General features: G+C 42.2%; 19 protein-coding genes and 1 non-coding gene across 32 annotated transcripts; 9 read left to right on the top strand and 11 right to left on the bottom strand.

Annotated features, from left to right (window-relative positions):
- Positions 1–4,000: 4,000 nt before the first annotated feature.
- LOC115683159 (uncharacterized) lies at positions 4,001–13,517 on the bottom strand. 2 transcript variants are annotated; one of them, XM_030607598.2, is made up of 18 exons: positions 13,081–13,517; positions 12,584–12,642; positions 12,368–12,499; positions 12,121–12,261; positions 11,077–11,133; positions 10,656–10,750; positions 10,248–10,380; positions 9,427–9,603; positions 8,173–8,363; positions 7,966–8,032; positions 7,426–7,559; positions 7,185–7,251; positions 6,739–6,801; positions 6,433–6,665; positions 6,219–6,348; positions 5,457–5,549; positions 4,788–4,973; positions 4,001–4,610 (listed from the first exon to the last, which is right to left on the bottom strand). In XM_030607598.2, exons 1-18 carry the CDS (start codon positions 13,415–13,417, stop codon positions 4,320–4,322), a joined length of 2,586 nt encoding a protein of 861 aa, XP_030463458.1. In that variant the 5' UTR covers positions 13,418–13,517; the 3' UTR covers positions 4,001–4,319. The 2 variants fall into 2 exon arrangements, with proteins under 2 accessions (XP_030463458.1, XP_056160230.1); XM_056304255.1 differs by having other exon boundaries at positions 12,368–12,503; positions 13,081–13,171.
- A 521-nt stretch (positions 13,518–14,038) lies between these two features.
- Positions 14,039–14,112, bottom strand: TRNAT-AGU (transfer RNA threonine (anticodon AGU)). The gene has a single exon. It is a non-coding gene; the product is annotated as a tRNA-Thr (tRNA).
- Positions 14,113–14,297: 185 nt separating this feature from the next.
- On the bottom strand, positions 14,298–19,137 carry LOC115683163 (ERAD-associated E3 ubiquitin-protein ligase HRD1B-like). The gene is made up of 8 exons (XM_030607604.2): positions 19,004–19,137; positions 18,065–18,610; positions 17,339–17,515; positions 16,557–16,706; positions 16,258–16,466; positions 15,847–16,003; positions 14,901–15,153; positions 14,298–14,770 (listed from the first exon to the last, which is right to left on the bottom strand). Exons 2-8 carry the CDS (start codon positions 18,595–18,597, stop codon positions 14,627–14,629), a joined length of 1,623 nt encoding a protein of 540 aa, XP_030463464.1. The 5' UTR covers positions 18,598–18,610; positions 19,004–19,137; the 3' UTR covers positions 14,298–14,626.
- Positions 19,138–19,857: 720 nt separating this feature from the next.
- On the top strand, positions 19,858–22,860 carry LOC115683183 (probable NADH dehydrogenase [ubiquinone] 1 alpha subcomplex subunit 12). Its single transcript, XM_030607628.2, has 5 exons — positions 19,858–19,989; positions 20,843–20,869; positions 21,399–21,490; positions 22,331–22,440; positions 22,522–22,860. Exons 1-5 carry the CDS (start codon positions 19,901–19,903, stop codon positions 22,684–22,686), a joined length of 483 nt encoding a protein of 160 aa, XP_030463488.1. The 5' UTR covers positions 19,858–19,900; the 3' UTR covers positions 22,687–22,860.
- Positions 22,861–23,453: 593 nt separating this feature from the next.
- Positions 23,454–24,460, top strand: LOC115683184 (uncharacterized). Its single transcript, XM_056304295.1, has 4 exons — positions 23,454–23,666; positions 23,746–23,812; positions 24,024–24,117; positions 24,222–24,460. The coding sequence occupies exons 1-4, from the start codon at positions 23,505–23,507 to the stop codon at positions 24,286–24,288; spliced, it is 390 nt and encodes a 129-aa protein (XP_056160270.1). The 5' UTR covers positions 23,454–23,504; the 3' UTR covers positions 24,289–24,460.
- A 2,075-nt stretch (positions 24,461–26,535) lies between these two features.
- On the bottom strand, positions 26,536–30,978 carry LOC115683167 (uncharacterized). The gene is made up of 9 exons (XM_030607608.2): positions 30,510–30,978; positions 29,836–30,079; positions 29,647–29,755; positions 29,388–29,503; positions 28,893–29,012; positions 28,678–28,767; positions 27,932–28,080; positions 26,950–27,211; positions 26,536–26,837 (listed from the first exon to the last, which is right to left on the bottom strand). Exons 2-9 carry the CDS (start codon positions 30,046–30,048, stop codon positions 26,685–26,687), a joined length of 1,212 nt encoding a protein of 403 aa, XP_030463468.1. The 5' UTR covers positions 30,049–30,079; positions 30,510–30,978; the 3' UTR covers positions 26,536–26,684.
- Positions 30,979–31,529: 551 nt separating this feature from the next.
- LOC115683162 (4-coumarate--CoA ligase 2) lies at positions 31,530–35,596 on the bottom strand. The gene is made up of 6 exons (XM_030607601.2): positions 34,205–35,596; positions 32,722–32,920; positions 32,460–32,605; positions 32,257–32,324; positions 32,074–32,176; positions 31,530–31,844 (listed from the first exon to the last, which is right to left on the bottom strand). Exons 1-6 carry the CDS (start codon positions 35,291–35,293, stop codon positions 31,722–31,724), a joined length of 1,728 nt encoding a protein of 575 aa, XP_030463461.1. The 5' UTR covers positions 35,294–35,596; the 3' UTR covers positions 31,530–31,721.
- A 3,213-nt stretch (positions 35,597–38,809) lies between these two features.
- LOC115683178 (FAS1 domain-containing protein SELMODRAFT_448915) lies at positions 38,810–40,363 on the bottom strand. The gene has a single exon (XM_030607621.2). The coding sequence runs from the start codon at positions 39,684–39,686 to the stop codon at positions 38,931–38,933; it is 756 nt and encodes a 251-aa protein (XP_030463481.1). The 5' UTR covers positions 39,687–40,363; the 3' UTR covers positions 38,810–38,930.
- A 149-nt stretch (positions 40,364–40,512) lies between these two features.
- On the bottom strand, positions 40,513–45,675 carry LOC115683155 (cellulose synthase-like protein D3). 3 transcript variants are annotated; one of them, XM_030607593.2, is made up of 4 exons: positions 45,362–45,675; positions 43,967–44,859; positions 42,715–43,522; positions 40,513–42,592 (listed from the first exon to the last, which is right to left on the bottom strand). In XM_030607593.2, exons 2-4 carry the CDS (start codon positions 44,824–44,826, stop codon positions 40,844–40,846), a joined length of 3,417 nt encoding a protein of 1,138 aa, XP_030463453.1. In that variant the 5' UTR covers positions 44,827–44,859; positions 45,362–45,675; the 3' UTR covers positions 40,513–40,843. The 3 variants fall into 3 exon arrangements, with proteins under 3 accessions (XP_030463453.1, XP_030463452.1, XP_056160168.1); XM_030607592.2 differs by having other exon boundaries at positions 45,286–45,675; XM_056304193.1 differs by lacking the exon at positions 45,362–45,675 and adding an exon at positions 44,976–45,230.
- A 2,483-nt stretch (positions 45,676–48,158) lies between these two features.
- Positions 48,159–53,167, bottom strand: LOC115683164 (probable arabinosyltransferase ARAD1). Of its 2 annotated transcripts, none has more exons than XM_056304274.1 (9): positions 52,535–53,167; positions 52,171–52,344; positions 51,398–51,555; positions 51,160–51,307; positions 50,297–50,412; positions 50,073–50,211; positions 49,712–49,822; positions 49,136–49,239; positions 48,159–48,505 (listed from the first exon to the last, which is right to left on the bottom strand). In XM_056304274.1, the coding sequence occupies exons 1-9, from the start codon at positions 53,021–53,023 to the stop codon at positions 48,487–48,489; spliced, it is 1,458 nt and encodes a 485-aa protein (XP_056160249.1). In that variant the 5' UTR covers positions 53,024–53,167; the 3' UTR covers positions 48,159–48,486. The 2 variants fall into 2 exon arrangements, with proteins under 2 accessions (XP_056160249.1, XP_030463465.1); XM_030607605.2 differs by having other exon boundaries at positions 49,171–49,239; positions 52,535–53,166.
- A 759-nt stretch (positions 53,168–53,926) lies between these two features.
- LOC115683165 (TOM1-like protein 1) lies at positions 53,927–56,229 on the bottom strand. Its single transcript, XM_030607606.2, has 3 exons — positions 55,429–56,229; positions 54,793–55,038; positions 53,927–54,423 (listed from the first exon to the last, which is right to left on the bottom strand). The coding sequence occupies exons 1-3, from the start codon at positions 56,077–56,079 to the stop codon at positions 54,043–54,045; spliced, it is 1,278 nt and encodes a 425-aa protein (XP_030463466.1). The 5' UTR covers positions 56,080–56,229; the 3' UTR covers positions 53,927–54,042.
- A 1,023-nt stretch (positions 56,230–57,252) lies between these two features.
- Positions 57,253–60,197, bottom strand: LOC115683179 (binding partner of ACD11 1). Of its 2 annotated transcripts, XM_030607622.2 has the most exons (5): positions 60,044–60,197; positions 58,996–59,099; positions 58,702–58,777; positions 58,079–58,162; positions 57,253–57,990 (listed from the first exon to the last, which is right to left on the bottom strand). In XM_030607622.2, exons 1-5 carry the CDS (start codon positions 60,047–60,049, stop codon positions 57,520–57,522), a joined length of 741 nt encoding a protein of 246 aa, XP_030463482.1. In that variant the 5' UTR covers positions 60,050–60,197; the 3' UTR covers positions 57,253–57,519. The 2 variants fall into 2 exon arrangements, with proteins under 2 accessions (XP_030463482.1, XP_056160157.1); XM_056304182.1 differs by lacking the exon at positions 58,996–59,099.
- Positions 60,198–60,349: 152 nt separating this feature from the next.
- Positions 60,350–64,610, top strand: LOC115683169 (uncharacterized). 4 transcript variants are annotated; one of them, XM_056304177.1, is made up of 12 exons: positions 60,350–60,695; positions 60,778–60,855; positions 60,924–60,960; positions 61,101–61,181; positions 61,312–61,383; positions 61,467–61,714; positions 61,827–61,898; positions 62,445–62,561; positions 62,648–62,729; positions 63,233–63,279; positions 63,762–63,843; positions 63,945–64,610. In XM_056304177.1, exons 1-12 carry the CDS (start codon positions 60,541–60,543, stop codon positions 64,026–64,028), a joined length of 1,155 nt encoding a protein of 384 aa, XP_056160152.1. In that variant the 5' UTR covers positions 60,350–60,540; the 3' UTR covers positions 64,029–64,610. The 4 variants fall into 4 exon arrangements, 3 of the variants coding, with proteins under 3 accessions (XP_056160152.1, XP_030463471.1, XP_056160153.1); XM_030607611.2 differs by having other exon boundaries at positions 60,935–60,992; XM_056304178.1 differs by having other exon boundaries at positions 60,537–60,695; positions 60,935–60,960.
- Positions 64,611–65,461: 851 nt separating this feature from the next.
- LOC115683181 (histone acetyltransferase MCC1) lies at positions 65,462–69,272 on the top strand. 3 transcript variants are annotated; one of them, XM_056304181.1, is made up of 8 exons: positions 65,462–65,653; positions 66,293–66,646; positions 67,562–67,622; positions 67,708–67,776; positions 67,879–68,023; positions 68,231–68,330; positions 68,418–68,646; positions 68,964–69,272. In XM_056304181.1, the coding sequence occupies exons 3-8, from the start codon at positions 67,576–67,578 to the stop codon at positions 69,088–69,090; spliced, it is 717 nt and encodes a 238-aa protein (XP_056160156.1). In that variant the 5' UTR covers positions 65,462–65,653; positions 66,293–66,646; positions 67,562–67,575; the 3' UTR covers positions 69,091–69,272. The 3 variants fall into 3 exon arrangements, with proteins under 3 accessions (XP_056160156.1, XP_056160155.1, XP_056160154.1); XM_056304180.1 differs by lacking the exon at positions 66,293–66,646; XM_056304179.1 differs by lacking the exons at positions 66,293–66,646; positions 67,562–67,622; positions 67,708–67,776.
- Positions 69,273–69,393: 121 nt separating this feature from the next.
- On the top strand, positions 69,394–71,134 carry LOC115683176 (protein EXORDIUM-like 2). Its single transcript, XM_030607619.2, has 2 exons — positions 69,394–70,497; positions 70,605–71,134. The coding sequence occupies exons 1-2, from the start codon at positions 69,969–69,971 to the stop codon at positions 71,009–71,011; spliced, it is 936 nt and encodes a 311-aa protein (XP_030463479.1). The 5' UTR covers positions 69,394–69,968; the 3' UTR covers positions 71,012–71,134.
- Positions 71,135–77,321: 6,187 nt separating this feature from the next.
- LOC115683173 (transcription factor MYB53-like) lies at positions 77,322–79,501 on the top strand. The gene is made up of 4 exons (XM_030607616.2): positions 77,322–77,410; positions 77,498–77,775; positions 78,023–78,805; positions 79,192–79,501. The coding sequence occupies exons 2-4, from the start codon at positions 77,498–77,500 to the stop codon at positions 79,196–79,198; spliced, it is 1,068 nt and encodes a 355-aa protein (XP_030463476.1). The 5' UTR covers positions 77,322–77,410; the 3' UTR covers positions 79,199–79,501.
- Positions 79,502–82,155: 2,654 nt separating this feature from the next.
- LOC115683158 (protein TORMOZ EMBRYO DEFECTIVE) lies at positions 82,156–90,740 on the top strand. Its single transcript, XM_030607597.2, has 14 exons — positions 82,156–82,566; positions 82,689–82,871; positions 83,707–83,856; positions 84,609–84,823; positions 84,952–85,237; positions 86,133–86,267; positions 86,368–86,486; positions 87,418–87,574; positions 87,728–87,974; positions 88,049–88,125; positions 88,433–88,552; positions 89,380–89,510; positions 89,576–89,750; positions 90,089–90,740. The coding sequence occupies exons 1-14, from the start codon at positions 82,264–82,266 to the stop codon at positions 90,449–90,451; spliced, it is 2,661 nt and encodes an 886-aa protein (XP_030463457.1). The 5' UTR covers positions 82,156–82,263; the 3' UTR covers positions 90,452–90,740.
- Positions 90,741–90,891: 151 nt separating this feature from the next.
- Positions 90,892–95,286, bottom strand: LOC115683175 (uncharacterized). Its single transcript, XM_030607618.2, has 7 exons — positions 95,062–95,286; positions 94,791–94,892; positions 94,556–94,670; positions 94,359–94,474; positions 93,510–93,707; positions 91,666–91,808; positions 90,892–91,290 (listed from the first exon to the last, which is right to left on the bottom strand). Exons 1-7 carry the CDS (start codon positions 95,184–95,186, stop codon positions 91,109–91,111), a joined length of 981 nt encoding a protein of 326 aa, XP_030463478.1. The 5' UTR covers positions 95,187–95,286; the 3' UTR covers positions 90,892–91,108.
- Positions 95,287–95,717: 431 nt separating this feature from the next.
- On the top strand, positions 95,718–104,240 carry LOC115683185 (uncharacterized). Of its 2 annotated transcripts, none has more exons than XM_030607631.2 (6): positions 95,718–95,880; positions 96,629–96,706; positions 96,851–96,926; positions 97,608–97,681; positions 97,761–97,831; positions 103,930–104,240. In XM_030607631.2, exons 1-6 carry the CDS (start codon positions 95,851–95,853, stop codon positions 103,970–103,972), a joined length of 372 nt encoding a protein of 123 aa, XP_030463491.1. In that variant the 5' UTR covers positions 95,718–95,850; the 3' UTR covers positions 103,973–104,240. The 2 variants fall into 2 exon arrangements, with proteins under 2 accessions (XP_030463491.1, XP_030463490.1); XM_030607630.2 differs by lacking the exon at positions 103,930–104,240 and adding an exon at positions 97,987–98,268.
- On the top strand, positions 100,044–102,311 carry LOC115683168 (CYP enzymes assisting alcohol dehydrogenase-like). 2 transcript variants are annotated; one of them, XM_030607610.2, is made up of 6 exons: positions 100,044–100,351; positions 100,442–100,479; positions 100,926–101,328; positions 101,452–101,709; positions 101,823–101,981; positions 102,062–102,311. In XM_030607610.2, the coding sequence occupies exons 1-6, from the start codon at positions 100,178–100,180 to the stop codon at positions 102,170–102,172; spliced, it is 1,143 nt and encodes a 380-aa protein (XP_030463470.1). In that variant the 5' UTR covers positions 100,044–100,177; the 3' UTR covers positions 102,173–102,311. The 2 variants fall into 2 exon arrangements, with proteins under 2 accessions (XP_030463470.1, XP_056160128.1); XM_056304153.1 differs by lacking the exon at positions 100,442–100,479 and having other exon boundaries at positions 100,184–100,351.
- Positions 104,241–116,001: the final 11,761 nt, after the last annotated feature.

Below are 116,001 nucleotides of genomic sequence, written 5' to 3' on the forward strand. Positions count from 1 at the left end.
ATTATTATTTTGACTTTGACCTTTTGCCCATCTCCCCTCGCCGACCGTGCCACGCAGGATGGCTAGCTTTTTCGTCAATAATTTTATAGCTAAAATTGATTGAAAGGACTACATTGATAAATGATCAAAAAGTATTGGACTAAATTGATCGGATCGAAATTAGTTAGTATTGAATTGTCATCCGTACAATCGGTTTATGACTTTTTTAGTAATTATTCGGTCACAATCATACCTCATCACAGTTGTCTCAGGTCAAATTTATACTCGACCATAATAACGATACGACACGTGTGTTGACCGCATGAGAATTTAAATTCATATATATATAGCGTATGTTTAAACAATTTACACAGACACATTTCACACGTGTTAAACATATGAGATCGGATGAGTATCACACTTTTACATATATGGTGTCATGATGAACTATATAATGCGTTAACCCGTATTGCTAGAGGCATCTAAACGAGTCATGAATGTATTTAAAATGACTCGACTTGTACATAAAATGTTTATTCGTGTACCCAAGGGTTGGCTTTTGTATTGGCATGAACACACTTTACAATGTTTCTTATGAACGGGTCGTGTAAAACAATTGCCAACCCTACCCTTGGCGACTCGGGGGGAATGACGAAAGGTTCATAGTTTGTCAAACCTTATGCTCATCACCATTGAGTGATTAGCTTAGTGGCCTCATGCTTGCCTTATATATATATATAATGAAACCATCACAAGTTCAAGTTATACTAGATGCGAATTTCTAGCCGAATTGCACACGTCAATGCTATCACCTTATGTGGAAAGAGGTGCTACTTGCTGGCACCTAGTTGGGTTGTAGTGATGTGCTCATGTTTCTTGAACCATAAAGGCTCAAGCGTCTTTGAGTAATTATGACTCAAATTGTATATTTTGTAAATGTCGCGAGACTCTTGTAATAATACTTAAAGGAATAGTCAACACGTGTCCTTCGTTGGCCTAGGAGCATTGGGTCGTTTCCTGATGGGATTCCCCTAGATTAATAATTTAGAGCGATAAAACTGGGGTTGTATGTAAAAAAATTGAAAATCATTCTCTCTAAGTTAACAATTTCCTAGTAGTCGCGTTTGTTTGCACTCAAGCAAAAGCAAAAGGTACTTTTTTTTTAATTCTCCCTCCAAATTCAAAATATTATTCAAATTTCACTGAATTTGGAAATATAATATGTAAAGGCTCAAGATTCAATACAGGCTCAAAAAATAAAAAGATAAAAGTCTATCTATAAAGGCTAAAGATTCAATACATAAATTATTAGCCACAAAACATTCTGGCTACGGCTCACACTCGAAAAATGATATTTCTCGTCTCATATTCATCATTTTTTGTAACGAATTTAGAGTCAAGTTTTAGCTGGGCGTCATTTCCATTCTTTCCTAATTCCAAACACAATGAAGGCTTGAGAATTCAGATAATACATCGGGCAAAGCATCCCGAACACGCGGACGGAGAATTCACCGCCGTAAATGACCCAAAAATAAGTGGATAGAGTAAAGGGTTAATGTTTTTGCTCGAGATGTAATATTTATAAATTTCACGTGCATTTTTTTTTTATCCCGAAGAGCTTTTGGCCCCGTTTGATTCAGCATTGGGAATGCTCATTTGGCCTTAAATGAGCATTCTCAAAATGCTGAACCAAACGGTTCAGCATTGGAGTTCCAAATGCTCATTTGGTAGCATTTGGAATGCTAAATGCTCAAAGATGGTCCGGACCAGCTTTGAGCATTCAGCATTCCACAAACGCTGACTGTTCCTAAAAAAAAAAAAAAAATTCTTCTTCAGCAAAGTGTGGCCGGCGAGGTCGTGCGACCCCGGCGACGGCCGCCTGGGGTCGCGTGATTGCCCAGGTGCCGTCGCCTGGGTCGCGCAACCCCGGGCGGCAATGGCCTGGGTCGAGCGACCCCAGACGATGGCCGCCTGGGGTCGCTCTTCGCCGGCGAAGGGTTGTTGCCATAGCTCTTCGCCGGAGCCGGCGAAGGGTCCATTTAAAAATAATAAAAAAAAAACCTCTCAAAGCCCATTTGTAAAAAGAAATAACCAAATACAATTGCATTTCCCCAAGTGGCTTTCAAATAATTTTTTACCAAACGTCATTTACATTTTTTCAAGTAATTTTCACCTAAAGGTATTTGCATTCCTCAAATGAATATTATAAAAGCTGAACCAAACGGCCCTTTGATTGATACTCGCCGATGGAGAGGGACCCGTTAAATTCAATTTGAACGTGTGCTTTTTGTTGCTAAAATGGGAGACGAATTAATAATAATAGGGGCGACCCCAGGGTCATCTTCGTCTATTCGCCGAGAAAAGTTTGATTCCCGTTTCGCCACGCCAGTCTACCTGGTACGCCCCCAGTCCCCACTAGGTATGTATGGTCTTTTACTTTCCTTAAATTCTTTATTTCTTTTTTTTTTTTGAAAAACTTAGAGAGAGAGAGAGAGAGAGAGAGAGAGAGGGGGAGGGGGACGCATTTTATCATTCGTGATTTCTTATTTTTATTAAAAAAAAAAAGAAAAATGCGAAAAGAAGGGAAGATGTGAAGCAACTGGTCACTGTCTCCTGAAGTGCGCGGTAGCTGTCTCGATGTGAGCCGATAAGCGCACCCGCTTATCACCCTTCAGTTCTCCGCCTTTTCTGACATAATATCTCTTTATTTATTTTTATTTTTTTTATTTTATATTTTGCATCGTGTGGAGGGCCTTTTCCCGGGCAGCCTCTGACTTGACCCGTTCTTCCACCGTAATTTCTTAAAATTGAAAAGATATTCAAACAGATTCTAACAACAATTGAACAAAGTCGATATCTTTATGTCATGCAAGAATTTCAAGCGTTGAAGAAAAATTGCGACCATTATAATTTTTCCTACAAATCCTATTACATCAAAAAATAGTTAAGGTTTGTTTTTTCTTGACCAGGCACGAGAGTAGCATCGAAACGCTACTCTAACCTTCATCTACTTCCACTTCCGGATTTTTTTTAAATTTTTTTTTATGCGATTGTCCAAAAACAAAAATGTTTTTTTTTTTCGTACGTGGCTCTAATTGACACGACAAAATCTGACTAAATTGATGAGGGAGGATTTTTCCAAAGGAGATGTAAATGAGAAGTGGAATTGGGAGAAACGAGGGAAGATGAAATCAGTAAGCAAACCCAGAGCCAGCCATGTCAACGAAACAAAGTGTAGTTTGGAGGCTTTTTCAATTATAAGCATATGGAGTCTGACCAAAAATAAATAAATTAATATTTTTGAGCATATGGAGGAGATGCCGCATAAAGTTTTAACAGGGAATGGTTCACACCATATTTAGCCAAAACTCAAACTGTGTACGGAAGGATTCTTTCCTGGCGGGCAGGGAAAATTAAGGAAAAAAAAGAAAAGCTCAATGAAAAAGACATATTTGTAATTTGTAATTCGGTGTCAAAGACAAGGGCCAAGATGTTATAATCGCTTCAAATCCCCTCTGTCATCTTTCCTACCTCAAATTCGGGAAGGAACCCGACTTTGGTGGGCCCCAGAGAGAAAAAAAGCCCACATCTTCAATCACTCCTCTTCCCCCCCCAACTTTTCTCCCCAATTTTGCAAGAAAAAAAAATCCTTTTTTTAGCCCTTTTGTTTGCAAATGGAGTGAAAAAAAACACACGAGGTTACCGACACGACAAAGAGAGGGGGGGAAGGAAACATGAGGGAGGTGGGGGTGATGACTTTTTGTTCAGTGCAGAAAACACGTGCCCGGTTTGAGTTTTAACACTTTCTTTCTTTGGCAGGTGGAGAGAAAATTGATTTTACCTAAACAAAATTAGTAAGTTACACCACGCGGGACGAGGAAATAATATAAAATAATAATAAGGCCTACGTTGACTCATTCAACAGCTAATTCCAAACAAACAAGGCATCATCATAATATTAGAATCAGCTATGATTGTTGAAATTCGAAACCGTTAAAATATTGGATTGGAAAGCTGCTAATTTGTTAAAAAATTGGATATCCAATCTGTTTGTGTGTATTACTGATCTGTGATTATCAGATTATGTACACTTTGAATGGCTACGTTTGTAAGGACAGATGAATCTCCCAAAGTCATGCCTGCCTCAGTGACACGATCCTAGCTTGATGGCGCGGACCGTGATGATTGGCATGTTTCAACTGAACTAGAAGCCCTATACAAATCGATTACGACTAGAAGTGCACTAGCCTTATTGACTTCACCCCTATTCATTCTATTCCCTGCTCTATATACACTTGCTGCTACCAGGCAATTCCGAATTTTACCTCGTAATGGCTCGTTTAGAGTTTGACTTCAACCACATCTCCGTCTCTGAGCTCGGTACCGGGCAAGACGAGTTGGCCATTCACCAACACTCTCCCTTCGAGCCCTACTCTCCTTGCTGCATCTGCAGCTGTACTCCCACTCCTTAACCTCATGATCTCACCTTGTGGCCCGCATACGACCACCACCTCATCAAGTGCGACCGAATTGGGACTTTCACATGATTTTCCACCAAGCTTGCTCGAGCAAGCAATCGCCTCAGAGCGTAGCTCCTCTTCCCACTGAAGCATTGTCCTCAGTAGGTGCACCTAGAAATTGTCCCACATTGATTAGGCCTTAATCTTGAAATGCTTGCACACTCATGACCTTCGAAGACCGCACATATGTCCGAGTGAAATCGAATGCCACGACGGAAAATGATTACAGAAACCTTAAAGTAGAAGCCGTAATGTATGATCATAGGTGGGGATACTGGGTACACAAACCTTGTTATTAATACCGCCCTCAATGGAATTCGAGCTAATGGAGGCTAAGCTCGGCCTAGATGTAGTAGAGTCGATCTGTTTTCCTTCGAGAACAGCGGACATGACAGTCCAATATTCAGATTCTTCTTGCTCCGTCAACTCAATAATTTGGATAAAAGTTGGAAGAAGCCGCTGGAATTGGTCTTCCTGCATAGCACAAGAACCATTTTCACATGTCGCCACAGGTCAATATATATTTAATCCAACATTCGCCAAAAATTAAATGCTTCGACTGATGACATGATGCAGATCTCTGATGTCGACTGAAACAAAAGCCTGGTAGAACATACACATGAATTCGGGGATTTGAGTCCTACCCAACCGAAAGTGTTTGCAATGATCACGCGGTACCGTTGACTGGAAATGGAAAAAGGAAATGATACAGACTTGACATGCTCAAGACACGAGGCCATTTTGTATTTGCATGATTTCAGCCAGGAAAGTGGTATTATTATTAACTAAAACGAGTCCAGAGGATGAATAATTGATATTAAAATCCTTAAGAGAAATTGAGAGAGGAAGCAGAAAAAGAACAACACCTAGTCACAAGGTTGGTGTGAAGATTGGCGATTCGATACCAAAGCCATCCATAAACTCCTAAAAAATTAAGGCAGTGTGGCAGTAACATACCTTGTGGTACATTCCATCTCGGCAAAGTGTGTACTTTTCAAGGCAGGTGCACCAATCCCCATGTCCTGGCTGACACCACCACTCATCAGAAACCTAGAAGGCAAAATTTGCAGCACTAAATTCAGACACTTTGCTAGTGACATTGAAATGAAAATTGATCAGAACTCCCTAACAAGGGGCTACCTCCTTATGAAGGCTTTTGAGGTTGGCAATTCGAACAGAAGACTATCAATTGCTTAAGCACGTAAATACTGATTCTGAAACTGGTACTTGCTTTTCTTGAGATCAAGATTCAAAATAGAAAGGTTCAGACTAATCCCGATCAACATAAACTTGTTCTTTATAACCGTGTAAATGAACAGGCAACACAAGTTTTATTAAGATATACACACCATCAACTGATTCTTATCCCTCATGATTGCAAGCGTATAAATTGTCAAACTGTCAATGCATTTTAATGCCGATACACGAGCACTAAAAAACCCAGCAAAGAAGATATGGTCTTCTATTCACACAATCCAATATGCTAGAGAAAGCACCGGAATAACTATTTGTTTGTAAAAGTTTTTACTGATCCTGAAGTCATTGACAAACTTTGAAATTGCTAAAGGCCAAAACTCAGGCACTATGTGTATAAAGTCCCAAGTGTAACTATATCTTAGAAATGTATACTGTTTGTGTAGCTATTCGCAAACTCCAAGAATTGCCAAAGAATGTAAAAAATTCCTGGAGTCAGTAACTGAGAAGTCCAGGCAACTGAACCTTCTTGTATAAATTCGCATACGCTTCCCATCGCTTTGTCTGGAATGAAGATCTTCTGTCAGCAACTGCTTCAGAAGCGGCCAGTCCAAAGCTCACAGCAACAAGTAATTCTTTTCCACCCTTATCCACACTGTGCTTGCAAAAGTAAGAAGAATAAGAGTATATGTGGAATATGCAGATTTGCATTGTATATACTAAGCTGAACAAGGTATACCTAATTATAACAGCAGCAAGCAAGTGACTTCCCTCAACCCTAAGAACTGGATGCCCAGCTTTCAGTGAACCATACTTCTGAAAAAGATCACCTTCCACTGACTCTGAATCCTCCAAATCTTTGGAGAGAGAGGACTCTGACTCACCCATGTTGCTTGCTGATGGTAACCAGTTGCCAGTTTCCTTATAAAGCCAATGTGCAGCAAGTCCATGTTCAGCATATTCATGCATCCTCTGAAAACATTGAGGGTAGTCATGTAGGATAACAGAAACATCAAAGAAAGGAAGCACGTTTAGCATAATTTACCTGTGTTCTTATTTGAACTTCCAAAGGTGAACTATCAGGACCTAGTACAGCAGTATGCAAGGACTGCCATTGAAAGAGTTGCATCATGTAAGACAGAGAAAACAATATACAGACTCCCAGGACAACAGAACCGTGTAAAAGCAGTTAACAGAATGTTCACTGTTGAGACACAGAGATATGCTAGAGAGATAAAGCTCTGATCCAGAACACAAAAAAAAAGAGCCAATGAGGAAGAAGTTAGATTTGCAGTCAAGCCCCAGAAGTTGGCCTCCTCATTGGTGGATAGGTCTACTCTGTTCCTCGGAAGGCACTACAAGAATATGCTCATCTAGAGAAAGAACATAATTTCCAGAACTCAGCAATAACTCTACTTCCAATTCCAAATAGTCAATAAGAGCAGGGTAAAGTAACAATCATCGCATGTTCAAGTCAGGTAGAAGTCTAACCTGATAACCACTAGCCTTTGGATTAACAATGTAGTCATCAAATTCACCATCAATGGGGGTCCAGAGTCTGCAATGGGCACCAAAAAAATGTGAGCCTCTGTCAGCAGCAATGCAGTTTTCCAATAGTGTATACTTATCTAACATGATAAACATCTTAATCATATAAAAGACAGAACCGTTAACTTACTTGTCTTGCTTAGTGTGAAAGAGAAAAGGAGGATGAAAGATTCAATAAATTGACCTGTGCACAATATCAAGAAGACTGTAACAACATTGAACTGCAGGTCCATGCAGACTTCCATTCTTGTCTCCGACAACTACCCGCAATGCACGGGCATCATACACTTTATTAATGCTCACGTCCTTCCTTTTCATCTAGAGAAACAGAAGAGAAAATACATGCATGAGTGTATACTAAAAGAACTGAACAGCACGATAGATAAAACATGTGACTGTTATTTTACATCTCCAACACTTAAAACTTATTTCCTGTACCAGCGAGTATCCCAAAGGCACACCTTAAAGCAGCTTTCTCTTTAAAAAAACTAAAATTATCTGAGTTTTCGATCTCTTGCAGTACAATTTATCTCACAAAAACTTTTTGAGTCAGTTAATGGTGAAGTAATCCCAATAAAAATGCAAACATTCGTTGCGATCCTCAAACTTTGTCTTGTGTGAGTGCTTCTGTATTATTGCCACAAGACCATGATTAAACTTCATTAAGAAAACGAAAAAGTGAGCCCTTTCCACAAAGTGCCATCCACTACAATCTACATTATACCTTGCTGTAAATACTGTACAAACTTTTTAGTCGGCCAGATAACGTTACTTCCATTCCAGGAACATACCTGCAAGTATTGACAAGAAAAGGGGGAAAAAGCAAGAGCAAAAGATCCTTCAAATATGGTCCAGATAGTAAAATATAGCCTCCAATTCCACATAGGAAAGATGGACAATACAAGAAACAATGAGAAGTAAGTAGACATACGAAGTTGAGATAAACAACTCGCGCTCAAGAGCTTCCTCACATACAAGCATAGAAGCCAAAGCAACTCCAGCATCTTTCACAACCTTAGGCTTTGTGACCTTCTCTGAATCTTTTCCAATATCACCGGTAAACTTGCTTCTCTTCCTCCGGTCTAATAAGATATCAAAGGGCACTACAGCTTCCAGAAGATCCTACAAAGAAACAATGGATAGATGAAGCATATTAAGGGAAACACTCTTTCTTTCTGACCTTTCCTACTTCCATTCTTCCAAACTTTCAGCAAAGATAATGACTCCATCAAACTACTCAGTATGATTAACTCTCATTGTTCCTCATGGATAAAAATATAAAGAAAACTCCATGTTCACAAATATGATCATACTATCTAGTGGAGAATTTAGAAGAGCACAAAAGAGTCCATTCCGTAGAATCACTTATTTTTAAAACAGTGAGGGTAAATGTATGGACAGGCCCACTTCTGCTGTCTTTCAGTTAAATTCATCACTGAAGCAAGTCTTTGAGACATATGAAACTTTTCTGAACTTCCTATGGTATAATCGTAAGTTAAACAAGAGCTTCAATCTTCTATCGCAAGTAGTACTAGCACTCTTACACACTGTCAAGCTAAATAACAAGCAATCCACTTCCTCATTTAACAGCTTAAGTTCGCAAATTCATACTAGTTTAGTTGCTCCCACTTCAACACTCTCCCTCATGTGACTAGCTTAACCTAAACTAAGAGAGAAGATCAATTCTATTTGGAGGCTGATGAGGGATTTTGAAACCCTCTTGCCTGGATACTTTGCTGAATCACGAGGAACCCACCATTAACCGACGTCACAGAGCATCATTTTATTGATTTTACTTTAAGAAAGCACATATAGCTTAGAAGATTTCCACCATGCCCATACTAGAATAGTTTCCTACAAATATGTCCCCTTAATGTCATGAAAATGCAATTAAAAACTTATCTCCTTTAATAGGCAATATTAGCTCCGAATGAATAAATTGAAGCAACTTACAGAGAATACATCTTGTTCTAGAGAAATATCAGCGGTATCAGTTTGAAATGGCCGAACCATCATTGACATGTACCACGTATGCAGATGGGAATTTGTTCGACAACTATCGGCAGGTAATTGCAAACACATGTTCAATATAGCATAGAAGACAAGTATCTACACCAGGATTTTCACAGGAGCAACTTTCAGTCAAAAAAGAAAACAATGAAAAGAAGCAATGAGTTTCTTCTACCTTCATGCTTTTCATGTTCTCCTTCATATTGACTGAATCTTCATCATCGGAAGATGAAATGTCCTCATCACAGTGTGGGAAGCTAGTTTTTGCCAAGATTCTTCTTGGATTTCCTGCTTTATTGCTTGGGCTCCACATGGAAGCAAGATCAGCACGCATCTTCCGGAATACTTGTGGCTGCAGGATGTGTACGCAACTGACATATTATGGTAGATTTGAAGGAAAATAACAGGAAACAAGATCGCACCGGCAATATCAAATAGTATCCAGTAGAATGGTTGATGCCGACTCGTTTTATCTTAAATGAACAAATATGGAACTCATCACTAGAATCATTGTGATACCACAATAGAAAGTTGACCAAGTGTCGAGTGTTTCAGCAGCTTATACATTCACAGAAGGGACGAAAACATGGATTGCACATCCTTAAACAAAGAACAAATCTCCCCACCACAACTAATCATGCAACAACTTCCTTCGAGTCTTTAATTTCTCTATGAAATGATCCCATTAATGTGTAAACGTTCTATATTCAGACAACAGCGCCACCTCTGGTGCCTACATAACTTATGTCCAACTTACTTATGTTATCCTGCATTGACTATAGCAAAATAGATGTCCTTCTTTAATCTACGAGTCTAACCTTCATTTTTAGTGGTTATTTATTTAATTCGTCCTAAGATAATATGGGTATTATATCCCTAGAAATAGCCAGTAGGAAAAGGAAAAGTCACCTTCAACTCCACAATCTCATTTGTTGGTCTACTACATATATACAGATCGTAAGTTTTCTTAAAGAACCGAAGCAATTATGAGCAGACCTGGAGAACTGCGAAGCACAGATCTTCCAGCTCAGCTTTCATTGCCCACAGACCCAATCTCGAAGCAAGTGAGCACCAAATTACCAGGGTCTCCTGTGCAACAGCTCGAGCCTTTGGCGATGGAAGAGCATAACTGCAAGGGAAGAATATCATCTAACAGCACAGCCAAGCAGTATGCACCAACATAATAATCATAATTTCGGAAAAAATCTTTTATCATCAGATTTTGAGAGTGCATTCAGTTCTGTGACTTCCTCAGATCTCCACAGAAGGCAGAAATAAAAGTCAAAAGCTATATCTCAAAGGAAAAGGTGATGACGTCTGAACAGATTGTTAACAATACGAGAGCTCAGGAGAAAAGGAAGACGCCTGGCAATTACAAGTTGAAAATGGAGTGCGAGTCAATACATGGTTCTCATGTTGTGAAGACGATCCGCAAGCTTGACGAGCACGACTCGTGGATCATCAACCATCCCTAGGAGCATAATTCGTAGATTATCTGCCTGGAAGAGCAATAGGGACTTCAGAAGGAGCAGAAACCACTACTAAGCATCTTTAATCTATAGTTTCAAAAGAGAAGAAACCTTACAACTCAATTAAATGTGCAGAAGATGCAGAAAAAGGTAATGCAGCCGCTTTAAAGAACAAATCACGCACAACCATGTAAAGTTGCTTGCCATTGATATATGTAAACACTTAGGAAAATAAAGTTGAAAAGCCTGGTAGGAATCCGCATATCATCTTCGACTACTCTTTATAATCCGTCATAAAATGGCGACTCCTAAGCATAATTGGATAACTTTCTAGACCAGATAGCTAAGTTCCATACCTCTTCCTCACCAAAGCTATCCTGATTTACATTTAGTCGGCGGTGTCTCCTTAGAAGCTGCAAGAAAAGCATGATGAAGCAAGCAAAAGGTGAAGAAGGAGAAAATTAATTTTATAGCGTAGAAAAATAAAGGGTGCAGATGCAGACACCTCAAGGCGATCGCCAAAGTTACCGGCACTATGATTGAATATATAGAAGAACATTTTAGTACTTCTTAAACGAGATAATATGTTATGAAGGACCTTGACAAGTAAAGTAAAGCAATTGAGGTAAATCAGACAACTATTCAAGATTCATTTGTGGTGATCACCAAACTTCATAGATCTGCAAATGTCTGGCTTACGTTATCCAAAGTCCATCTTACATTCAGTTTAACTAGATTATTCCATGCATCAGAAGTACATAAACTAATCAATCTGGTTGCGTAGCTGCATCAAGAAATAGTTAAGCTGGACATCTATTTTCAAGTTGACACGTCCTCTTTCATTAGTTGGGATCTACGATGATTTGAAAGAAGGGTAAACAAAGCCAAGAACAATCTAGAGAGGGTGTAAGACTTCATAAACTTGGACAGGTTTGCTCAAGGACCATGAAATAGTAATAATACCGATTCACATATGTATCGGTGAAAAAGTCTACATTAAAGACTTACAGCATGGGAGATTGTACAGTATCCTAAAGGGAAAAGAAACGGCACATAAAACAAAAAGGAGTGAGCCAAAAGAACATACTTGTTCAAGAAGGGGAGTCCAGTTCAACTTTTAGCAATTCTCCTCTATAGTCCATTATTCAATATAAATTCTACTGTATATTCATGCCTAAACTTCCACCTCTGGAGAATAAGAGAAACGACTGGATTATTCTAAAGTTAAAAACAGAAATGCGTTTTGAGAATTTCGTCGAGAAAGTAAGTTTCAAGTTCCCCCTAAGGCAAAACCAAGAACAGAATCTTCATGATACACTAAAACCTAAATCATCAAAAACAAGGCCGCCTTTTCCACCGATTATGAAAAAGATGCGTCAACAATCACCGCAGTTTAGCACCTGATTTATATAACTTAATCGGGAAACACCGGCAACCAACTTAGAGACATCGTCCCCAAACTCTTGCTCAACACTATGCAGACTCTCACTGGCATCATCAACCACATCATGGAGAATCCCAGCCACGACGGTGTCAACAGCCTGCAGAAAGCACGAAAAGCAGATTGAAGAACCAGTGGGAGACAAACTATCGTGGTACAACAAGTATTCCAAATGCCCACTGACATGTGACAGGAGGTTCACATACTCGTTTGCCGTTCGAAGGAACCAGCATAGCTAAGATCCTCCCTGTGTGGATACAATGAGTCAAATACGGATCCCCGGTTTTCCTAAGGACTCCATGATGAGCTCTTTTGGCAAATGCAATAGCCTTTCGCACCTGTCTTGACAGCGGAGTAGTTTTAGCATGTGCAGATGTGAATGCAAGTCACTATTGGTGCGTGGTGATGCAATTAATGGAAACCTTCGCATCGTTGAATACGGGACAGCCTGTTACGTCAACTCCTTCCAGCACAAGGGAACCTGCGCCGAGTCGAAAGGGCTCCCTTTATTACGGTGTCAAGAAGAAACACCATAAGACAATTCCACCATGCTGCTGCGTAAATTGTGTCGAATAAACATATCCTCTACAATGACTGGACACAAGGAGGTGTACTGAAGTGAAAATTGATGCAGTATGAATGCTGGAGCGGATTTCGAACTTGTCCAAAGGTTTTAAGATAGTTCGAGAGACAAATTCCATCAGATTATTGCTTTAAACAACTAATCCTAACTGATTATGTAAGTTTTAAGGAAGCCGAGTGTTGATTCGAGGAAGCACTAGCAGAATTGAGGCGTCAGAAAAAGGAGTTCAGGAGCATTTCTAAGTTGGCGATCGAGAGCAGTAGCGAACTCAAAAGCGTGCTGCCAACAGAAATCGTCAAAGAGAAGCGCCGTCGTAGTAGTCGGGAGGTCATTTACCGGGTTGATCCTCGAGCTTGGGCCAGAGGAAATCGACCTTAGTGGAGAGGCAGGCGCCGGAGGCAATAGCGACGGCGGTGACGGCGACGTGCGTGATGGCGGAGGTGACGGCGCCGTGGACGGAGCCGGAGCCCTTGGCGGCGGCGGCGATGGCGTTGCCGGAGGCGAGGACGGAGCTGAGGGAGGAGGAGACGGAGAGGTTGGGGGAGAGCTGGTCCAGGATGGAGCGGAAGCGGTGGGGGGGAGGGAGGCGGGGGTGGTTGGAGCGCAAGGGGTGGAACTTGGGGATGAACATGGCGGCGGCGGAGGAGGAGGAGGAGGAGTGGCATGAGCTCATGTTATGCCTCCACCGGAGGCGAGGATGGTTGGTGCTCCGATTCGATCATGGAGAGAGGGAGAGAGAGAGAGAGGTTGGAACAGGTGTGTGGTGGGTAACGGAAGGAAGAGAGAGAATCTCCTCTGGTTTTAACCTTGTTTGGGGAGTGTGAGAGAGAGCAGTTGGAGCCACAGGAAGAGCCTGACGGTTACATGAATTTCCTGGGAAAATTACAAATGGTCCCCCCAAACATTTTAGCATGACGCGCAATGTCTCTTTTTGAAATTTTAAATTATTCTACGTGATTTCTGGATTTTTACAAGATATTCAATTCAGTCCTCAGTTATATGAAAATATTTATTATTACCCCTGAGCTTCAACTAATTAAAGGTTTATATTGGACATTTTCGTACAGTTTAGAAACCAAGCTAAATATGAATCACACTGAACAAATTAAAAATTTAGAGATAATATTACGTATTAGGCTAAAATTTATAAACCATATTAAATAAATTAAAAATTTAGGGGTTATATTGCATATTGAGCAAAAATTTAGAGACTATTTGGTATCATCATACCGAATTTCATTTTTTCATTCAGATTATTTTGCGAATAAAATTAAAAAATATAGAGAGAGAGGGTTGCTCTCGTTGAGAGTCGAACTCAAGACCTCCCGCTTACTAAACGGGTGCTCTAACCAACTGAGCTACGAGAGCTTGATTGGTGATCCGTAGACTGCATTTCAATATTACAAAAATAAACTTAACAGTGTTTACCGAAATTCATCATTGCTACTGATGATTATGCTTGCGCGTTTCGAGTCTTTTGTATCCGCATTCGGTATTCCATTCGATTCATCGCTCGATGCTGAAAGAGTGATAGGTACTACTTCAGAGAGGGATGGGAGGAATTGCAATTACCATTTCCACTCAAAATTCAATGATTTGCAAATGCGTGTAATTCTTTTGAGCTGTACGCTTCACAAGATTGATAATTCAACGAGGGACGATTTGAGGAAGCTTTGACTGGCATGAAATCTCAGCTCTGCCACATCCATTAAACCAGTTTCCGGCCAATTCAAAAGGACAATCCTCTCTCTCTCTCTCTCTCTCTCTCTCTCTCTCTCTCAAAGAAAAGGGAGGAAGAAGAAAATGGGAAAGAAACTCTCTACTGGTGTACATTTACAGTTATCAGCAGGCTATATAGTTTATCAACCAACTGTCTTGGCTCTCAGCATGACGAGCCTGTGTCCGAAACAGGGATCGAGGAGCTCACAGCAGCCTTCCCTTTGCTATCTCCCGATGAGGTGGGACCTGAAGACATGTTCTCTTCGATGTGCGTCTCCCGCAGCAATTGAAGTTGCTTTTGCAGCGCCTGCACAATATAATTCAAACGCATATAACAGAAGAACGGTGCAAAGCTTGATGAGATTATTCCTCCTCCATTAAAGGGACGGGGGGAGTCATTAATCACTTTTATTATCCATGTACCATAGAGACCATACCTCAATCTGCTGTTGCAGAAACTTTTTCTGAGCATCCAAATGGGCCTGTGATAAGTTATCATGACCTCCCTGAATCCGGTCACCAGTGGCTGCAGGAGCTGGAACTGGGACATAAACAATGCTAGGGAATTGTGAAACGGACGTACTTCCAGGATCACCATGGACTGTAAATTGCTGTGGACCACTGCAGTCTGCGCTAGACTGACTAGGCAATGGCACATTTTGCTGAGGAAGGTAGGCATACCCCGACGACCTGCAAATCGGAGAAAAGAAATGTGACCAGAGCTCTTGCCAGATCCAACTACACTGCAATTTTAATCAAGTCACTTTATCCTACTCTGAATGTAACTATCAGAAAAGCAGTACCATATTCCACCTAATTCTAACAGATTGACCTGTAATTGCCAAATCTCAATAAAGAACATTATGTTATATAGACATTTCACATGGTCAATATACATAAACCAACTACTTAGCAATTTTCATGTTTACTATCAGATCATCAATCCAATGGGCCATAAGCGATACATATTTGAAACCTCGATTTCTATCCTTAGAGATAACAGCATGATCAAAAAGGTGCTAGACCAAATGCAATTGTGTCAAAATAAATACATAGATCAGATGAGGAGCCATATTCTTATTTAACACATACATATATGAAAGGCCGAGGACACAATTACACTAAACAAGTAATTGGGAAAATTGATAAATTCTAACCAAGGGGGTCCTTGCATTTTATTATACTGGACAAGAATCTGTATCATCTGCATGCGGATTTAAGGCAGAGTGGAATATGCCATATTAGAAGATGTATATAACTTGGACGTTAGCATGTTTAAAAGCGACAGAAGGCCAGCCAAAGCACACATACATAGATAACAACCCACCCTGAAATTAAAAGGCAAAATGCAACAGTGAACTCATTAGCTTAATTCAAGCTTACCATGCCAATGTGTTTGTTGAAGGGTAAACAAGAGACTTCTCATATATTGATGCAGCAGCTGCAGCAGCTTGGACTCTGGCTTGATGCCCACTTAAATTATTACCAGCCAAACCAACAGCACTTGAGCCCTGAGATGCGGTGCTTGTGGTAGCAGCCCCTGCTCAACCAACGACAGACTATATAAGTATTACCATTAGCCTAATTAGTTCAGGAAGGAAAAGACCATTGCAGCAAACTCATATAGTCTGCAAAATCCACATGCCCAGGAGAAAAGAGCATTTCAATCTCTTTAAAGTTTTTAAGCTAACCGGAGAATAGGGGCATCAGTCCTGCTTGCCGACACCACCATAAATCCAGAGCTCATGCATGAAAGCACATTGAAATAAGATTAGAAACAATATTATATATCACCTTGTTGCCGAGAATCTGATGGTTGTCCGTGTTGTCCTCCTGCAGCAGCTGTCCCACTTTCTGGTGGTGCAACTAGGGCCCTACAAGTAGGACATGTATGCTGTCGCTCGAGCCATGAACGGAGGCAATGTACATGGAAAAGGTGTCCGCAATTTAATTTCTTCGCTGTAGTCATCTCTTCTCGACATATAATGCATGTTGCGTCACTTCTGCATCCATCAGAAGAATTTGAGGAATATACCTAAGATAATACAAGATTAAAACTAACAACGATTGGCCAACCTAGATACGATACTCACACATCAAGCTCTTCAGGTGTAGCATCTGGAAATCGATCGTTCATATTTGAAGTAATCTTGCGGTAACGAATGTAATCAGCAACGCGAATTTTGAATTTTCTGAATGTCTCGTAAAGCTCCCGAATCAAGTGCAGAGGTACACCATAATTCCTAAACAATCAAGTCTATTTGAGTAAATAAGCAAGTTTAGAAAATGAAGACTAGCAAAAAGAAGGTAGATATACCGGATAGGATTAGAAATCTGCCAAGAAAAAGATAATATAAGACACTTCAATAGCACAAACACTTTCGACCAAAAAAAAAAAAATAGCACAAACACTTTGAAGAGCAAAATAGCATTTCCCAAACATAATAAAAAAAGACAAAAAGAAAAACAAGCAGAACATAAATCTTCCTCGCTGGAGCTTCACAAGTATGATATCTTCTCAAGCTAGATGCTTAGAAACAGTAGGTTTATTAGCGTAATTGAAACTACATTGTGAAGGACTAAATATCACGGTGCCCAACATCAATGTCAAACACATTACTTAAAACAGCTCTCTTCAGAAAGTAAAACCTCCGAATTACTAATTCGTAATTTTTTATCAAGAGTGCCTGCAAGATCATCCATTAGACATTTTCCTAGGCTGTAACCAGGTAATGCATGAGGGGAAAAGTATAGTAAACAGAAATTAGGCACAAAAGCAATGCCAGCAACTTCAACAACCCTTAGCATGTATATGTTCCAACCATATAAGAATGCAAACTCTTCGCCGTGGGTCTGAAAGTAAAAGATTACTTACATGAAAATCACAAGAAAGAAGCACAGATACATCGACAAGTGTAGCAGGTCGTGTATCAGTTCCAAGTAAAAGGTGTAAACAGCTTTCTTTTCCCACTGGCCCTCCATAAGCATGTCGCTAACGTAGAAAACATACTTAACAAAAGTCGACACAGTTGTTGTGGCCAGTATCATGTACCTACAGAACAAAATAACGCACCAACTAACAATGAGTCCTGAACAGTTTTGCTAAATTACCTTGTATAAACACATGATGGGCAAAGAGAAACAACAGCTGCATATGCACGTATAGAGCCAACAGTACCCTCCAACCAGTTAAGAATTATCCTGACTTAGGGTTGGTGAGCGAACTAAAAGATAAGATTGTCCACAATACAAAGAATCTAAGAATAACAGGCTGCACATACTGTTAGCATTTTCAAATCCACTAGCTAGTGCTTTATCAAGAATATATTACAATTACAAATCACTCTTTGGCAACGCCCTGACACTGCACCAGAGAAAAACTGATAAGATATGATTGTCCAACAAGTCAAAACATAAAATCTTGCCACTGAGTTATCCAACTTCATAACTACTAAAATCGAGAAGAGAGATGAATTCCACGAAACAACACGCAGCAAATCGGAATCGATCTGAAAGCCTCCAATGCAATTGTGAAAAAGCCCTGTCAAGGCCAACAGTGATATCGGGATGTAAAGACATGAGCAGAAGCGGAACTACTTACTCGAATGCAAAGAAAAGGGAGACGGAAGCCTGCCGCGTCTGTATGAGGAACTTCATAGAGCTGTAGAAAGAGAGACTATCCACGAGAAGCAGGAACCCCATAAAAGAAACTATCCTGACGTGAGACAGCATGGTAACAGAAGGGGTTGTCTCAATGTACTCGACCCTCTTCTGAGCCAACCAGTGCAAAGCCTTGATCAACAACAAGGCAGTAACCATGGCCAAGAAGGTAACCGAGAAATCCTGCCTGAAAATAGTGATGGCAAAGAGGATTTCCATGACCTCCCTCCACGATTGCTCGTTAAGCCTCTCTACCTCGGCTTCCCGGAGGGAACCAAGGAACACCCGCTTCGTCAATTGCCACAAGATGCACATAAAGACCAGACCCATGTTGAGAAGCAACACCAAACTGATCTTGGAAGTGGACAGATAAACCATGGCCGGGTAGAACTGGCCTCGACTGCTAAATGCATGGTAAACCACCGCCAACGTCGCGAATATACTAAGCCCAGCGTACGTTTGCAACCTCATCATATTTGCTATCGCCCTGCAAAAAATTGGACCATCGGGCTCAAAACCATAACCAAAATACTAACACGGATCCAAAAAACCAACTCCGGATTTAGCTATCCGATCGAATGCAACCGACAGGAACGAAATCTCGGACTTGCGCTTTCACGGCGATCGGACTCCGGATTTCGGAGAGAGCAGACGCTCGATTTAGCTTTGAATTTACCATCCCGGAATACGTGTGTCTCCAAATCGATCCGAGGAGCCAAAAAAGGAAGGGGCTACGCGAGAAACGAATCTAATTCCTTCGCTAATTTTCCTTGCGATGAAGGAGGGCAAGGGGGGGAAAAACCTACGCAGGTCGGCAGCACAACCATAGGGAGTGGGAATCGGAAATTAACAGCGCCGGCGAGCCGGCCGACGTGCTTACCGGCGTCGAGATTAGAGCAGATACGAGGTTCCAGCGGACGGCGAGCTCGGTCGCTGCCTCTCTCTCTCTCTCTCTCGGACCAGCAGAATCCCAGGGGGAGAAGGATGGAAATAAAACACTATAAATATTTTCGTCAAAATCTTCGAGAGGTGGAGTTTGGGGAGAAGGAGGAGTCGGAATGGAATTCGCGTCATTGCTAGGTTCTTGGCCCAATGATCAGCGGCCACGTGTGATAAACGTTGCGCTCGGCTCCTCCCTACTACCATCTACTGAAGTAAAGTAGGAATCTCCTGAAGTAAAACCTTAATATTATTTCATCAATAAGGACCGTGTCGACGTATGTGCATAAAAATTGAGAGAAAAAAAGAGAGCAATTTAGGCTAATTTTTTTTTTTAAAAAAAATAAATTTTAAAGTGTGATTTAGCAATTATTTATTGTATGCAATCATGATAGTTCATCTTAACCTCCCTCCAGGGCCAGGTGAGGAGATTGCCCTGGAGTTCGTTGCTACCGGAGCCTTTCTGTAACATGGACGAGCTGCAATGGGTTCCTTATTTTTAACGTGTCGTCGGCAGCTACACATTCTAGTCTCTCCTATTGAGATAAATATCTCTGTCCTGCCCGATCCCCAACAATACCCCTCTTTGCTATTTACAACCCCGACGTCGGGAGGTAACCTTTTATTAAGGACATTATTATGTCGGATTATAAATATGGCACAAAAAGATGGAAGCCCACGAGCCCAGTCCACTCAAAGCACAACCTCGATTCGAGCCCATCTTCGGAGATTACGATTGGGTACATGCGTCGTATTGTGCAACCGCCTTCCCCTTCGCCTGCGATTATCGATCGTAAGCGTGACAGACAGAGAAGAGGCAGGAGGAAGGAGGAAGGAGATGGCGTCGATCCTGAGAGGAGCCCTGAAGGGCATCAAAGAGCGAGGCCTCGGCAACTTCCTTCGCGACCTCAAGGATGAAGGCTACCTGTGAGTTCCCCAACTCTCGATTTTCTCGTGGCCGTTCCCTCGATTTCGCGTGTTAGATCTCGTTCTTCTGCGGCCTGTGGTCCCTGTTGCCATTTGATTGCTGCGCCCTAGCTCTGGTTAGCTCCTAATGCAACCTGCCGATGAGGAGGGACATGATCCGCGTTCACTTTCGTTCTGCTCCCTTTGACGCGGTTCCCGAATCGATAGCTTTATCAATGTCGCGATTGGAGTGTGCAAGCGCGTGTTCCAGGAGCTGCGCAGGCTATCTTGTCTGGATAGCTACTGATGAGACCGTGCCGATTGGTCGAAATTTTTTTGGTCAACGACGAGAATGTACCATCGTTAATTACTGGGCGGCGGTGTAGTGCAGTCTGAGAGTCCCCCTATGTTCTTGTTCTGGCAATGGAAGTATCCCTGTCCTTTATTCCCGCTACACATTAGTACTTTGTCTGAATTTGGAATGCCATTGGTCTTGATTTCGCCTGTCGGTTCGTGTTAGCTTCGTTACATTGGAACTCTATTGTTACATGCCAAGGCTATGAGAAAATACGGAAAAATCCACCACAAATGTCATATGATAGTCAATTTTTCCGTGTTTATCTCTGTTGCATATAGCTTTGTGGTGTAGCTCTTTCTTTCTTGTCTGCTGATATGTGATGTGCGATGCGAGCTGCGTGGATACATTGAATTCGAGTTTGTTATTCGAGAAACCTTCTGAATGCTTCATTTCATGTCTCATGGCTTGGATGTAATATCAACTTGTATCTAATAGTTTTATCGTACTTTATCTGTATGAGATTCGTCCTCTTAAATATACTAAGTTCTTTTTCATGTCATGTGGATTACTTTGCAGGAAGTGCCTCGCAGATGGGAACCTTCTGTAAGTCAACTTTCTAGATTTCTCTCTTTAGGGTTTTCTCACTTGTTATGAAATTGGGCGTGCCTTTTTGTGTTTCTAAAGACTCGAAATAATTCATTTTTATTGGATTGATGAAGAGTGCATCCTTCATTCTTTTTTTTTCTTTATGCAGTTAAAGAAGCTTCTCACGGTGCCTTTATAATTCATGTGAATTTTATGTCATTGCCTGTTTTTCAAGAGAATTAAGACACTTGGGTGCATAGTCTCGCTTTTCCAAGACAATTTCCAAAGTTAGATTGCAATGCTTCTCAAAAAGGATGTAGAGATGCACTGTCACACTCTTGGATATAACTTGAAGGTTGATTGCCTTCTATCATAGAGTGTGATAAAGGCATCAACATTCTTGCACATATTGTGTGCATGCATAAGGGAGAGCATCATTTAAAGACATGCCATCGGCCTTTTCTTGCTGTCATTGAACTATTTTTTTTTTCCTTTGAAAGCCGTTGCTGGATCTTAAATGGCCGAACTCTTCTTTATGCTTCTCCAGGCAAACCAAAATCCACAATATAGGAGCCACGCTTGTGGGCGTTGACAAATTCGGGAACAAGTACTATGAGAGGCTTGGAGAGACTCAGCATGGTTGGTTTTTCTTCTCCTTTTTATTTATTTATTGCATTGGATTGGTGTTTGCAGCATCTACATCGAATTTTGGGTATCCATTTTTTGATTCACCTAATTTTAGAATAATTATAGACTGTTAGATGCCTTTTTTTCCCTGTGATAAGTGAACTTCATTTGATGGGAGTGAACATTTACTGATTATTAAAGGAGGAAATATCCTTGTATACTAGAAACAGAAAGCACACAAGACTGGATCGAGCGAGAAAGAAGCTTTCTTGTTGTACAATCTATGTCAGATGGAGATCTAAGACCACGCTTCTGCTATTCCACAAGAATTCTAACTAGAGTCTCCACATGATGCATGATCGAAAACTCCGCAGAAGTCCTTCTGAAAATATACCTCAACAAGCATTCTTGTGTGCACGTATGCTGTAAGAAGTGAAAGACTAATTTAGCAGGAACTAGTCTCCTCCATCCTTCCTGGGTTACTGTAAAGCCTTGCATGGTGGATTTGAAAACTTGCTGGGTTGTATGCTATTTGCAGACTCGTGAATTTGGGCACCCCTCATGATATATGCTTTTAAATGGTATGGAGTACATTCTCTTTGTTTCTGTGTCACTCTATGCTGTTGTGGTTTCACCTGTACTCCTAGATATGGTGACTTGGAAATATAGCATCATGTCCCTTGTTTTTGTCATTAGCGTGTCCTTTTGGACGATAGCAGTAGCACAGCTGTTGTATTCCTCCTAGTTGGTATAGCTGCTACTCTCGGTGTTGAAATGGGTATTTCGTTGCGGTGTTCTGTTGGCATGCCATCACATTATGAACTGGCTTTGACTAGTATAGTTATTCTGTAGGAAGACATAGGTGGGTTGAGTATGCAGAGAAGGGTCGCTACAATGCTTCCCAGGTGCCAGCCGAATGGCACGGATGGCTCCACCATGTAACCGATCACACAGGAGATGAGGCAAGTCTACTCTACAAAAATTATCATAGGCGAGTTGATAAGTTGAGGTGTTTCGCTGACAGAGAGTTTCTGTCCTTGCAGCTTTTAATGCTAAAACCAAAGAGGTATGGGGTGGAACACAAGGAGAATCTCTCGGGAGAGGGAGAAGCGTATATCTATCATTCCAAGGGACATGCGCTGAATCCAGGGCAGAGAGACTGGACCAGATACGGGTCCTGGGAACCTGCCAAGACGGACTCCCAGTAGATATGATGACAATCATCTGGACGTTCAGCTCCTGCATCGGCGAATAAAAGTTGTTGAATTTCTTCAAACAGTGATACTAGTTGCATGTTCGACTGTCAGAATGACGTTTTTGAGCGTTTGTTCCTTGTATTCTGAGATTAAGGAGATGAATTGAGAAGGTTGTTGCATTTCGAATTCGGAGGCCCATTCGAGGTGGCAAACCTAAGCCCGAATGAAATTGTGAGAATGACGAGAGCCGTGTAAAAGATGAGGGTGACAGAATGTGCGATATCGTGGTTCAACAAATGGTGCATCACTCGTACCAAACGGACAAAGGCCAAGGCAAAAAGATTGGAATGTTAGTTTAGAGCGGTGGGATCAGCAGGGGAATAATTCTTTCATGCAGAAATAGCTTTCCAATTCCAACCATTCGTTTACTATGGAAGTTAAATGTCAACCTCATCGTTCTTATCCATGATTCTTCGACTTCGTGGCTCGGACGTGAAGTGAGATGGAAAATTCTTTTGGGAATTTGTTTTGGAAAATGGCATAAGAGTCAATATGAGATTAAATAGTCAAATGATAACTTAAAAGAATAGAGAAAAACCTCAGTCGCTCAGATTTGAGATTATTATATCTATCTATCTTGGGAAAGACAACGAAAAATCTCGTCACGGAGGCTTTAGTGAATGTGAACTTCTCGATTGGGAAGTTCATTGGGTTTCGAGACCCGACTATTTTAAGCCCATTAAAAGCAAAGCCCACGAAGGTAAAGGTTCGTATTTTTTGTTCTTTGCCTTCTTTCTAGGGTTTTTGGAATAGGAGGTTGCAGAGCAGAGATGGCCAAGTTCAACGAGGTGCAGAAGCGGAGGAGGGCGCAGGCTGCGGAGAGGAAGAGGGCGGTGCACGGGGACGCGCTGACCGGGAAGCTCAAGAATAAGCAGCAACCTCTCTCCGTCTCCGGCAAGCGCAAGCGCAAGATCTTCAAGCAATGGCGCAGGGTCTGTGCCTTTATATATTCCACTCTTTGTGCGTGTGATCGAGAGCATTGGATTGAAATTTTCGGTGTTGGTGGTGCAGGAACAAAAGGAGGCGCTGCAGAAGGGGCTCGTCACCATGCAAGACGTGGAGATGGCCGTGGCCGAAGGTACTCTCACCCGGTCAAACCCATCCTGCATCCTTAGTGTACCCTTTTATGAACGCATCATACGTTGAACATATCAATGAATCTTAATGAAGTACGCACGACAACACTGCTTTGGACCAGGATCCAACCTCTAGTAGGAGTAGGAGTATCTTCATTTCACTGTCCTCTCTTTTTTTTTATTTTAATTCCGTTTTTTGTTGTTCGTCTGTAGGCGAAACGGGCACTTCGGAGGAGACCAACAAGACTTCAACAAGGTTTCATATGAAGAAGAGCTTGAAGCTTAAGCAAGTAAAGGGCAGAGGCAAGTGTTGTCTTGTTGTTGTTGTTGTTCTTCTTCTTCAGTATTTGGTCAGTGAGAGTCTCTGCTCAGGGCCCGCATTTGGGTGTGTTTGTTATGTGAAACAGGTAGGGGAAAGAAGAAGCAGAGTAAGGCTAAACCAGCAACTGAAGCTCAGCTTGATTCCATGGTGGAGTAGCCCCCGCCAGGACGATTCAGAAAGAAAACAACAAGGAGAGAACAAACAGAAATGTAGAGTAGATGGGATGCAGATGGAAGTGCACATCTTTATTTTTTATTCAGCCTTGTGCATTAACAAGCAAGCCTTGCTCTATCTAGTTCGTATGAATACATGCCGTTCTCTTTTTTTTTTTGGGGTTTACCATTCACCCTTACACGCCTTTGCAATGCGGCATTTTGTTAGGAGTATTGCCTCTGGTTTCGCTTTGATTTCGTCCCCAGTTTGAGTCGAATGGTAGTGTGGTTCCAGACAATCATTTCGTTCAATTGGACAGTAAAGGGGAAGCATAAGCATGTTCACCAACAGATGGGGATCGATGGTCGGACAGATATGTTCCTATGAATATCGAGCTCATTCGGCATCACTACAGAGCCCTTTCAACACATGAAAGTCGGCACTAGCTAAAAAAAGGTCTCATGTATAAGAATCGGGACAGGGAAAAGGGCTCCAATTTATCAGACTAGTAGGCTTGTGGAACGAGTTTCGAAGACCTCCAATTTACATTCCGGAATTATTTCACCCGTATCCCGAAACTCAAGCCCCATCTTCTAGACGCAGAGGACACGGTTGAATTTGCAATTTTATCATATCCTAGACGCAAAACATGGTTGTGCTGGTTGTGGCACGAACTGAGAATATCCGTCGTTTATTTATTCATTTTGAGAGAGAATGCAGCTGCTTAAAATATATGGCAAGATATGTGGCTCTTACCGAGAGAAATGCTATCACTGTGCAGAGCTCGGGAAGTCTGTATTCTACGGGTGAGCAGTTTCCGGCTCGGTCCGGTTCAACTCAAGAATCGGGAATCGGGAATCGGACCAGGAGGACCGGTTCCCAGTTTCTAGGACCGGAGACCGGACCGGCTAGTCTTGGGACCTTGGACCGGACCGGACCGGACCGGACCGATGGTCCGGTTTCAATTGGACCAATATTAAATATTATTTGTAAACCGAGAACCAACTGTTCCGTTATTTCGTTTGTAGTTCTGATTTGATCTCATAAGGCCGTGGAAAAAATTGAAAAAATATATATAATATATGAAAAAATTGAACAATCGGTTCCGATGGGACCAATATTAAATATTTTTCATATATAAATTAAATATTATATATATGAAAAATTTAGAAAAATATATATTTATTGATCCGGTCCCCACCCTAGAACCAGGAACTGGACCGCCTGGAAACCGGTTCCACTTTTAGAATCCGGGAATCGAACCGATATTCTCGAGAACCGGACCAAACCAGCCGGTCCGGTCCTATCCAGTCCGGTCCGATCCGGTCCCGGTTTGGGCGGTCCACCTTGCTCACCCCTACTGTATTTCGCTACCGGTCCGACTTTCATCTTGTCTAATTCAAGTTTCGCATAAGGTCAATTGTCCCCTCCGAAAGGGAGGATCACCTTCCAACACGGAACCTTGTTACGGCTTCACTCCAGTCATTCGGCATCCCCCTATATAGGCTCAAGCAAGATTTCAGAGAGCTTTGCCTTTTTTGACTCGGTTACTTGAAAACACAAGATTAAAGAATTTAAAGCCAATTTGTTACTTTTGAAAGTTTATGATGCTGCCTTTCACACCTTGATAATGTCATATGGCGAAGAACGATGCTTCAACTAGACATCCACCAGAGATACCATTTCATTCTCTCCTCTATCCTTAGGAATTCTTCTTCTGTTGATTATATGATTAAATGTTAGATTTTGTTTCATAATTTAGTGGATATTCTCCATTTCTTTAGCAGTTATTCGATTGGGTTATTCTTCATCAGAGAATCAGGGTTTCTTAAGACATGAGTACTTTATTGCTCTCGCAAGACAATCGTTCGCCTCTTTGCTGAATTGGGTTAATTGAGAATTGTTCTCTACGTTGATGCGTGTGTTGTGTGAATTTAGTGTGACCTGGGCCTTAATCTCGTTTCCACCGTGTTAGTTTAGGCCAGGTCCTTGGCTTTATGATACGCCACGCCACGCCACCCACGTTGCAATTGCACAATCGGGGAATATAAAGAACAAACCGGCACACAGGGACCCAGAAGTTCTGAACGATAGACACAATTTGAGTGTAAACGGTGCAAAAGCGCGAGTCACCTGGATTCGGTTTGATGCACTTATATTCCTCACAAGGACCTTTCCAAATTAAAGTGCATGAAAGAGTAAGAAGAACTGTGAACCAGCACTGGTGCAGCAAATAGAGCACGACGCAGATTGGTAATACATCTATGTATACTCGAAAACTAGACCATGCAATCCCAATATCATTCCAATTCCCTAAAATCTCTACATTACCCTCAAGCTGCAAAATACCCCACAGAATGCTGCAGTTCTCAATGTCGAAAGCAGATAAACAGTAGATTCTACCTCCTAAAAGTGCCTGAGTTTTGCAGTGTCTTCACATACTCTGCAATGATTGATGAATTCTTCACTAATTCCCATATCTTTGCGGAATTTCTCAACCAATCTCGTTCAGACACAGTCCTTGTAAAAGTCGGGCCGCTCATAGATAGAACCTGAATTAGAAAAGAAACTTAGAAAAGTAAATTCAAATAAGAAATTCATTACCAGCGAGGGGAAAAATAAAAAAGAAACACTGGAATTGTACTCTCATAGGGGGGAACTGACCTGATCCCTAAGCTTCCACAATGCAGAATTGTAACTCTCATACAGAGGTTCTGAAGAGTCATCGCTGTTCTTAGATGGGATCAAAGATAGATTGGGCAATGTTGATCCCCGGACATTACTCTCGGTGCAGGCAGAATCATAATCAATGAGTTTAGCTTCTTCGTCATGCTTCTCTCGCATGAAAGAAGAGGCACTGAAACATTGTGCAAAGGCCTTCCTCAAATACACAACGCTACGAGGATTCATCTCTTGATCATGGAGCCTACCAATAGAGCCAAGTAGGTCGCTCAGCTTCTTGCTTCTCTTTGTATTAGTTAAAAATTCCAATACAGGCTATTCTATGATTTTTATCCATTGGCAATACCAAGACACAGTGACATGCTTCCAAATGATTTAGGGACAAAGTGGCACAATGCATAGAAGAGTGACAGACATAAATGATTACTGGTGGTCACACTATGCTCTTTACGTCACTCCACTTTGAAACCTATTTGTATTCAAAATGACATCAAAGACTTCAGAGTAGATGTTCATCTAGGTATAGAATGACATCGAGTTTTGATTTTTCAGAGGCAAATTACGCATGCAAATGCATGAAAGTTTTGGAATTTGCTCAGCTGCAAAATTTGCAAAATTTGTCTACAGATAAAATTACATTACCCCTGGTGATTGCTATGGAGATTAATCTGAGATGCATTATACATACTTCACATAAGTCAAACTGGGCATAACCCCTGTAACTCAGAATGCCAAAATCTTAATTCCCATATCATGCTACACCTGCTCAAATTTAAGAAAAAAACTTTCTTTCTAATCACACATCAGTATCCCCAATATGCCCGATTCAAAAAAAAAAAATCGTAAAAGAAAAGAATTGAAAGGTTTTGTTTTTCTGTTTTTAGAAACACAACTATATGGTTCTTGTCTCCTTTTCTTAAAATGAAAGTTCGACTTCCACACAATTCAGGTGAAGTTGACTCACTTTGTGTGTACAAAAACTGGAGCAGCCATGTATTCTTCACGTCCTAAAAGTTTATCCTTATATTCCTTCTCAAGCCCCAAATTAGTCGTTTGCGAATGTGTAGGTATCAGAGAAGACGGATCGGGTATGCCATGCTTCAAGAGGTCAACCTGCAAAATGTACACGGATTCTAGTCAACTATTATATATTTTGTACCCATGAGAGAAAAGGGTCAGACGAGCCACTAGAGAAGACTCATTTACCTAAGATAGGAAGGTACTACACTTGAAAATTGACCAAGAAGGCATCTTTTATGCCATAATGCGACATCTTAACAAATATGCTTTAATTCAAATGACATTTCAAGCTTTTACTAAAGTAATCCCCAGAATGTGCCGCTAGGCATCCGGCCTAGTGCCGTGGGGTTGAGGGGGTTTTCAGGGGGGCTCAGGGATCAAATTCCCTGAATCAGCCAAAAAGAAAAAAGGTAATTCCCATAATAATTAATCTTTGATGCTGCAAAAGGTGGTGTTGCAATGACAGAGAAAAAACCACAAAATAGCATAGAGCAAAGATGGAGCCCTGTGTATATACAAGTATATTATGAATATAAACATCCATCTAATAAATATCCATCTGTCAATGCAAAAGGTGAAAAAGCAGCAGACAGGTAATTAAACAAGAGGAATTCATAAGACAGCTATAAATGAGTGAGCAAGGTCAAGGGCATAAAATTTCTGGAATCAACTAAGACAAAAAAAGCATACCGTCAACATTAGACGCCACATGCTGTTATCATGTACTCCCTCAGATACTATCAGCAGGATGTGGCAAATGGACGACAGTAGAACACCAAGCTAGAAGAATTCCTTGCAGCATCCCGAAAAGGATCAATATGTTACTATTTACACAAAGACAATGTAATAAGCTGAAAGATTTATAAGTAATAAGACTATGATTGCATTGCTCAATCTGCAGCTACCTGAATGCTCATGATTTCATGTGCCAATTCTGCTGACACAGATTCATTGCCTAGAACTGGAAAGGTGGAGGAGCCATCTGGTCTTATCATCTCAGCCAATACAGAAGGGCTAAATACCGGCTACAAATGAAGGGGAATACAAAATCCATGTCATGCTTTCGGCGCATAAAGAAAGAAAAAACAGAGGAATGGCCAAGAATTCACCAGTTCAAAGTTTCATCTCAAATAGATAATTTATACAAAATCCATGTCATGCTATTGGCGCATAAAGAAAGAAAAAACAGAGGAATGGCCAAGAATTCACCATTTCAAGTTTCGCCCCAAATAGATAGTCTATAGAAATGGCCAAGAATTCACCAGTTCAAAGTTTCATCTCAAATAGATAACTTATACAATATATCCGAGTTTTAGGTAAAAGGATTCCAGTGAGTTTTCTTCGAAATGCTAACAAGTCCTGTTCGACGGTGAATGGAAAAATTCGATAATGCATAATACCTGGGTATCGAGAAGTATAAGACGATCGGCAGAAACTCTGGGCTCAATGCCATTGGAGCAATGCTTGGCCATAGCTCTAGTATCCTCCGACTGCGTGGCAAAAGGAGGTAACATTCCTGGAAACAAGAACACAGCGGCGAGCAATGGGAATTGCCCAATTAATTGGGGGGGATCACGATTAACAGCACAGTAGCCCCTCTAAGTCGGACGATGATGGTGAGCAGTGTTACTGGAGGAGGCATTGGGAATCGATACAGACCTGGGGAAGTGGGATCGAAGCCGTAGAGCTGATTCAAGATGGTGGACTTACCCACCCCAGCCGGGCCAATCACGCCAATCACCGTGAAGTCGGTGTTCTCCATCAGAAACTACGAAACCCCACTTCCTCCGGTAAGAAAATGCGGGTTCGAGGGAGGGAGAAGGAGAGGGAGAGAGCAAAAGAACGTACGGGGAGGAAGCGGTCGAAGTGGAAATCCCAAGAGTCGGAGAGGAGATTGAGGGATCCGATGGGGGGGAGGCGGGGGCGGAGGAGGGAGGCGGCGTCGTCGTCACTGGGGCCGCCTCGTCCGAACTTAGGGGCGACGGAGGCACCCGACACGAGCCCGGGTTTCGCCAGCAGGATCTTCGGTGCCGGCGACCCCGCCGAACCGGAGCTCGCCATGCTTTTCAGCTGATTTTCTCCTTCATTTTCTCTTTGGTGGTGGAGTGGAGTGGAGCGGAGAGAGGTCGAGGACGAGGACGAGGACGAGGAAATGGAGTCGGGCCCTCCGGGTGAAATGAAAGTATGAACTCGGGTCAATACTCGGTTCAAGTCTTTGACGAGGGTGAGCTAAAGGAATCGCCCGAATCGAAAATTGCCCGGACCGGACTGAACCGATCCATTTTTGGGCAGTTCTCGAAGATCCCGATCCAGTTCCTGGTTCTGGTTTCAGGGTGGAACTGCCAATCCATGTCGGGCCAATAAATTTTTTTTTATTTCTTAAAAATCATTATAGAAATCTTGAGCACACTCGTCCTCTTCCTTATTCGGTTGTTCCAATCTCTCATGCTCACTCTTTCCCTCTCGGCTCTCGCGATTCTTTCACAATCACAAACCCTAATCGCGGAGCGGTAGTCCTAAACCTTGATCGTGGTGGTGCAGGGTGGTGAGGAGTCGGTGGGAGCGACGTGGTGGCACTCGATTTGGTGGCCGATGAGCTTTCGGTGTTTGATCGAGCTTCTCGGTGATGGCTTGGTCCCACCTGTGGGACTCTCGAATTTGCTGGATGTGGCTCGATAGAAGTTCGGTTATGCGTCGTCACATATAAAAAAATCAAGTTGCCGCGGCTGGGCTTGTAGGAGTAGAGTTGGAGGCGTCAGTGCAAGGTTTGAGCAATTACGACGATGTCGTTGGGGAGATCACAGCGCTGCAAGGAACGGAATAGCTCATCATCGTTGTTGGCTTTGGATGGACTTGCAGCACGGATGCTAATTGGCGACGACAAGGGCTGGAAGTTAGTTGTAAATTCACCGGTTCCGTTGGATCATTCGAGAACCGAACTGATCTCCGGACCATGTTGTATTCCCAGGTTTTAGGAATTGGGAACCGGTTCTCCTAGTCCGACTCCCAATTCCAGGATGGAAATCGAATCGCCCGAGAATCGATTACCCTTAATTTTTTGTATTAGTCACCAAAATAAGACGAGAGTAATTGTGAGAGTATCGTAATCATATCATTAATTGCTTTTTTGGAAGAATGGGTTCAATCATTTTATCCTTTTGTGTAATCCATCTCTTAAATTTTGCAAATTTCTAGAGATCTTAGCTTCATTTGCCATTTCCAGCATCTTTTCCCCAGTCGATTCCAACCCGGAGCGCCACATCGTTTTCGATGCACACTGCATTCCCGATATTTCCTTTTTTCGGACTTATGAAATACTCTACTGCCTTTATGGGTCTCCGTTAACTTTCTTTCCGTCCAATCTCTGAACCGTTCATTATGTGCCATGAGTGTAAATTCTTGAGTTCCTGCGCGTTGGAGGCATACAACACTGTCGGTTCGTGAGCCGTATTGTTCCTTTCCAAGGGAACCCGCAAACGGGAACCCAATGACTTTTTCACTGTCCCAAAAGAACAATCTTACTGATAATCAACCAGACTGCATACACGCAGCAGGGGAACATTGACAATATTATTGAATCTTCGAGATGATCACATTGCTCACCGCTTCTTGTTCTCCCTTCCCCACTTCTGTTTTATGCAATTAACAGGAAAAATAATAAAGAAAAGAAGAAGAACATGGACAACCCACCACCCGTAATGCTTACAAAACCCGAAATCGCAACCCGAACAAATTTAAGAAATGGAGGCCGCCGTAGCTAACTTGGCTCTGAGATCTTTCCTCAGTATCTTCCCGGAGGGAGACTTCGGGATTGCGTGCACGAAGTAGACTTTGTGAAGCTTCTTGTAGAAAACCACCTGTTTCAAGGCACCGTGCCACTTTAAAATCTCACCATATGTTTCATCCCAGCAACATCAAGTCATAGTTTTCTAAGAAGAGTTATTAGCTTTTGAATGTTCCTGATGTGTAAGCAAGGAAAGACTAGCCTTTCTGGCTGGTGATTGTGCATTGAATGGGGATGTGAATGTCTGGAAAGCCTCTGAGCCGAACTCTAGAGGGCAAAAGGAAGCATATAGGAGAGTTTACCTGTTTGGCTATGAACTCCTTAACTGCTTCTTCCGTCAGTTCAAAGCCATTCGATCTCACCACAAATGCAACCGGGACTTCACCGGCGACTTCATCCTTTTGCCTGTTGACAACGCATGGTCAGAGCGGAACTTTTTGTTCCCAAAGAAATTGTCATGATGAATGATTATCTCGCCTACTTACGGGACAACAGCTGCATCCGCAATGGATGAGTGGCTTACGAGAAGCGCTTCAAGCTCGGCTGGTGGCACCTAAACACCCGGCAGAAAATATGTCAAGGTTTACTGAAAACTAGGCCTCAAAGCACATTCCATTCTACTTATTAACGAGAGAAACAATGAGCATCCTTTTTCAGTCCATTTCAAGTCGATCGGAACCATGTATACCTGGAACCCCTTGAATTTGATTATTTCCTTCACTCTGTCTACAATGAAGATCTCATCGTCATCGTCGACATAGCCTATATCACCGGTGTGAAGCCAGCCATCCGCGTCAATGGTGTTTGAAGTTGCCTCGGGGTCATTCAGGTACCCTGAAAATGAAGTCAAGTCAGAACTTTGTCTCGGTCTTAAGTAGACGAAATGTATGACCAGCTCAAAAAAAAAAATAAATGATGTAAGCCAGGAACTATGAAGAGGAGAAAGAAACCTTTCATAATTTGTTGGCCACGAATGCATATCTCGCCGGGATGGTTGTAGCCGAGGGAGGAACCGGTGTCAGGGTCAATGACTTTGAGCTCCGCATTCCTAACCACCGTCCCGCACGAACCCGACTTGGTCGGGAAGGGTTGCTTTGCGAACCCCAGGCACATTGAAAGCACCGGTCCCGCTTCCGTCATTCCATATCCCTACACCACGTCAACAATGCTAAAGCCGATCGAACTCACGTAAGTGATGGCGAACTCACACAAATGATGGATCAATCGTGAACTATATTAATTACAATGATGGAGGCCTTGTTCGGTGACGTTAACAGTGGAGCTATGCGCGTTAATGGCCAGGAGCTTCGCATCTACGCGACGTGTATCCCCGTCTTGCAGTTAATATTGGAGGAGAAAGATGGTGCACGTACAGAAATGTCGTTGGTAAATAACAGTGCAGGAAATTGAAGAGGACGGAGTTAAGCTTTCGCAATAGAAATGAAAGCGATGGAGTTTTAATCACCGGAGGATTCATTTGAATGGGGCATGTGATTGTGAGCAAAGACATTAAATGAGTTCAGCTGCTTCCCCGTTCAAGCAAAAGCCTCCCATAGGTCCACTCATCAATTTCGGATCCTTGTTTCTTAGCCGCTGAGAATATCTTAAATTGTACGGATCTGTGAGGAAAACTTGTCATGATTCAGAAGCTAATTTTAACCAACACCTAAATTTAAATCGAGCGAATCAATATCAACTCGAAGTCCGGCTTCAAAGTTTAAAATCAAAGCTTGTAAGGTATATGACAGCACCAAACTTTGTATCATACGCTTGGATATATCGCATGACTCATTCATGGTGGACAATCGTAATATCTATCCTGAGTTTTTGTTTTTATTAAGATTGATATAAACATATTTGATATGATAAAGGGATAATGTCACAATTGATCCTTATATGTAATGTGGTCCCTTCAATTTTAAATTTGTTCGATGTGCATAGCCTAATTGTGTTAAAAAAGTTCTGGGATCATATTGAATAAATTTTTTTATTGAACATACTGAATAAATTTAAAAATTTATGAATCGCATTACATATAAGGCCAAAATTCAAGGACCATTCGTGTTATTTTCGCTGTATTAAATGATGCAGGAGACTTCCATTAGGCCACGTCACTTAAACTTGTCATTTTCGCAGATCAGTCTTAACAAGCGTCGGTAGAAAAATTCCAATTTTTTTTTTATTATTTGTGGTCGTTAGAAGTACACACGGACTTACGTTGTCTACTGTCACAACCACAAAGTGGGTACGTAATAAAGATGTAACAAAAGAGCACCTCAGAAGTAGCAGAAATTACGGTACAACCCACTCGCGAGCAAAACCGTGTTTCAGTGCGGGAGTTCGTTAGTTGTTTGACCTTTAATGGATTTGGCATAGCATGGCTACAGACAGAGAGAGAGAGAGAGACAGAAGTGAAAGACTTGACTGACTGACCTGGCCCAAGATGGCTCCGGGAAGGCGGCTCTGGAGGGCGAGCTCGAGCTCCTTGCCCAGCGGCGCCGCCCCGGACAGCACCATGCGGATGGAGGAGAGGTCGAACTTCTCCACCAGGGGGTTCTTGGCGAGGGCCAGCACGAGAGGCGGCACCAACGCGGCCACCGACACCCGGTGGCGCTCGATCAGCTGAAGCAACGTCCCTATCTCGAACTTGTGCATCAGCAGCACTCCCGCCCCGGCGCGGAGCGAGCAGAGCAGCACGCTGTTGAGGGAGTAGATGTGGAACAGCGGCAGCACGCACAGCACCACGTCCTCCGCCCTCAGATGGAGGTTCGGGTTCTCGCCGTCCACTTGCTGCGCTATGCTGGTGATCAGGCTCCGGTGCGTCAGGATCACCCCCTTGGGCAGCCCCGTCGTCCCCGACGAGAATGGCAGCGCCACCGGGTCGTCCGGGTGGATCGCCACATCGGGGGCCTCCTCCTCGTTGGCCTCGCTGAGGACCGAGAAGTGGATGCATCCCTCTGGGGGGTCGTCCACGGTGATGACGGCGAAGTCCTTGCCGAGGGCGGGGCCGTCGCGGAGCTTGTCGACGTAGAGGGACTGAGTGATGATGAGCTTGGCGCGGGAAGCCGAGAACTGCTTGAAGATCTCGGAGGGAGTGTAGAAGGGGTTGGCGGTGGTGGTGACGGCGCCGATCATGGAGGCGCCCATGAAGGAGAAGGCGAACTCGGGGCAGTTCTGGAGGAGGGTCATGACGACGTCGCCCTTGCGGATGCCGAGGTTGTGGAGGCCGGCGGCGACCTTGCGGGAGAGGAGGAGGGCGTCGGAGAAGGAGAAGTTCTTGCCGGAAGAGTCGGAGATGAGGCAGGGGCGGTCGGAGAAGCGAGAGACGTGCTGGAAGCAGTAGGAGTGGAGGGGGAGGTGGTTGGAGATGGGTATGTCCGGGAGCTTCGATCTGAAGATGGTGGTGCAGGGGGCGGGGGCGGGGGCGCTCTGCTGCTGATCCTGATCATGATGAGCAGGAGGGAGTTCGGAGGAGGGGGGGATCTGGGGGTTGGCTTCGGGAGAAGGCGCGACGGAGATCATGGTGGCGGCGGGCTGAGGTGGCGATGATGATTACAGCGATGGAGGAGGAGGAGGAGATGAAGGAGAAGGAGGAAATGAGTTGAGATTTGGGTGGAGGGAAAGAGAGGGGGGTTGGGTTTGGTTTGGTTTGGTTCAAGATCAGACATAGAGAGAGGGAGATGGGGACAATAAATATTTAATAGAAAAAGAAGAGAAAGAAGAAAACAAAAGGGAAGAGGAAGAGAAAGAGGAAGAGAGGGGGGGTAGGTAGAGGTAGATGGAGATGGAAATCATAAGGAGGGGGGGATGAGCAGATGGCACGCCCCATCTCACCTTCAAATGCTTTATAGCGAAAGCCAGAAAGCCAAAAAGCCAAAAGCCAGACACAAAAGTTCGACCACTTAACGCCCCCTTCAAACCAAATTCCTTGTGCACCTACCCCCAGCCCCGACCCCCACAGCGTTATGTGTGTGTCGACAACACGGAACTTCACCGACGCTTAGATTAGCCAACACGAGCAGAGTTCAACTGTTCAAGGCGTTGACGTAGACCACCTATTGTTCTTACCCTCTTGCTAATGTATATTCATGGCTATTAATACACGAGAATTCCCACTCCTTGACCGTTTGTTTAACGAATGCTCTAAGCTGACCATGTAGCCTTATGTAACTCCAGCGGAAATCGCGTTTGTTGTTCAGGGGAGTTATGTATATAGGTATGAAACCCTTGTGTTGTGCCACACCTTCACTCATTGATTTCACTCCCTTTTTCCCATTCACCTAATCCTATCCAGTCTGAAAAGCTCGCGAAGAAAGGATGAAACTTGATGAACTTCGGAGAGACGGCTAGGATGTCTAGTGACCGGTTCGAACTTGGCAACTCCTATTCGGAATCTGGGCGGAACTCTGTGAGATCAATGCGTAATACAATAGTAGCATAAGATTCAGTGAGTTAACTTGGGTTTATAAGGTAGCATGATAAACCTACCTCGGCTTTTTCCAAAGAATGGAATGGAGTTCCACTTAACTTTTTATGAGTTCTTAGAGAAAAACCATAGTTGTATATGCCTACCTTTGAAGCTGACGGGTCATGTTTTCCTTCGTCCTCCCTTCGACCGCCAAATATTGGCATTGCCCGTATTTGTATTGGGACTATATGTTGATTACTAATTTCCTCCAACCATGAATAAAGGAAAATATAGCTGTGAGCTAATTACTTGATTATTCCTCACAAGTTATTGCACGATCCTCGTTTCGACAATAATTATAGCACTAATTCCTCATTTACAAGCATTTATTAGAAGATTCATGTGAGGCAAGAGCTGGAGATTTTTCTTTCCTACTATAGTTTGTATAATTAGCTAAAATGAACTTATAATATTCTTCAAGATCATTTAAAAGTTACTTTTGTTCTCTATTGTTTCTTTATTGTTATGCAAGAATTATGCAAGTCAACAGTCGATTGTATTACTACAAGTAAAATGCCCGTGAATTGCACACGTCTCTAAGACTATAAGTTCCATTTGTGTTGCGGAAAGGAAAACATTTTCTGGTTAGAAAAATTAGTCAATAAAAACTATTTTCAAAGTAAACGAAAAATATTTTCCTACCAATACTTAAATTCAGGAAAATGATTTCCTCTTTGAAAAAATCGGAAATCATTTTCCCAGGACATCGGTGCTCGGGACACTAGGCCCACAAATTGCTAATGTGGATGTCAGCCATCCTTTGTGGCACGGCCGGTGTTAATGTGGACAATTTTTAGAATTTTTTTAAAATACAATTCGAATTTTTTTATAATTTTTTTCTTCTTTTCTTTCTTCCTCCACTGGTTGTTGGGCCTTGGCAGCGGCTAGCGAGGTTAGCCTTGTCAGCTCTCGCCTGTGGCTTGTCGCTGATCGTTGCCGAGGCTAGGTGACCACCAAAGTAAGAAGGGAAAAAAAAGGAAAAAATTAGAATTATTTTAGAAAATTACAAAATTGTCCACGTCAAAGCGGCCGTGCCACGTAGGACGACCGCCATCCATATCAGCAATTGCCAACCAAACGAGATTTTCTTTACTAAATGATGGAAAATATTTTCCAGCTCATTTTCAATCTCATCAAAACACTGGAAAATACTATCTTTTTCTCAGAAAATAACTTTCCGAAAAACATTTTCCTGGAAAATGTCACATTTTCCTAGAATATGTCACATTTTCTGCAAAACAAACGGAACCTATATTTGTCATATCTTTCTAAATATCGGTGTCAACATGAATTTCCGTAAGAGAAACAATATGCGTAAAACTACATAGAATTAAATATTTACATCAATCAAATTCTCCGCTAGAGTTTAAATAACACTTTAAGCATTTGAGTTTTCTCTTTAATATCATCATTTGATTTTTATATCTTATTTCCTGTCTTCTTTGTGAGACTTAGATGTAGGATAGCCTTATTTTTAACGTAAAAATCAGCCTCATCTTCACATAGATGAACAGACAATTACAAAACATTCATCGTGAAAGCATGGGAGCTGATTTGAAGATAGCTATTTCTCATCTAATTACATATAAAGGTATTGTAAAGGAGAATCTATACGTACATAGCATTACAATCTATGAACATATACCAGGCAAATCATATCCTAGGAAGTGAAAGAGATGGGGATTACTCATTCATAGTAGTGTGTACCTTGGGGTGCTTTCTTTGCTTCGGACCAGCAGCATTTCATGGCCGTCGATCCAGAAAGAGGGCGTGGATTTCAATAGAAGAAACCGTAGGGAGGGATCGGCAAATGAAGTTAAGAGAAGACGGTGCGAAACGGTAATGAGGGGGAGTTACATAAGCCGGGATTGTAACGCAATCGATGAGATTTGAAAAGGAAATGGAATAAATTTTATTAGAATGACTCCTTTAAAAAATGAATTGCATCGGAGAATTCGGCTGCGTGGATGCTAGTCGCAGATCTTGAGTAATTGAACATGACATTGGAGTTTGGCAGTGATGTAAATTGAAGTCGAAACTTTCTTAACTTCAGTCTCCACCGCTTTTAATTAATGAAATCTGACCAAAATCAAAGATCAAACATGGGTTGGGTTATAGAGATGTTGCGATGTCGTCCAACAGAGCCACACGGGGGGGAGGATCTCGTGAATGGGTAGCCATTAATGGCAATTAAGAGCTAACCGCATCTCTCTTTGAATCACCCCCAGGAAACCTGTTTCTTCGGTTCTCACTTTACTCCTCCACCCACCTATTCCCATCCACCTCCTCTCCCTTTGAAATCTTGTTCATTTTGACAATGCCTACACTCTCCCTATCATTTTTTTTTTGGTTACATCAGATTGAGTTATGATTTCGCACTTAATTGAGGATGTCGGCTTGCGCATTTCTCTTTCAATCGGACTTCGGCGATGGGAAGCCGATGATTAGCATGCAGCCCACGATTCAATGTCCTTTCGCGGGCGAATCGCTCTTTTATCTTCACCTTCCGGTCCTTATATAATTAGCCCTTGCTTAAGATACAGGTTAGTGACTATATGCAAAATGATTGGTTATTAGGACTGAAGCGAGAATCATTGTAGTGCGAGCGCTTTGGAGATGACATACAACTATCAACGCCTTCCCTTGACTGAATGGCAGGAATACTAAGAGTCACTAATTTGCATTCTCGAATTACAACGTATTCCTCAGGAATTCCATCATGGCTGAGACAATAACCCCAGTCAATAGAAAAGTCACCAGTCCTTCGGCACCAAGCCGGCGCGAAGAAGCCGATTTCTCTGGGGGATTGAATGGACTTGCTGCCGGGGCTGATGCAGGCGAAGCTGAACTCGGAGGCTGAATTACATCACTCACTGGCGGAGGAGGAGGTGGAGGTGGCGTTGGCATTGCTGTGTCGGGAGTAGCGTTTCGAGGGCAGGAAGGTGATGGAGATTCGGTGACGTTCGTCACCGACATCAACACCCCGTCAATGCCATGGCACCTAATTGAAGACCCCGCCACGCACACATTCGGTTTAGTGATTCTAACATTGTCGAGATAGAAGCTCCCGCGTCCTTTGTTGTTGATTCTGACCATATACCCTGGAACTGATGTCGGAATGAGAGAGCCGGTTGGTATGTGTTCGAGGTAGTCGAAGAGCAAAGGCTTAGGTATGGAATGACGAAGCACGAAATCGGAGACATTATTGGTGGGAAGAACGATCCTCGACAGCATCCTGTCGTCGGGCATAAAGAAGGTGAGGTTGCCTCCGAGCAGGATGGGAGGGGACATGTTTATGAGCATGACGAAGGAGAAGTAATTGGCTTGTTTCATCTCTTCAATTGCGGCAAGAAGGTGCGGGTTTCTTGGTGAGTTGGATCGGGCAGCGGCCGATGAATGCTTGTTGAGTGCCACAAGAAGTATAAACAAGGCTCTGAAGGTCGCCATTCAAATTCTCTTCGACACCTGATGGATGGAACAACTGATGCAAAATGGGGTTTGTCTTCGTGCTCACTTGCTCTTATCATGGGACATTGGTAACTGGTAAGTACTTGTGAACTTCATGGAATGAGATTAGCTAGGACACGCATCTCCGCGCCTCAACAACACATTCTCATACCTCCCGCATGTTTGTACTTCTCCAGTCGAATAGCATTTTTTAGGTGAGCAAGAGGTTTTTCTTCCTACTATCAGAAGCAATATTTGCATGTTGCCATAGCATATGCAAACATTGAATCATGTCAGCATCGTCCGATCGTCGTGAGCCATAGAAGGCCCACGCGATCCAATAACTAACATCAGTGTACGTGCTCTAAGATGCACCAGATCATCTTCTATTAGTATTCTAGGAATTTCTCATTTGAGAGTTTCCTAAAGTAGATACTGAGTGAAAGTAATTCCATATTGGATGTGTGACTATAACTTCAATTTACCCCTAGTGGCTAGGATCCACGGGTGACAGCAGTATTTCACGAACTTCACCTGATTTACTGGTAATTTTAACTAATATTATGAAACGAAGGACAGCTTCAACAACTAGATTGGTGCAGTTCTTACAAGTAGCATTGTAATACAGAGAGCCAACAAAAATGCAAATCATAGCCTTCTTGAATCAGCATCACCTTCTGGTTTCAATCACACAGCCTTCTTTATCGAACAAAATGTCATCAGCAGAATATAGCTACGAAATGGATGAGTCAGTGCTTCCCTAGAAATTATCCATCCAGTATTGCAACAAGTTCAAAGACAAAGGAAATGCAAACAAAACTTGTCATTTTCCTTGTAAAGAGCATACTCTTTAACTAAACATTTCCTCTGTCTAACAGAATAGAGGCCAACAGTTGTAATTACGCTATACAAGCAGCTGAAATAGGTAATAAGCAAAACCACGTCGTTGATCATTCAATACAAACAATGAACAAGCATCTTGTCCACTGTCCATATTTCTATGCCGAGCCATCTAAATGCCAACTGCTCTATGAACAAAATTCAAACGGGCATAGGAAATGGAACATACCCCCGTCCTTGTCAACATGATCATCTCATTTAAAAAAGAATGGAGTAATGTCACTAAACAGATAAAGCATATTAAAAAGAATAACCTATCAGGGAAACTGGAAAGAGCCACCGATTTGGGTTGACCCAGCTGGGGGGTTGATTGCCACCCAAAGAAGTGATATGGTGATTGCAATGAGTCCTGACCAAACGAAAACAATGGTAGGAGTGCGCCCACGTCTCCCCATGAGCCCCTTCGCAAAAGGATACAGATGAGCCAAGACCCAAAAACTGAAGAAAACTCCACCTATCAATTTGCTCCATTGAGGAATCGTGCTGTAAATTGTCCTGCTAAACCCAACCGCTATAGCAATTAAATTTGTCATCATAATAGTAATTGGCGGTATCATCAGGGACGTCCACTTTACTACGTAGAGATCAGCGAACTCATCATCAATATCATCACCACCAGACTTCGACGTAAGTGTGAAAGAAATTTCAATCCCAGCAACAACTTTCAGTAACCCCTGAAGCACAGCAGCAAGGTGCGCACTGGTACCCCCAATCAGCCAAAACTGCTCATTCCGCCACCACTCTTCTAGCTCAATACCAGACCACTTAATCTCAAGCACCGCAAGCATGCACAAAGTAAGGGTGATGGTCAAGAGGTAGGTTAGGAACGTAACATTCAACGTCTGGACGATGAACTGGCCCGAAAAGAGGGAAAGGGCAGGGAGGAAGCAGTAGACAATCAGGAAAATGGACGTGAAGGGGTATATACCGACGTTAAGGTATGCTATCCTCTGGAGAAGTTTCATTCTTGGGCTAGCCAAGAGGGCATTGTTGCGCGAGAAGAAAATTTCAACTGAGCCAGTGGCCCAGCGAAGGACTTGATGGAGCCTATCAGTAAGATTAATAGGAGCAGTTCCTCTAAAGGCGTCACGCTTGGTCACACAATAAACTGATTTCCATCCTCGGTTGTGCATTCTGTACCCAGTGACCACGTCTTCAGTAACTGAGCCGTAAATCCATCCTACACGTTGCCCCCACTCTGTCTTATCCTCATACCAACAGGATATAACACTGATTGCTTCTGCAACGGTAGATGCATCAAGAAGTTCCCTAGGAATGGTGAGCGCACCCGGTGGACGACCATTCTTCACAGCAGGGTGATCTGCAAGGGGACGACCTTGGAATTCTGCCACTGGTATCGAATCAATCAGGATAGTTGAGTTCCCAAACTTCTTAGGGATTAGGGAGAGGTTCATCTCTTCATCATCAGAATCACCCATTCTTAAGGCCCTTTTCTCTTCTGAGGTACTAGCCACCTTTTTGCGACGGCCAAAGCAGCAGCTACAGCAACCAGGATGATGCTCTTTTGAACGTGGGGGGTCAAACCCATAAAGAGCAACCCTCCGGAAGAGGCATCCTGTTCCCACATAGACAGGGCCTTGAAGCCCATCAAGGGCTCGCATATTCACGTCAAAGAAGACTGTGTTGTGATTGGCATACCGATCGGACGGATCAATACCCTCAAATCTCTGGGGAAATTGGACATAGCAAATGCGGTCCCCTCCTCTGTCCATCATGAAGCACATCCCTTCCCTCAATGCCTGTGAGTTGTAGATGTAGTGGTCACAATCAAGGTTGAGAATGAAGGGGCCATTAGACATAATGGCTGAGGCACGAACTAGCGCATTCATAGCCCCTGCCTTTTTGTTGTGATCATAGCCAGGACGCTTTTCACGAGACACGTAAACAAGCAAGGGAAGGCGGATATCAACATCAGTAAGGTTTATTATCTTAGCATCATCCGCAACGCCAAGCAGTGGTTCGTCACTTGGCGGTTTTAACATCACCTGCATCATTAATAGAAAATCATCAGCCTCCAGTGATGTAAAGACTAGTTGTGCCCACAGCCTTATGAGCAGACAAGGTCCATGCATCCTTGAATGATCAAGTGGAAGTATAATTGGATTACCTGTATAATACCAGCGTGGTCACCCTTAGAGTGCTCCGGTCCAGGATTCATCCAAGTCCCTGGCCAGTGTGTTCCATCAGCCATCCACGTCGCTTTTGGAATCTTCAGAGCCTCCACAGGTTCATCATCTCTGTTGTTTCTCCGATTCTTCATTGCCTGGATTTCCTCCCTAGCATGATAGGCATCAGATCGGCGGCGGATTGACTCAGGCAGTCCATTGATACGTACCTTGAACTCATCATATTCACGCTTTACCCGCCTACGATCTTTGACAAAGTCTTCCTTGACTTTATTTTTGTAAGGATCCCTTTTCAGGTTGAAATATGATTCCGGGTTCCTAGGCTCTATATTATGCTTTCGACAAAAAGGAACCCAAACATTTGCAAAACTTGCAGCTTCTGCCATGGCCTCAAAGGTTAGAAGTGCACCTCCATCATCAGAAACATAGCAAGCTAGCTTTTCGACTGGGTAATCGGCAGCTAGAATGGACAGGATAGTGTTTGCAGTGACAAGAGGCGGTTCTTTCTCCGGATCAGCAGTTGAGACGAAAACATCGACTCCAGGTAGGTCAGACTTCCCAGTGGGATTATTCTGGCCAGGAGTTTCAAATTTCTCTTTCAAAACATTAAGATCCGTAGATCGATTAATTGGGCAGAGCTTGGGAAGTTGGTCGAGAAGCCAAGAGAAAGCAAACCAAATCTCACAGACCACAGACATGCCCCACAGCCAAACGGCATTATTGTTTTGGTTACTAATTCTCCATTGCAGAAAAAGCGCAAGAACAACCATCCGAACAACAATGAGAAGCCTGCGTGCAAATGATAGAAATATTCAGAATGTTGAACTGAGATGATCACTTGGAAACAACAATGAAATGATTTGTCTGCCGTTCATTTCATTTTTGAAATTCTGGTTCTTATCATGCGCTCACTTCAATAATGCTCTCAGCAATGAGCTGAAATGTATGATCGCAATGAGCCAATATGTATGATCGGTGGCTCTGCCTCGTGAATGTCTAGATATAATATATGACGGCCACCGTGATTCATAGTCAATCTCAATGGGTTTCGTGAAGGCACTCATGATATTGCACGTCCATGTAAATCCATTTTGTGGTATAAAACAAAACACGGACGGATAGACAACTTACCAATCAGATATTAGAAATAATTTGATTTCATAGACAACCACTAGTGATCTAAATCCCATGAAGCAAAGTTATAAAGCATGAATTTTGGAAAGGACAAAGTACCTATATGGGCTGAGAACAGCAGCAGGGATCTTGAGTTTCCTAGTCAGAGGCCGCCATGGTTTGTTCATCAACTCAGTCGGCTCCACCACATCATCGTCCTTTCCAGTAAAACCCCCATCCTTGGGCCATATGGCATTTCCATATCCATATGTGCCCCTTGTTTCGAACAACCACCTGTTATGATCAAAATCACCGGTCTGGCTCCTCATGAGAACAGATTTTGTTGATTTCATCAGTGACAAGCGCCTTTCCATCTTGGACATGCCACCAGGTGGTGGAAGCGGAAGGGGACGCCCATTATCCACTGCAATCTCATCCAAATCTGTGTTCTTATAAGGCTCCTTACATCCTGGGCAGATCCCACCGCCCGTCTTCACCGCATCAATGTAGCAATCACGGCAAATCTTGAAGTCACATTCACAAGGGAGTATATCCATGCCCCGCTCATCGCTCATCACCTTGGCATCGCAACCAGGGATTGCACAAGAAGATCCTTTGGCGCCAGCCATCTGGGGATGACTAGCTTCGGATTCGATGACCTTGTCCATCAAATGAGCTCGAGTGACGCTATTGAATCCGCCGGTAAAGAGAGAATTTGACACATACTGCTCCTCGACCTTCTGTGAGATTGATGGATCCATCGGTTGATTATCAGGGGTGGGGGGGATATGTACAGTATAGTTCACAAAATCAGCACTCCCGAGTTCGCTGTCGAGGTCATCCCTTGAGTAGCTGACATAACGCCCCGATGAAGTTCTTCTGCCAAAGGTGACGGTAGGAGGCAGTGGAGGCTTGATGTCAGCTGCCTCTGAGCTTTGAGATAAATTCGATCTGCTTCCCCTGAATGATTTCGATGCCATGATTGCTCACTGCTACAGAACTACGAATAAATCCTGCAGCGATGATTCAAACGGCACTTCATCAACACTACTCATATACAAAAAATGCTGATGCCGATGAAAACGACCAAAACTCATAAAAAGGTCGTCCCTTTTTGGGGAAAACAGGCCAGATGAAAATGGTTGAAGCCCGATATCTAGGTGAAAATCCTCAAGCTAACATCTTTTCTCCTTCTCTTAACTGAAGGAGTTGCTTCATGGGCAGTTAAAACGTAAAGGCGAGAAAATAAGCGAAACCGAAAGAGCTCAAGCCCGAAAAAGTAATCACGCGATATTCCACTCAGACATTCTCCCTAGGAACCGAACGAGACCACCTTAGAAAACGCGACCGCACAAACGCATGAAAACGAAAGAACACTTGATACGAACGCCCAGTTCCGCAATTTACGGCAGCCGCGCAAAAGGGTCAACTCAACTCACCTTGAAGGAGGGAAGATCGGGACCATGCCCGAAAGAGAGGACCCAGAAATTATCAGATCCGGGCGATGAACCGTACCTTGGAGAGTTACGAGCAGCGGCGAGGGCCAAGATCTGCTCGGGGTCGGATCAGAAATCTTAAAAAGGAGGGGTCTTTTTGTCGCTGCTGCTGACGAAGAAGAAGAAGAAGAAGAGTTCAAACGGAGAGATGTGAACTCTAGCTGTCTTCTTCTTGGATTGCTGGCACAAAAGGGAGTGTCGTAGAGGGAGATGGACCGCGTCGTGAGAGAAACAGCAAGCACTACTTGGTCACACGACCCAAGCCGCAGTAGTAGATAAATAAGAAAAAATGGCTTTAAGACAAACAGCAGAGGAGGAGGAGGAGGAACAGGTAATCAGGGGAATGGGTTTTTTTATTGTAGTCCAGCGGAAGAAGCTTCTCAGATTGAGTGCGAGAGAGAGATAGAGGAGATGGGTTTTCTTTTGGGTCGCCGGCTCAGGCTCCAGAGTCTTGGACGCAGAAAAGGAAAAGGAGGAAATGGGAAAAGAGAAGGCCTTTTTTGAAATTTTGAAAGAGGGAGAGAGGCTCACCACTGTATGTGTGGGGGACGGTGAAAAGGATAGAGAGAGAGAGAGAGAGAGAGAGAGAGAGAAGAGTGTTTCTTTCAATGTGCGAAGCGAATGGAAAGGAAGGAAGGAAGGAAGGACTTGGTCTGAGGGCATCACTGGCGATGCAAAATGGGTCGTGTCCGTATCCGTTAGATAAGTCCAACTTTCGAACAGGACAGCGACTTTATCGAAGTCGTCCGGCTTTCGAAGGCGTTGCCTATGCTACTTGTGACCGTTGTGTGTTGGGTCTCGCTCTTTCTCTCTCTCTACCGGTGTAACCATCGCACCTATTTTTCCCATAAAACTTTTTAATTTCTTACACATGTTGTGCTCTTTTTTTGTTTTTGTTTTTTGAGGCCATGGTAGGCATGGCAAATACCCTGGCCCGACCCATTGTCCCGGACATTATAGGTAATGGCGTGTTGAGCCAGGTTGACCCCCGTTTGCCAAGCGAATAGTGCTTAGGCACAACAAGCACGACCGACTCAGTGCCCCAAGCTGAAATGACCCGACAAGTCACGAGCCGTGCCGAGCGTAGGCTAGGTTGGCCCAATTCTTATATAGTGGCACGTCCATCGATTAGACTAGTGGTTGTTGGCCGATGAATCGATTGTTAAATCGCTCTGATTCGGTAGACGTTGGGTAAAAAAATGACCATGTTTTTTCCGGTGCGATTAAGAATGTTAAATGGTTAGAATTAGACAATTACAATTGTAGCAAGGCTTGTATGATTTTTATTTTATTTTATTTAAAATTAAAATTTATGTTTTCTCGCCAAAATCTAAATTATTACTTAAATTTTTGTGGGATTTTGCGTGCTAACGTTGAGTGGAGAGGACGAGAGTGATGAACATAGGTTCGCCCAATCTACCAAGAACGGGATAACTGACATTTGCACAAACGATGGGACTCAGGTGTGCGCGGTTGTATGAGGAATGTCTGTCTTAGGTGTCGAATTGAACTTAGTAGTGATCCGGTCACACGAAGGGGAGAGAGGGAAGGGTAGTAATAGAGTTTTTGGGCAAACGCGTTTTCCACGCAGAAGACCAGCTCAATTTTCCGGCAGGACTTGTCCTGCCTCCCTCCCTCCCTCTTTTCACATGCACGAGACTCACTCGGCTCATCTCATTCATTGACACTTTCGTAAAAATTTGAATCACGGAGCATCTCGCAATAACGTGCGACGAATAATGGGACGTGCTGAGTGGCACGCCTCCCACTCTCCCCCACCTACCGCCCCCACCCCTCAATTGGTAATGTCAACCCTCGTCAAAGAACCGCACAAGATTTGTCGGAATTCAGATCCATCATACTCCCTGTCCCAAGTATCTCAAATCTACACCGTAAGCTGGCCAACCAATGCGAATTGACCTGTTCCGATTGGACCCTTTCCATCCTCAGATACGGCAAAGCCTTCTTCATTTGCCGTTTCAACAAGAGTCGGGTACCGTTCCCCGGAGCCCGTGGATTGATTACCACATCATTTTAATTGTTTCATTTGCCAACAGAGGCACCCGGACGTCGTCATCATCGAAAAACCTTTTATAGCTAGTTAGGATTTTGCATATGGAGATGGAACTGAAAAGGGTGGTTGGTGGGTGCGGTTTCTTCCAACCCCCCAAACAGCAGTCCAATAGTAAGGTGGGGAAAGCGTGAGGAATTGGGTTTTTTATGTCATGGGTGGGAAAGGGGACGGTAATTATGCCGTGAAATGCGCATTGCGCGGAACCCAGAAAGGAATCCTTCCTTAATTCCCTCTCTCTCTCTCTCTCTCTCTCTCTCTCTTCCCCCATTATTTTTATATCTCTCCCACACAATCTTCAACCACGCAGGCCCCCCCATGTGCAAAAGGGTCCAATGAACGTGGTGGCGAAACCTCGGATCCGATCCGATCGGACACGCTGCAGGCCCGTGTGGGGCCCCACAACAAAATGATCAATCCCACAATCCCCCCCCCCCCCCCCCCATCACATCTTACATGCATCCCACCTCCTGTATTTCTCTCTTATTAAAACAACACAGAAAAGACCACCCCCATCAGTTTCAATTAAACTTGGACCGCCCGTCCCACCGCCTGCAGAGTATGCTACCGAGTCAGTTTTCTGGACAGGATCCCACAAAATCATACAAAGCTAAACCCTAAACTCGTGGTCCACATTTTACGGTTCCACCATGCTCGCTCCCCAATTTTCTTCTTCCTTTTCTCGTGCTCTATATCCAATTAACGCATTGGAACAGCAAAATACAAAGACCAACCACCCCGCATCTTGGGAAAAGAATCGTACTTTTTGAGCCTATGCTAAGAACCGAACCCGTAAATAAATAACAGAAATTCCAATCTATGCGCACCAAAGCAAGTTCTTAAAGAGAACTATACGTCTTTACATAATACATGATGTACCGCCCTGTGCAGATTGCAACTCCAAATGTCAAGCCCAATTCCCAGCTGAAGCAAAGCAGCGGGAGGTCATCCACATACTACTGTTCACTGCAGGGACATTGAGCTCGTAATATTGGCCCGCCTGCAGTCGCAAGCGCATATGCTTCTTGACTCTTTCACTACCCGCTGTGATCTCCTCGTGTGTAGCTTAATGTTCACCACCTTACCAGCCATCTGTTGCATAAATAAGCCCCATAAAACTATATCAACAATCAAGCTCCAGCTGCGATTTAATTCTATATATTAAATGTTCGATTCGTGTTACTCTTCAGCGATGTTCCAGATCGGTTGACTCTGCCAGAATTGAACACGAGGTTTTTAAACATCACTCAGATCCACCCAATTACAGTTCCCAGGCAGCCAGCTCAAGAAGAAATTTATTCTGCACTGACATGCTGCCCCACTTTTTCCATCCACAAAGAAGACGGACCGCGATTGTAGAGCAAATATTGCATGTTGCATAGATTTAGTTTATTAATCAAGCTAATTAGATTTGAAGAATTTATGGGACCCAGGTCGCACTAAAAAATGCAAGCTCCCATACAGTTGTACTGTGATTAGTTTGACCACTGCATCATCCACAACCTTAGTCTAAACAAGGCAGAGTTTATTCATACAAGTAGTAGTCAAGCCTTTGAAGTTTAGCACACTAGGAAAGATCCAGGAGTATAAAAAAACCTATTGCGAACTTGTCGATTCCTGGCCTACCATTTTCTTAGTTGTCCATTCTCATGCAGGCCAACAATAACTAATAAATAGACAGCGTTACTATCTCATCATACATAGGCAGACAAAAGAACCTACAATTGCATATGGAATAACAGAGCAAGTGAACAAACCATTCTCCAGACCAAGTCTTCAGGACCCAGGGGCTTAGCTGGATTTGAATAGATGAAGTGCCGAGAATACTGCCAAGATGATAAAGATTGCATCAGCGTCCGCCAATTTGAAGGAGGTGGGAAGGAATATGCGACTTAAAAACTGCGACATCAGTAAGCTAATGCAAAAATTGACTGTACTAGGTGGTGTATATAGGTCATAGGAAATCAATATCAGAAAGAAGATGCTGAAAAAACTAAGCGCCTTTAATTCCCTGGTTAAAGTTTCTCTCATCTGGTGTAACGCGACTCCTAGATTATTCACAATAGAAGAGCTGTACTTCTAGAATATATAAATGAAAGAAAAGAGAAGAAAACACTAAGAGGTATCTCCACTCAGCTCTATATCCTAGCTTTTAAAGTTCTTATTTGACGGAAGATATCGCCTGATGAACAATAGAGAGACTCTGTGGAAGAGGAACAGACTGTAAAAGTGCCTGTCTCTGACTGAACCACCTAAAGAGCAACAGAGAAAATCCATCATGACTCAACAGACGCAAACCTTAGCAAGATTGCTTTGCAATCTTCTGACTTGAGCGGTGCTGATATTTCTGAGATATGTTAAAAGCCAGCCCGGTTGAACAGCATCGCTGGAAGAAACAAATAGAACTATCTGCATGGTAAAGATCAATATAAGTTTCAATGAAAACATAGCTCATCCCCCCCAAAAAAAAAGGAAATGAAAAAAACAGAGAAAAGGTATAGCACAACCAAACTGAAGCCTACACTAAGAGACCCACTCTCGAATAACAATTACGCTTTTTCCACCTTTTCCCCTATTGCTAAATTGCATAAGTATTCATCTTCAAGAGTGACACTTCAACAGAACAAAGTAAGGAGACCTTAAGGATGCACACACGAACCTTTCTGTAGTCAAGTATCCCTTCGAAGGGAAGCTCCAATTCATCACTTACTATGACTGGGATGCACCCACTGACAATAGCATCAAAAAGCCGAGCAGATGATGGAGTGTCACCGGCTGGGCTTAAGCAGAAGATAGACCTGGTCATACAACAATGATTCAGCTACGACAATCAAGAGCAATGTACCCATAGAATAGAAGCAAAGTAAGTCTATGCAAATAAACCTTCGCATTCCACTCTGAGCTGCTGCTTTCCCAGCATCTCCAGCAGTTCCCTCCTCAATGACAACCCCCTCCGCACTACTCAGTTCAGCTACAAGTTTAGCACGTATCTTTCCTCCCTGAAAACACATTGTGGGTTGTCACAGCTTAAACATGTAAAAATAGGATAAAGAATTACGGTGTGTTGAATATAATGAGATAACGAAAAAAAGGTAAGGAGAGCACTTATGATCGAATCATTTGCTTTCATTCAAGTGATTCTCATGACAAGGAAAACTCAGTAAGCAAAACCATGAACACACAGGCACACTAAAGAATCTTGAGCTTAATCTTGTTTTCAAAGTCTTTCATACATTTTACTTCATCAACCAGCTTCCCCCTCCTTGTTGGTCACTAGCATGTCTAACAGAAAATTCCATACTCAAGCCTGTAGTTAGGCAGCAGAAGACAAGTGAAACACGCAAATTCTACTACTAATTTGTGGTTTCTTGATGAAGATAGCACATGAAAATCCAATAAATCCAGTTCAAAAACTGCATTTAACCAATTGAGAAGACACCAAACAGGTCATATTCTTCAATCATCGACCACATAGGCCTAATTTCCGCAATGGGCCAAGTAAATGGGTAATAAATTGACAAAGATATCTAAATGCTCCTGAGATGGCAGCCCTATCTACAAATCACCAAGCCAAAGTGTCATTCACATAAACCAAAGAGGTTATATCCAACTAACTGACCCACCCATACCCAATGCTAAAGCATATTTACTGGACTAAAGAGAAAAACATATAATTAAATGCAGTTGCTAAATTAGTTAAGCAGTTTCCCATATACGTTTATTCATCAGGGATAAGAAAATCCAACCGCATTCCTCTTTAACCGCCCACGGAAGAAAAGCAGAGTGGTTCTCTTTGCTTGACTGTCTGACAAGCATTTGGCATCGCATAGATCCACATTTGGTGCATAAGGAAGTATTAGATCCTTTTCCAGTGAAACTTGTCCTGGCTTGTACCTTAATTTCAGCAAAAATACATGTCAGCCACAAAAAAAAAGTGGGCAAATTCTTGCTCAATAAGCCATTTAAACTCAATCACTGTATTACCAGTTCCCAGTTGAATCCATGTCGGGTAAGAGCCAAATAGCATTCTTCATATTTCTCCGCACAGACTTAAAGGACCATGGATGATGAACCGGAAGTATGTGATCCCTGCCCTCGGATCGCTTCCAAGCAGGCTGATCAGTTACCCACTTGAGGGCTTCCTACAATTGAAGATTGCAACTACATGATATGTTTCTTCATTCGATACAATCGGAGGCAACACGAGTATGCTGGGAGAAAAAGGGTCCCTATTCCCTAAGCTGGCTGGTTCTACAAAAAGAATCAGCAAACTGAAGAACTTTACCACATCAGTAACACCAAACTTATATGGAAAACCATCCCAAACACCAGGAGAAAAGATATCACTGATGCTAGTACTCAGACCAGAAATATTCAAGGGATCCACAGCTGGTTTGCAAAGCATGAAATTTCACAGGAATCAGGATATCAGCTACAAGGTACTCCCAGTTACAGCCACGTTATCATTTCTGGTCATCCATTGAGAGCTAAGAACTAGCAGGCGGCAAATTGAACTTCTGCCCATATAAAATGCTAGGGAAGGCATGATGATGCCAGCGATATATAATATGACGTCAAAAGAAGACAATTGCTGAAGAAAGGCAACATGCAGCAGGGTAAAATATTTTAAAAAAAATAAATAAATGAAGCAACAAAAGAACCAATATCAATTCCCACGCAAAAAAAATGAAGACCGACAACCGCATAAAATGAACACGCAGAACTTAATTTCGTAAAGCCGCAAAGCGCACTCACACCCTATAAAGGGCCTTGCATTGTTGTTTCTCCAGCAAGAAGAAGCTAATTGTGGTGAAGAAAGGAATGTAGAATAGGTCGGCCTCCGCTTGCCTGTGGACTCTGACTACATTCTTCAAGAGCCTGTCCGACTGGGGAGCAATGAGATCTGCCCAAAGCCAGTAATCTATAGAATGCTGCAGACCCAATTGCCAAATGTTAGCGAAGCGGAAAACAAACGGGTTCGCCTAGACAAAGCAGAATGGGAGGAGCTTCTTACATTACGCCTCATCTTACCAGCAGCAAACATCAAATGAAGAACAACATATCAGTTAGCAAAGAATTAATTGCGCGCGGGAGGTATGAATGCTAAAAGAGGATGAAGACCTGCTCGATGAGGCGATGCACGGGGCTTCCATTGGAGGTGAGATTGAAGGTCTCCCTGTAAGTGTTCCAAAACAGCAAGAGCAAATCGTCGGTGAATTTGCGGGGCATCTCGTAGACGTACACCCGCAGCGGCAAATCGAGCGGGTAAAGCGGATCTCCCCGCAACCTCTCGCTCTCCGACGCGAAAACCGAGCCGTCGAACTTCCCGACGCCGCCGTCGTCGTCCGCGGCCGGGGTGGCCGTATCGTCGGGATGGCGAGAGAGCGCGGAGGGTGAGCGGTGAGCGAGGAAGCGCTCCAGAGAGATCAGGAACGAGGTCTCGGGCTTCGCGGAGTGAGAAGCGGGGGGCGCCGGACCGCGGGAAGAAGCGGAGAGAGAGGAGAAGAAGAGATAGGCGAAGAGGAGGAGGAGGAGGAGGAGGGGGAAGAGGACCACGGCGGACCGGAATCGGCGGCGAAGGAACGGCGGCGGAAGATGTTTGCCCGCCATGGCCGGAGGAGGGAAGCTAATCTTCTTCAATCAGATCTCGACGAGGCGAGGCGAGGAAGCGCGATGTTCATGTTCTCCCGCACCGCACACAGAGAGAGTGAAACTAGGAACAGTCGCTCGCTTCAATCAGCACCGGCACCACCGCCAGTCATCACACGGAGAGGAGAGGGCGTTGCGCAGGTGGGCCTTCAAATTTGTGGGCCAGGCCCAGGCCCAGGCCTCCTTCCAGCTCCTTCTCGGTACATCGCAATACAAATGAGAGGGATGAGCAAAAGAACCGGATCAAACCGACCGGTTCTAGTTCACCCGGGAATTGGTCTGGTTCCCGATTTCAGGTGTGAACCCATTCATTCAGATTGGACCGATTTTTCTTTTTTTTTAAATTCTTATTTTCCAAATTTCGGATAGACTTAGTTATGCACGCTCATCGTTCACGCCTTTCATTCTCACTTCTCTCAGTTTCAGTCACGCAGCGCTCGCGCCTCCTTTGCAGCTCGATGGCTCTTGGACTTGGTTCTTGATGATCATTAGAGATGATAATCATGTTTAGCTTATCACGATTTTGTTCTATTAACATCACTCATGTAGTAGTTTAGATTATACGGCAACACTTGTGGTAGTCTTATAAGGAATAGAAAAAAAAATGGAGATACGGCCGGTTTCTGGACTCACCGGGAACCGAACCAGGTCGATCAGTCCGTTTTCCGGATGAGTCCATGAATAGATGAGCCGATTCTCGATTTCACAAGCCGAAATTTAGAGAATAGTTGATTCGAATCCCGATTCCAGAGTGGGAACCGGCCACCCCAAAACCGACGATCTCCATCTCCATAGAAATGCCACATTCAAAATCAAAACTCAATTTTGGAGCTCCAACGACACCATATTCTCCCAATATATAGTCAACAAGAAAATCCAAACATGAAAGAAATGTGCAACCAATTGCAACAGCTGTAGTCATCATTCACCGCCTTTACCACCCCCAAAATCAAGAAGTTGAAATGGCACTCTATCGCGCCTCACGAGGAAATGAGGTCGTCTTGCTTTGCTTCAGATCTACCCCCGCCTTTCTTACCGAATATCACCTCGTCCAGATCCTCCATCATGTCCTCATGCCATCTTTCCCTCCCACTTTTATAGCTCAGAGGTTCTCGAGTCACAGCGTCTTCTGTCGCCTCACTCGGTGAATCCTGCGTTATCATGGCTGGTCCTGGCAGTACCGGAGCCGGCGTGGCTGGTTCCCGCAGCTGTTCATACTTGGAGAAGACCTCCTGGGCTTCGTCGTTCACTTTCAAGGCTTTGAAGAGTAGAGCCTCGTCATCTCCTGCTGTCTCCGCGATTCTCTGCACGTTGCACTGAGCTTCGCGACACTGCTCCACCAGTGTGGTTGTCAACTCGTCCTGAAAACACGAGACAAAAGGAGTTCCTGAGTGTCCACATAGACCGACCATTTAATTCACCGCGCACGTATCAACATTATGAAAAAGGCAACTAGTTTGGAAAGGGACGGCGAGCGCGCATTTGGCCTAAAGTAACCAGCGGCTCCCTGTCTGAGGCGCTAGGGAAATTAAAGTGAAAGCTGCGGATGCTTGTGACGACGAGAGTGAGGATTCGAATTTGATTGGTCAGTGCAATGTTATGCGGATGCCAATGATATAAGGTAGCATACAAATGACTGAAGCGTTCTCCTGTTGTGCGCTTAACCAACGAGTACTTCAGACATTTGAAGAGGCATAGTGACAGTTTTACACCCAAAGCTGCAAACTGACCTGTAAAACATCTTGTTTCGGTGAGGAGGATAAGACCGTGGCAAGAAGCTCGATACTGTTTCTTGCAACCTCAAGCGCCTCCTTTATTTGTTCAGCAGTAAACGTAGGAATGCGCATATCATGTTGCATAAGTCGGGCAAGGGTAAAATCCGGTTCTGAATCCAAAACTGAAGCTGGTGGAGTGAAAATAGGTGCCAAACTTTCATCATCACGACCCGGAAAGCAAATGCCCCTGGCCTTTAAGCTCTGAATTTGACAAGAGGGAAAAAAAGAAAATTTGCTCAGTAGGAATAAGTTGGGATATTTCCTCCAAGAGATGGACTATACTATACTGCAGCTTTCCTCTCCTCCCATAACATTCAGTAAGCGATGCTTCTCTACCTCTATTTTGGGTACTTAACTGAAGTGCTTCTTCCAAAATTCTAACATCACGAGCTCATAGACTTTGATGAAACTGGGCATAATAAAAAGTGAAAATCTCTAGGCTCTAGCTCATTCTCCGGTGAAGTTATAATTTCATCGAACCAGAAGTCCACTCAGAGGAAAGCTGCATTATATTCCACCATTTCCTTTTATTTTATTTTGATATAGATCACCGATACAACTCAACCTCGAGAAACTATGAAAGACGTGTACCTTGTATGTATCTGCATATACAGGCAGGTATCTGAGTTCCCTTCTCGACTCTCCCCATGCTTCAATCATCTTCAGGGCTTTGTTCCGGTTACTAAATATAGTCTGCGGGTCATCAATTAACTTGACCATGTCATCAAGAACCCTCTCGGAAGCCACCTCGCAGAATGCCATGTCACAATTTTTGACACAAGTCTCCAGCAAGACCAAAGCTAAGTATTGGATCCTCGGGCTCATCGCATTTAAGCGTCTTTTTACGCCGCGGATCACTTCCCCACGGTTGATCTTCTCGTGATTAATCATGTCGCATACTTGAAGATTCAGGGCCCAATCAGGTCCGTTGAGTAGCTCGGAGGTAGCATCCTTGACAAGCTTATCCCCCGGGGTGGTGCCTTGGAAAAGCTCCTTCACCTTGAAGCTCATCAAGCTCACGCCAGCGCTCATCTTTCGGCCTACTTCAGCCCCACTAATCTTTGCACGCTCGCCAAATGCGCTTACTTTCTCCATCAAGTTACCACTCATGCCTGAGCCAGATGTCCTCAAGGTTGAGCTGAAAGCACAGACATTGAGAAGGGAATGGGGAAAAGGGCCAATCAAAGACGTCACCAAGTTGAGGTTATGAGCAGGAGAATGTGTATACTCCCAGGAAAACATACAACTGTGAAGGACATCAAAGAGAGAGACTACCCAAATCCGAAAATAGCTCAGAAAGTTGGTCAGATGACACCATTCAAAGACCCTATATTGCAAAGCTGATGATCTGAGGACAATGTGAAGAGAAGCACACCAGAAAAGAGCACAAAAAAAAAAAAAAAAGGGAAAGAAAGAAAAAAACGAAAAAGGAGAACTAAACAGCAGTTACCTGTGGGTGTGCGCAGTGTAATTGATGTTGAATGCGGTATGGGGGGCCTAGTGTTGGGAGTGTAATTGAAGGCGTTCCTTCCTTGGAATTTCAGTCGTCGGCCTGCGTTGGATTTGTCTAATTCCACAGATAGTTGACCAATTGAAACAAATGCTCCAATGTTGAGTTGGCCCCAGCCTGATCCGACGGCATCCGTCGTTCAAAACAAACAAGCAATGGCTCAAACACTATACCATTCCATTCACAGATACGATGCATTACGACTTGGGAATCCGTTACAAGCACAATGAGTGAGAGCATCGAGTTAACAAAGAGCCTTTGTCATTGTTCTCCTCGTGGGGCTCAAAAACACGGCATTTCCTCCCCTGTTTTTGTCTAGACCTCGTTAGCGTTTTTGGAAGTGGAGGACACGGAAAAATGTCATTGAATGAGAAGTTGACTCGAGAGGATATTCGTGATTGGTGATTATATAAGCGGTTGATTCAATCTTAGGCTTAAAGAAGGTTAGTGAGTCTTTAGTTTTTTCGGATCTCTTGGTTCATTCATGCAACTGGGGCCTTTTGAGTAAAGTTCGAAACTAATGAATTTTGGTTAAATGGATTGGAATAAAGCTTTGTGGTTCATAGTTCCACATAACCACATTAACTACATTTTGCGCCGTGGAACTCAATCTATACGACCAAAGGCGCACGCGTATCGTATGCTCAAAATTATTCAAAAAAATTTCGCAAAGTCTTCTTATTGCGGAATTCTTGAATTGTTTGTTAATATGAAAATATTTTCTTTGGAATAATATGAAGAACTTCTACACCTATTTATGGAAAGAGAAAAATATTTCAAGACTTCACCAATTTAATGCTAGCGAAAGAATGCCGGAAAATCAAATCTGGTATGATCCGCATTTTGGTGCAACCATCAAAGTACAGATGATTGATTCAAGAGCTTATTCTACAGACTAGGTTCCATTGCAATGCAAAGAGAAGAATTCGGTTGTTAGCCCAATTTATCGCGGTACTGTTCAAGCTCAAGTCATAAACATGCAACCATGAGTAATATATTCGAATTCTCTAAAAGCTTCCCGAACTACTATCAACCAGCAACACTGAAATCTTTGAAATAACAAACATCTACGGCCAAAGATGCTACTAAATCAAGTTAAGAAACCTTGAGCTGACAGGCTTGCGAAGGGTTCTATAACATCAGCAGTTTTTTGTTGAATTCAAAGGTTCCCTTCAGGTTTTCCTTCCCTGTGATTCCTCCTCAGCCGCCACCTTCTCTTGTGTCTTCTGCCCCACTTCCCCTGCTGCCTTAGTGACCCTGCTATATGCACCAGCAACCCATGAGGCCCCGGTCAGCACATAACGGTTACTCATGATGGCAGACCCTGCAGTGCTCGCTGTCTGCTCTGCAGCTGCTATTGCAGACTTTGTCTTCTCCGAAACCTGGAACTTCTGGTCCATTTCCTTCATCTTCTCATTCACCACAGTTGTTCCAGCACTGATTTTTTCACTCAGACCAATCTTTTGGTCTAGAGAAGCAACTGTTGCTGTAGCAGTTGCGGTGACATGGTGTTTCTCATCAAATGCTTTTGCTCTGCTAAGCGCATCTTTACCTAAGATGAATCCCTTAGCTAGCATGCTGCTTACAACTTCCTCTGCCTTTTGGACTGGAGATCCAGCAGCAGCTCCCTTGTTCTCAGTTGCCTGAAAGTTATTTAAAGTATCCTCCTGTCAGGGAAAAAAATCCTCACAGAAGAAGCATCTAAATTGACCTCTTAAAGGACAATCTTACAGTCGGCACCGCGGAAGCATCATCTGATTGTTCGTAATCTGGTGCTAGAGCTATAGTGACTGCCTGATCGACAATGGTCGCACCCTATGTATAATATCAAACAAGTAAACTTTAAGCAGCAGAAAAGGTTACCACAGGAGGAGCTTGCTATCGGAAGCTCATGCAAGTAAGGAGTATTAATGGACAAATCTGATGATAAGATAGCAATGGACTTTACTACAGTTGAACTATTCTCCAGATAAACACTACAGACATCTCTTTTACTGCCGTCGTAGCTTCTGCTCAAATGTGAAATGTAGTTAAACTGGAGTACCATTTAGGAACATGCATAGCCTTATCTTCATCCTTACATTTGGACTCCAAATTACCTCGATGATTAAGAACCAAATTATTTTATTTCCAGAATTACCATATTCATGTCATGCTCAACTAGCAAACTGTTGACATTTCTATGAGATTCACTGGGGGACAAAATTTATTCAAGATGATGAAAAGGTATACTCTAAGCATTCAAAAGATTCCCATCCACACATTTACAACACTAACACTCCTTAAAGCAACACTTTCCAAATGTGCAACAACAAATTAAACAAATTCGGAGGTATTGAAAAGCTAATAAATACCGAAAGAAGAGCTGCAGTCTCTGCTCCTTCAGGATTCTTGAAAGTAACATATGCCATCTGGCACCGTTCATCATCACTGAAAGAAGATCACATATTAGAATTGTTTAAGAAACATATGCGGAAAGTATATATCCAGGCCCTAGAAGGACAGAACTCATGAAGTTCACAGTCATATAATTAGATTGAAAAGGTCATTGCAATGACTTGTTCTCGGCAGCACTTTTTAAGCAGCCAAATTGGCAGTGGCAGAAAAGTTGAAGTTAGGTATGTGATGCTAACAGATTCACAACAGACCTATGCATTTCAACACGATCAATTTCACCGGAAAAAGAGAAGAACTCCCTTATGTTTTGCTCAGTTGCTGTCAATGAAAGATTATTGACTTTTACCGTCCTTATCTGCAATCACATGGGAATCAAATAAATTGAGGATGCGATAGATCAGATAGGAAAAATAATCTGAACAATCTAAAACGTAGTTTCCAAAAGGGGCAACTTGTTCAGAAACTTGAGAAATCCTATCTTTGACAAGTACATTGCAAAAGTCAGATACCCAAAGTATTCATCAAGAGAGAAACACTTAAAGAGACTCTTGTTAAACAAAGCTGCCCATAAAGCTTGAAGGTGACTCAGTTTTTGTCTGAGCTCTTTCAATTATAATATCCTATGATTGCCTTCACTTCCAATTCCCAGGAACTAAAGGGTATTCATTAAAACGTACAAACAACCCCATGAACTACAAGCCTACAACTTAGTGCTAAAAGGAAACAGACATTTTGGGAAGCTTTGATTCGATCTTAGATAAACAGCACCATTGTGTAATTGATTACCAGAAATAACAGGGTTCTGGGCAAGCAACTATTTTCCCTTCTCGATGGAAACATGCCACCAATAACTTTAACTCAGACCACTAGATCATGCATTTAGCAAGAAGTTTATAATTAGACCAGCAATTGGAAAAAATCTAGCAAAGCAGAGGAAGGGGGTTGCAACATGAAAAAGCTGGCCTATAAGACATACTGCTAATCCAAAGTCGATATTGGAATATAGTTGCTGTAACTAGATTCTGTATTTGGAAACATCATCGTAGGAAACTTGAAGATACAAGTTGTACAATGAAATCAACAACTTTTGTCATGATCCATCCATGAATCTGATCGATAAGCAAATCCGATCTCTCCAACCCAGAAATGGGTGCTTGTATCCGATTTTTGGAGCCCTCCAAATCCGAGGGGTAAGGTTTTATATGGCTCGTACAACAATGACCACCTAGTGAAAATATTTTAACAATGGAAAAGGAGCAATTGGGACGCAGATAAAAAGCAGAGCAAATGAGCACTCACCGCCATGGCGTGCTTTGTGTTGATTGTTCAATTCGCAGAAGAGAGAGAGAGAGAGAGAGAGAGAGAGAGAGAGAGAGAATTGAGAAATGGAGGATGGAGGAGGAGGAAGAGAAGACAGATATATAGGTTGAGGAGACGCGTGTCAAGGGACGCAGTCAAACGAAACGAGCAAACATATTTCCACCACCAGGTTAAGGATTTCCACAGAACGTGGCAGCGGAATATGGGGTATGTGGGGGAGAAGAGAGGAGAGGGCCATGTCAGAATGAAAATGACAAGCAGAGAGAAAGAAGGTTGTGGAGTTGGGTAATGCACAGTACTTGGCCCAAGTCGAGGTTGAGGCCAAGGCCGAGGCCTGGATGATCGATCTCATCGTTTATGAATAGTCCAACTCCACTCCAGCCTCACCTCACTCTGCTTCTGCTTCGGCATCAGCATCGGCATCAGCATCAGCGTTACCCACACACCCAGAAAGGAAGGAACCGAAGCAGAGGACAATGCTTCTCCTTTCACTCCTCCCCATCTCGCTCCCTCTTCACACTCAAAAACCTCGCACCCTTAGTTGCAAAGCCACTCTCAACCTCATCACCGACTCCGATTCCTTCCAGGTCGGACGCCTTCTAGGCAGTTATGGCTTCATCAACATCACCAGGTACTTCTCTCCTCCTCCGCTGTCAGTCTTCCCTTCGCTCCCTCTTCTCTTATCTTTACTCTGTTCGCTCCTCGGTTGGTAGCTATTCGGGCCTCCAATCGAGTTCAGATTCTGGGCAGTTCAAGATCCAGGACGTCGGTGAAGGCAGTGTCAAAATCAGGTGCCACTGCATCCCCCAATTCTCTCCTCTTAATTACTGGGTGATCCTCTTTCTCACTTGCATGGCAGTCTTCTTTCAGGCTTTACGAAGGCAGAGTCGTCCAGGGTTCCCTCTCTGGCTCTTCTGTCATCTTTAAGGTCACTGTTTGAACTAGTCCTAAGACCCTGCTAGATGAATTCATCAATCCTTTCATTAAAATCGTCATTCCCACGAATTTGTATGTGCTGTATAACTACTAACTATAGGTGTATCCTGGACAACGAGCTGGTGGTACTGAGGCCGATATGATGGCTGCCAACGAGCTCAATTCTCATGCCTTCCTTCAGGTCAGGTTTGTCAGAAACCCAATACCAGGAAAAAAAGATCGTCTGTGATGATATCAAAATTAGCTTGTCAATGACAGGGTGTTCACATTTCTATTGATTTCTGTTTTTCCAAATTGCACCAACGATGCAGAGCAGTCCAAAGGGCATTTCTCAGAATCTTTTGATGCTGATAGGTGGCTTTGAGACAACAACTGGGGAACAGGTTAGTTTAAGTATATCCAGTTCTGCTCAAACGCATAAAATGTCTTTTGGACTTACAACAAGATAGATAGTGTCCCTTCGCAGTGGCTTGCTTTCCGGAATGATGGCATATATAGTGCTGCAGACTATGCGAAAGTCTCCAGTGAAAAATTATCAAAGAGCCGATCTCTGGGAGTAGGCATGTCATGGAACTACTTTGAACAAGAAGAGATAGTCAGACGCAAAAGATTCTTCGTTATTAAGCTTCTGCAAGGTGCTATGCTCGGTCTTGCTTTCATGCATGAGCATGAAAGGTTACATCAGAGTCTTGGTCCTTCTTCGGTTGTTCTCAAGTATGTTTCTGGCTGCTTATTCTTTGTTTTTTAAAATATGCCTTTTAACTCTTATGCTACAACCACTAAGTCCTGGATTGCATTATGAGAATATTCTGCTTGATTAATGCAGTACCATAACAGAGAGGGATGCTGCTTACTTGGTTCCAAGACTTCGAGATCTAGCATTTTCTGTCGATATCAGGTATGGTCAAGTCACTTGCTAATATATGACGCGTCATCATGCAAAAGGCCGATGCTCATGTTACTGGGCTTTCATATTCTGCTAATTGAACTACTGCAAGGATTGGGAATCCTATAAACACGAAACTGGATGAACACTAGACTTTTTCTGTTTGCTTTAGGTTTACCTTTCTTCTTGTCATGCTTTTTTTCTTGATAGGATTTGGTTTGTCGAATTCTATCATTTTCTCCTTGACAGATCAATTTGTTCTTCATCATCCGATTAACTTTTATGCTAAAGTTGAAAATTGAAACGTTGGTAGCTTAGATGAAGGAAAGCTATGTACCCAAGAACTGCGATGCCGAATTGTCCCAAGTTCCTAGGGGCTTCCTAGTTTTTGCAATTAAGTTTGCTAATTTATGTGTTTATGTAACTTTATCAAGTCTTGCAAGTTGGTTTGGTTCATAGTCAATAGAGTTCAGATTTTTAACAATGATTTATGATCTTAGTATATGGCAGACAGCAGCATTCTCTTGATTAATTTTATGCTGATCCGCTGTGGTCTAGGTACTCATACCTAGAAGAAGGTCGCGGAATGCTCTCTGAACAACTTTGGAGACGTGCAGCTGCTGCTGGTGCCATTACACCATTTGAGAAAAGAGCCTTTGCAATAGCTGATGACATGTACTTTTTCGAAATTTTACATTCTTGGATTATTTGCCATCATATAATTGTGACTTGTGAGTAACTATCTTGTAATTCCTGTTCAGATATGAAGCGGGTCTTCTTTTGGCTTACCTGGCTTTTGTTCCATTTTGTGAATCAGGCATAATTGATAGCCTCTCTTTGCAAGTAAGAACTAATTTCTAAAATTTGTTATGGGGGCACAACTTTTATTTGTTTTTGTATGTGTGTGCATGCCATAAAAAAGAAAAGAAAAGTTTTATATATGTTTTTTTGGCTCAAATCCACATCAGAAGATACATGATTGATGGGACATGGGAGATTCAACACACGATTAACGTTAAATGAGAGCATGCTTTTGTATGATTTGGTTTTTCCAAAAAGTAAAGTGAAAGGACTTATGATTGAACCTTTCGATTTATTGCGAGGAAACTTGTTTAGTCAGGTAAATCTTGTTTTCTGGCCTCTGATGTCTATGCATATGTACAATGTGTTGCTTAAGGTTTTCCCTTAAAAACCAGACAACTAGATTTGTTAAGTAAAGTCAGGAGAATAGTATTGAAATGTTTAATAAGGTTAACTCTGCATCACCATGTTTGGGGTTCCGTCATTTACATCTTGCAATACACAGCTAATAGCTGCTAAGGTTCTTTTGAACCTTGATTTTGCAGAGGCTACTGGAGAACACTTTCAAACTAGATATTGAAGCCACAAGAGAGTAAGCTTTATACTCCTAAATCTCTGGTTGTTTTGGATGTATATTTGCATGCGCTAGAAAGAAGCGCTGCAGCCTGAAAGCGTGATTTCCATTTTGTGGAATGTTGATTGTGGATTGGTTTATTTCTATTTAGTATTTATTACAGCACGCTTTGTCTTGATGAAATACATACTGATGCTGAGAGGTTTTGGAGCTTTGATATGTGAAATGATATCTGTGGCAAACCAAGCACTTTTTTTTTCAGCTTTTTCAGATAGTATGTCCTTTTCCTCGCATGGATGAAAGAGATGACAAAATTTGTCAGAGACTTTGATGATTTCTCCATTCTGTATGACGGGATTTTGGGCTTTTGTTGGGGAACTGGCTGTAGTAACTATATAAAGATGCTTGTTTTTGTTGTGAGAATTAGCTGTTGTCCTGTATTCATGAGTATGTATCTTCACGGTCTTATTCGTTGTAATTTCCTATATCTTTCTTTGCAGGTATTGTTTGGCAGATGACCGCTTATTAGAAGCCGTGAAGTTTCTCGATCTAGGTGATGGAGCTGGTTGGGAATTGCTTCAGGTTTGATTTCTGATTTCATGAGGAAATTATATTAGATATTGATTTGGTGTTTCTTTCGAATCGACATTGGAACTGGACGAGATTTTGGGTGTTTCCTGCAGGCTATGCTCAACCCCGACTATCGAAAGCGGCCAATAGCAGAAGCTGTAGCAAAGCACCGATTCATGACCGGTGCTGTTCTCTAAATGTGGAATCAATGATTCATGACTGGTGCCGCTCTGCAATGACGTGCAAGTGGAGGAACTCTATGTTATTATGAACTATTCTGCCTAAGTGCACTTTCATCCTCTGGCCTGGGATAGTGGAATTGTAGTCTCAATTGCAAAGCCTGTGTGCCGACCCAACAGATTGTGCTGTTGCAAAAAGATAGAGACTGAACTAGAAAGAAAGTCGAACTCGCAGATCCCAGAAGTCCGATGAGCAAAATCTAGTTGAGAAGGAGGTACGGAAGTCGATAATATACTTTTCTGACAAGGATACGGAACACACTCTAGGATTATTTTCGAAGAAGATAAGGAAAGAAATGGCAGCAGTATAAGGAGAGATGGCGATTACGGGTCGTTGGTGATTGTGGAAAGTGGTGGAGAACTTGAATACGAAGCATTGACAGATTAGAGTTCTCCCAGAGTCTCCTCCTCTATGTAATATGCGACTCTCTTGTTTTCATCCGCTGTGTCAGCTCGGTGAATATCGATTAGCCTCTATGATGCATGCTAAGTTAACAAGACGAGGGAAGTGAGGTCTTGGTGTTGTTGGATTCTCTCAAATGCTTCAACTATTCTCGATTTATACATTTTACTGCGTGGATTGAGGAAAGAACGTAAATTCGTGCACGGAAGAAGACGCGGCTCGACCGTCGCTCATGATGATGAGTCCTACTGATAAGTGATTCCGATGTTTCACGACTTTCATCTTATACGTAGGCAAGGTTCATGTTAACATACTTCCACTCAATCAAGTCTCGCACCGAGTAAACATTGGATCTTAATTGCGCGACTGACCGCTGTTATACGGTCTATACGCTGTGTCTATGAATGCATCTTTGCATTCGAGATGGGTTGTGGTTACATGGCCGAATTAGCCCCTTTCGGCGATGAGCAGGAGCTGAGTCCTACAGAATCGATGAGATTAGAATTCCAGAATGAGAAATGAAGCTCACTTGACTTCATGTAGGAAGGACAAGAAAATACGACGGGTAGCTCTTCAGCAACCCAACGAACACACCTGAAATTGCCATTCCTTCGGACATCCTTAGCTTCTGGTAGAATTAAACTCGTTGAGATTAAAAGTTGCAAGTGATATAAAAACCGGTCTTTTGCACTAATAAGATTCTCAACTTCTTCTCTTGGTTTTGATCTGAATCGCCAAGCCCACTTTTTGCATCACGGGACAGATCCTTCTCTGTTCTTTTTGCACCCTCTCTTTCATTAAAATCGCAAATTTTTAAGAATGTCAGAATAAAAAAAATTTCTTCTTTATCAGAAATTGTCAGGGTGGATTAGTCATTTACGAACATTATTAATATATTAATGACGAAATGAAACCAATGCAAAAATTGCAAATAAAATAAATAAATAAATAAAAGAAAACTGGGCAGGAAAGAACAAAAAGACTGGCTTTTTGCAATGCTTGATGGGGGGTGTAGGGAAGGAGGTCCGTTGACGAAGCAAGCAAAACTCAACAAAACGCAGGAACAGAGCAAAGCGAATTCCAGATTCCAACTTCCAAATTTCTTCATCTGCCCTTTGGGTTGTTCGTTCACCCAACAACAACATGAGCAAATTGTTCCCTTCCGTTTCTCATCGATGAGGTAAATCGTTACTGTCTGATCTGGGTCGATCGATTTCGTCCTAAGTTTCTCGTTTTTCGGCTCCAAGAATTCAGCTTTTTGTCTGTGTCTCCGATCTTGTTCAGCTCATCTTGTGCTCCAGTTCCCGATTCCCATTTGCGGCGTCAGTGTGTGCCCAGTCCGTTTCTTAGCGCTCCCCCCTTTACTGGTTTTGCTCGAATTTCGCGATTGCCTCGGCTTCTCATGCTTGCAGATGTCTGCTGTTTTGTCTAGGATCAGCTGTTCAGCATTCACTTGGTGGTTTCCGTGAATTCTGCGTGCGTTGTGAATGTTCTTAGGTTCTTTGGTGATGACCATTTCCCTTCGTCGTAGACCTAGCTGTTGTGTTGCGTCAGTGCTGTAGCTTTGAAGTTCTAGTTTTTCACACTGGTTCTCGCTTGTTTTCTTCGTCCTGTTTGGGCTTTGCTTGATGATGGGCTCGTGGTTGGTTACGTGTACGTGGCCACACTCTGTTTATAGATGGTTACTTCTGAGGCAGTCACCCGTCACTTGGAAATCGATTTGATACTCTCTGAGAAGAAGTAGTTTCTCTATGTGCTGCAACTTTCTTGTTTTAGGCAATTCGGCACTGGACCCGAAAAATTTCGCCTGGAAAAATAGGTGTTGTGCAGGTGGTCTGGTCCAGCGGTGTTCTGTGCGTGTCTAGAGAGTGGTGGAGTTATGGAGCAGTTTACCAGTTATAGGAATCGCGTGCTGTTTAATGAGACTACAGCTCCTTGCTTCTATACTTTGTGAACTCTTCTTCTGCACCTTTGTATCGTATCGCCCAACCGTACTTTTCACTATGGCTGCCTAATGGAAGTTTGAGCGTAGCTCTTTTAACTGATAAAAAGAGATATTAGCATTTGGACTATCAAGTTTTCGACGATTAGCCACATGAGTGGCATGGTTGCTGTTAGAGACTGAAATCTGGTGATTGATGACATTCCTTGTTGACAAAAGAAAAGGCATCTGGCAAGTCACTTTCTCGATTTACTCGATCATTCAACTGTCACATTTACCTTGTTATGCTATCTGGCTTATCCAGCTTACTTCAAGTATCATCAAATAAGTGTTAATGGCTGCAGTTACCTTTCCGTGCAAATGAATTGTATGGTGCGAACGGTCAGTCAGCCTTTGGTTATCCTCTAGTGTTTGCACCTGCACAAAGGGAATAATTTGACACTGTTTCAACTTACTCATGCGAACCTTCTAACGAGAAAAAAAAAAAGGAAACTTAGAGAGTAAAAAGTTTTGAGATTTCGAGGAGTTCATTGCAAAGAACCAGTTTTTTTCTTTTCTTTTGCTTACCGGAGCATCTGTGAACTGAATTAAATCATTTGCTATCAGCCATAGAAGTCGCTGGGCCAGAATCATAATTGATGAGTGCATGCAACCTTGGTACTTGGCATCTGCACATGCTGTGATAGGCAGTTCATCCGTTGCTTTTAGCCTTTCATTTTCTTCTCTGTGCAAATAAAATACTAAGAGTGTGTTTGTTTGAGTGAAAGAATATTTCGCGAGTCAGTTTTCTGGACTTTTACGAGTTTGGTTTGCTGATAATGATCGGTCAATGGAAAACCATTTTCAGAAAAAAAAAAAAATATGCATCCTTAAGTTAGGAAAGTGAATTACCCAACCTGAAAAGGGGAAAATATTTTCTTTTATCATGAAGTTTTCCCCATAATAAACACACCCCAAGATCTGTTTGGCTTGTGATGTGATGCTCTACATCATTCCATTATGCAGGGCAGCTGTGTCTCTGGTTTGGACTTAAGATAATTGATACGGTGCTATATTATATTCTATTGCTTCCATTTTACTTATGAACTTGTATATAACCCCAAGTAATTAGAGAGCTTTAAGCAGAATTGCCATGTTGGTTTACAGTTCTTACTGCATGGATGTGGCGGCTGATGGGGCATAAATGGGAAGAGCGGTCTTTCTACAGGTTCTCCACAAATATCCGGTTTTTTCTGGGGATTAAGATCTTGATAGACGATGGTCCCGCTAACCTCTTGCCATCCGACCATAAGCTATAGGCCCGTACGTCCATCTGATCTGGAAATCTTAGAGCGGATTCATGGGGATATATTTCCCATTAGGTAGTTTAGCCCCGTAAACACTTTTGTCCTTTGAGATTTTTTAGTGATGTGGATATTTAGATGGAGTGGTTGCTTTTGTTAAATGAGCAGTTGGATTTACAGGTACGAATCTGAGTTCTTCCAAAATGTTGTCCATGGACGTGGTATAGTGTCTTGGGCAGCCGTTGACCATAGCCGTGATGACGGAAGAAGTGATGAGCTAATTGGATTTGTCACAGCTAGGGTTGTTCTTGCTAAAGACAGTGAGGTATGTATACGGTCATCAGGTGATCATTTGTATTGAAGCTCCTTTTGTATGTCATTCTTCCTCAAGCGTGATCATAGCTGGAAATGGGTTTTGTGTTATGAAGCTGAATAAGATTCTTTAGGGTATTCTAATTTGCCTCAATGGCCTGGAACTGCACAAACATAAGTTTCTGAATTATGATTTTTTTAATTGAAATTGTGCTCGCAGATTGTGGATTTGCTTAATTATAATTCTGCAGATACGGAATGGTCATTAGTCTACATTCTGACGCTGGGAGTGATAGATAGTTACAGAAATCTTGGCATAGGTGGGTTCTTGTTCTTGTTCTCCATGGCTCTTTATCCTGTTTCTGTGAGCACCAAAGGAACTTACTTGCCCGTTCTTTGATGTGCAGCCTCTTCACTTATTCTTGAGGTTATCAAGTATGCCTCCAGCATCCCAACATGTCAGGCTGTTTATTTGCATGTGATCTCATACAATATTCCTGCCATGCACCTGTACAAGAAAATGTCATTCAAGTGTATACGGAAGTTGCCCGGTTTCTATCTGATTGATGGCCAGCACTATGATTCATACTTATTTGTTTACTTTGTAAAAGGCTGTCGATCTCCTTGCTCACCACTGTAAGTTTCCTATGAGCTACGTGGGTCTATGATAATTATTTGCCAGTTGCTCTTTTGATAAAAGAGTGAATACATGTTCTTCTTCTTGTTGTCCTTTTTTAGATTCAGTTGGATGGCAGTTTCTTTTGCAAAATTTTTACAATGATCCCTTTCCTACTATGCAATTGTTAGTTTTAACTACCAGCATAGCATTGATGGTCTTGGGTTCTTATTTCTATCAAAAAGATTGAATTAATTAGTCATCTGAGGTGTCATCACACTGAATTTTGAGAGTTGAAGTTGTCTAAAACAACAAAACCCAAATACTTGTCCTGTAGGAAGCTTCTCATGGTCGTCATGAGATACATACGGATTGGTTTCCAGTCGATTACTGCAAAGCTATGGAATGATGAAAGGAAGGTCGGTAGATGGTCCAGATGTAAAGAAGCTCATTCTCTAATATAGGCGGCTCAGAACAAGAGAATCCTCGAGTCTCAGAGAATTAGGGATTAGTGTATCTTATATGTATGTTTTATCAACCAGTTGTTGGTACTTGAAGGAAGGATGCGGATGTATTGTCTGCCTTTACATGTATTCTTACCTGTACATGGTTACACCTATTGTCGTGGTGAGTTGAAATAATGTCATTTCTTCTCTTTTGGTTCGTTTTTATTTTCCAAAATTCGAGGGTGAGATATAATGTTTATTTTTGCAAATGAAGGATGTATATGCCTGTAATGAAATCAAATAACTTATTTTTGTTGTGTTTTCCAAATCATCGTCTGATGATGATTCATACAGTGAACAATGCTGGTGATTTAGATGAAATTTCTTGCCGAGTAATTGGAGTGAAGAGATACGTTCTTGCTAATTGTTGGGGACATTGGGAAAACAGATATGCATGCAGGGAATGCATTGCCCACTCCCCTGTCATGCATGGATTATTGATTGATACGTGCTGTTGCAGTTGGCAAAGTATCCACTCCTTGTATTTCGGCTCTACAAATCCAATTTGATGACGTGAATCTCTTAATGACACCCCCATGCATGCATGCAATGCCCTGTTCTTTGTCGACTGCCTCATCTCCTTAATTGAACCCACCAGAATTAGACATCCTTGTAATGCTCGATTGTCCCTCTTCTTCTAATAAAATAAGTGTTTTAGGGTGAATCCACCAATGTAGGTGGTCGTGCGGTGCGAAATCAGTTGCTCCATTGTCTCTTTACCTAAAGCTAAATCCAGTCTCCCACCATTTATATATATATATATGTACCTTTGAAGCCCAAAAGTAAGCGAAGTAAGAGGAGACGTACAAGTGCGCCTAATTGAGGGATTTTCAACCATGGCGTCTTCTCTGCCGAAACAGCCTCTACTATTGTTTATCTCCTCCTTATTCCTACTGCTCCTTTTGTCCCCTCTTGCGCTCGGGTCCCCTAGAGGGGGCGGCCAGCCTGCTCGGCTTACATACCATGGAGGACCTCTCCTCACCGGGAATGTCAATTTAGCGCTGGTGTGGTACGGACCTTTCGGTCACGTCCAGAAGAACGTGATCCGGAGCTTCATCAAGTCCCTCAACTACAGGCCCCCCCGCGGCGCCTACATGGAGCCTCCGGTGTCCGCCTGGTGGCGCATCATCGAGAGCTACCAGCCAAGGAGGAGGGGTGCGGTGGCTCCCATTAAAGTGAAGGTGGTGCGCCAGGTCACCGACAAGAATTACTCCGTCGGCAAGGTGTTGACAGTGGATTTCATCCCTGGTCTCGTCCAAAAGGCAACGGGCGGGAACAAGAATACCATTGCCGTCGTCTTTGCCGCCAGAGGCGTCACCGTTCAAGGCCTTTGCATGGGCAAGTGCTCCCAACACGGACTCCTTGGTATGTACCATGATCAATCAATCTAGGTTTACGGACTCCAGCAACGTATAAACCTGATAAGTTACGGGATGTGACAAACTGCTGTATATGATGAATCAATAATGCAGGGAGGCAGCCATACATTTTAGTAGGTGACCCTACAACCGAGTGCCCAGGGGCGTGCGCATGGCCATTCTACCCATCCGACTACGGGCCGAAAGGTGTGACATTGCAGCCGCCGAGTGGGAACATGGGTGCAGACGCCATGGTCGTATCTTTTGCCTCGGCATTGGCGGGAATCGTCACCGATCCTTATAACAGTGGGTTCTACAGAGGGTCCCAATTTGAGCCAACCGAATCTGGGACGGCATGCCCTAACATGTTCGGAAGCGGAGCCTTCCCAGGTTACAGTGGCAAGGTCCGGGTCGACCCCGCCACCGGCGGTGCCTTCAATGCTCGCGGGGTCAGTGGCAAGAAGTTCTTGCTTCCTGCGGTTTGGAACCCCAAAACTTCCTCTTGCTGGACTCCCTTGTAATTTCATTATAGGGATTTGTTAGCATAACAGCTTTTGGGTCATTATGAGAATAACAACGTGTTTAGAGCCACAACAATCATGTATTCATTTGCTTTTCTTCTTAATCTATTCTTTCATTTCAAATTTGTGCACTCGTTAATATCGATGCTGAGCTATGCTTAAGAAAAAGGACATCAGGTTTACCGAACAAAATACTGAATAAAGACATAGTGAATAACAAATTGAACTTGGTCTCCAGAAAAAAAAAATGTAACTTGATTGAACCTGGTCTACTACTAGATTCAAAACAAATAGAAGAGGTATAGGAAAAAAATGGAAGAAGACAATGGCATTAAGTTAAGGCCCAACCGGTTGAATAAGTAATTATAGAAGGCGAAGCCAAAGAAGAAATCGGAGCACAACCGCCAAAAAAATGAAAGAGTCCGTACGAACAAATTTACATATGAAATTAACGGAGAGGCTCGACCAAGTCAGATGGACAAACCTAAAAAGCAACCATCTCAGCTAAGGAGGTCAACAAGGTAAAAGGAGACCAAATCCTAAATATGCAAATGCAGCTCTGACCGGAGATGTTGGAGTAATAGAGCCATTTATGTTTCATAAGGGACATAATGGAGGAAGCCTATGGAAGAAGAGATTCAAGCTTTGAAGCAAAATGAGACGTGGGATTTGGTGCCAAGACCTAAAGAGGTAAGACCTATATCTTGCGAGAGGGTCTACAAACTTAAAACCTGACCAGATGTGTCAATTGAAAGATGAAAGGCATGTTTAGTTGCTTAAGGATTCTCTCCGAAGTTTGAGCTAGATTATGACGAAACCTTTAGTCTAGTGGCAACATTTATTACAGTTTGAGTCTTACACCAGCAAGCAAGTCATGGAAGTTATGGAGGATAGATGTGAAGAATGCCTTATTATATGGAGAGTTAGATCGAGACATATACATGGAGCAACCACAAAGTTTTAAGAGTAAGACTCATCCAAGTTTTGTCTGCAAATTTAAAAAATGTTTTATGGTTTGAACCAAGCTCCACAAGCATCGTATGGGAAGATCGCAGAATCTCTGCTGCAAAGTGGCTACTAAGTAGCACCAGCAGATTCAAGCCTATTCGTCAAAGAAGAAGGCAAAAGGCCTGTAATAGTACTAATCTATGTGGTTGATCTAATCATCACTAGAGATGATGAGAACGAGATGCATTGAATTAGAACCAACTTCTCTGTGTAGTTTCAGATGAAAGAGCTTCGGAGAACTAAAACACTTCCTAGGATTCGAGGTTGACCAAACCAAGGAAGAGTTATTCCTTTATTAATAAAAGTATGCACAAGATCTCCTTAAGAAGTTTAGGATGCTTGATGGCAAGCCAATCTCTACGACTGCCGATGAAAATATTAAGCTACTTGCATTTGAAAGTAAGAGAATTCGAAGATTCAGATATGTACTAGCAAATGGTGGGAAGTCTAATAAACTTAAAATAACATGGCCTAACATCGCCTTTGCAGTGGGAGTAGCAAGTCGATTTTTCGGAGAAACTAGGTAAGCCTCACTTGGATGCAGTTACACGCATGCCAAGGTATGTAAAGGGGACATTTGATCTTGGAATTCTCCATTATAAAGGACCAGTGATTATGATACATGACATTCAACTACTTGATATATGTTTCACCTTGGATCCAGAGTAGTGTCATGGTGGAGTAGGAGGCAATCAACAATGTCAATATCAACCATAGAAGCTAAGTTGAGAGCAACAACAATGGTCACTCAAGAAAATACGTGGTTCATGCAGCTTATGGAGGATTTGCATCAACCTATTGAATACCCCATGGTGCTCCATTCGATAATCAATCAGCCATACAGTTGGCGTGGAACCCGATCTGTCAAGCAAGAACTAAGCATGTAGAAGTATATTATCATTTCTTGCTTAAAAAATTGCTACTGGCAGAGATAGAGATGGAGTATGTGAAGACAAGTGATCAAGTTACAGGTATTTTCACCAAAGGCCTTGGCACTACGAAGTTTAAAGAGTTCCAAAGCAACTTGGCAATGATTGCTAGATGCATATTGAGAGAAGAGTAGTAGGTGAGCAGGAGCATTGAAGAAAAAGATTCACCTCTCTCTTTTCCAAAGAATTCTAAATGTTTCTACGGGGTAAATTAGTTACTAATTTCTAGAATGATGTAAGGGGGGTAAACCACTAATATTTAGAGGATTTAGGGGGAGTGAACCACCCTCTTGTGAAGGAAATGAATAGCCAAGTGTTTTAATTTGTGTTAGTGTGCAAGAAGTTCTCCCAACTAATATCATAAAGAGAGCCTCTAACAAAAAAATGTGTGTTTTCTATAATTGAATTTTCGATCTTTCTCAACACGTCGGGGGTAAGAGCTCGATGGTGGTGCCTGAACGGGTTGTTCCCACCTCCCTAGAAAAAATTGCTCACTGAAGAATCTAACCTTAATATGCCATGGCACCACATATTGTGGCTATCTTGGCCATGAATTACTCTTAACTACAAATGCCCAATTCATCAATCATGCGGTTCAACATCTTAAAAAAATTTCCCATATTATAGTGACACATCCATGGCCTACAATTTCACCCATGTTGGTTTGGTGTGTTGGTGTCCACATTAATCCTAACAAATCAGCAATACGTGTATCCTCGCACTAGAATCTGGGTTGCTAGGGATTAATCTTTGGGTGAATCCCCGTCCTAAGGGGGAAAAATTGGCTACGTGTAAGAGCCGTCCATTTCATGCGCGGTGACAACAAGAAGATAAGATAGAATAGAAGTGAAGTGACATGCCACGATGCAAACTCAAAGCAATTAGGCAACGGGTCAATTAATCTTAAGATACGTCCATCAAGTCTTTTACGTGATAACCCGCGCTTGTGTACTAGCATTCTACAATCATTTGGCCCAATTGGCAACTCCACATGTCTAAATATCCACCTTCTCCTTTTCTTCGTTATAGCCCTTCTATTTATAGGGGTGCGGGCATGTATTTACGTCACGGAATCGCACCTAGGGCGATTCGTCTCTTCTCTGCTGCATGCCTACATCTGTACACATGGATTCATACATCTACCGTGTGCTCTTGGGTGTCAACCTCTGTGATGTGCTTAGAATGGGCGATGAACAAGTTTCAGTCGAAATGTGCAAGGTGCTGTTTTAGAAGACGTAGTTGGACCCAGTCCGAAAATGCAGTTCCCAGATAGCGAGACCCTAAAGTGCTATCATTTTGGACTGGCGTAGACCTTGATGAGCAGTCGCGATTCCTTTTAGAAACCACTCTCCGTTGTCGTTGGCCGTCATGTCCATCTCCTTATCTTTCTATATCTTTGACTTCTGTTTTTCCCTAATGTTTCCATCCGCTACCCTATCTAATACTCTGTATTGCCCGACCCCTCCCTCTATTTCGTTCATAAGAATATAACTTTATACACGCACATACACGTATTTGTTCGGGTAACTTACAGAATTCCATTCCGTCGCCTATACTGAAGTCGTTATTTCGGCCTTAAGACTGTAACTCTTTATGCAAACACAGGGAACGCAAGCATCATCTCTTTATGTTTAAATAATAACAGGGATCGTGTAAGACCTAATCATCATCATTATATTATCATAATTCCATCTCGTGTGGTTCTTAAAAATGGATGACGAACCGGTTGACCGAGCGTGAGGTAATGTTTGGGTTGAAGCAAGCGAGGTTCGATTTAGCGGATAAGATAGGATGACTTTCGTTCTGTGATTGGGCGAAAACTTTTTCAACTGAACCCTAGTTAAAACACCCACGAGAAAGAACTAATGCAGATGTACTTTTTAGAGCCGACACTACGCATTCTAACTGGTTCGCTTTATGTAGGTTGATGAGGAGGGAATCGAGAGAGGGAAGTACGTAAAACGATCCACCATCAAATCTGGGCATAACTCCTTTGTTTCCTTTCTCAGCAGTATTTGACTATTCTTGTGCCAGAATCGACGTTCAGCAATTTGTCATACACCTTTTCCGATTTCAAACAAGAATCTGGCATTTCAATGGCAGCGCAGAGGGCGGGCGTTGAGTCCCCAATTAGCGAGCATGTGATATATTCTACGCATCTGCAATTTTCAACCCATACTTTTGTTACTACTCGACTCGATCAAATCGATCACCGCGTGTTAAGTATTACGAATTTTGCTGTTTTCGTTCGAAGAAAAAACATTGCATGGAGTGCTTGCTTTGGCTAAATGATAATGTCGGGCGCCAAAAATCTTAGGATGGTTAAATTTCAATATTTGTAATGAAAGGCCACATTTCGGTGTATTTATGTATATTAATTCCATTTAGCATAGAATTCACGGTTCGGGAAATTGGAATTGCCTCCCCTAATGTATGTGTATACATTAACTTGCAAGCATGCCACGACTGAACTTTTCTCTTATAAAAACTTACTTCACGGACAATGCTGACATTTGGTTATTTGAAGGTAGTACTTGGTCAGTTATATATGCTTAGTAAAGAGGCTTACCAAGTGGGAAAAGTAAAACAGGTCGTGATGCTTCTTTCTTAGCTTATGAATGAATAGTTAAGAAAGGTTCTGAATGTTGAATGTCAAAGGCGCAGCTCTGATACCAATTTGATGGAATAAATTTGAAGGTGAAACACTCAACTCACACAACTCAAGAGAAAGAGACAAAGAGGCTTTACTTACTTTTATCAGTAACTCCTTATTGGTTTCACCTTATTGGAAACAATTACAAAATCGCCTTTTATAAACTCGATACACGACTCTTAGACTAACTCTTAATTGACTCATAAATATATCTACCATTCCAAGGAAATAGTTTCCTGGGAATTTACAAAATATTAACTAGATATAGAAACTTTAAAAGACTCTTTGAAAAACAATACTATAATAAAGATTCTGTTTAACTCGTCCATTGAATAGTCATTGACATCAATTCTAAAATATCGACAACCAGGTAACCAATCGACAATTCAGTGGTTGATCGATAGTCTAGACGTTTAGGAATTTGGTTTAATTTCTAACACTGAACTCAATGGATTCACTGAATCCTACCATCTCATACTTCGGATCTAAGCTTGAAGCACTCTTTGGGATTAATGGACTTTACCATCGCACAAAACCATAATGGAATTCGGGTCTGTTTGACCCGCCAAGCTCTCATTGGAGGAGGACATTAATTAATTCCATGGCAGCTTAACCAAGATCCCTACTTCTTTTGCTTGTGTCGTTGAACATCCTTATTATATCCCTACACTCAGTTTCTAAACAGCATATGTACGTCCCGACTTACAACGCCAATGAGATCAGTTCTGTCTACGAAACCAATATAGATGCAAACTGCGATTATATTATTAATTCCTATAATTCAAACATGAGTTGGAGTCAAGTTGACCCACGTTCATGCATGCATGCAATGCGATCTACCAAGCAAGATAGCATGGACATAAGCATTCTAGACCTGGTTTGGTGATGGTGAATAAGCCGAACAAATAACCATATAAACCTGAAACAACCGCATATTCATGGGTCAATATTGTTTGGCTACAATTTGAAAAACATCGCATGACGAGAAAACAACTCAAACCAAGCAAAAATAAAAGCCGATAAAATTAGGTTCATCATGATTAGAATGCAAGGTGACGGTGATGTACATAAATCTTCATGCAAGCAAGTTGGTGCAGCTGCGTGAGGAGCCAAAGAAGGTGATGTGGGAATAGCTAGCGAACTTGCAATATTATAAGCGGCTACCGTTAGAAGTTTGGTTGGTAGGTCGGTTCCCAAAGGATTACATTCGACAGTTTCGTGTGCGGACTTCTGATTGAAATTATTGCCCCACATATCTTCTTCATTACAATACCTGAGCTGTTTGACCCTCTTAACCCTCTAGCTACTATCTATCCACTACATATTTGCGTATTTACTTAATAAATTTCAAAGCATGTATTGCACGCAAACATATACATGCAAATATGAACGAAAACCCAACTCATTATCATGTGTCTAGATGGCCAAATTATTAATTAGTCTCCCTTTTGATCAAGTAAATGTGAGTGAGGACAGAGGACAGAAAGTTTGCTTAACCGTGTTAGTTGTGCTGCCTATTAAATGCATTTCACCAAAGAAATTTTAAATAGGCAGTTCTGGCATGCATTGCGATACGAATAATCGAATGCATGACTCTTTAAGTTGTTGACCATGGATCGAGGACATATTTGGAACTTAGCGGTTTACATCCTCCTGGAAAAATACTTGTGCATTACTCCAACGTCAATATCATGGTACACTCGCATATGAGAACTATATGCACTGTCCTACACAATATAAATACCAAATTAAACCCCACCTCACTTCACAAAAAGATCCAGCAGTTTGAAGAGAGTCCACTTCCAAAAGGTTTCTTTCGCTTGATGCATTAACAATAAACTAGAAGCCGTAGTTAGCCATTGAATAATTGTTACCATTTTGATGTTTGGCCTGCAGATGCAGAGTGAAGTGACGATGGAAAGCGAGGAGTTGAATGGGACACCGCTGAAAAAGGGGCCGTGGACGCCAGAAGAAGACAGGAAGCTGATGGAGTACATAGAGAGACATGGCCATGGCAGTTGGCGATCTCTCCCGATGCTTGCCGGTCTCAACCGATGTGGCAAGAGTTGCCGCCTCCGCTGGATCAACTACTTGAGGCCCGACATCAAGCGAGGCAATTTCACCGATGAAGAGAAGCAGATGATCATCAACCTCCATTCCGTTTTTGGAAACAAGTATGTTATATGCAAATATAGATGATTTGACTTGATTGATTGCAAGACCAAATCCATAAAAGGTCATGTTTTGATTTCATATGCTCCTTTATATTATCAACTCCTGGCTAGATAGGAGATAGTGTTCTTCCTTGTTAGAGATAATTAAGATAATTCTCTAGGATAATTATCTCTAACATTCCTTCTGCAATCCATCTGCAACTAACTTATGGTCGTGGTTATCTCATGTCTGATTGTCATCGATCAGGTGGTCGGCCATAGCTACTCATCTTCCAGGGCGTACTGACAATGAGATAAAGAACCTGTGGAACACCCATCTCAAGAAGAAGCTGCTCCAAATGGGTATAGACCCAGTGACTCACCAGCCCAGAGCCGACCTCAATATTCTCTCCAACTTGCAACAATTGCTCACTCTATCCAACTTGCTCAATAGCAACAATCAGTTTGCTTCCCCTTTGGAAATTAATAATGCTCTGAGGACGTTACACTTGCAGTTGGACGCAACACTGCTTGCTAGAATCCAATTGTTTTCGCAAGTTTTCAGCGCTACTGGTAATGGTAATCCACCACCCGTGAATAATATTGATGCGTTCCTGATGAACTTGGCTGGCTCATCTTCTTCTTTTTCTTCCGGTCACGAGCACCATCTGGAGGATTACTTGAAACATAATAAAATCACAAATGAATATTCCAATCGGTTTGGAGCCGGTGATGGATTTGTATCGTCTGGCTCCTTGTCTGCTTTGACATCATTCGAAGTGAAAGAGCCTCAGTTACCTTGCAATTCCATGTTGAACTCCGACAATTATCCGATGCCATTTGAAAATTCAATCCCTCCGCTCGCATGTGCTTCACCGGGTAATCGTGTTTCGTCCATCAGTAAGACCGAGAAGAGCAAGATGTACGAAAATTCTTCATCCACTTTGACAATGACCTTCGATCGGTTGGAGCTAGAAGCTAACAATTGGGGAGATCCTCATCAGTTCATGGATGATGAGGTGTCCGACTCCTTCTGGAAAGAACTCGTTCGGTAAGATTCGTTGATCAATAAATGTCTGCATTACATCTACAAATCACTGTAGAAAAATTGATATGCTAAATGATGTGACGGTCTTCAGCATACCTAGTATTATTGCCTCCCTCAATTTATATGATTTAAAGTTTTCATAATGTGATCTCTATCAATGAAAACATTTATTTTACCTTAATGTAGCCATACAATGAGTCAAAACGACAACCACATTTGGTTTTGAAGCCTACTTCCAGGATTAATAACTAAATTCACATATGCACAGCATCCTTATTAAAGTAATCTTTTCCAAGAATGGTAGACAATATAAATCCACTTAAGTCACCTAGTTACTCAAGGCTTGCTTGTTCTAATTCCATCTAATAATGAATAAACGTGTTTTGCAGGCAATGAGTAATCGTCTATTCGTGCAACCAAAGACAGTCCTTTTTATTCTGGAGCTTCACGCAGGGCAGTTGTTCTATAGACGGGGATTTGTAAAGATTTTAAGAATGTAACTTTCACAGTGTACATTAAGTCATGTAGGAGGTTTCTTTCTTCATTTATGTATAACCATTTAGGTTCAAGCTAGTTTGCAGTCACGGGAATATGGAACGCAGAACATTGGATTTCGATTTTATAGGGCCACCTCTGTTGTTTTGTAATAAGACTCGTGTGGATATGTCTATTACTGAACAATTATCTTTTGTGTTTGTGCATCGCATATGATTTCTTCGTCGGTCTCTGTTTATTTCCAATGTCACGAGGATTTGAAAGCGTTAAAGGAGCATATCTTTATAATGCAATTTTCAGATAAGTGGTTCCTGCTAATTGCGTTTGAATCTCTCCAAATCACTTTAGGCGAAGTCCCAACCAACGTTTCAAGTACCACCACATCCATAATTTTCACAAAATTAAGGCATTGATACATGTTCAAAAGGAGCTATCCAAATATATCGGGGTTTGACATGATAAAAGCCTTTTTTGTTCTACCATGATCCTTACGAAGCTGCAGATTGATCCATAACAGAAATTTTTTTATGTTTTCAGTAAACTTTTTTGTTTCTTTTCCATGTCGTATAGATATGCTTACGTTACTTTGCGTGCTGATATTATCAGATGATGAGAAAGATGCAGACAAGGCGAAGAAAATGAAGGAAATAGTACGATTGAAGAGGGAGTTAGTTGTGGAAAAACTAGAGGCACGGTCTTGATACGGATGTAAACAAGAGCTGTTTGTCTTCTTTGGTGAAATTAGAGAGAGCTAGGGGTTGACCTTTGCATGCGTTCCCATTTGAGAGTCGTGCACAATTACTCATCTCACCATAAATCTTCAATGCATAATTTTAGAAAGCTAAAGAAGCAATCTCTCTCTCCCTCTCTCTCTCTCCCACGTAGCTGAAATGGGAAAAATTCTCTTCAAAGTAGCTAATAGTGTAGCCCAAAAAAGTCAAAAGACCTCGCTACTCATTAGGTAAAAGCAGTAAACATGATACTACATGTAGCTTGTCATCTTATCTCACGGTACAAGCTAACCGTTCTTTTTTTTTTTTTTCCCTTTTGTAGCGTTACTTCTAAATTGTATTCGAGTTCATGCATCCGATTAAATTTGCCCGTCTTTCAATCCAAAGCAAACCGCTGGTGTCTCGAAGCATTTACAGGAAATTACTTTTTTCCCCTCAGGATTTAGGGGACTGCGGTCAAATCTAATATGCTAATCAAGAAGGCTGTGGTAATTAGTAGGTAGGTGATGTCCATTCTCCCTGCCATCCCATTCAAAAGAACAACTAATCCAACACCTACCCTGCCAAATCTGTTTATATTCCAACCTAAGGTATCATCTCCCAACAAACTTAATATGCTTATCTAATTAAAGATGCAATACCCGAATGTTGCTTTTCATGGCAATGCCTATGTTGCTGCTTTGGGGTGAGATCAGTCTTACTATTGCTGAACAACTTATGAATGGCCATCTTTATTTCTTGATGTTCTTAATTAGCTAGAATCATTGTAGGGCATGCTGAGTTTTAATCAAGAACTTGTGAGAAACGTAGAGAGACGCATTCCTCTTTAAATTTCCAAATTTCTACTGCTTGTGAATGTGAATTATCTTCTGGCCCCCGGCACATTGCATATTTGCCTTATCCCCAAATTTTGGATCAAGTTGCTAAATGTGCCTTTGCAACTGATGACTCTTGCTGCACCGTGATATAGCGCAAGAGCAATTGGCAATCCTTTAGTTCCTGACTAAGGCTAGGCTATTGCAAAAGGTTCCCGTTTGTCTTTACGAAAAGCTCTGTACTGAGATTGATCTTATAATACCTTTGCCTGAATAAGTGCCGGTTGTTCCTAAGGGCGGATCTAATATAAAGATTAAGGTTAAATGCCCTACGGGGTTTGGTTAACTGCTCTACTTGTGGGAAGTATGGCCGCTCTGCATACTCTTATGTAATATGGAATTTGCTTGATAGTGGTGTACATAGTACTTGTACATATGGTAGCTTTTTCATTTATTTTGGAGTTACCCACACGATGAACTTGCTTTCTTTGATTGTAGCGTACATATTACTAAATGCCTTTTGAATGTTGATTAAGAAGAGAGGTTGCGTTCATGATTATTCTTCCCATGCTTTATACAGAGGAACCGGACACAAAGCTTCTAAAATGACTCTGCTTTACAGCTTATATTAAGTTATATCTATGTACTTCTGGGGAAGCTTTGCAGATTTTACCCGTCTTCTCTGTTGTTATGCTTTACTGGTCTCCTATTTCGCCTTTATTTACTGTTGATATTCTAATTGGAATTACCATGTCAACTTTATTCAATTTGAAGAAACGATCCTACTCTAATTGATGTTTACCTACCAAGGGATCTATCCAAATTCCAAGTGCATCTTCTAAGATTGTTTTTTTTTTTTACCCATACCTATTCAATCGTAACATTTTTTTGTAACGGAAGGTGGTGTTTTATTCATCTGATCATGTTTTAAATTTTAATTTAGTATCTATACTACACTGTAAATCAACCTTCAACTTCCTACGGATGATCGTCACTCAAGTAAGTTTGTCAAAAGAACGCTTGCTGAAAACATAATATATTTCACTTCACAAACAATAAATTTGATCATCAGAACACATTTTATTTGAGCCTACTAATAATGTTAATACACGGAGTCACGCAATGAAATTTTTGCATCATTCATGGGTCAAGTGACTTACAAAAGATATCCTTAATTAGGAGAATTATCGACCCTAATATTTTGTAGGTGTCAACATAGGAACTAATCAAATCACTTAATTAATAATTAATTAGTAATTGCATAAATTGAATCATGATTTTACACAGTGCGACATGCAAGGGGTCTAAGAGACTCTAAACCCTCCCATCGTTCCTCCATCCCCCTTAAACCCTTGTTCTGGTGCTGGTGCTGGTGCTGGTGCGCCTCTCTCTCTCTCTCTCTCTCTCCATCTCTCGATCGATGGCTATGGCGTCTCTGCCGTTTAAGAAGAACTACAGGTGCTCCCCAGCGCTGCAGCAGTTCTACGCCGGCGGCCCTTTCGCCGTCTCCTCCGACGGCTCCTTCATCGCCTGCAATTGCGGCGACTCCATCAAGATCGTCGATTCTTCCAACGCCTCCATCAGGTCCTCCATCGACTGCGGCTCTGACACCATCACCGCTCTCTCCCTCAGCCCCGACGGCAAGCTGCTCTTCTCCGCCGGCCACAGCAGGCAGATTAGGGTTTGGGACTTGTCCACCTCCAACTGCCTCCGCTCCTGGAAGGTAACATAACTCTCCTTGCTGTACTGTCTTCCTCTTCGCTTCCCTGCGATTGAGTTGGGAGGGGGTTTCAAGTTGGGGTTTTTGGATTTCTGTCTGTTAATGGTGTGAATATTTGGGGGTAGGGGCATGATGGCCCGATGATGAGCATGGCTTGCCACGCTTCCGGGGGCCTGCTGTCGACGGGAGGAGCCGATAGGAAAGTCATGGTGTGGGACGTCGACGGCGGTTTCTGCACCCATTTCTTCAAAGGTCACGACGGCGTTGTTAGCACTATCCTCTTCCATCCTGACTCAAATCGCTCTCTTGTGAGTAGGCCTCGATGCTGTGTAATTTCGTCATCTCCCCTCTTTTCGTCTTGGCACGTGGAATTCATATCATTTTGCTGCATTGTTAGCTTTATATGATGGAAGCTCATGACAAGTGCACTATCTGCACTTCTACTGATGCTCTAGGACAATGATAGCTCTATAGTTTTTCACTGGTATAGGTCTGTGATTGCTGGAACAAGGAGAATTCTTCCTTAAGGAGAATGCTTCTAAGCTTTCATCGTCCTGTAGCAAGTGTCTCGTGTAGGTCCTCCTAGGAGTCGTGAGTTTGAGAAGACTCAAGGTGTCCAAATCTGGGGTAGCTAAACCGTAATGAATCCGACTAAAAAATGTGGTCTTACCTCCGAAGCTTTTCACTAGTCTTAGTCTTAGTCTTATTCTTGGAGTTGATCTGAAACGGACACCGGCAATGGTTTCAAAGCCTAAGTGAACTGTTAGCTTCAACTAGCGGGGCAAGAATTTGCCATGTATCCTGTCCATTGAACCAGCACGATGTAATTGCATCGATTTGACCTTCAGTTCAGTTGATGAACTCATGAAACCATTGACCCCTGTTGAAACTTGTATGAATTGGTTTTGGATTTTTGTTAGTTGGGGGATATTGCAGTTGGCTCTGTGGTAATGTGTCCAGAGCTTGATTGAGCCTGGGTAAGGACCTTTGGCGATTTTGACAACACTGATTATAAGATGTCACTACGTTAAGAGAATCTTTGTCGTGAAGAAGATATATCTACACTGAACTTATGAGCAGTAAGTATTATATATTGGTTCATTTGTTTCATTCTCTGATTTTGTTTTTTGGGGGCATCAACAGCTATTCTCTGGAAGTGATGATGGAACTATACGGGTTTGGGATCTCTTGGCAAAGAAGTGTGTCTCAACACTGAGAGGACATGATTCAACAGTCACTTCTCTGGCTTTTTCTGAGGATGGCTCAACCCTGCTTGCCGCTGGAAGAGATAAGGCATGCTTAGCAGTCAATTAATTCCTTGTTTCTTTTTATTATTGGGTTGCGAATGTCAGATTTATATCCTCAATGTGTATAGTAGTTGTGGTGCTGTGCTTGCTGTTTGAAGTGTGTGCATATCAACAGTGCTAAGGATATAGTGAGTGCTCCTGGTGAGTTTGTTTATGTGGCTATCCTACTATTACGGAAATGAGGAAACCTCTGTAAGGGGTGTCAATAGTTTCACAGTTTTAGCTGTAGAAGTTTCTTTTAGAGGATTCTGGCACTATTTACCTAGGTGTTTTGTTTAGGCTGGACTGGTCAAATGCCTTATACTTTATTTCTAATTCACTTCCAGTGCTTATCTTGATTCTTTTTGTGAATTTTCTATTAGTTTTTTTGGTTACTTTACCTTTTAACTTTATTTGACAATGTTCACTTATGGACAAGATTTATAAGTTGCAGAGATATCATTCTTGGATATCCTTTTTCACTTCTAGTCAAGGTTGTATCGAACTGAATTCTCGTGAAAAAAAAGGTCTATTTTCTTTTGGGATTGTTGCTTGAAGACGCCCGAGCATAAGTTTATGATCGTGGTGTCCAAATGGAAAATTTGCTTGGGTTTCTTTTTTGCAGTTACGGATACATAACAAGATACTTCTAACTTAGGCAAATGAGCCAACAATCTCTCCTGCTGTGGGTCATAATTTGGCGGACTCTGATCTCATACTAAATCAATTAGGTTGACATTGATCCATGAAATTATTCAGGTTGTATCTTTGTGGGATCTTCGTAGTGATGCCTGCAAGAAGACCATACCTATGTATGAGGTGCTTGAATCTGTATGTGTGATATATGGTGGAACTGTTTTGGCTTCACAACTGGGGTTAGATGATCAGCTGACTGTGACAAAAGAAAGTGCACAGAATATTCACTTTGTTACTGTTGGTGAACGCGGCATTGTACGGATATGGAAATCTGAAGGGTACGGGTTGTCCCTTTTTACGGGTTGTCACTCTTACAACCATTTTGGAATTACTATGTGCTTAACGGCACTAAATGTGCTTTATGTCTGGATAAACTCTAATGAGTATATTGCTTTCATCTTCACAGTTCGGTTTGCCTGTTTAAGCAAGAACATTCTGATGTAACTGTCAGCTCGGATGAGGATGACTCAAGGAGTGGCTTCACTGCTGCTGTCATGCTACCCTTGGATCAAGGATTGCTATGTGTGACGGCTGATCAACAGTTTTTGTTCTATTACCCGGAGAAACATCCTGAAGGGATGTTCTCACTGACTCTACGTAGAAGACTTGTAGGCTATAACGAAGAAATAGTTGATATGAAGTTCCTAGGAGAGGAGGAAAATTTCCTCGCTGTTGCTACCAATCTCGAACAGGTAGTGCACCATGGTTCTTGAACAGGTGAAAGCTGTATTTCACGTCAAAATCACGCTTGTTATATTTAATCTCTCGAGTCTTAACTATGTCCAACATTTCACACTGAAAGGTGCAGAATTATTTTTTACGATGTCATAAACATTTCTAGAATGATTTGCTTTTTCTGGGAAATCATGTGTTGCAAGTAACCTTTCCTTACAAAACCTGAATGTCCTGTGAGAATACAAAGGTTTTAGCAGCGGTCCTCGTTATGAGTGTGTGATTCATACTAACTCTTCATAGATTAGGATTGCCTGAGTTTCTCCATGTTGACACTTAAATACAGATATAAGCAGTAGCTATGCTCATTGTAATATGCAGGTTAGAAATGTTTAGGGTAAAGATCTTCTACTGCAGTCCTTCCTGTCCATACATTAAGCATTGCTCAGATTCGTTTATAATACTTGTAAGGCTCTTCCTGTTCACCTTTTTTTATGGGTATAAAGGGGTATAAAGGAGTACATAAACATTAAGACAGTTACACGTTGAAACTTTTCTTGGCAACGAAACTCCCGATTATCACCTAGTTTTACGAAGTCCTCGAACCTATGGGAGGCATTGATATAAATCTCAACTTCCTTCTCTTGTGAGTACGTATAGTTGGCTAGCCAATTGCCACATAGATTCCCTTCCCCAACTAATTGGTGCACTTTCACAACCCATTCTTGGGAGTAGCTAGGTGCATCTTAAGGACTAGCTCACCTCTCCTGCTAGAATCCATCCTTGGGTTATATTCAAGTTATCTGTGCTGTTCTGGCTTAGCTCAGGATCTATAAAGTGCTTCTGCTTGTGCAGCGGGACCATTCCTTATGCCATTACTAAGCTTTGGTTCCTCTTGTGTCGTTCTAACAACAGGTACGGGTTTATGAACTTGCTTCCATGTCATGTTCGTACGTCTTGGCCGGTCATACTGAAACTGTACTGTGCCTTGACACTTGTATTTCAAGTTCTGGAAGGACGCTTATTGTCACGGGAAGTAAAGACAATTCTGTAAGTCTGTCTGTCTGTCCGTCTCTGTTTCTGTGTCTGTGTCTGTCTCTCTCTTTGGGGGTGCTTATTGCTGATTCCTTCATGTTGTTCAATGTTGCAGGTTAGGTTGTGGGACTCAGAAAGCAGACACTGCATTGGAGTCGGAGTAGGTCACATGGGCGCTGTAGGTGCAGTTGCTTTCTCAAGGAAGAGACGAGAATTTTTTGTTAGTGGCAGCAGGTGATTTTTTATGGGTATTATGTTGCCACAAATTCTTCCTATGCTTGTGGCTGGTAGTGACTGATCTTTTATCCTGATAAGCTTTGCCATTATTTACGATTAGCTGTCTTGATTCAGGCCTTGGCTGCAAATTTTATTCTGTCTTAGCGGATGAGTTATCCCTCCGAGTGGTCATTTGTTACAGAGTGCATTAAGACAGTAGAATGGAAAATTTCCCATTTTGTTTTTTATAATAACTTTGCAAAGGACTTAAAAGCTGGGAGTCTACAAAGACTGAATATTGGAACAAGCACCTAAAAGGTACTCTTAAGCTGTCAGTAAACATAATCATAACTGATATAGCAAAGGAGCATATAACATGTGTGTGTGTGTGTGTGAGAGAGAGAGAGAGAGAGAGAGAGAGAGAGAGAGAGAGAGAGAGAGAGAGAGAGAGAGAGAGAGAGGGGAGTTGCCCATGGCTTGTGGCATATATAAGGAGACTTTGATTTTCACTGGGCACTGGATGGTGAAGAGGGAGCAAGAAGGAACTGCCAAAAGCGACATTATTCTTAAATAAGAGAGGCCTTTTGGTGATGTCATAGGGGCAGTGGACTTCTTTCTGTCTTCCTCACCTGTGCTATATGGTTGGTAGATTTTCGTTTGAGATACCAGCTCCAAATCTGCATGAGTCCGTTCTTCAACTAAGTGGGCGCCCTTCAGTAAATTTGTTGCACCATGAATTCTTCCCTGAAGTTCTACATATGAATGTATGAGTTGTCTTAAACTATTTCTTTGTTCTCTGTCAGTTTCTTCATGTATGATCATAGTGATATAGATGTGTGCTGATATTACAGATATGTAGCATAATGTTCCTCTCCAACTTCCTGCAATTAAGTGATTCTTAATGATGAGAGAGTAACATTTAGTTTTTTCTTTTTGAGTGTTTGTTTAGCGATCGTACACTTAAGGTTTGGAGCTTGGATGGCATCTCAGAGGATGGTGTAGACTCCAAAAATTTGAAAGCAAAAGCTGTTGTGGCAGCTCATGATAAAGATATTAATTCCGTCGCTGTTTCACCAAATGACAGTTTAGTTTGTTCTGGTTCTCAGGTTAGTCTCTCACAAGGAGTTACTGAGATCATATCTTGATCATGCATAGATAGTTTGTCAAAGTGATAGGACTTTCATATTTGGAGATAGTTTTCATGAATGATGTTTTTCCTATGGATATCTTTGGTTTCATTGCGCCTCAACTGTGATCAGGATCGCACGGCTTGTGTTTGGAGGCTTCCAGACCTGGTATCTGTAGTAGTACTTAAAGGGCACAAGAGGGGGATTTGGTCTGTAGAGTTTTCACCAGTAGATCAATGTGTGCTCACGGCATCTGGTGATAAAACAGTGAAGATATGGGCTATATCTGACGGTTCTTGCTTGAAGACCTTTGAAGGGCATGTCTCTAGTGTACTAAAAGCATCATTTCTCACACGTGGGATGCAGTTTGTTTCTTGTGGTAAGATATTTCCATCTCGCGATGCTCTTGAGTCGTTGTCATTAAGCCCTTGATAAATGTCTGCAATTTTTCAGGTGCTGACGGCTTGGTAAAGCTGTGGACTGTCAGGACAAATGAATGCATTGCTACTTATGATCAACATGGCGATAAGGTGCTGAACCAGATTTGATTTCACTACTTGTTTCCTTGTTGGTCCTAGAGAAAAAAGGAGATTCTCCTTTTCAAATATTGATGCTACACTGACGCACGACGTGCTTGGTCAGCTTGATTTACCATATTGTTCATTTGTCATTTTCGGATGCATCTCATCTCCCCACTTATAAATGGTGATTCTTGTCTAGTGTCCCTTGCTCGTGATGTGACAGAGCTTGCACAATTAGTTTCTAGTTTTAGATTTACCATCTTCTCTCTGCTACTATTTTTTCCTTTCTATTGCTGATAAGATTTGCAATGATCAGGTATGGGCTTTGGCTGTTGGAAAGAAAACCGAAATGCTCGCAACGGGTGGCAGTGATGCTGTTGTAAATCTCTGGTATGATTCAACTGCTTCTGACAAAGAGGAAGCTTTTCGTAAAGAGGTGAATCATCTTTGCAATCCATCAAGTTGCTCTATGTGTGTGTGTCTGTGGGAAGGAGAGAGAGAGAGAGACTGCCAGGGGAGGGGGTTCTTGGTTTACATCTGATTTGTGTTATTGAGCGTTACTACGCTGTTCATCCTTCCACTTTGGTAGTTTTCTCTGATTCTCCTTTTTCTTTGTTTTTCTATCTTTTTTTGGTTCTTGTGACCTCTTTTCATGAGGTAGTCTCATTTGTTAAGGCAGCAATATTATGCATGAGTTACTAGCCTCAGGGTCATTCATTCACCTAGATGCAAGATCCAAGCTTCTGTAGGGTATTGGACTTCATCATTCTGTATATTAATGTATGACTTACAAAGAGTGTTTGCATTGAGGGTGATAACTCTTGGTTTCTTATCAACAAAGTTTCTTTTTTCTTTTAACAAGATAAAGAGGCAAGTGCAGCTTCTTGAAGTCGGCAACCCTAAATAGAATTTTCCTGGTGAAATTATTAACTTACAGACCTGGTCATTAGATTGACAATTGAGCCTTATGTACCAGCTCTGACTGATAACTTTTCCCAAGTTGGCTAGGGGATTGAAGTAGCTCGAGTCGTTTTCAACCTCTTCATTGAACTGGTCAAACTGGCTGGTTTTCTAAGCATTGGTGTGTATTGAACAAGGTTGAATTTTGAGTAATATAAAGACAAGTTTGTATGGTGAAGATGTGATTAGTTAGCATTTAGTACTTAAGCTTTAATTGGTGACTAGTTTTCTCTTTGGATTTAACTTCACTTTGTATTTTCAACTTGGTTTTAATACAAAATATACATGATGATGTTGATGCAGGAAGAAGGTGTTTTGAAAGGTCAAGAGTTAGAAAATGCAGTATCTGATGCTGACTATACCAAAGCGATCGAACTTGCTCTTGAACTTCGGAGGCCTCACAAGTTATTTGAATTATTCTCTGAACTTTGCAGGTTAGTCATATACTCTTTTTTATCTGAATGCATTCTTTCCTTGTACTTAAGAAAGTTATTTGCAGGACGAGAGAAGTTGGCAATCGTGTAGAGAGAATACTTTCTGCTCTCGGTGGTGAAAAGGTTCGAAAGCTTCTTGAATATGTCCGGGAATGGAATACGAAGCCAAAATTGTGCCATGTAGCCCAATCCGTGCTATCACAAGTCTTTAGACTTATTTCTCCAACGGAGATAGTTGAGGTGGTTGTCTTTATTAATCTCTTCCTTTGACTCTCCGGTTTCCCTTAATGCTGAATATACATGGTAGCTGCATATGTTGACATTGATTAGCGATTCTTTGGACATCACATATACAGAATCACTTTCTGAATTATTATGGCCGAGTTTTGTTGACCTATGTAATCTAGATAGATATCTTCGATGGAGGATTTGGTTGGTTGGAAAGTGCATTTAATGAAATGTGATATTATCGTACGTGTGCTTTGTTGAATCTAGACAACTTTCTGTTAAAAGGAGCAAGCAGCCTTGGTGGCATTCTATAGATGATCAGTTCACTAATTTGGTTCTTTGGTCTATAGATTAAAGGCATCGGGGAGCTCCTTGAAGGTCTCATTCCATATTCTCAGAGGCATTTCAGCAGGATAGACAGGCTTGTGAGAAGCACGTATTTGTTGGATTACACATTGACAGGAATGTCTGTTATTGAACCTGAAGTAGACAGGTGGGCAGTTGATGATGGGTCTCCAGTGAACAAAGGTCTCGAGAAGCTAGAGTATGGTCTTTTGGGAGAAAATGTTGGGGAGGAGAAAAACCAAAACAAGGAGGAGCTGGAAAGTAACGCATCCAAGAAAAGAAAAATACCGAGATCTAAAGATCGTTCTAAGAAGAAATCAAAGAAGGTCGCTTATGCAGATGCAGCAGCAATCTCTCTAAGAGCTTGAATCACAGGTCCAGAGTTTAAAGTGTTAACTATAACGAGCATCGCAGCTAGGACCCATTGATGTTCTTCCCATTCTGCATTCCCAATGCCAAAGGAATGTACCCTTTCCAAGGGTTGACACAGTACAGTATGCCCTCCTTTTGGTGCTTCTATTTTTCCCTTGAAGCATTGGCTGTCCAAACAATTAATTCTTCCTAGGGCTGTTGTACGTTCAAGTTCTGCTATAAGTGAAAAAAGGTTTTGCTATAAGGAACAAGTGCCATTATGCAATGGAGAATTTTTTTTTTAACACCATATGAGCTTTCTAGCTACAGGGTCCGATGCGAGGCTCATAACATTTTGTCCTGACGCACAATTTCACAGGAAAACTGTCAACCTAGCCAGAAGAAAAGGAAAATCAACCAGTCATATCACTGTATCAATAATTGCCCAAACCAAGAATAAGCTGAAATATCGCAACCTTCCACTTCCTTTCAAGGCAATAACAGGGAACTCCCTCTTCCTCGCAAATATTTTATCCGAGTTAAAAATGGATCTTTAGAGTTCATTTACAAGGAACATCTGTACAGCACAAACAAGCCGATAAGGTTTCATGACATATCGTTCAAAAATGACATAGTAAATGTCATTACTTGAATCTTCGTTCGTCATATAAGTCTTATGCACTCAGTGTCATGGATACAATTGAAGACAGCTTGAACTTCCTCACTTTACTGGAGTTGGTAGGTTGGAAGAGAATTTCGGTGCTTGATCTCACAGTCACTTCCACCCACTCTGAAGATGAGGCTCCTTCACTTCGATAATCACGAGGAGAGTACAAAACCTGGAGCCTCGATGGAGCTGCCATTGCACATGAAAAGTCATATCGATATGTTCAAATAACACTTCATACGAAAAATGATTACCCTATGAATACTTGATGACTTCACGACCCCAGACAATTTGTTTCTACCAGGCTAGCCTCCCCAGACTATGCTCTATAGTAATCAGGACTAAAAGAAAGGGCTGTTCTTTTCTCCATTCTTGGTTGGTCTTATACTTGGTGGGTCACAAATATAGACATTACCCACATGAAAACTTAACTAAAGAAATGTGGGTGTTGCCAATTTTATGATCAGAAGCCTAGTCAAAGCAAATTTTCTCCAACTAACAAGGACAGAAAATATAGCCTAGTCTAAAAGGTAAATACCACCAAAGAAATGCTCATGAGATTACCAAATCCAAACATGCTTGTCTGTTGGATGATCAAACGACCAATTTTTGTTCTTCTAATATTTCTCAGAATCTGCGTGTCTTCTTGTTTCCCTTTAAATTCCAGGAACTCACCCAAGACGTACTTATTCCCTTTAAGCTCCAACCTACATAAGGGTAAGAATGCAATAGAGCTTCATAAAAGCACAAAACTCAGAGGAATGTCATGGTTCATAACAATAGCCAAACATGATGAAAGTTGTGCCACTCATAATCTATGGGCTAATCCCTTTCCATTGGTCTTCTCATGTCCCATTGCTATGTTCCTTACAAGCACGTGCAGATGCATCACATCACATTTTGTAGAGAAAGGGAAGTAGAAGCAAAATATTCACAATGAAAGTAAAAGAATAAATTATCTAAATCTACGTGTAAAAGATATATATGTTTTGAGAGGTTTCAAGGGTTTCACTGTAAAAAAAGTCCCAAGTGCTTGCCTTACAAACTTTTAAGAGGAAAAAAACGTATAACACATCTGCCTAAATCATCAAACACACGTTCATAACAAGTTATAAAAAACTTGTGGATGAAAGTTGTGAAGACCGCTTCTGCTAAATTATGCATAACAAAAATAAAACTGACCTTTTTGAAAAAAAAGTTTTTTTTTTAAACTGATGTTGAGCAGTCTTAATATAGACAATCACGGGCCTAGCGGCTTGCCAAACTCAAAGGTACAATGGGCAGACCTAAGGAAAAGCCCAGCCCAACCTCATTGGCCCAAGCCAGGCCTCACCAGCCTTGCGGAATAGCATGTCATTTACTTCTTCTAATAGTGGGCGAGCCTCAGGCAACAAAGTTAGGACTGACTGCAGAACGTGCCTGCACGGCCGGCCCATTTCTTCCAGCCTTCTCAAACATATTTCAACTACAATTCTTAATATTTGATTCTCCTTCTTCCTTCTCAATTCTCACACACATTTCTTCCTCCCATCATCATTTGGCAATCACCTAGTCTCACATTAAATTGAGAGGAGGGTCCTAGAAGGTTTGACTTCCAGCAAATGAAGCTAATATCTAGCATACAAAAAGCACAGTTAGCTGATATCTCTATTCCACATTGACCATATCCTAAACATATGATCTAAGTTGTGATAGGCAATAATGTGTGCTGTATTAGCTATCATGTTAAAAGCCGAGCTTATAACACTAGACCCCTATAAACCAGTGAAGGAAGCCATCAATTCAATATATCCTAATGCCTATTAAATGCTGGTATTTCATGTTGAATACAAAATTATAAACATCCATAAACTAACAAACAAAGAAAGGCCTGGCAGAGTTTGCACATTACCCTTGCTCGAATCTAAAGGGGTTTTTTTCTATTCCTATCGGTTGTCTATACTTGTTAGCTTTAAATACTGATATCTGTCATTAGTACCTTTAGAACAAAGAACACAGGTTACCATGCGCAAACACATTAGTAAAGGGGATATAAGTCGACATTCTTTTGATATGTTCCATCATTTTACAGAAACCTATATTGACCGGACACGATTGCACTATTGGCTCAGTCAGGTCAAACCCAATGCATCCCATCTTTCATCAAGAAAAGCCAAAAAAGAAGAAGAAGAGCAGACTAAAGTCTAGTTCCTGGTTCAACTAGATATACCAGCCGGTCTAATCTGGATTTTGATTTGCTGATTACAAGCATAATGCACGAGATCAATAGGTCAGCTTCTGCGAGTCAAGCAACTTAACAAGGATGTCAAGAAAAGATCGATAAAAATATCACCATAGTGTATAAAACATACTGCACACACGCATTGGCCAAATTCAACAATCATATTCATTAAACATAAGAAACGAACCTATCCCACATCGGAGCGGTGCCGAGAACAAAATTAAGTTGCTGATGCATGGTTTCCTGCATCTCTTTCTTGGCACCACGGAAAGCTCCCTTGATCCAACCAGAAAGCGTACGTTTTGATTCTGGTTTCAACTGTGCCCATTGTTCATATGTAATGACCTCTGGTGGAAAATAGTCCGAGGGCACTATATTATGGGAACTGAGAAAAGAAAAGAAGACTTAAGCAATCTCTAGCATGATGTCCCAAAAACCTACATATGAGGGTGGCTTAAAATCAATGTATAGATTCGATTGTCCGACTAAGTCACAGTCACTCCAATCACTTTTGTCGTCAACCCCCAAGGGCCCAAGCAGACTCTATGGTGGATGAGAATATCTTGTCTCAGTACATCGATTAGATGTCGGACTTGCATTTGCATGAGATGCACCTTATTTAAGTTTCCTTCTCATTCACTAGCAGTTGCACTCACCAACAATCAAAGAATGAAAAACAGTCGATGAAGACCAAGACAAATAGTCGTGCTTAAGGTTATAATAAAGGGCCCGTTCCAATCAACTATTTGCTTTCAAATAGCTGCCATGCCGCAGTCAATGAAAGTTCTCTTGATCTATACCTATACCAGAGCAATGCAATGCTCATAAAGAAGGTACTTGAAAAGTTGCAATTCCTGAGGCCATTAAACTTGGTCAATCATAAATAATTATCCCATGCAACAAAAAATCTTGCAAATGAGCAGTTATTCCAACAATGCGACACGCCCCTGATATTTGAAAATGTAAAAATCCAGAAAACATGGGTGAAATCACTCTACAGACAACTACATTATCGGCAGAAACCGTAATAACATACCAGAACTTTGGGTTAGGAAGAACAACTTTGGAAGTAAAGTATCCATCAGGTAAAGCAACTCCTCTCTGTTCAAGATATGATTCAAGAACCGAAGCTGCCCTTTTAGCCTCTGCAACCTGGAATTTAAGAAACAGACGAAGCATCAGGTTAAATCAAATCCCGAAGTAGTTGATGAGAGTGAAGTAAATAGGACGTACAGGGTCAGGATGCGATTGCTCTTTGTAATGAGATCCATCTAAACAGACCCAGCTTCCATCTGGGCGAACAGAAATGACCCCGGCAAAGTTCTTAACAGAAACCACCACAGCTTCCCTGAAATTGGGCAAAAGAGAAAGAGAGATACAAATTGTTGAGGAATAAAGAGGAAACTGGAAAAAATTAATACTCCAAGAAAGTCCAAAGTGGTCGAGAGAGAGAGAGAGAGAGAGAGACCCTTTAGTGACGAGGACCAAGTCGATGTGCTGCCTGGAACCGGTGTCGGGGTCGGGAATTCGGAGACCGACGTAAGCCTTCCCACCATACAGCTTCTCAAGCCTATCCCACAGAAACACGAATCAACCAAACTATCGATTGACTACCACTTTCGCGATCAGCTCAGCTCAGCTCAGCTTAGCTCGTGAAAGGTGGCTGGAACTCCGATCACATGACGCGAGCGCGAAAGGAGAAAGAAAAGAAGCAGCGGGAGGGAAAGGGTAGGGAGTACCGGGAAGCGACGGAGAAGAGGGCATTGGAAGCGGAGGAGTCGAAGTCCAAGAGGTCGTCGTCGCCGGAGAAGAAGCGGCGAAACAGCCTGTAGATAACCAACCCACATACGATTTGCACCCACATGCTGTGAGAGAGAGGAGAGAGAGAATAGAAATCTTGAGGAGGATTTTGTAACTCGATGGAAAGGCACGGAAGGGAAGGATTCCGAGAAGAAGAAGATGAAGTGTTTGCCCGATTACAAGTGAATATGGCCCCTTTTTAATGGTGCGCGACCGTGTAAAGCTTAGGCACTAAGCAAAAACAAAAAAAAAAGAAGCAAAAGCCCAACCCACGACCGACTCCTGCAAGCCTTCGTCGCTGTCCGAGAACACGGAGACACGACGGTGACATTCGTACACGAGATTGCTTCGTCTTTTCCCCATGGATTGGGCCGTCGGCGCTGATGAATCCGGATTTGCACTCCCCCGTTTGGGGGCCCAAACGCGTGACGCCATTCTCCCAATCCACATCCGTTTGCCTTCATCTTCTTCTTCTTTCTTCTTCTTCTTCTTCATCCATCCTCCTCTTCCTCCTCCACCACCGCAGGTGATTTTGTGATCGACCGGCCGGAGAAGAGAGAGAGAGAGAGAAGAGAGAGAGAGAGAGAAGAGAGAGAGAGAGAGAGAGAGAGAGATTCACCCGGTGAGCAGCGAGCAAACAGCGCTCGATTTCAGCTATTTCGAGGATCAAATGAAGTGTCGTGCCTCTGCTGCTGTCGTCGTAGCTAAATGTCCTTGTGCCGTGTCCCATGGAACCTCATGACCCCACTCCTCCCAAGGTACGTCTGAGGTCTGTCTGGACCCCTTCTTTCCCCTTCTTCGTCTGATCCCTCCCAATTTTACTCCCTCTGGGTTCTGCTCTGTTGTCGAAACAGCTCAATCTGAGTGTCTGCTCGATCAATATGGTGGATTGGCTCGGTTCCCTTTTGTTTTGGCCACTTGCATTTGTTCGGTGAGCAAAATTGGGGTTCCTGTTGACTTCTGCTGCCCTCCCCCATAATTGGATTCTCGCTCTCTAACGTAAGTGATTAGTTGTTCGAGAGAGAAGAAGGAAAGGAGATGGGTGGGCAGGGAACAGGCAAATTCGAAAATTTAGCATCTGCCACGTCAAAACTTAGCATTGGGTATGCTGCTTTAAGTGCGTGCGTTCTAGTCTAGTACACAGATGATGGGAATGACAATCTGGGATAGCAACATACTGCTTTATAAGGTTACAGATTTTGGGAGACATTAATCACTAGCTACAGATGCAGCCAGTAACCCTGTTGCCTGTCAATTATTTCACCGTATGACTTCGCATTTTTATTTTATTTTATATATGTCTCATGTCAGCCAAATGAGTTGCCATCAAGTTCTCAATTCGATTGCCATGTGCTCAAAAACTGTAGCTTCTGCTGAAATGATTCTCTGTCTATTAACTGTCTTTTGTACTTATACATGGTGATAGCCTTCAATTCTAAGCATTACTTTTGTAATATGTTGGTCTACTTCTGTTTGATCTGACAAATGATCTTTGCTTCGACAAAGGATTACTACAAAATTTTGGAGGTGGATTATGATGCAACTGACGACAAAATCAGATTGAACTATCGGAGGCTTGCATTGGTCTGTGTCTGCTTCTCTCTCAGCGGGCTCTAAATGCTTTCCTTTTACTCTTTATTATTGAAACAGTATCTGGTCAGTGGATTACTATCTTTGGTTCTCTATAATGCACAGTGTGCTGACTTCATACTATACTTTGTCTTGTAGAAGTGGCATCCTGACAAACACAAGGGTGATGATGCTGTGACCTCAAAATTCCAAGAGATTAATGAAGCTTATAGTGGTAATGCTTAAATGTGAACTTGGTGCCTATTGCTTTGAAATGACTCAACCCTAGAATAGGATAGTTGGTCCAACTACACAAGTACATGAAAAATGTTATTCTCATTGCCTTCAGCAGTGGATCCCTTAGGATAATGGCACAGTCATTAACGGTAGATGGAACTTGTCAATGGCACGGAAGCAATCTGAATCCTCGGGTAGATCATCACAAGAATATGAAAGCTTTTGGTCAGTGCAAGTCACATATGCCGATAATTTTGAATTGATAGAAAGATATGTGCTGAGCTGCTGCCGTTGAACTTCTTTGCTATGATAGTTGGTAAATCAGGGTAAGTATGAAAAACAATAGTGATGGCTCGACCACAACATGGACATGGCAATTGAGTTCCTGGCACAAGGGATTGTCTCTCTGCAATGCAGGGGAAGTGTTGCCTTACATTCGACGACTTGTCCAGACACCTGCAACATAGAGCCTTGGGCAATAGGATACCTTTCTTGGTAGTCTACTCTTCTTTACACTCCGACCAAAAAAATATTCTTCTTTACACACTAATGAAGGTATACCTTGTGTGAGATTTAGGTGAGTATAAGGAAAAGTAATTTAGATTCAGACATCAGTTTCTGCTGAGTGGATAGCATTTATTCTGTGCTAATTCTCCTTTTAAATTTATCGTTTTCGCAGTGCTGAGCGATCCTGTCAAACGCTTTGATTATGATTTAACTGGGATTTATGAGATCGAGAAGTATACCTTGACGGTGAGACTATAGATTATTTCGAATTTTGGGTTAAACTGGAACTTTTTCATTCAACATCATGTTCTGTCACTGGGAGCAGGAGTATCTTGCCAGATTCAAAGGAATGATATTGACCTGTAATGGGCTCGGTATTGGTCATCCCTCAGAAGGGTAATTTCTTTTAGTTGATCTCACAGAAGTGTATATTTCCATCCGCGTGTTGTTTGTGGAAGCTTCCATGTTCCGCTTGTGCTGACCGGTGGCTATTGAGGCCGCGACTCATCACTTTTCATTGTTAAATTTTTTTTCCCATTGAAATAATGCAGGGTAGAGCAGTTGACCAATGGTGGTTACATTGCAGATGAATGAGTTTAGAAGGCAGGCTTGAATTCATTGCTGCAAAGATGTTGCCTGATGGAGGAGGAGAAATAAGCTAACGATATTCTGAGGAATGTCCAATTGAAACCCAGTGCATCTCGGGCGACCAATACACCCATGTTTAAGGGATCACAACATGCATTCCTTCATTATTCTTGATTTGTACATTACCCTGTTGTACAATGTTGAATTTGATTCATTTGTTCGTGAAAAATCGAATCTTTCTCCGAGTTTATGGCTGTTGCGGGTAGGGCCTGTAGCTTTAACTGTATGGATCGAGGACTGCTAAGTTTGAGTCAGAAGGCTGCGCTTTCAAAAAGAGCGATCAAAATGGTGCAGAGAACCTTGCTGACATTGCACGATCCTCAATTAGACACAACAAAAGCTGCCAAGTTTTGACCAGAAGATCAGAGCGGGATCCATGTCCTCCAGCCTATAGTTGTAATTAAGCAGGAAGGCACCTCGCAACTCACCAGTAGTCACGTGACAAGGGGACAAACTCATCTGTTTGATTCTCAAAAGTAATGTTTGAACAAGTGTCTCGTAATTGAACGCTCAATAATAGAACATGTTAATTCATCGGAGACTGCATTTTTCCTTGTTACCCTGATAGTTGAGCAGTTTTATCAAGACGTCCTTTTCGCCCACGACTGCAAAACTTGGACATTATTCGTGAACAAAGCAAAAAAGTCCCGAATCATTTCAGCTTCACACAATGACAAAAGGAAGAACAAGAGGTCAAATCATAGCGATTTCCACTAATAAATGTTAGTAGGACAATGACTCATTCTGTCCACAAACGTCACTTCACGCCTATCTGTTTTCATATTGATAGCATAGCACGTCAGCAGCTGGCGATGGTTCTTTTATTTATCTATCTATTTATGTAGTTTTCTTTTTTCATGGAGATAAATCCCAACTTAGATAAATGACAATTGGGCTCATTATATTTTTTTTTGTTGATCCTGTAAATTAGATAAGAGCAAAGCAAAAGTTTAGTCGGCTCTATGGATAAAACAAGCATGAATATTATTTGCACATTGATAGTATAGCCCGCGAGACAAATCAAACACATTAGACGCTTAATTTTTATATTTATATATCCACAAGTCTATTCGTCATGAAAGTCAACTATTCCACCGCCTATGGAGGTTTGGCATGGTGGGATAGTTAATTAATAGGTAATAGTAGCAACCAGTTAGAGAATTTGATAGGAGAAGCACAAGGACACGTAGGGCCATTTAGCAAATTGCTAAATAGTAAAAATTTCTATTTTTTTGTTTCTAGAATCAATTTGGGAATAGAAATTCAATTGTTAAATTTTTTGTTCTCGGGCCCAAATTTGCAAAAAATTATTTCCAGAATCAATTTTGGAACATAATTAAGAAGCAAAAAAAAAAAGTAACTTTTTGATTCTGGGAACAATTTTTCCATTTCTTCTTCCTTCTTTGTTTTCTTCTTCCTTCTTGGTTTGTTCTTCTTTTTCTTCCTGGACTGCCACCTGCCGGCCACTGGCGACTAGCCACAAGCCAGGGCTATGATGGCGTCGCGACCGTGACAGCGAGGCCTCGCCCAGCCATGGCGAGGCTCGACCTCGCCCAGCCAAGGCGAGGCCGACCTCGCCGTCACGACCGGCGAGGCCAGCGACGCCCTCTCCGGCCATGGCCAAGGAAGAGAAGGGAAAAAAGAAAAAAAAAAGAACAAAAGAAAAAAAAAAATATTTAAAATATTAATAATAAAAAGAAATTTTGTATTGTTATCAAACGCATTTCTGTTTTTTTTCTATTTCAATATTATAAATTTTGGGCAGTTACCAAACGTTTTCAAATACTTATAAATTATTCTCGAGCACGGAATAAAAAAAAATTATTTTTTAACAGAATTAGTTTTTGGGCGCAGAATCGTTGTCATACGCATCCGTAATATCGAAGGCGCGCAGTACCAAATATTATAAACACCGAGTTGACCAAAAGAAGATAAGACTCGTTCCCAAGGGCGGAACAGGGAACGCACATGGAGGGGTGAAGGTGAAGGTGAAGGTGATCATCTATATGTTGTGTGCAATTGCATCGAGATTAAGCACACCGACACTTTGTGGTGAGAGGGAGAAAAGCAATATTACATAATAGAGAGAAGGAGATGAGCAGCTCCCAAGTGATAACATGCAAAGGATTGGTGTGCTGGGGAGCAGAGGAGGAATGGACAGTGGAGGAGATACAAGTGGATCCTCCCAAGGGGAGCGAAGTGAGGATGAAGATGATGTTTGCCAGTGTTTGCCACACGGATGTGTTATGCTCCCGGGGTTTCCCTTTCGTTAGTTCACTTCTCTCTCTACTCTACTCTCTTCTTTCCTTTTCTTTTTCTGTCATATAATTTACTCTTCTCCATCTGTTGGCGTTGCAGCCGCTTTACCCTCGAGTTCTTGGCCATGAAGGTGTTGGGTAAAGTCTTCTCTCTCTCTCCCAACTTTGTGACTCCGTGCAAAGTCTGATCCGCTGCTTAATTTGATTTACCCCAATTATTCCCTGTTAGACATGTCAGTGAGGAGTTGCATTCCTTCATTACTTTTTGGCCTGGCCTTGTCCGTATGATCATAAGTTGAGACTTACTCTTAATATACATCAAGACAACCATCTTTGGGCAGCAACGGTTGAACAAAGGGAGCGTGATTGTCTGGCTAAGATTTTTCTGGCGTTCAAAATAGATTAAACTCAAATGTTGATGGAAAACATGTAAATTAACCCTCACAGATACACCGCCTGATTGTTAAGTAGGAATATAGTTACTCATCAAAGCATTTCATCAGCATGAGGTACAGTTGCACTCAACATATGCACATCCAGTGCTGTCTATGTATATATACGTGATTGACAGGGGAAAATGGCAGGATTGTGGAAAGTGTCGGAGAGGAAGTAAAAGAGTTGAAGAAAGGAGATGTGGTTATTCCCGTCTACGTTGGAGAATGCGGAGATTGTGAGAACTGTGACTCGGAGAAGACAAACTTATGCATCCGGTATCCGCTCACTTTAAATGGCGTGATGCCGGATGGCACGTCGAGAATGTCCATCCGAGGCCAGACCCTGTACCACCTCCTCTCATGCTCCACCTGGTCCGAGTACACAGTGTCCGATGCCAATTATGTTGTGAAGGTTGACCCAGATGTAGCTCTCCCGCATGCTAGCTTCTTGTCGTGCGGATTCTCCACTGGGTTTGGGGCTGCTTGGATGGACTCTAAGGTCGAGAGTGGCTCCTCCGTGGCTGTGATTGGCCTTGGTGCTGTTGGACTCGGGGTACGTGGTTGGTTGGTTATGTTACTAGCTCACATGTGCACTATATAAATGTTGTTTGAGAGAATTAATTAGAAAGAGAGAGAGAAAGCACGGTAATAGTTCAGTTGATTTGATGATGAGCAGGCCGTAGAAGGAGCAAGAGTGCAAGGGGCGACTACCATAATAGGTGTGGACAAAAATGGGATGAAAAAGGACAAGGGAGAAGCCTTTGGAATGACTCATTTCATAAATCCAGATGATCACCAGTCCTCCGATAATGGGGATTTGAAAGCCATCTCCGAAATGGTCAAAGACTTGACGGGTGGAGTCGGCGTGGACTACTGCTTTGAATGCACTGGAGTACCTGACTTGATCAACCAGGCACTAGAAGCCACTAAAGTGGTGATGAATCAATATCGTCACATTATCCATCAAAATATAATGCGCGCTTGAACCCTCACACACAGCAAAACTCCATCTTTCAAGTCTCATATGTATATATTTTATGTGGTCAGGGAAAAGGCAAAGCAGTGGTAGTGGGTGCAGGGTCGGACCCTTCCGTGCAAATTAGTTTCCTGAATCTGTTGATGGGGAGAACATTGAAGGGAACCATTTTTGGAGGCCTCAAAAGCAAGACCCACCTCCCCCTCCTCCTCCACAAATCCAAAACTAAGGTTCTGATCAGCTTTTTCATTCCACACCAATTCAAACTCAACGCACAAAACAACTGAATTTGCTTGCTTTTGTTCCACAGGAGATCCAACTTGATGAACTTCTAACCCATGAGATAAAATTGGAAGACGCACCGAAAGCTCTAGAGATACTGAAGCAGTCAAATTGCGTCAAAATTTTGATCAAGATTTAACGCCCCATTTGCCTATTGCCTCCTCCCTTTTCTTTCTCGAACTTGTCCAGTGTGATATTGACCTTGCTTTGTGTACTTTTGCTCTTGTGAAATTCCAATAATATATAATCAATCGTTTGACCCAACAAATTGTGACGAAGGACTACCAGAAGCACATTCACTTTAGAATTTCTCAATTTTCCCTTCTTCGCTTCGCTTCGCTTCGCTTCGCTTCTATTCTATTTTATGCAGTTATGAAATCAACTTCCAATATTAAATCAACCTAGTATGCAACATGATGCAGTAAGAAATAGCAAACACCTTTAGATCTATACAAACGGCCCGTTGAGAGAGAGAGAGAGATGCATGGCATTGATCTCCGTTTAATTAGAGGTTGACTCTCTCAAATTTTGAATTCAATGAGGATCCTTTTATGATGTGGTTAATGTCCTTTAATTTTCTTCCGGACTTGTTAAATGATAGTACAGAAAAATTTCCTGTGGCATGTTGAGCAAGTTCACGGGACCCTAATTTTATAAGAGCAGAAACTCTACTCAACTCATTTCCCTACCCCAACCTATTGAGGATTTTGCGTCATAAAATATGATGTTTAACCAACATACACTATACTCTCAATCATCTTTCCGTTTGCTGCACAACTTGCATTAGCTTCTCTTAGTCAACCTCCAGAAATTTACTGAATGTTTACCCGTTCTTTGAAATGTGCATCTTCATTGAAACTTGCATCCAAAAGAATCTTCTAGTTTAATTTTAGTTTCAATTTATATTGCAAGAAGTTGACTATGCTGTGGCATGCAAGGAGTTGCACTGTATTTCATCCAACAGACAGGCTTATGCAGATTCAACCAATCTGTCAAAAGCTTTTACAAACCAACCCGTAGTTGTGATCCCAATCCTCAGGACTGGGAAATGATGAACCAGCCTCGTGCATGTCATCAGCGGCTCCTAGAGTTTGGTGTCACTGCCTATCGGAACCCTCAGCAAAGGATCCAGACACATATTGCATGGCAGGAAAACCGGAAGAAATTCCACCAACCACTTGCTGCTGTTTCCTGCTTACAGCAATAGTGATGGCTCGACCACAATATGGGCATGGGAATTGAGTTCCTGGCACAGGGAATTGTCTCTCTGCAATGCAGGGAATGTGTTGCTTACATTCGATGACTTGTCCAGACACCCGCAACATAGAGCCTTGGGCATTAGGATACCTTTCTTAGGAGTCTATTCTTCTTTACACACTAATGAAGGTATACCTCGTGTGAGATTTAGGTGACTATAAAGAAAAGTAATTTAGATTCAAACATCAGTTTCTGCTAGGTTGATAGCATTTGTGCTGTGCTATTTCTCCCTTTAAAATTATCCTTTTTCGCAGTGTTGAGTGATCCTGTCAAACGCTTTGATTATGACTTAACTGGGATTTATGAGATTGAGAAGTATACCTTGAGGGTGAGACTATAGATTATTTCGAATTTTGGGTTAAACTGGAACTTTTTCATTCAACATCCTTGATCTCATGTTCTGTCACTGGGAGCAGGAGTATCTTGCCAGATTCAAAGGAATGACATTGACCTGTAATGGGCTCGGTATTGGTCATCCATCAGAAGGGTAATTTCTTCTAGCTGTTTTCGCAGAAGTGTATATTTCCATCGCGTGTCATTTGTGGAAGCTTCCATGCTCCACTCATGCTGACTGGTGGCTATTAAGGCCTCGACTCATCACTTTTCATTTGAAAATTTTTTCCCATTGGAAAAATGCAGGGCAGAGCACTTGACCAATGGTGGTAACATTGCAGATGAATGAGGATTTCTCTTCAGTTAAAATACATGTGTTTCCATGCCATGAGAGGCTTCGGTTTAGGAGAAACGCTTGAATTCATTACTGCAAAGATGCTGCCTGATGGAGGAAGAGAAATAAGCTAACGATATTATGAGGAATATCCAATTGAAACCCGATACATCTCGGGCGACCAATACACCCATGTTTAAGGGATCACTACATGTATTCCTTCATTATTCTTGATTTGTACATTACCCTGTCATACAATGTTGAATTTGATTCATTTGTCTGTGTTATATTTCGTCGGTCCGCCCATGATGTGTGTCTTCAAGGGACACCATTTGCTCTAATAAGAGGTATGTCTGAGAGACACCTTTTGAAGAGGTGCGAGGAGAGTTTCTTAATGGAAGTTACGATAACTTCCTCGGGATGATGATGAACGAAAAATTCAGAACCCTCTCTCTCTCGACGTATAAAGATTCAGTATCTACTTTGAGAAGACAATCGGCATTAACGCTGTGGAATGAGAATACTTTCCTTGTGATTGTATTCGGACCAACGTGTAGTAAATTTGTTCATCGTTTGCTGGTGATTCAATGTACGGTCCTGGAAATTTTATTTGGAGTGCATCGAACAGGTTAGTCGATTCTCCCGAAACTCGCTTCCAACATTGGTATCAGAGCCTCGGTTATGATCTCTACCTTGTTTTTCCCGTTGAATTTTTCCGCTTGCTGTTTGATATGGAGATCATGATGATGAACTTCATACTGTTTGCATGTTGATTGCTCGGGAATTGCAAAATGAATCGACGAACATGAATTGAAACGAAGAACGGGTTTGAACGTTATGGGCGACCGTTCTGTTCGGATGATTTTCGAAAACTTTTTTATGGAGAAAATAATTTTTTATTATATAAAATTGAAGAAATCATCGAGACGAGCAGAACGATGGGTCGAACACCGCCGGAAACCACCGGACGGGCCGCCACGCGCGGCCAGAATCCGCGGCGCGTGGAAGCCACGCGCCCAAGGCGCTGGCACAACCAGCGCGTGGATGGCACGTGCGCGTTGGCAAAACGGCGCGTGCTGACGTCATCGATGACGTCAGCAAATCTGTCGGTAACGACAAGCTGACGTCATCTCGCCGGCCGACCGACATACCTCCGTCAACCGGCGATTGACCCGACCGGCGAACCGACCCGAGGACTCGACCCGACTTGGAGACCCGACCCGGATGATGACCCGACCCGTGACCGGTCAACGGTCAACCGGTCGGACCGTTCAACGGTCGAGCCGTTCAACGGTCGAGCCGATCGGACCGGTCGGACCGGTCACCAGTCAAACCGGTTGGACCGGCTCAGAAGCCCGTATAGGACAGGCGCGTGCGCCACACGCGCCGCGCACTTAGGCGGCGCGTGTGGGCGCGTGCGAGGTCCAATCGGGCTGTGGTTGGTACCGTTGTGTTCATATTTAAATTCTCTATATTGTGATATAGTTATTTTATATGTTTGAAGCTTTTAAATGTATGAAAATGCATACGGAACCCTAAATACGTGTATTTTTGGGGTATTATTGCATTTTACTTGTATTTCCCTATGGTTTTGGAAATACAGAAGCTGGCTTACATGTAAATGACCACATAAATATTATGTAGAGCATGATTCATTGATGGCATGTCTATATGTTTTGACGTGCTTGCATTTTCCTAATTTTGAGCGTATTAAAACAATGGCCGGAGATCCTTACGTCATGAATTCCGCTGTTGATTATATTTATTGCATGAATGTTCTATTTGTTGATTAACATCATGCCATGCTATATGATTGCTAGAAAGGATGTGATCATTGTTTTAGATATTTTTTGTGAATTATCTAGTCTAGTGGGAGTTCGTAGGTTGGTAGAATTAGAAGAAATTCTAACCTAGAACTTAAAATTTGCACAAATTAAACAAGTTAATGATAGTAGAACAATCATACGCCGAAGCTGATTGGGAACATTGTGAACTTTCGTTTTGGTGTCTTTTGTTGAATTATCATTAATTTAGTTTGTCTTTGCTGCAAATTAAATGTGCGTTTATGTGGAAAATGTGCTAGTATTGATTCTGCGTTTATTATGTCAATGTATAGTAGATAGTGATTATGGCTTCGGCATCCAAAACCATTGTGGCTGACCTCAATACGGGTGAGAAGTTGAACGGTGACAATTATGATATTTGGCACCGAAAAGTTCAATATATCCTTGAGGAGCAAGAGGTTTTGGAAACCCTCAACCACACCATGGATGAACCTGAGCATGGAACTTCTGCTCAATACAAAAGAGATCAAGAAGCTTATCAAGCTTGGAAAAAGAAAAATAGCATTGCTCGCATCACGTTGCTGAGCTGCTTGCAAAATGATCTCATGTGTGAGTTTGAAAGTTATGACAAAGCTCAAGCAATGTGGGTTGCCTTGAAAGATAAGTTTGGGGGTACGTCTGCCACTAAATTGAGGAGGCTCACCATCAAATTTGACACATACCGGAAGCGCTCAAATCTATCAATGAGGCAGCATCTTCGGGAGATGTCAAACATGATATGTGAGCTAAAGTCGGCAGGTCATACCTTAACTGACGAACAGTAAGTTCAGGCTGTTATAAGGTCTCTTCCTGACAGCTGGGAACATATGAAAATCATTATGACGCACAATGAGAATACCGTCACTTTTGACGATATTGCGCGTCATTTGGAATTAGAAGATGAGCGCCTAGAGGCTACAAAATCCTCTACTCATGCTTATGTTGTTTAATCAGGTTCGGGCAAAGCTTCGGGCTTTAAGCGTAAGAGGAACCATAAATTCAACAACAAAGGAAAAGAGACTGATCAGGCACCCAAGAGAGCCAAGACCTTCCGACGCAAGAAGCGCGGCGGGAAGAAGGACAAGGCCAAGATGATGTGCTACAATTGTGGCAAACTGGGCCACTTCGCTCGTGAATGCACTGAGCCGAAAAAGGTACCACATTACTCCATTACTTTGAGTAATGCTTTTGTTTCTAGCACTGTAATGCTTGCTGAATCTCATCCAATGTGGACTGTACACTCAGGAGTAACAGACCACGTAGCTAGAGACCGAGGAGCATTTGTGGAGTATCGTCGGATACAGTCTGGAAGAAGATGGATATATGTTGGAAATAACTCAAGAGTTGAAGTGAAGGGTATCGGCACATGTAAATTAACATTTCGTGGTGGTCAAAACCTATTCCTACATGATGTCCTCTATGCTCCAGATATTCGGCGAAACTTGGTCTCTGTAGTTGTTCTTCTTAGCTTAGGTTATGTATTTAATTTTCATGGTGATTGTGTTGATATTTTGTTTGGAACAATTAATTACGGTTCTGGTTATGTATTGAATGGTTTTATGGTGTTAGACATTGACTATGATGTGTACAAAGTTAATGTTGATGGTTGTTTTTCTTTAATTGCATCTTCTAGTAATGTGGAGATCGATGCAAGTACTTGACATGCTAGACTGGGTCACATTGGGTTACATAGAATGAAACGATTAGCTAGAGAAGGCCTTTTGGGGTCACTCGCTAATGTTGCACTACCCGTATGTGAACATTGTCTAGCGGGAAAAATAACTAGAAAACCATTTGGTAAAGGAACCAGAGCTGAACTTCCATTGCAACTTATACATTCTGACATTTGTGGTCCTTTAAATGTGAGGGCGAGGCATGGAGCCTCATATTTCATCACTTTTATAGATGACTTCACGCGTTTCGGTTATGTTTTTCTGATCTCTCATAAGTCCGAAGCATTGGATTGCTTTAGGCGGTTTATAGCTTTGGTAGAGAATCAGTTGAACAACACAATAAAGGCATTGAGAACCGATCGCGGACGTGAGTATCTATCTGAGCAATTCAAAGCTCTTTGTGATGAAAAGGGAATTGTAAGACAATTGACTATTCCTGGTACTCCGCAACAAAATGGGGTTGCAGAAAGAAGGAATAGAACCCTTTTGGAAATGGTTAGGTCTATGATGGCGCAGGCAAATCTCCCTATCTCATATTGGGGAGATGCGTTATTGACTGCTGCATATATACTTAATCGTGTGCCCTCTAAGTCAGTTGCTTCCACCCCTTATGAATTGTGGACTGGTAGGAAACCAGACTTAAGTAATCTACGACCTTGGGGATGTGCAGCATATGTTCACGATTCTTCCCATAAATATGGCAAATTAGGCCCTAGAGGGAAGAAGTGTATCTTTATTAGATACTCCGAACACTCCAAAGGGTACGTGTTCATAGGTGAACAAGCTGATGGAAGTGTGACTGAAATGGAGTCACAAGATGTCACGTTCTTGGAGAACGATTTTCCTAGTAGAGTTGAGATCGATAAGGACTTCCAATTACATGAGATGGAAGATCCCGATAACACACCCACTAATGTTATTGAGAGAAATACAGATTTACCTCAACATACAAGACCTAGTGGGAGTGTTGCATCGCCTGACGAACTGAATTCACACGAAGTTCAGTTGCGTAAAAGTAGTCGTAAAAGTATTCCCCGTCGTCGTTTTGAGATTGAAGGGGAAGCTTTTATGATTGCTCCACAAGACGATGCGGAGCCTAAGACAGTTCAAGAGGCTCTCTCATCCCCTGACAAGGAAGAATGGAAAAAAGCTTTGGAAGACGAAATGGAGTCTATGAGGACAAACCACGTCTGGGACTTGGTTGATCTGCCACCCGATCGCAAGGCTATTGGAAACAAATGGATTTTCAAGATTAAGCGAAGGGCGGATGGATCCATTGATAAGTATAAGGCTCGCCTTGTGGCAAAAGGCTATACTCAACAAGAGGGTGTAGACTATGAGGAAACTTTTTCACCAGTTGTAAGGTTTGCCTCCATACGCCTTATTCTAGCCATTGTTGCACATTTGGACCTAGAATTACATCAAATGGATGTGAAGACAGCATTTCTCAATGGAGAACTAGATGAAGAAATCTATATGAAGCAACCGATAGGTTTCATTGCTGAAGGTCAAGAGCGTAAAGTTTGCAAACTTCATCGCTCAATTTATGGCCTTAAGCAATCGTCTAGACAGTGGTATTTTCGTTTTCATCGAGCCATAACTTCTTTTGGGTTCATGATGATCGAAGAGGATCACTGTGTGTATATCAAACGGTCCGAGGATAAATTTATGATTTTATCTCTTTATGTGGACGATATTCTGTTGGCTGGGAATGACAAGGGTTTGGTTATAACCATAAAAGAATGGTTGTCTTCTAACTTTGAAATGAAGGACATGGGAGAAGTTGCATATATATTGGGAGTTAAGATTGAAAGAGATCGATCAAAGAAACTTCTTGCTATGTCACAAGAGTCTTATATAATGAAGATTCTTAAACGCTTCAATATGCAGCACTGTAATCCCATTGATACCCCTGTCATGCAAGGCGAAGGCCTGAGTACTAAAATGTGTCATAAGACTTCAGAAGAAAAGAAAGAAATGGTAACTGTTCCTTACGCTAGTGCTGTCGGAAGTTTGATGTATGCTATGATGTGTACTCGACCCGACATATGTCATGCTGTGGGGTTAGTGAGCCGATATCAATCAAATCCTGGTCCAGCACACTGGAAAGCAGTTAAGAGGATCCTGAGATACTTGAAAGGCACTATGGACTATCGACTTTGCTATCAAGGGAGTGATCTACACTTATTAGGATACTCTGATACTGATTGAGGAGGAGACCTAGATGAGCGTAAATCGACGTATGGATATGCATTCTTGCTTAATGATGGGGCAATTTCTTGGAATAGCAAGAAACAGACATGCATAGCTTTATCTACGATGGAGGCAGAATTTATTACATGTTCTGCTGCAGTGCAAGAAGCAGTATGGCTAAAACGTTTCTTGGAAAATTTAGCCATTGTCACTGATGTCCCAAGACCAGTGACAGTATATTGCGATAGTCAAGCAGCCATTGCCTATGTGAAAGATCCAAAGTACCATGGTAGGACGAAGCACATTGACATAAAGAGTAACTTCATCAAAGATATAATAGCGCAGAAGGAAGTAGTCCTGCAATATATTTCAACCAACAGGATGGTTGTTGATCCATTTACGAAGGCTGTTCCAAGAGACGTGTTCTTGATCCACAGGATGTCTCTAGGATTACGTAGAATGTGATTATGATATGTAATATTGTTGAGGATCACTGGATTATGTGTGTATATGTATTGTACTTGTTTGTTAACGAATTGATGTTTTATCAATTAGTACAATGTTATGAGACTAGCACAAACACACATATATTGTTGAAAGGTATGTCACCAGGCAATGATTGACTCACTCACACGAGCAATCACCTCAAACGCTATAGTAAGCGGGTTGAGATGAGACGATATGTACTATAAATGCTTGAAGAGCAGTTTAGTACATAAAACGATTTAATGTCGCCTTGATTGGAATCAAGATGAGGTATGTTATTCGTATATGAAAAGACCGAACATGATAGTCCCACAATCATGTATGCCTGAAGGTAGCCGGATGCGAGTACTAAATTGGGCGCTGTGGAAAGCGAGCTGATATAGCACTCGGGCTAAACATGAGTACGTGAGAAGCACATGACCATGTTTAGGCTAAGATCCGTATAGTGGATATGATTATTAATGATATACGCTCTTATAAACAGAGAAATCCACTATAGCATGTAATTCATACTACATGTGCTTTATTCGACCAATAAGGGAGATGAGTACAATTATCCCTATTTACTCATCGTGTGAGTCCTTGAGGTAATTTATAATTTACCTCATTTCGTGCTCTATGTTACTTCTGACTGTGTTCTCGAAGTAGAAGATCAATGTTGCTACTTTAGCATGTTACCAGCGGTCATGAATAGATATGGCTTTATGGGACGTGTCTAGGAAAGCAGTTGTTTTGAAATGGAGAGGGACATGAGTGCGAAGGAAGACTATTGTTATTTTACATCTATCACATGTGTTTACCGGTCGACCAATTATTTCGCCTTTGATGGCTTCGGAAATAATTGTAAATACATGCTGTTCTTGAGAATAGTCAAGTATAGCCTTTAAGGGATAGGTATACTTGGACTGATGTAACAAAATATGTCTGGGGCACTGTGAGATATCAATTGTTTATTTATTTTTGGGGTTGTAGCCATTATGTTGTCTCTAACAGGTGCATAATTAGAGCTCCCAAGTGCAGATGTACTCACTGGTCGCACGGCTTTCTTGCCAGTATGAATTGTTTCTAAGGTAGATGAATATTGAATGCCTTAGGTTCTTGATAGAGCATCATCAAGCCCATCATGTGCGAGTGGGAGATGTTATATTTCGTCGGTCCGCCCATGATGTGTGTGTCCAAGGGACACCATTTGCTCTAATAAGAGGTTTGTCTGAGAGACACCTTTTGAAGATGTGCGAGGAGAGTTTCTTAATGGAAGTTACGATAACTTCCTCAGGATGATGATGAACGAAAAATTCAGAACTCTCTCTCTTTCGACGTATAAAGATTCAGTATCTACTTTGAGAAGACAATCGGCATTAACGCTGTGGAACGAGAATATTTTCCTTGTGATTGTATTCGGACCAACGTGTAGTAAATTTGTTCATCGTTTGCTGGTGATTCAATGTACGGTCCTGGAAATTTTATTTGGAGCGCATCGAACAGATTAGTCGATTCTCCCGAAACTCGCTTCCAACAGTCTGTAAAAAGTCATATCTTTCTGGCTGTTGCGGGTAGGGCCTGCAGCTTTAACTGTATGGATCGAGGACCGCCAAGTTTGAATCAGAAGGCTGCGCTTTCAAAAGAGCGAGCAAAATGGTGGAGAGTGTAACATTCGGATTAAAAAAAAAGGTTGAAAAGTCAATAAAGAAGCTATAGTGAATTTCAGTTTATAAAAGGGATAATGACACAAACAGTCCCTGAACTTTGACCCAATGTGTAATTTGGTCCCTAAACTTTTAATTTGTTCAATGTAGTCCCTGAACTTTAGCCTAATGTTCAATTTGGTCCTTGAACTTTTAATCTGTTCAATGTGGTCCCTGAACTTTTAACACATGTTCAATTTAGTCCCTGAACTATATGAAAATGTTCAATGTAGTCCTTGCACTTGAATTAATAGAAGGACTACATTGAACATTTTCAAATAGTTCAGGGACTAAATTGAACACATACTAAAAGTTCAAGGACCACATTGAACAAATTAAAAGTTCAGGGACCAAATTGAATATCAGGCTAAAGTTCAGGGACTACATTGAATAAATTAAAAGTTCAGGGACCAAATTGCACATTGGGTCAAAGTTCAGGGGCTGTTTGTGTCATTTTCCCTTTATAAAAGGGGACTGAGAGCTTGCAGGGAGGAAGAAAAAGAAGGGAAGGAAAGAAAGAGGAAAGAAGAGGAAGAAAGGGAAAAAGAAAGAAGAGGGGTTTTGCACGTAGTCATTACGGAAGCCTCATCAAGCTAGTTCAACTTCGATTCGCAACGTCTGGTAAGTGCTCGCGCCTTTCGTTCGTCTAATCGGAAAATTTTCCGGGTTAAGGCTCATATTTTGGAGTTATGTGATATTCGAGCGGCAAAATCCGAATTTTGAGTCGTTGAGCTATGAATATATATATATATATAGAAATGGTAGTTTAGGGTATTGTGGGGCCGTGGGATTTTACGGAACTCCATTTGGACTTACGGTTTGTCGGATACGAATTTTTGAAATTGTGCGCGCATGGTGAACAGTGCGCGACCGGCAGCTTTTAGGCCGATTTTCATCAGTTTTCGACTCGATTTTGGGATAGCCAAGCTGGGATTTTTGCAGTTCTTTGAAGGGAAAATTTCATTTTGGTACCCAAAGTGGGGCCTTTTTCTCAATTTAGTACCCAAAGTGGACATAGTCTCAAATTGGTACCCAAAGTGTCCATTCAGTGTCAATTTGGTACCTAAGTTCGCCGGCCAGTCAAGTGCTCACCGGCCGGCAAGAAATTTACTATTCCGGCTACCAGAATAGTATTTTTTTTACTTTTTTTATTTTTTTTCCTTTTTCTGTTTTTTTCTTTTCCTTTTCCTTTTCTTTTTTTTTTTTCCTTCTTCCCTACGCCAGCCACAGCCATGGCCGGTGGAGGTCGCCGGCGTCGGCCCTCGCCGGCGTCGGGTGAGGGCCGCCCTCGCTTGGGCGAGCGAGGGTCGACCCTCGCCGGATCCGGCGGGCGGCCTCGCACCGGGCTCGGGCGAGGTCGCCCTCGCCTACGTTGGGCAAGGGCCACCTTCGCTGGGTGGGCCCTCGCCCGACGCAGCGAGGGCGACCCTCGCCAGCCCAGGCGAGGGCTCGCCTAGCCCGACGCAGCGAGGGCGACCCTCGCCCGGCCCCAGCGAGGGCCGCCTTCGCCGACGTCGGCGAGGGTGACCCTCGCCGAGATCCGGCGAGGGCAACCCTCGCCCTTGTCGGATCTCGGTGAGGTCGGCCCTCGCCGCCCAGCGAGGGTGGCCTCGCTCGGCCGCGCAGCGAGGGCGACCCTCGCCAACCCGGGCGAGGGCCGCCCTCGCCCGGACGCCGGCGAGGGCCGACGTCGGCGACCTCCGCCGGCCATGGTCGTGGCCGGCGGAGGAAGAAGGAAAAAAAAGAAAAGGAAAAGGAAAAGAAAAAAAATAGAAAAAGGAAAAAAGAAAAAAAATAAAAAAGTAAAAAAAATACTGTTCCGGTAGCCGGAACAGTAAATTTCTTGCCGGCCGGTGAGCATTTGACCGGCCGGCGAACTCAGGTACCAAATTGAGACTGAATGGGCACTTTGGGTATCAATTTGGGACTATGTCCACTTTGGGTACCAAATTGAGAAAAAGGCCCCACTTTGGGTACCAAAATGAAATTTTCCCGTTCTTTGAATGAGCTTTCTTGTGATTTATAAGTTTGCTTGGAATGGGGTTTGGAAGAGAGACTTATGGCACGATCGAGTTTCGCGCTAAGCTCCGCATTGCGGACGGCTTTGGATGAACGATTTGTAAGCGCCTTTGAATCGTTTTGTTAGCTTCTAAGCCTAGTTTAACTGAGTCGTAATTGATGTAGCTTTTTACTCGATTTTAACATTGTTTCTCGCTTATTTGATAGGATTGCGAGTTCGACGGTTAGAGTAATCTTTGTTGTTTAATCGTAAGCATATCCAGGTGAGTGGTGCTATCTCTTCTACGAATTTATAAACTCATGTTTTGAAAGTGATAAATATTTGAGTATCATATGGGTTATGAAAGCGTGCTTGTTGCATAAAAGTTTGGATCGGGTAATTACTACCATTTTGTATTTGAGAAAGATTTGAGAATGCTTTACGAAAAGTATTTTTAGCGAATGAGTTGAGTTATGAAAGGTTACGTGTTGGTTGTGAAATGTATTCCGTTTGTTGAACGGGGTAAAAGATTATATGTTTTGATTTGTGAAACTATTTTCTGATATTGATTATAAATTGGATTTTTGGTATTTGATGATGATGATTTGATGCTCAATATCGCTGTGAGCTCATTAAGGGGCTTATGGGTATGCGCACACTAGTCTAGGATATCCTTCTGAGCCGAGCCACTGACTTTGTAGTTGGAGACCTTGCCAACGGGGAATCTTGGTAACCTTGTCACAAGGCTTTGTGTTGTGATCATGGTATGATATTGAGCAATAGATTGGTCGATGGATAGACCATTGACGTGTTTTTCGCTGTGCTAGGAAAAAAAATCCTTTGAGAGCAATGACAGTACAGCTGCGGCTCAAAAAGGATAATATCGGGTTGGGTTGAGCGATGGCAGTGCGGTTGCGCCTCTACCCCGAACGAGATTAATCAATGGAATAGCTCATTGATATGTGAGTTATTGAGATTGATCAATAGACTTGACCGTTGATGTTTGAATTGAGACGATGATTTAAAATGAGTATTTTCATAATTGTAAATGAAACAACTCGTATATGATTTGATATAGGCAAAAGAACACTACAAGTGCCATAACTTGTGTATGGCGCTCACTTTGGTGCCATAAGTTTTTTTTGGATCACTTTAGTGCTAAAATTTTTGAAAAACGATCACTTAAGTGCTAAAATTTTTGAAAAACGATCACTTAAGTGCCAATTCCGGTGCCGTACACAATTTTTCGCCGAAAATCCGACGTGGCATTTTTTTTATTAATTTCTGAAGCTGACGTGGCTCGCCGGAGATTGGCACTTAAGTGATCGTTTTTCAAAATTTTTAGCACTTAAATGATCGTTTTTAAAAAATTTTAGCACTTAAGTGATCGTTTTTCAAAAATTTTAGCACTGAAGTGATCCAAAAAAAACTTATGACACTTAAGTGATCGTTTTTCCTCCGACTTGGCACCAAAGTTATCCGAAAAAAAGTTATGGCACCAAAGTGATCTCCGTACACAAGTTATGGCACTTATAGTGTCCTTTTGCCATTTGATATATATATTAAAGAGTTGGATTATGAATTTCTGGTATTACTCTATACTTATACATATACATAGTGGCTACTCGATCTGCTTAGAAGAGATACACACTACTTACTGAGCTGTGGTTGCTCACCCCTCTCTTTCCCTAATCTTTTCAGGTTCTTTACTGAGCGAGAGCGATGTCATGGGGACTTTTGGGTGGTTTGAGACTGCGTCCTTTGGGTGAAAGGACGGCTGTGTCATCCCCCAGCCTGGTAGGTTTTGGGTCTAACATTTTTTGTATCAGAACTTAGGTTGTGATCTTTTATTGGGTAGATTTTATGAGACGCTGTGAGGTAGTGTGTTAGAACCGTCAATCTTTTGTTAAGTACCGGAATGCACGATTCATTTTGAGTCTAAACGGTTGTCGATCCTATTTCAGAGAAGCATACTTCACTTTGTAAAGTAGTGACTTCTTAGTTGCGAATCGTGTATTCAAGAAGTGCGTTTCGGATGGCTGATAAAGAGTTGCATGGAAATCTAGTGGAGTTGAATATACATGATTTCGATGTTATTTCAGTGATTGATTGGTTATCTTCACAACATGATACTGCTGTGATTATCTGGCTGATATAAAAGACACAAGAAGGAATGTCGTGAAGT

Source organism: Syzygium oleosum, unplaced genomic scaffold (assembly GCF_021117445.2).
Source record: "Syzygium oleosum isolate NSW1041296 unplaced genomic scaffold, Sole_v2.1 Sole_v2.31, whole genome shotgun sequence".
Classification (NCBI taxonomy): Eukaryota; Viridiplantae; Streptophyta; class Magnoliopsida; order Myrtales; family Myrtaceae; genus Syzygium; species Syzygium oleosum.

Coding starts and splice junctions, on each gene's coding strand:
- LOC115683159 (XM_030607598.2), bottom strand. CDS start 13,417: ATGAGCTCATGCCACTCCTCCTCCTCCTCCTCCGCCGCCGCCATGTTC. Junction 11,134..12,120: donor GATTAAGTTATATAAATCAG/GTGCTAAACTGC, acceptor CTTTTCTTGCAG/CTTCTAAGGAGACACCGCCG. Junction 6,802..7,184: donor CAAAGGCTAGTGGTTATCAG/GTTAGACTTCTA, acceptor TTTCAATGGCAG/TCCTTGCATACTGCTGTACT.
- LOC115683163 (XM_030607604.2), bottom strand. CDS start 18,597: ATGATGAGGTTGCAAACGTACGCTGGGCTTAGTATATTCGCGACGTTG. Junction 16,467..16,556: donor ACACCTGAAGAGCTTGATGT/GTGAGTATCGTA, acceptor TGATGGATGCAG/AAGTGACGCAACATGCATTA. Junction 15,154..15,846: donor TCAACAAACACATTGGCATG/GTAAGCTTGAAT, acceptor TCCGATTTGCAG/GTCGTCGGGGTATGCCTACC.
- LOC115683183 (XM_030607628.2), top strand. CDS start 19,901: ATGGCGTCGATCCTGAGAGGAGCCCTGAAGGGCATCAAAGAGCGAGGC. Junction 20,870..21,398: donor CTCGCAGATGGGAACCTTCT/GTAAGTCAACTT, acceptor ATGCTTCTCCAG/GCAAACCAAAATCCACAATA. Junction 21,491..22,330: donor GCTTGGAGAGACTCAGCATG/GTTGGTTTTTCT, acceptor GTTATTCTGTAG/GAAGACATAGGTGGGTTGAG.
- LOC115683184 (XM_056304295.1), top strand. CDS start 23,505: ATGGCCAAGTTCAACGAGGTGCAGAAGCGGAGGAGGGCGCAGGCTGCG. Junction 23,667..23,745: donor TCTTCAAGCAATGGCGCAGG/GTCTGTGCCTTT, acceptor TTGGTGGTGCAG/GAACAAAAGGAGGCGCTGCA. Junction 24,118..24,221: donor CAAGTAAAGGGCAGAGGCAA/GTGTTGTCTTGT, acceptor TGAAACAGGTAG/GGGAAAGAAGAAGCAGAGTA.
- LOC115683167 (XM_030607608.2), bottom strand. CDS start 30,048: ATGGCGAGCTCCGGTTCGGCGGGGTCGCCGGCACCGAAGATCCTGCTG. Junction 29,504..29,646: donor CTTCGATCCCACTTCCCCAG/GTCTGTATCGAT, acceptor TCTTGTTTCCAG/GAATGTTACCTCCTTTTGCC. Junction 27,212..27,931: donor CCAGTTTTTGTACACACAAA/GTGAGTCAACTT, acceptor CTCTATTGGTAG/GCTCCATGATCAAGAGATGA.
- LOC115683162 (XM_030607601.2), bottom strand. CDS start 35,293: ATGATCTCCGTCGCGCCTTCTCCCGAAGCCAACCCCCAGATCCCCCCC. Junction 32,177..32,256: donor GCGGATGCAGCTGTTGTCCC/GTAAGTAGGCGA, acceptor CGTTGTCAACAG/GCAAAAGGATGAAGTCGCCG. Junction 31,845..32,073: donor AGGAGTTCATAGCCAAACAG/GTAAACTCTCCT, acceptor GCCTTGAAACAG/GTGGTTTTCTACAAGAAGCT.
- LOC115683178 (XM_030607621.2), bottom strand. CDS start 39,686: ATGGCGACCTTCAGAGCCTTGTTTATACTTCTTGTGGCACTCAACAAG.
- LOC115683155 (XM_030607593.2), bottom strand. CDS start 44,826: ATGGCATCGAAATCATTCAGGGGAAGCAGATCGAATTTATCTCAAAGC. Junction 43,523..43,966: donor GCTGTTCTCAGCCCATATAG/GTACTTTGTCCT, acceptor ATTTGCACGCAG/GCTTCTCATTGTTGTTCGGA. Junction 42,593..42,714: donor ACCACGCTGGTATTATACAG/GTAATCCAATTA, acceptor TTAATGATGCAG/GTGATGTTAAAACCGCCAAG.
- LOC115683164 (XM_030607605.2), bottom strand. CDS start 53,023: ATGGCGGGCAAACATCTTCCGCCGCCGTTCCTTCGCCGCCGATTCCGG. Junction 52,345..52,534: donor TGCATCGCCTCATCGAGCAG/GTCTTCATCCTC, acceptor TTGGGTCTGCAG/CATTCTATAGATTACTGGCT. Junction 50,212..50,296: donor GCTCAGAGTGGAATGCGAAG/GTTTATTTGCAT, acceptor TTGTATGACCAG/GTCTATCTTCTGCTTAAGCC.
- LOC115683165 (XM_030607606.2), bottom strand. CDS start 56,079: ATGTTTTCCTGGGAGTATACACATTCTCCTGCTCATAACCTCAACTTG. Junction 55,039..55,428: donor TATATGCAGATACATACAAG/GTACACGTCTTT, acceptor TGTCAAATTCAG/AGCTTAAAGGCCAGGGGCAT. Junction 54,424..54,792: donor CGAAACAAGATGTTTTACAG/GTCAGTTTGCAG, acceptor TCGTGTTTTCAG/GACGAGTTGACAACCACACT.
- LOC115683179 (XM_030607622.2), bottom strand. Junction 58,163..58,701: donor AGACTGCAGCTCTTCTTTCG/GTATTTATTAGC, acceptor TATTATACATAG/GGTGCGACCATTGTCGATCA. Junction 57,991..58,078: donor ATGCTTCCGCGGTGCCGACT/GTAAGATTGTCC, acceptor AATAACTTTCAG/GCAACTGAGAACAAGGGAGC.
- LOC115683169 (XM_030607611.2), top strand. CDS start 60,541: ATGCTTCTCCTTTCACTCCTCCCCATCTCGCTCCCTCTTCACACTCAA. Junction 61,899..62,444: donor GCATTTTCTGTCGATATCAG/GTATGGTCAAGT, acceptor GCTGTGGTCTAG/GTACTCATACCTAGAAGAAG. Junction 63,280..63,761: donor GATATTGAAGCCACAAGAGA/GTAAGCTTTATA, acceptor CTTTCTTTGCAG/GTATTGTTTGGCAGATGACC.
- LOC115683181 (XM_056304179.1), top strand. CDS start 65,469: ATGCTTGATGGGGGGTGTAGGGAAGGAGGTCCGTTGACGAAGCAAGCA. Junction 65,654..67,878: donor TTCCGTTTCTCATCGATGAG/GTAAATCGTTAC, acceptor TTGGATTTACAG/GTACGAATCTGAGTTCTTCC. Junction 68,647..68,963: donor CGATCTCCTTGCTCACCACT/GTAAGTTTCCTA, acceptor CTTGTCCTGTAG/GAAGCTTCTCATGGTCGTCA.
- LOC115683176 (XM_030607619.2), top strand. CDS start 69,969: ATGGCGTCTTCTCTGCCGAAACAGCCTCTACTATTGTTTATCTCCTCC. Junction 70,498..70,604: donor CTCCCAACACGGACTCCTTG/GTATGTACCATG, acceptor TCAATAATGCAG/GGAGGCAGCCATACATTTTA.
- LOC115683173 (XM_030607616.2), top strand. CDS start 77,498: ATGCAGAGTGAAGTGACGATGGAAAGCGAGGAGTTGAATGGGACACCG. Junction 77,776..78,022: donor CATTCCGTTTTTGGAAACAA/GTATGTTATATG, acceptor GTCATCGATCAG/GTGGTCGGCCATAGCTACTC.
- LOC115683158 (XM_030607597.2), top strand. CDS start 82,264: ATGGCTATGGCGTCTCTGCCGTTTAAGAAGAACTACAGGTGCTCCCCA. Junction 86,268..86,367: donor CGGGAAGTAAAGACAATTCT/GTAAGTCTGTCT, acceptor TCAATGTTGCAG/GTTAGGTTGTGGGACTCAGA. Junction 89,751..90,088: donor CTCCAACGGAGATAGTTGAG/GTGGTTGTCTTT, acceptor TTTGGTCTATAG/ATTAAAGGCATCGGGGAGCT.
- LOC115683175 (XM_030607618.2), bottom strand. CDS start 95,186: ATGTGGGTGCAAATCGTATGTGGGTTGGTTATCTACAGGCTGTTTCGC. Junction 91,809..93,509: donor ACCGCTCCGATGTGGGATAG/GTTCGTTTCTTA, acceptor ACCCTTATGTAG/GTTGGAGCTTAAAGGGAATA. Junction 91,291..91,665: donor GACAAGCATGTTTGGATTTG/GTAATCTCATGA, acceptor GTGCAATGGCAG/CTCCATCGAGGCTCCAGGTT.
- LOC115683185 (XM_030607631.2), top strand. CDS start 95,851: ATGGAACCTCATGACCCCACTCCTCCCAAG. Junction 96,927..97,607: donor GATTAATGAAGCTTATAGTG/GTAATGCTTAAA, acceptor TCGTTTTCGCAG/TGCTGAGCGATCCTGTCAAA. Junction 97,682..97,760: donor TCGAGAAGTATACCTTGACG/GTGAGACTATAG, acceptor CACTGGGAGCAG/GAGTATCTTGCCAGATTCAA.
- LOC115683168 (XM_030607610.2), top strand. CDS start 100,178: ATGAGCAGCTCCCAAGTGATAACATGCAAAGGATTGGTGTGCTGGGGA. Junction 100,352..100,441: donor GCTCCCGGGGTTTCCCTTTC/GTTAGTTCACTT, acceptor TTGGCGTTGCAG/CCGCTTTACCCTCGAGTTCT. Junction 101,329..101,451: donor TTGGTGCTGTTGGACTCGGG/GTACGTGGTTGG, acceptor GATGATGAGCAG/GCCGTAGAAGGAGCAAGAGT.